At 39.0% G+C, this 144,179-nt stretch overlaps 1 pseudogene; it reads right to left on the reverse strand.

The window, feature by feature from the left end:
• Positions 1-21,447: 21,447 nt before the first annotated feature.
• LOC133756587 (transmembrane emp24 domain-containing protein 5-like) lies at positions 21,448-113,053 on the reverse strand (annotated as a pseudogene).
• Positions 113,054-144,179: the final 31,126 nt, after the last annotated feature.

The following is a 144,179-nucleotide window of genomic DNA, read 5'->3' on the forward strand; positions in this document are numbered from 1 at the left end:
CTGTTGAGGCTTGAGGCTGTGGGTTCTATGCACGGCTACTTGTAGTCGCCACAAATCAGGAATGACCCAGGTCTAGTGAAGAGCACCACTGAACCATTGATTCTTCTTGGAAACTCTTGAGGATAATAGACTTCCTGCTCTTACAGAGATGTATGTGTATATTTGGAATCTTTTTTTTTTGTTTTTAAATATTATTTTATTTTATTCAAAAGGCAGAGGGAGGGAGAGACAGAGAGATCTTTTATCTGCTGGTTCATTCCCCAATTGGCTGCAGTGGCTGGAGTTAGGCTGATCTGAAGCCAGGAGCTAAGAGCTTCTTCCGGGTCTCCTCATGTGAGTGCAGGGGCCCAAGCACTTGGGCTGCCTTCCCCTGCTTTTCCAGGCACATTATCATGGAGTTGGATTTGAAGTGGAGCAGTTGGGACTCAAACCACACCCATATGGGATGCTGGTGCAGTAGGTGGAGGCTTAACCTAGTATGCCCTCAGAATTCTTTCTTTACTTTCCTGTGGAAGTTTACAATCTTACTGGGAGATGGGTTAATCACATTATGCACTTCATAGAGAATGCACCTGTAACATAAACCCTGTTGCTAATTTCAGAGTACAGGTCTTTAGTGGCCAAGACCCTTCAAAGCACCAGAGTAATAGGGAGGCAGGAAACTTTGGTTCTTAGTTCTTAGATTAGATATGATTTACTCCATAGACATTCACATAGTGACACTCAGCGAATGCCTCAGTTCAAGCCCAATTCAGATAGGGACATCTTCACGAAGACTTCATCAACCAACATAATGTCTTTTAAGTTGTTTTTGAATGAAGCTCCTTCCATTTTCTGGGTATTTGCAGATGTTTCATCTCATCTCTTAATACTCAAAAAAAGACATTCCTTCTTGCCTTAGTCCATACTTTAAAACAGAATCCTAAGGGTAAGTAGGCATTTGGCCTAATGTTGTTAAGACGCCAGTTAAGATGCCAGCATCCCATACCAAAGTATCTAGGTTAGATCCTTGGCTGTGGTTGCTGACTCCAGTCCCTGCTAGTGCAGACTGTGGAAGGTAGCAGTGATGATTCAAGTAATTGGGTTACTTCTGCACACGTGCGACAACTGGATTGTGTTACTGGTTCCCAGCTTTGGCCCTGGCCAGTTGTAGATATTTGAGGAATGAATCAGAGGATGGGAGCTTTTTGTCTATCTCTCTGTCTCTCAAATAAATCAAACAATGAAAGAAATCTTAGGTTACCTAGATTTTAAATAGCAGAGACAGGACACAGTTCACCTTTTCCAATCTATGTTATCATTCACAAGGAAGGGTCTGTAACCTGCTCTAGCAACTAAACATACAGACCCTGGTAGATGGATTCCAAACCAATTAGTTGAGAATGGAAAAATCAATAGGAAATACACTTGCAAATATGGATCATTCAGCGCTGTGGTGCAGTGAGTTAACGCCCTGGCCTGAAGCGCTGGCATCCCATATGGGTGCAGGTTCTAATCCCAGCTGCTTGTCTTCCAATCCAGCTCTCTGCTATAGCCTGGGAAAGCAGTGGAAGATGGCTCAAGTCCTTGGGCCTCTGCACTCACGTGGGAGACCCGGAAGAAGCTCCTGGCTCCCGGTTTTGGATTGGCGCAGCTCCAGCCGTTGCAGCCAGTTGGGGAGTGAACCAGCAGATGGAAGACCTCTTTCTCTCTGCCTCTCCTTCTCTGTCTGTGTAACTCTGACTTTCAAATAAATAAATAAATCTTTAAAAAAATATGGGTCATTCAAAGTTACCCTGCCTAGAAGACATAAGCCAGATATTTGGTAGAGATGGAGGAAGGATGAGAAGATCTTAGACAATCACTTAAATTATGTTTTAATATTAGTCTTCCTAAGGCAAGAAAAGAATCTCACAATGTCCTTTTTTGAATAATAAAAGTAATATAAATGATTTTGAATCATTAACACCAGCCCTCTGTAATTATAAACTGTTAATATTCCCGAGATATTACATATAAGTTTTCAACTAATGATAACATTCTGATTTATATGTGGACACAGTACAAACAACATATGAAGCAGAATTTGATTGCAAACTAAATGGAATTAATGTTTTGTGGTAAATAATATAGTCTATTGAAATTTCTTGCATGTTTACAAGATTATTTCTACATTTTTCTTTGGGGGGGGTCACTTGAAAATAAAATCTGTGATGAACTTACTTGATCAGTTTTGAACACTTTCATTTTGTAACATTAAAGTAAGACTAGTATTTGTGGTGGTTTTGTAATGTGTTGGTAGGCTGAGCTGTATTTCTAAGAATTTCTTTTCCTGTCTATTTCTGGTTAGGACTGACCACAAGACAGATTTCTGTGTAAGACTGGTTTGGTGGGGTGACGCTACATTTTGAAGCTTGCACACCTTGCCACTAATTTGCTGGCTCACATTGCTGATGTGAAGGAGCAACCAGCCTGCAATTGCTTTTTATTCTCCTAGGTCCTCTTTCAGTTTCGGTGACTCCTGGGCCAGGTGCCTGTTTACCTCTGTGCGTCTCTAGGACACTAGGCCTCCAATGCCAGAGGCAACATGAAGAAATGAGAGTGTGAGTTCCAATTTGTTCTTTTTTTTTTTTTTATATAGAACTATACAGCTTTACAGTTACAAACTTCATACACTTCATAATTACAACTTTAGGAACATGGTGATTCCCACCATGCCTGCCCTCCCACCCATACTCCCACCCCTCTTCCTTCTCCCTCTCTTATTCCTACTCTTATTTTTTATTAAGATATATTTTCAAATGACTTTATACACATATGATTAACTCCATGTTAAGTAAAGAGTTCAACAAATAGTATTAAAAAAAAAAAAAACCCTGTTCCTCAACAGTCAAGATAAGGTCTGTTCAAGTCATTGCTTCCCGAAGTGCCAATTTTACTTCTAGAGATTGCCTTTTAGGTGATCTATTAATTATCACAGTTCATGGAGAACAAATGGTATTTGTCCTTTTTGGACCAATTTATTTCACTAAGTATGACGTTTTCCATTTTGTTGCAAATGACCAGATTTCATTTTTTTTTTTTTACCACTATGTAGTAGAGAGAGAGAGAGAGAGAGAGAGAGAGAGGTATAGAATGTACTGGTTCACACCCTAGATGACTGCATTGGTTGGAGCTGTACCTATCCATAGCCAGGATCCAGGAGCCAGGAGCTTCTTCCGGGTCTCCCATATGGGTGCAGGGGCCCAAAGCCTTGGGCCATCCTCTACTGCTTTTCCAAGCCATAGCAGAGAGCTGGATTTGAAGTGGAGCAACCGGGACTCAGCGTCCATATGGGATGCGGGCACTGCAGGCAGTGGCTTTACACAGTATGCCATAGTACCGGCCTCCCAAAATTTCTTTATCTAGTTTTCAGTTGACAGACATTTGGATTGATTCCATGTCTTAGCTATCGTGAATTGAGCTGCAGTAAACATGGGGGTGCAGATAACTCTTTTATTTGCTGATTTCATTTCCCTTGGGTAAATTCCCAAGAGTGGGATGGCTGGGTCATACAGTAGGTCTATATTCAGATTTTTGAGATATCTCCATATTGTCTTCCATAGTGGCTTTACGAGTTCATATTCCCACCAACAGATAAGGGTAAATTTTTCTCCACATCCTCACCAGCATTTGTTGTTTGTTCATTTCTGTATGAAAGTCATTCTAACTGGGGTGAGGTAAAACCTCATTGTGGTTTTGATTTGCATTTCCTGACAGCTATAGATCCTGAGCATTTTTTCATGTTTCTGTTGGCCATTTGGGTTTCCTCTTTTGAAAAATGTCTGTCTAAGTCTGTTGCCCATTTCTTCACTGGGTTGTTTGTTTTGTTGATATGGAATATTTTGAACTCTTTATATAATCTGGTTATTAATTCTTTATCAGTTGTATAGTTTGCAAATAATTTCTCCCATTCTGTAGGTTGCCTCTTCACTTTCCTGAGTGTTTCATTTGTAGTACAGAAGCTTCTCAATATGATGTAATTGCATTTGTTAATTTTGGTTTAGATTTGATTTTGGATTTAAATTTGGCTTTGAGGTCTTTTCCAAGAACTCTTTGCCTGTGCCAATGTCTTGCAGGGCTCTCCCAATCTTCTCTAATGATTTGATGATACCAGTTCGTGGATTTAGGTCTCTAGTCTATTTTTGAATGGATTTTTTGTGTAAGGTGTAAAGTAGATGTCTTGCTTCATACTTCTGCATATGAAAATCCAGTTTTCTCAGCACAATTTTTGAAGAAACTGTCCCTTCTCCAGGAATTGGTTTTAGCTCCTTTGTCATTATAAGTTGGTTATAGATGCTTGGATTGATTTCTGGCATTTCTATTCTGTTCCATTGGTCTACCCATCTGTTTTTGGACCAACACCAGGCTGTTTGGATTATAACTGCCCTGTAGTATGTATTGAAATCAGGTATTGTGATGCCTATGGCTTTGTTTTTATTGTATGTGATTGCTTTATCTATTCAACGTCTCTTGTAATATGAATTTTAGCATCGGTTTTTCTAAATCTGTGAAGAATGTCATTAGTATTTTAGTTGAGATCCCATTGAATCTGTGATTTGCTTTGTGCAGTATGGACATTTTGATGATGTTCATTCTCCCAACCCATGAAATGGAAGATTTTTCCTTTTTTTAATGTTTTATTATATTTCTTTCTTTAGTGTTTTGTAATTTCATTGTATAAATCTTTTACATCTTCGGATTAAATTATTCCAATGTATTTAATTCTTTTTGGAGCTATTGTGAATGGGAATAATCTTAGTTCTGTCTCAGACATGGCATTGTCTGTGTATACAAAATGTATTGATTATTTTGTGTTTTTTTTTAAAGATTTATTTATTTTTTGAAAAGTAGAGTTACAGAGATGCAGAGGCATATATATATATATATAGAGATCTTCCATATGCTAGTTCACTCCCCAGATGTCTGCAATGACCAGAGCTGGGCTGAGCTGATCTGAAGCCTATACTTATGACATCATTGCACCTTAATTGCCTTCTTAAAGGCCCTATTTCCAAATATGGTCACATTGTGTATTAAGGTTTCAATGCATGAATTTGGGTGAGTAGGACATGATTCAGTCCTTGTGTTGTATAGTTTTGTCCATTTTGACAGAGGGATAATGTCATGTACTTATCATTATAGTATCATACAGAATCGTTTCACTGCTCTAAAAAAATCTTTTGTGCTACAGGTTTCATTTAACCCTCCTCCCAAACTCTTGGCAATCACTAATCTCATTATTGTCTCTGTAGTTTTGCCTTTTCCAGAATGTCACTAATTGAAGATCAAACTCTATGTAGCTCTTTCAGACTTATTTCTTTCACTGAGCAAAAGGTAGTGAAGGCTCATTTATATCTTTTTATGGTTTAATAGTTTGTTTCTTTTTGTTGCTTAATAATGTCAATCAAATGCATGAACATCAATTTGCCTATCTTAGAGAGGGACTTTGTGGATGTTTCTAATTTTTGAATTTTTGGTATAAAACTGTTATAAAAATTCATGCACAGTTTCTGTGTGGACATGCATCTTCAACTCAGTTGCTGAAACCTAGGAGTGTGACTGAGGGACTGTATGTTAAGCCTATGTTTAGTCTTTTAATAAAATGTTAAACTATTTTCCAAAGAATCTGTACCAGTTTTCATGCTCGCAATGAATGAAAATTCCTGTTGCTCCACATTCTTGCCAACATTTGGCATTATGTGTGATTTGTATTTAAGCCATTGTAATGATATATAGTGATATTTCATTATTTTAATTTGCAATTCTGTAATGACGTAATTTTTGAGGCTCTTTTCCTATCTTTATTTGCCATCTGAATATTTTCTTTGGTAAGGTGCTGTTAATACCTTTGCCCAATTTTGAGTTGGGTTGTTTCCTTTTTCGTTTTTAAAAAATATTTATTTCAAAGACAGAATGAAAGAGAGAGAAAGAGAGAGAGAAAGAGATATCATCCATCTGTTGGTTTTCTCTCCAAATGCGTGCAACAGCTAGAGCTGGGCCAGGCTGAAGATAGCAGCCACAAACTCCATCTGGATGGAACTCCTATGTGAGTGGCAGGAACTCAAGGACTTGGGCCATCATCTGCTGCCTTCTCAGGTGTATTAGCAGGAAGCTCATTTGAAAGTGGCTTAGCTGGGACTTGAATAGGCACTCTAATATGTGATGCAGGTATTTCAAGTGGTGGCTACAACACCCACCCAGGGATATTTGTTTTCTTTTCTTTCCTAAGATTTATTTATTTTGAAAGGCAGACTTACAGAGAGGCATAGGCATAGGCATGGGGGGAGGGAGGGAGGGAGAGAGGGAGAGAGAGAGAGAGAGAGAGATCTTCCATCCTCTGGTTCATTCCCCAAATGGCTGCAACAGTCGGAGCTGGGCTGATAAGAAACCAGGAGCTTCTTCCAGGTCTCCCATGCGAGTACAGGGGCCTAAGCACTTGGACCATCTTCTACTGCTCTCCCAGGTCATAGCAGAGTGCTGGATCAGAAGTGGAGCATCCAGGTCTTGAATCAGCACCCATATGGGTTGCCAGCACTGCAGGTGGCTGCTATGCCACAGCACAGGCCCTGTTTGTTTTCTTATTTTTGAATTTCAAGAGTTTTTTATGTGTTTCATTACATGCTCTTCTCCAGACATGTGTTTTGAAAATATTTCTCCCAGGTCATGGCTTGTATTTCATAATTATGCTTTTTTATTACCTTAAAAATTTATTTAAGTTTTAAAAGTTTAATATATTTCTTTTTTAAATAAACGTATTTTATTTCCATTTTCTACTAACTTTTTTAAAAGAACTTCTAGAGAGTCTTACTTTGCTGTTTTTGATGACATTGACTCCTAGTAGGAAAATACTAGCTAAACTTTTTTTTTTTTAACTTATTTTCCTTTATTGTAGGAAATGCAAATAACTTTTTTTTGAGTGAAAATGTCATTTCAAACCAATTTATTTTCTTGCTTGATGAGAAAGAGCATTCTAAAACAGTGTGGCCAGCATACAATCACAATGCTAAAGAACAATGAATTAGCAGAAGCACAGGGATGGTGAACTGCGGAAACTAGGAAATAGAGTCCAACAAGGGAGGAATAGAGTGGAGTTCCCGTAGTGGGGATGTCAGCTGAGGCAGTCCATTCATGATGTTAATTACAACAATGGAATGGAATGTTTTAGTTGAGACTGAGTATTTTCAGGTTCTCGCTGCACCAAGCTTCACAAGTCCCAGTAGTCCCATAAACCAACATTGGTGTTTAACCATTAGATTGATTTAAACTTGGAAGCAAAATGATTTCCATGACCGCAGATATAGCATCATGGATTGTTTTGAAGGTCATTTGTTATGTTTTTGAAAAATATTTGCAAAAGTATCCTTTAGGATGTTAATTCTTTAAGCTTACTACATCATAGGTAGGGATTCAAATTCAATGAAGTATAGACTGGAAGAATGGATGACGGATAAAAGGTCCTAAGACATTATCCATTAAATCTGGTGAGGAAATAATTTCTAGTGGGAACTAAGGCCTAAAGTCTAAAATACAGTATCACAAGGGTGTATTCCTGATAGCCTAAAACTAGGAAATATCTTATTGGAGCAGCCGAAGCAATAAACAATCATTTATTTTATATACTTATATGTATAAGAAACCTTAGGCTCAAAAAAAAATACATGTTTTTTTTTTTTAACTTTTATTTAATGAATATAAATTTCCAAAGTACAGCTTATGGGTTACGATGGCTTCCCCCCTCCCGTAACTTCCCTCCCGCCCGCAACCCTCCCCTCTCCCGCTCCCTCTCCCCTTCCATTCATGTAAGGATTCATTTTCAATTCTCTTTGTACACAGAAGATCAGCTTAGTATATATTAGGTAAAGTTTTCAACATTTTGCCCATATAGCAATACAAAGTGAAAAAAAATACCATTGGATTACTAATTATAGCATCAAATAGCAATGTACAGCACATTAAAGACAGAGAACCCACATGATTTTTTTTTTCAAATTAATTAACTTTCTATGCCATTTCCCCTTCAATACCAGGTTGTTATTTTTTTTTTTCATTTCCAATTCTCTTTATATGCAGAAGATCACTTCAGTATATCATTAGTAAAGAGCTCATCAGTTTGTGCCCACACAGAAACGCAAAGTATAAGGATAAAGTATTACATTCTATATCTAGAGTCAGGACCTAAGCTGATCAGGTCATTGTTTCTTATAGTGTCCATTTCATTTCAGCAGGTTTCCCCTTTGGTGCTCAGTTAGTTGTCGCCGATCAGGGAAAACAAATGATATTTGTCTCTTTGGGACTGGCTTAATTCACTCAGCATGATGTTTTCCAGATCCCTCCATCTTGTTTCAAATGACTGGGTTTCATTGTTCCTTACTGCTGTATAGTATTCTATGGAGTACATGTCCCATAATTTCTTTACCCAGTCTACTGTTGATGGGCATTTGGGTTGGTTCCAGGTCTTAGCTATTGTGAATTGAGCTGCAATAAACATTAATGTGCAGATGGCTTTTTTATTAGCCAAATTAATTTCCTTTGGGTAAATTCCAAGGAGTGGGATGGCTGGGTTGTATGGTAGGGTTATGTTCAGGTTTCTGAGGAATCTCCAGACTGACTTCCATAATGGCTTAACCAGTTTGCATTCCCACCAACAGTGGGTTAGTGTCCCTTTTTCCCCACATCCTCTCCAGCATCTATTGTTGGTAGATTTCTGGATGTGAGCCATTCTCACCGGGGTGAGGTGAAACCTCATTGTGGTTTTGATTTGCATTTCTCTGATTGCTAGTGATCTTGAACATTTTTTCATGTGTCTGTTGGCCATTTGGATTTCTTCTTTTGAAAAGTGTCTATTGAGGTCCTTGGCCCATCTCTTCAGTGGGTTGTTTCTTCTGTTGTTGTGGATTTTCTTGATTTCTTTGTAGATTCTGGTTATCAACCCTTTATCTGTAGTATAGTTTGCAAATATTTTTTCCCATTCCGTCGGTTGCCTCTTCACTTTCCTGAATGTTTCTTTCGAAGTACAGAAACTTCTCAATTTGATGCAATCCCAAATGTTAATTTTGGTTTTGACTGCCTGTGCTCCTGGGGTCTTTTCCAAAAAGTCTTTGCCTGTACCTATATCTTGCAGGGTTTCTCCAATGCTCTCTAATAATTTGATGGTTTCGGGCCGTAGATTTAAGTCTTTAATCCACGTTGAGTGAATTTTTGTGTAAGGTGAAAGGTATGGGTCTTGCTTCAAGCTTCTGCATATGGAAATCCAGTTTTCCCAGCACCATTTATTGAATAGACTGTCCTTATTCCAGGGATTAGTTTTGGATCTTTGATCAAATATAAGTTGGCTGTAGATGTTTGGATTGATTTCTGGTGTTTCTATTCTGTTCCATTGGTCTATCCATCTGTTTCTGTACCAGTACCATGCTGTTTTGATAATAACTGCCCTGTAGTATGCCCTGAAATCTGGGATTGTGATGCCTCCGGCTTTGTTTTTAAAATACATGTTTTAAAACGGAAATCTAAGGCACACAAAATACTAAAACAAATCAATGAATTATCCTATTTTACATATTCAAGAAGCAGATATCTACTTGTACAAGATGATGGTCTATCAATGGACAAGTTGTTATTTACAATCCCTTCATATTCCTTTACTTGAATTAGTAAAGCTTGAAACTGATACTTTGCACCATATATTATTTTAATAAGTTAGAATCAGTTTTTTTTTAGAGAGCTTACTGGAACTGTTTGCATTTGCACCAAAATTAGCATTTGTTGACTTCCTATGGCATTTCCAAGGGAGAAGCACCATTAGGTTTTCTATACTCCCAAGGAATCTGACACTTTAAATGTCATAGCACCTCTGCAGATTAAAGGACTCAAGTATTTCATTGAAGGTTCTTCATGTTGAAACAAGTATTGGGGTAATCCTATTGTGTTTTGCTGTAAAAACAAGTCAATCAAGAAACTGGGAAAATATATTGGGAAGACTAAAATAAACAGAAAGCCTATTTTCCTGTCACCTATAGCTCAGGCAGTTATTAGGGAAGATGAGTTTTCATTTCCCCAAATTAATATGCTAAGGTGAATGGATGAATTAGGTTTTTTTTTATTTAGTAAATATAAATTTCCAAAGTACAGTTTATGGAATACAATGGCTTTCCTCCCCCATAATTTCCCTCCCACTCGCACCCCTCCCATCTCCCGCTCCCTCTCCCATTACATTCACATCAAGATTCATTTTCAATTATCTTTATATACAGAAGATTGATTTAGTATATATTAAGTAAAGATTTCATCAGTTTGCACCCACACAGAAACACAAAGTATAAAATACTGTTTGAGTACTAGTTATAGCATTACTTCACATTGGACAACACATTAAGGACAGATCCCACATGAGATGTAAGTACACAGTGACTCTTGTTGTTGACTTAACAATTTGACACTCTTGTTTATGGCGTCAGTAATCCCCCTAGGCTCTAGTCATGAGTTGCCAAGGCTATGCAAGCCTTTTGAGTTCACCAACTTCGATCTGATTCCGACAGGGTCATAGTCAAAGTGGAAGTTCTTTCCTCCCTTCAGAGAAAGGTACCTCCTTCTTTGATGGCACCCTTCTTTCCACTGGGATCTCATTCACAGAGATCTTTCATTTAGGTCTTCTTCTTTATTTTTTTTTTTGGCAGAGTGTCTTGGCTTTCCATGCCTAAAATACTCATGGGATTTTTGAGCCAGATCCGAATGTCTTAAGGGCTGATTCTGAGGCCAGAGTGCTATTTAGGACATCTGCCATTCTTTTTTTTTTTTTTACTTTTTTTTTCATTTATTAAACTTTTATTTAATGAATATAAATTTCCAAAGTACAGCTTATGGGTTACAATGGCTTCCCCCTCCCAAAACTTCCCTCCCACCCACAACCCTCCCCTTTCCCGCTCCCTCTCCCCTTCCAATCACATCACGATTCATTTTCAATTCTCTTTATATACAGAAGATCAGTTTAGTATATATTAGGTAAAGGTTTCAACAGTTTGCCCCCATATAGCAACACAAAGTGAAAAAAATACTGGTGGAGTACTAGTTATAGCATTAAATACCAGTGTACAGCACATTAAAGACAAAGATCCTACATAATATTTTTTAAAAAAATTAATTAATTTTCTATGCCATTTCCAATTTAACACCAGGTTTTTTTTTCATTTCCAATTATCTTTATATACAGAAGATCGATTCAGTATATAATTAGTAAAGATCTCATCAGTTTGTACCCACGCAGAAACACAAAGTGTAAAAATACTGTTTCAGTACTAGTTATAGCATCACTGCACATTAGGCAACACATTAAGGACAGATCCCACATGGGATGTAAGTACACAGTGGCTCCTGTTGCTGACTTAACAATTTGACACTCCTGTTCATGGCGTCAGTAATCTCCCTAGGCTCTTGTCATGAGTTGCCAGGGCTATGGAAGCCTTTGGAGTTCGCTGACTTTGATCTTATTCCACTAGGGTCATAGTCAAAGTGGAAGTTCTCTCCTCCCTTCAGAGAAAGGTACATCCTTCTTTGATGGCCCCGTTCTTTCCACTGGGATCTCACTCACAGAGATCTTTCATTTAGGTCTTCTTCTTCTTCTTTTTTTTTTTCCATGGTGTCTTGGCTTTCCATGCCTACAATACTCTCATGGGCTCTTGAGCCAGATCTGAATGCCTTAAGGGCTGATTCTGAGGCCAGAGTGTTGTTTAGGACACCTGCCATTCTATGAGTCTGCTGTGTATCCCACTTCCCATGTTGAATCTTTCTCTCCCTTTTTGATTCTATCAGTTAGTATTCGCAGACACTAATCTTGTTTGTGTGATCCCTTTGACTCTTAGAACTATCATTGTATAAATTGTGAACTGAAATTGATCACTTGGACTGGTGAGATGGCATTGGTACATGCCACCTTGATTAAGCCAGGTTTTCAATGTTCAGTTGAACTTCAGTGTTGTGATTCAGCTGGTTTCAGTTGTTCAGCTCTTTTCTACATCTGAGGATTGGAGTTACAGCTTCCAAGCCATTTATGAGTCATTTGCCATTCTATGATTCTGCTTGTATCCCACTTCCCATGTTGGATCATTCTTTCCTTTTTAATTCTATCAATTATTATTAGCAGACATTGGTCTTATTTATGTGACCCCTTTGACACTTAATCCTATCTTTATGATCAATTATGAACTTAAACGGATCCCTTTAACTAGTAAGATGGCATTGGTACCTGCCAACTTTTTTTTTCCATGTGATGTATAGATTTATTTTCCATTTAAATTCTAGGGTGGGGCTTTATTTTGATTCTTGGTTAAAATTTTATCCAAAAAATCAGGTACCTGCCAACTTTATGGGATTTCGAGTCCCATGGCATGTTTCTAGCTCTACCCTTAGGGGTAAGTCTGAGTGAGAGAGTGTGCTGAACTGTACATCTCCTCCCTCTCTTATTCCCACTCTTATTTTTAACAGGCATCAATTTTTGGTTAAATTTAAACACCTAAGAGTAATTGTGTGCTAATTAAAGAGTTCAACCAATGGTATTAACTAGAAAAAGAAAATAGTAAAAAGAATAAAATAGTAAGTAAGCTGTTCTTTGACAGTCAGGACAAGGGCTGATCAAGTCATTGTTTCTCGTAGTGTCAGTTTCACTTCTTCTGTAGTATTTTAAAGATTAGATAAATGTACTATGCATTTCTGGAAATAGCACATTATCTGATTGATTGCCTGATTCTGAGTGTATGTAGTGTATGTTTGCTTGTGTGTGTGTGTGTGTGAGAGAGAGAGAGAGAGAGAGAGAGAGAGAGAGACAGAGAGAGGAAAATATTGCAAAAGGTACAATGCATACATTGAAATTCTACTGGATTTTTCCTTTTCTCTCATTTACAAAATCTGTGTATCACTTGATAATCTGAATGTGAACAAGGAAAGGAAATTGTTTTCTCAATGAATAAAAGTTATGTTAAGACTAGAGAGATTGCATTTGAAGGGGCCGAATGATAGAAAGGCTGAGAGTCATGTGTATTTCTCCAGAACCCTGAAACTTGAGGCTTGGTTTGGTATTCCAAATACACAGAAAAGCTACTCAGTATGTATTTATTAGATAAATGTTTAGTCCCAGAGGTTTTGTATTCTCACGCTCATATGTGTGTGTGTGTGTGTGTATGTATGACAAAGAGAAGCCACCTGTAGTTAAAGGGAACTGAGTATAGGGGGCATTCTCCTTACCTTTGACACACAAAATAAGGTAGTTAGTTATATTTCCTGTTTCTCTTTTGAATTTCTATAACTTTTGCTTTGAGAATTTAAATACTACATTATGTGGTACAATCATCTTAACAAATGTGAACACCACCCAAGGAACACCAGGAGCTACCAGAAGCTGGAAGAGAAAAGAAAGGATTCTCCCTTACTGCCCTGAGAGGGGTCATAGAGCTGCCAGCACCTTTATTTAGAATGTCTATACTCAGAACTGTGAGAGACTAATTTTCCATTTTCTTAAGCTACCAAGTTTTAGTCATTTGTTGCAGCAGCCCCGGGAAAATAATGTAGCATCTTTTCTAAAAAGCTAAAATTATTTCAAAATAAAAGGTTATTTAAATGTCAAACTGGTAAGGTCAGCAACAAAGAACCAGCCTTGCAGAGAAAACTATCAGGAGCAGAAGGACTCTAAGGGGGATAGGGATGAGGATAAAAGAAGAGAGAGGCAAGACCTGACCAGGCCACACACATGCATCCTGCAAAAAATGGTCTGGAGTGTTCCTTGGCTGCATGAGCTTTTCTTTTTTAGTATTTCACATTTATCGATATTTCCCACTTTTTAGCCTTCCTTCCTTTCCTCCCTTACTTTGACACTCCCTCCTCCTTTCTTTCTTATCTTTTAATTTTTGCAATTATAAACTTTGAATTTACTTTATAATCACAGGCTTAATCCTCCACTAAATAAAGTATTCAACAAGAAGTAAGTAGGAAGATCATCATTCCTCAGGAGTATAGACAGGGCTATAAACAATAATCAAATCTCAAAATGTCAACTTCACTCCTATACGTTACATTTTTTGGTACTTTTTTAACTACCACAAATCAGAGAAAACATGCATTCGTCTTTTTGGTACTGGCTAACTTCACTAAGCTTAATAATCTCTGATTGTATCCATTTTGTGTGAAAGACAGGATTTCATGTTTTTTTATACTGCCTTTGACTTTACACAGCCCTTGTCTTAATCTGTTTGGGCTCAAAATACCTTACAGAGGGTAATTTACAAACAACAGAAATTTGTTTCTCATAGTTCTGGAAGTTAGAAGGTATAAAATATCAAGGTGCCAGCAGATTGGTGTCTGGTGAAGCTCTTTTTCTTTTAGATAGCATCTTCCTACTAGGTTCTCACACAGGGCGGAAGAGGTGAACAAGCACTAATCTCATTTGTTATTTGTGTTTCAACATTTATTTATTTATTTGAAAGGCAGGGGTGAGAGATAGAGAGAGGGAGAGAGAGATTGAGAGAGAGAATCTTCCATCTGCTGGTTCACTCCCCAAATGGGCGCAATAGCTAGGGCTGGGCCAGGCAGAACCCAGGAGCCAGAAGCTTCTTCTGGGTCTCCCCTGTTGGTGCAGGGCCCAAGTACTCGGATTATCTTTTGCTGCTTTCCCAACCACATTATCAGGGAGGTGGATGGGAAATGGGGCAGCTAGGACTTGAACCAGTGCCTATATGGGATGTTGGGGCCACAGGAGGCTTAATCACTATACCACAGCACCAGGCCCACTAAGCCCATTAATGAAGGCTCTGTCTTCATGTCCTGATCATCTCTGAAACACATCCTTCTTAGCCTGTGGCAGAGTGGGTAAAGCCACTGCCTGCAGTGACTGCATCCCATATGAGTGCCGGTTTGAGTCTCGGCTGCTCCACATCTGATCCAGCTCTCTGCTATGCCCTGGGAAAGCAGTGGAGGATGGCCAAAATCCTTGGGCCCCTGCATCCACGTGGGAGACCCAGAAGAAGCTCATGGCATCGGATCAGCCCAGCCATGGCAGTTGCGGCCATTTGGGGATTAAACCAATGGAAGGAAGGTATCTGTTTCCCCCCTCTCTCTCTGTAACTCTGCTTTTCAAATAAATAAATAAATAAATCTTAAAAAAAAAGAATACAAGTGGATTTTGGGCACACCTTAAACACAGAATGATTCAGTCTCAGGATCTTTGGTTTAATTACATCCATGAAGACCCTATTTCTTTTTTTTAACTTTTATTTAATATAATATTTCCAAAGTACATCTTATGGATTACAGTGTCTTTTTCCCCCTCATAACTTCCCTCCCACCCGCAACCCTCCCATCTCCTGCTCCCTCTCCTATCCCTTTCACATCAAGGTTCATTTACAATTGTCTTTATGTACAGAAGATCAATTTGGTATATATTCAGTAAAGATTTCAACAGTTTGCACCCACACAGAAACATAAAGTGTAAAGTACTGTTTGATCACTAGTTATAGCATTAATTTACATTGTACAACACATTAAGGACAGAGATCCTACATGAGGAGTTAGTGCACAGTGACTGCTGTTGTTGACTTAACAAATTGAAACTCTTGTTTATGGCATCAGTAATCACCCTAGGCTCTTGTCATGAGTTGCCAGGGCTATGGAAGCCTTTTGAGTTCGCTGACTCTGATCTTATTTAGACAAGGTCATAGTCAAAGTGGAGGTTCTCTCCTCCCTTCAGAGAAAGGTACCTCCTTCTTTGATGGCCCCATTCTTTCCACTGGGATCTCACTCACAGAGATCTTTCATTTAGGTCTTCTTCTTTTTTTTTCTTTTCCATGGTGTCTTGGCTTTCCATGCCTACAATACTCTCATGGGGTCTTCAGCCAGATCCGAATGCCTTAAGGGCTGATTCTGAGGCCAGAGTGCTGTTTAGGACATCTGCCATTCTATGAGTCTGCTGTGTATCCCACTTCCCATGTTGGATTGTTCTCTCCTTTTTAATTCTATTAGTTAGTATTAGCAGACACTAGTCTTGTTTATGTGGTCCCTTTGACTCTTTATTTATTTATTTTTTTGACAGGCAGAGTGGACAGTGAGAGAGAGGGACAGAGAGAAAGGTCTTCCTTTGCCATTGGTTCACCCCACAATGGCCACTGCGGCCAGCGCACCACGCTGATACAAAGCCAGGAGCCAGGTGCTTCTCCTGGTCTCCCATGCAGGTGCAGGGCCCAAGGACTTGGGCCATCATCCACTGCACTCCCGGGTCATAGCAGAGAGCTGGACAGGAAGAGGAGAGACTGGGACAGAATCCGGTGCACCAAATGGGACTAGAACCTGGTGTGACAGTGCTGCAGGTGGAGGATTAGCCTATTGAGCCGCGGCGCCAGCCCCCTTTGACTCTTAATCATTTCATTATGATCAATTGTGAACTGAAACTGATCACTTTGACTATTGAAATGGCATTGGTACATGCCACCTTGATGGGATTGAATTGGAATCCCCTGGCACGTTTCTTTTTTTTTAAATCTTTTATTTAATGAATATAAATTTCCAAAGTACAGTTTATGGATTACAATGGCTTCCCACCCCACAACTTTCCTCCCACCCGCAACCCTCCCCTTTCCCGCTCCCTCTCCCCTTCCATTCACATCAAGATTCATTTTCAATTCTCTTTATATACAGAAGATCAGTTTAGTATATATTAAGTACAGATTTCAACAGTTTGCCCTCACATAGCAAGAGAAAGTGAAAAATACTGTTGGAGTACTAGTTATAGCATTAAATCACAATGTATAGCACATTAAGGACAGAGATCCTACATGATTTTTTAAAAAAATTGATTAATTTTCTATGCAATTTCTAATTTAACACCAAGTTTTTTTTCATTTTCAATTATCTTTATATACAGAAGATCGATTCAGTATATACTAAGTAAAAATTGCATCAGTTTGCACCCACACAGAAACACAAGGTGTAAAAATACTGTTTTAGTACAAGTTATAGCATTACTTCACATTGGACAACACATTAAGGACAGATCCCACGTGAGAAGTAAGTACACAGTGACTCCTGTTGTTGATTTAACAATTTGACACTCTTGTTTATGGCGTCAGTAATCTCCCTAAGCTCTAGTCATGAGTTGCCAAGGCTATGGAAGCCTTTAGGGTTCGCCAACTTTGATCTTATTCCGATAGGGTCATAGTCAAAGTGGAGGTTCTCTCCTCCCTTCAGAGAAAGGTACCTCCTTCTTTGATGGCCCCATTCTTTCCACTGGGATCTCACTCACAGAGATCTTTCATTTAGGTTTTTTTTTTTTTTTTTTTTTGGCAGAGTCTCTTGGCTTTCCATGCCTACAATACTCTCATGGGCTCTTGAGCCAGATCTGAATGCCTTAAGGGCTGATTCTGAGGCCAGAGTGCTATTTAGGACATCTGCTATTCTGTGAGTCTGCTGTGTATCCCACTTCCCATGTTGGATTGTTTTTTCCCTTTTTGATTCTATCAGTTAGTATTCGCAGACAATAGTCTTGTTTGTGTGATCCCTTTGACTCTTAGACCTATCAGTGTGATCAATTGTGAACTGAAATTGATCACTTGGACTAGTGAGATGGCATTGGTACATGCCACCTTGATGGGATTGTATTGGAATCCCCTGGCACGTTTCTAACTCCATCATTTGGGGCAAGTCTGATTGAGCATGTCCCAAATTGTACGTCTCCTCCCTCTCTTTTTCCCACTCTTACATTTAACAGGGATCACTTTTCAGTTAAAATTTAAATACCTAAGGATAATTGTGTGTTAATTACGGAGTTCAACCAATAGTACTAGAACAAAAAAAAAAGATACTAAAAAGGATAAAGTATTACATTGTACATCTAAAGTCAGGACAAGAGCTGATCAGGTCATTGTTTCTTATAGTGTCCATTTCACTTCAACAAGTTTCCCCTTTGGTGCTCAGTTAGTTTTCACTGAACAGGGAAAACAAATGATACTTGTCTCTTTGAGACTGGCTTAATTCACTCAGCATGATGTTTTCCAGATTCCTCCATCTTGTTGCAAATGACCGGGTTTCATTGTTTTTTACTGCTGTATAATATTCTATAGAGTACATGTCCCATAATTTCTTTATCCATTCTACTGTTGATGGGCATTTGGGTTTGTTCCAGGTCTTAGCTATTGTGAATTGAGCTGCAATAAACATTAATGTGCAGATGGCTTTTTTGTTTGCCAATTTAATTTCCTTTGGGTAAATTCCAAGGAGTGGGATGGCTGGGTTGAATGGTAGGGTTATATTCAGATTTCTGAGGAATCTCCAGACTGACTTCCATAGTGGCTTAACCAGTTTGCATTCCCACCAACAGTGGGTTAGTGTCCCTTTTTCCCCACATCCTCTCCAGCATCTATTGTTGGTAGATTTCTGAATGTGAGCCATTCTCACCAGGATGAGGTGAAACCTCATTGTGGTTTTGATTTGCATTTCCCTGATTGCTAGTGATCTTGAACATTCTTTCATGTGTCTGCTGGCCATTTGTATTTCCTCTTTCGAAAAATGTCTATTGAGGTCCTTGGCCCATCTCTTAAGTGGGTTGTTTGTTTTGTTGTTGTGGATTTTCTTGATTTCTTTGTAGATTCTGGTTATGAACCCTTTATCTGTAGCATAGTTTGCAAATATATTTTCCCATTCTGTCAGTTGCCTCTTCACTTTCCTGACTGTTTCTTTTGCAGTACGGAAACTTCTCAATTTGATGCAATCCCAAATGTTAATTTTGGCTTTGACTTCCTGTGCTTCTGGTGTCTTTTCCAAGAAGTCTTTGCTGGTACCTATATCTTGCAGGGTTTCTCCAATGCTCTCTAATAATTTGATGGTGTCGGGTCATAGATCTAATTCTTTAATTCATGTTGAGTGAATTTTTGTGTAAGGTGAAAGGTAGGGGTCTTGCTTCATGCCTCTGCACGTGGAAATCCAATTTTTCCAGCACCATTTATGGAGTAGACTATCCTTATTCCAGGGATTGGTTTTGGATCTTTGATCAAATATAAGTTGGCTGTAGATGTTTGGATTGATTTCTGGTGTTTCTATTCTGTTCCATTGGTCTATCCATCCAAACAGACATTTTTCAAAAGAGGAAATCCAAATTGCCAACAGATACGAGAAAAAATTTTTGGATCCCTGGATGTCAGGGAAATGCAAATCAAAACCACAATGCGGTTTCACATCATCCCAGTTAGAATGGCTCTCATACAGAAATCAAGAAACAACAAATGCTGGTGAGGATGTGGGGAAAAAGGTACCCTAATTCACTGTTGATGGGCGTGTAAACTGGTAAAATCACTATGGAAGATATCTTAGAGATACCTCAAAAATCTGAATATAAACCTACCATATGACCCAGCCATCCCACCCCTGGAAATTTACAGAAGGGAAATAAAATCAGCAAATAAAAGTGTTATCTGCATTCCCATGTTTATTGGAGCTCAATTTATAATAGCTAAGACATGGAATCAACATAGATGACCATCAACTGAAGACTGGATAAAGAAACTGTGGGATATGCACTCTATTGTATACTACACAGTGTTAAAAAACAATATCCATTCATTTGCAACCACATGAATGAATCTAGAAAACGTCATACTTAGTGAAACAAGCCAGTCCCAAAGGGCAAATACCATATTTTCTCTCTGATCTGTGGTAACTAATACAGCACCTGAAAGTCAATTTGTAGATGTCAAATTGACACTTTGGAAAACAATGACTTGAACAGCCCTTGTCTTGACTCTCTGGGAATATTTTTTTTTCTTTTCTCTTCTTCATACTTATTGTTGAATTCTTTACTTAACATAGAGTTAATCATATGTGTATAAAGTCAATTGAAAATATATCGTAGTAAAAAATAAGAGTGGAAGTAAGAGGGAGGAGGAAGTTTGTAACTATAAAGCTGTATAGTTCTGCATACATTGCTATAGACTCACATCTTAGGTTACAGTTTAAAAACTTGCCATGGGACCCCAAATCCCATTAAGCTGGGTGAAAAACATTCCATCTTAATTGTTAAAGTGACCACATTATGTGTTAAAGTGGTCAGATAGGTAGGATTAAGTGTTAAATGGATCATGTAAATAAGATCAAGGGTCTGGTAATAATAATAGAATTAAAAAGGAGAGAATGTTCTAACATGGGGAACACACCACACAGCAGACTCATAGAATGACAGTCATTCTAAACAGTGCTCTGACCTCAGAATCATCCCTTAAGGCATTCTGGTCTGGCTGAAAAGCCCATGAGAGCATTTTAGGCACAGAAAGCCAAGACACTGTGGCAAAATTGTCCTGCATGACGGGTCTCTGTGAGTGAGACCCCAGGGGAATGAAGTGGCCATCAAAGAAGGATGTACCTTTCTTTGAAGGGAGGAGAGGACTTCTACTTTGCTTATCGCCTTTTCTAAATATCGAAGGAATTTGTGGATTCAAAAGGATTTCATAGCCTTGGCAGCTCATTTTAAGATACTCGGGTGATCACTGATGTCATACATAAGGGTGTTAATTGTTAAATTAAATAAAGGAGTCACTGTACACTTACTGTCCATGCAGAACCTCTGCCCTCAATGAGTTGTATTATGAGTATTAACTGTAAAACTTGTTCTTAGCTTTTTTTTTTTTTTGGTGTATGTGCAAATTGTTGAAAACTTTACTTAATATAGAGTCAGTATTCTGTGTGTAAAAAAACTTCTCTTGGAGAAAAATAAGGTTAATTATGTTTCTAAAAAAAGTGAAATTTACTTCAAGATACAATGACTTTGAACAGCCCTTGTCTCCACTATTGGAGAATAGCTTTTTTGTTTTGTTTTTTGGTTTATGGTTTTTTTTTCCCGTGCAAATTTTTGAACTCTTAGTATAGAGTTAATCTTCTGTGTATAAAGTTAATTGAAAATTGATCATAGTAGAGAAATAGACTTGGGATGGGAGAGGGAGGAGAATGAAGAGTGAGAGAGTGGGTGGGAGGGCAGGTATGGTGGGAGGAATCATTATATTCCTTAACTTATACTTATGAAATGCATGAAGTCTGTATTAAATAAAAGGTTTCTTTGGGCAGAAAAATAAATTAAAAATAAATAAAAAAGCAGATTATTTGGGATTGCATTTAGGTCCCATGCTGTTATTTAAGTCACCTATGTCATTAGCAATTTTATTAAACTTAGGAAAATGCAGTTATTACTATGGCTTCATTCAGTTAATTCTATATTTGATAAAATACTCTCATTATATACTTACATACAGGCATATTGATAAGATTACTTATAGAGAAAGTGAGTATTTCCCTTTAACATTGAAATTATACTTGTTTTGCACTGAATGGCAATGTTTGAAAGCATTTTGGAAGACAATGTTCTTAACTGTAACGGTTTATTGCATTTTTCCATCCTCTTTTTTTTTAGTGTTAAGTACTCTTGCTTGGAGTTTTAAGTTCTACCTTCCCTCTTATCATCAATAGGACTTTCAGCATATAAACTTGAATGGCTAACATCAACAGCATCACCACCAAATTAACTATAGTACAGAAATTGACTCTATCAAAATTGGTTTCTTGTATGAGAGCTTCAAATGCTCTCAGCAGAGTTTGTATATGGTCACTTTTGCTTAGTCTGGACTTGATGCTATTAATGGATTCCTGGGTATCTTCCAGTTTCATGTCTAGCATTTCTGTGCTGATATTTCTTCCAATCTTCTTGTTCTTGTGTCTGTTCTCCCATATTATCAAGGATTAATTAAAAGAAAATCACCTTCTCAGAAGTAGTGCTAAATGTATTGTCAAAGTAGAACCACGTAGTCACCATCTTCCATCTCTATAGTGTGAACTGCATCTGATTTTCTTTGCTCAAAAACTAAGGTTTTGCCTTCTGGAGAGGCAAGATGAAAATCAGTATCTTATAGCACTTCATCTAAAACTTGGTACTTGATCTCTGGCGAGGCCCTCAGCAGTATAGGCTGGTAGAAACACTCCTTCTGGCCAGCTGGAAGGGTAAAGGTGAAGTCACAGTCTAAGGAGGGAGTGAAGCCTGCCGCCCCTGGCAGGGCAGCCAAATCTTGTTGCCCATGCCCACTGGGCAATCCTGGGCTGGACAAGGATACTGGTGCCTCTGCTCAGCTTTTCCTCCCTGGATTCCTCCTCTTGGTTGGCAGAGAAACCTGGAGTCCCTTAGAAATTTGGGTGGCCATTGTTGGTGACAAATGCTCTCTCTTAATATATTTCTAACATTTAATAGATTTCCTTCAGATGAAGATCAACTTATTGATTAGTATTGCATGCTTTTGGATGTATCACACTACCTTCGTCATGTTTCCTGTTTTCTTACATTGACATCTGCATATCTGGTGTAATAGTCCTTTCTTTGTGGTATAGGTTTTTATTGGAAAGGAGTTTATAGTTTAGATGAAATGCAAGGTATCACTTGACTTGTTGCTTCAGCTTTGGTTCTAGGTGATACCAGAAGTGTAACCTTTGAGTAATTTTGTTTTAGTCAATATCAGCTGTATCTACAGCAGTTTGTAGGGTGAGAAGTTTAATTCTGAGGTGAATGTGGGCTTCCCAGGATATTTATCTTCATTCCCCAGAGAATTCCTTGTCAGTTACATTGGAGATTGTGATAGCCAGGGTCTTGTTCTTGGCACTGAGGGACACAAAGTAGACTGCTACCTCTTTCCACTGGAAAACCTGAGTGATTCTCTGGCTTGTGGGCCAATAATTGTAGCTCTAGGAAGGTCTGATGTGGATGGGCCCTTCCTTAGGCCCTGCTAGGACAGTGCAACCAGTGCTGAAGCATATAACACTAACAGCCCTAGTCCCAGGACTGGAAAATGTGAACAGAACTCTGCTTGGGCCCTACAGGGTAACTGTAAGATATATAGTAGCTTTTGCACTTCAGGTATGGTTCTAGGGAGGTGGGCTATAGGTATGTAGCTCTGCAGGTCCCACTATCCACTGGGTTTTTAGGAAATTAGTACTTATTATTATAGTCCTGGCATTGTAGGGTAGGGTACAGTGAGGTTATTACCTAGATCTTACAGAGTGGTAGTGGAGTGTTGACGATAAACCACTTATCTGAGCACAGCAATGCAAATAGAGCACTTCTGTTACCACTAGTGAGTTTGAATTACTCTAAAGATTATAATACCAACATCAGTAGTCCCAGTTCCACCAGGAACAAATAAAAATTCTCCCAGTTCTCACAAGGCATACAAGGGTGTTGCTGAGTTTTGTGCCTGGGTCTCCCAGGAGCATGAACAGAAGCAATGTCTTCAGTTTGGGTTGGGAATTTTTTTGTAGGCTGCTGCTGGCATTAGCTCCCAAAAGTTGAATGGAAATCCCCTGGATCAATAGAGGGACAGTGTCCAAAACTCATAGTTTCAGGATGCAGGGGGTCTGCTCTCTGCCCCACAATTTTCCCTGACTGGCTCTAATAGCTTCTAGTATCTGTGGAACAAAAATCAGCTGCATGGCTTTACACAGTCAATTTATTCTGGTACCTTACAGGGCTGGTCAAGGAAAGGGAGGCAAAGCAGCTTTTCTTTTTGGAATGAAGTAGTTGCTCAGATCCCAGTCAGCTCCACAGGCTGGAGTTAAAGTTAGTGAAGGACTGTGGAATTCCCCCTCAGCTAAAGCTGCTGGTGGGTAGGGCATGAGGCAACTTCTTCCTACTTTGACATTGAATTTGGTGACTCCCAAATGGAAGGTGGCTGCACCAGTCAATCATAGCAGTGTGTCTGCCCTCCTTCTTCACTGTCCCACAGAGACTCTGTTCTGTCACTTCTCCACTGATACATAATATTTATTTCGAGTGCAGTGTGATAATAGGATACATGTATATAATGTGCAATGATCAAATCAGTGTAATTAGCATTTCTGTCTCCTTAAATATTTACCATTTTTTTTGGTGTTGGCATCTTTTGAATTTCTCTCTTCTAGTTCTTTATAAAACATATAATAAAATTTTGTAAGCTATTGCCTCACTCTGCTGCATTGTAGAACAGTAGAACTTATTCCTCCTCTCTGACTGTATTTTGATAGCTGTCATCCAGTCTCCTTCTATCCCAAACCCCTTTTACTCTTTCTGGACTCCTGTGGTAAGTATTCTACTCTCTTCTTCTATGAGATCAACTTTTTCAACTTCCACATTTGAATGAGGATATGAAGTTTTTGTTTTTCATTCAAAATGGTTTGTTAATCAACCTGACACCTTTGAAATAATTTCTCTTCCAATCTCAAGCAAGCAGATGAAGTTACCTATTGTTTGGATTTTAGGTTGCTGAGAAATTCAGGGGTTGACTGTGGTAATTTATAGCATGAGTTACATTACAAGATGATACAGAAGCAAAGAGTTAATATAACAAAAAAAATTTTTTTGAGGATTTATGGGAAGAATATGTTGGCAATCAAGAATTTAAGCAACTTTCCAAAGATGAACCAGTTACTTAAGGAAGGGGATTTTAACTCAGGTGCTCTTACTCCAAAGTTATTGCTCTTGTAGCTACAAACGATTTAAGGGAAGCACATTAGGGGAGGTATGATAGAGAATGATACATCCATTAGGCTCAACTTGCTGAATCATTTTAGCTGTACATAATCCCTCTCTAACAACAACTCTAACTCAATGTCATTTCCAATACCCCTGTGAAATTTATCATAAAAGTCTTCATAATATAGCTACTTGTGTTCACAGCTCATAAATCCATTGAAATTTATTTACTCAATACATTCTAAATTTTTCATGAATAATTTGAAATTTTACAAGTCAAATTTTAAATTAATTGCAGGACTTACTATATAAAGCACCTCTGACAATATCTATGAAAATTACAAATGTTTATAACATTTGGTCCAGCCATCCTATTTTTGAGAATTTGTTTTTACAGATATACTTGAAAAGCAATAGATGTACAAGGTTATTCTTTGCAGAATTGTTTGTAATAGCAAACAACTAATGTGATACTTCCCTAGGCATCATAAATGTCACAACTCAGATATTTTCATTTCTTCCCCCTGGATTGGATTGCTTTTCTTATTTCTCTTGTTATTGAGTAAAGCTATGTGATGAGTTGTAACAAGAACTGACATGTATCATTTCAAGGTTAAGTCATGTAATAACCAGTGTAGGGGCCTCTAAAATTTTCTTCCTTCTGCCACAGTGACTGGAAATATTTGAGAGGAAGACTTCATTAATCTGTATCAATATAAAATAGGGAACAGAGCACCTAGCCAAACTACAACTGACAACATGTGTGAAAAACTACCCTTTGTTTTAAAAACCCATAAAGATGTTGTCACTACAGTAAAGTCCCCAAATCATTGGTGAGCTCCAAGTAACAGCTTACAAATAAGGATTTTTCAAGAGTTATGGCAAAAATTTGGAGATAAATCTTTGGTTACATGGGCTTTCTTTCTTTCTTTCCTTTTAAAGATTTATTTATTTATTTATTTTAAAGTCTGAGTTATACAAAGAAGGAGAGGCAGAGAGAGAGAGAGAGAGAGAGAGGGAGAGAGAGAGGTCTTCTCTCTACTGATTTACTTCCCAGATGACCGCAATGGCCAGAGCTGAGCTGATGCAAAGCCAAGAGCTAGGAGCTTCTTCCGAAGTCTTGGGCCATCTTGTACTGCTTTCCCAGGCCATGGCAGAGAGCTGGATTGGAAATGGAGCAGCTGGGACTCTAACTAGCACTCATATAGGATACCGGCACTGGAGACAGAGGCTTTACCCACTACACCACAGCACAGGCCCCAAGCAATTGATTTTTAAAAAAATTTATTTAAGTTATATAAGTTTTATGTATTTCATTTATACAGATTCAGGAATATAGTTACACTTCCCTCCCTACCATGCCTCCTGCCCATGTTCCAAACCTCCTCCTCCTAAATCTCATATTCCCACTCTTAATTTTTACAAAGATCTATTTTCAGTTTATTTAATGATCATATAACCCTACAGTAAATAAAAGAGTTCAACAAAGAGTATGTAGAAAAATAAACACTGTTCCTCAATGGAAGAGACAAGGACCATAAGCAATCATAAAATCTCAAAATGTCTATTTTACTCAAATACATAACATTTCAGTTACTCTATGAGTTACCTTGGATCAGGGAAAACATATCATAACTGTTTTTTTGGTACTGGCTTATTTCACTAAGTATAATGGTTTCCAGTTACATTCATCTTGTTGAAAAAGACAGGATTTCATGTTTTTATTACAGCTTAATAGTACTCCATAGTTTATACATAGTATAATTTCCTTATCTAGTCAACAGTTGATGGACAAGTACTTTGATTCCATATCTTAGCTATTGTGAATTGTGCTGTGATGAACATGAGGGTACATGTAATTGTTTAATATGCTGATTTCTTTTGGTTTGGATATATTTCCAGGAGTGTGATGACTGGATCATGTGGTAAGTCTGCTGTATGTATCTGTGTGCATGCTGGAAGTTGGCTGACCACTGCAAGTTTATTTTCTTTGAATAAATTCGGTCTGTCTGTGAAAAATACATTATTAGTGCTTATGTTGTATGAAATATGTTATTAGTTAATTATTTCATTCTCACACGAGATAAGGGGGAAATACATAAACAGTAAGGGCTTTATTACTCCTTTTGCATTTCATTTGGACTTTGCTTTACTATTTAACAATTTAATTTTTCTCCTGGCCTCCTCTAGGGGGCAACTTAAGCTAACGTATCTTTTGGCTGAATGATTAAACAGATCACTGTACTGGAAAGATTATGTCAAATGCCATGCCACTAAAATGAATGTTGTCTAAGCAGATTTGGTGGCATTTGCTTCTGTTCATGAAATCAACATAAATGCAGATATTTCAGTGATTTCAGTTCTTACAATCTATGGGGCATTAAACTGTGATGCTTATGTGGAGGCAGAAAAAACAAAGGAGACACAGATCAATGTTTTTTAAATTTCATTTAGTTTTTTTTTTTTTTTTTAGTTTTTGACAGGCAGAGTGGACAGTGTGAGAGAGAGAGAGAGAGAGAGAGAGAGACAGAGAGAAAGGTCTTCCTTTAAAGCCATGACACGGTGGCAAAAAATAATCTAAATGAAAGATCCTGGTGAACAAACCCCAGCAGAAGGAACAGGCCATCAAGGAGGGAGGCGCCTTTCTCTGAAGGGAGGAAGGAACCTCCACTGTGATACGGCCTTGACTAAACAAGTTCAGAGTCAGTGAACTCAAGGAGCTTCCATAGCCTAGACAGCTCATAGCAAGATTGTTGACATCATAAATAAGAGTGCCAATTATTAGATCAACAACAGGAGTCACTGGGTACATGCTCCCCACGTAGGATATCTGTCCTTAATGTGTTTTACTATGAAACTTAAAAACACTACTAGTCGAACAATACCCTATACCTTGTGCGGTTGTGTGAGTGCAGCCTGTTGAAATCCTTGCTTAGTATATACTAAGTTGATCTTCAGTATATGAAGGTAATTGAAAATGAAACTCGATAAAGGGCGGGATGGGAGAGGGAGAGGGAGAGGGGAGGGCCACGGGAGGGAGGGAGGTTGAGGGGGGGAAGCTACAACAATACAAAAGTTGCACTTTGTAAATTCACATTTATGAAATAATAATAATAAAAAAAGGCCTTCCTTTGCTGTTGGTTCACCCTCCAATGGCCGCTGCGGTCGGCGTGCTGCTGCCAGCGCACCGCGCTGATCCGAAGCCAGGAGCCATGTGCTTCTCCTGGTCTCCCATGGGGTGCAGGACCCAAGCACTTGGGCCATCCTCCTCTGCACTCCCGGGCCATAGCAGAGAGCTGGCCTGGAAGAGGGGCAACCGGGACAGAATCCGGCAGCCCAACCGGGATTAGAACCTGGTGTACTGTACTGGTGCCGCTAGGCGGAGGATTAGCCTGTTGAGCCATGGCACCGGCCTATTTAGTTATTTTTAACTCTGGAATTTTAATTTTTAATTTTAATAGACATACAGTTGTACATATTTATAAAGTACTATGTGATTTTTTTTATTATATGTATTCATTGTGTAATGCTCAACCATTCTTAAATATTTTACCCTTTCAAGCATTTTACATTTCTGTTCAGAGAAAGCATCCAAAATATCATCTTTTTTTAAAATAAATTTTTATTTGCATTAGGTGGACATATTTCATGTATTTCATATACATAGATTTAGGAGCGTAGTGATGCTTCTCACTCTACCCTCTCTCCCACCCACATTTCCACCTTCTCTCCTCCTTTCTTGTTATTCTTTAATTTTTACAATGATATACTTTCTTTTTTTTAAAGATTTATTTATTTATTTGAAAGTCAGAGTTACACAGAGAGGAGAGGCAGAGAGAGAGAGAGAGAGAGAGAGAGAGAGAGAGAGAGAGTTCTTCTATCCGCTGTTTCACTCCCCAATTGGGCGCAACAGCCAGAGCTATGCCGATCCAAAGCCAGGAGCCAGGAGCTTCTTCCAAGTCTCCCACGTGGGTACAGGGGCCCAAGGACTTGGGCCATCTTCTATTGCTTTCCCAGGCCACAGCAGAGAGCTAGATTGGAAGAGGAGCAGCCGGGACTAGAACTAGCACCCATATGGGATGCCAGTGCCTCAGGCTAGGGCGTTAACCCGCTGAGCCACAGAACTGGCCCCACAATGATATACTTTCAGTTTATTTTATAATCATAAGCTAAACCCTGAAATTAGTAAAGAACTCAATAAATAGTAAGAAGAACAAAATATTGTTTCCCAACAATGGAAACAAGGACTGTAAACAATAATCAAATCTCAAAATGTCAATTTTTCTCATCAATGTTATAATTTTTTGTGCTTCATTAGTTACCACAGATCATGGAAAACATATGATATTTGCCTTTTTTGGACTGGCTTATTTTACTAAGTATAGTGGTTTATGATGGAATGCTATATTCTGAAGTTTTCCATCTGCTTAAAGGCCAAACTAAGCATTTGGGAAGACCATAGAATCAGAAGTCAGAGTGTACTACCTTGCATACCTATATGTACTTTTCTCTGTGTGCAAGGATACCAATTTTTTTTGTTGGCCATGGATTTGTCATTGATTTCCTTGAATGTTCCTCCTATACCTAATTTGCTTAAGGTTTTCATCATGAAACAATGTTGTATTTTATCAGATGCTTTCTCTGCATCTATTGAGATAACCATAGTTTTTTGTTCTTCAGTTTGTAAATGCAGAACTTCCTACTCCTACTTAACTATAACTTACTTGCCATTAATTAACAATCTCATGTGCCTCTTACAATGGTACACTCCCTAGCATCTGCTAATCACTATTACATTCCTAAATTCTATAAGATCAACATTTTTAAGATTTCATAGAGTAAAATAATGTGGCTAATTTTTGTAGTTGACTTATTTCACCTAACATAACACCCTCCAATTCCATTCATGTTGTTGCAAATGACAAGATTTCATCTTCTTCCCATTTTTTTAATACCTGAGAAGTATTTTATTGTGTACATGTACCACATTTTCCTTATGCATCATCAGTGGCTAGACACTTTGGTATTTCCATTCTTGGCCTCAGTAATAGTGCTGCAATTCATATGGGAGTTCAAATGTCTATTTGAGAGTGTGATTTTGTTTTTTTGAACATATACACATTAGTGGGATTTCTGGATTATATGGCAGTTCTATTTTTAGTGTTTTGAGGAAACTCCATTTTGTTTTACACACTGGTGTACATCCCCACTAACTGTACATGTTCCCCTTTCCCCATATTCTCACCAGCATTAGTTATCTTTTGCCTTTTTGATCATGGCTAGGCTAACTAGAATGACATCTAGAATGGCAATCTCACTGTATTTTTGATTTTCATTTTCCTAATGACTAGTAATGTTGAGCATTTTTTCATATCCCAGTTGATCATTGGTATGTTTTCCTTTGAGAAATGTCTATTTAGATCTACTACTAATTTTTTTAACTTTTATTTAATAAATATAAATTTCCAAAGTACAGCATTTGGATTACAGTGGCTTTTTCCTCCCCTATAACTTCCCACCCACCCATAACCCTCCCATCTCCCACTCCCTCTCCCATTCCATTCACATCAAGATTCATTTTCAATTCTCTTTATGTACAGAAGATCAATTTAGTATTTATTAAGTAAAGATTTCAACAGTTTGCACCCATACAGAAACACAAAGAATAAAGTACTGTTTGAGTGCTAGATATAGCATTAATTCACATTGTATAACACATTAAGGACAGAGATCCTACATGAGGAGTAAGAGCACAGTGACTCCTGTTGTTGATTTAAACAATTGACACTCTTATTTATGGCACCAGTAATCACCTGAGGCTCTTGTCATGAGTTGCCAAGGCTATGGAAGCCTTTTGAATTTTCAACTCCGATCTTATTTAGACAAGGTGATAGTCAAAGTGGCAATTCTCTCCTCCCTTCAGAGAAAGGTACCTCCTTCTTTGATGACCCATTCTTTCCACTGGGATCTCACTCACAGAGTAGATCTACTGCTAATTTTATATTAGATTATTCGATTTTTATCTATTGAGTTGTTTGAGTTCCTTTATATTCTGCTTACCAGCGCCATGTCAGATGTATAAATTGTGAATATTTTCTCCCATTCTGTTGGTTTTATCTTTACTCTGATGATTATTTCCTTTGAAGAAGCTCTTTAGTTTTACAAAATCCCATTTATCTATTTTCTACTTTTGTTTCCTGTGCTTCTAAGATGTAATCCAAAAATATTTTCCAATTCCAGTGTCCCAAAGTGTTTCCATGTTTTTTTCTACTAGCTGTTTGGAAGTTTCATGTCTTACATTTTGGCTTCAGTCTGCTTCAAATTGGTTTTTATACATGGTGGAAAAGTGGGGGAGTGGCTAGGCTCATTCCACTGCATGTGGATATCCAATTTTCCAGGACCATTTATTGAAAAGGTTACACTTTTACCAATGCATATTTTTTGCTCTTTTTTCAAAAATCAATTGGCTGTGAATACATGGATTTCCTTTGGAGGTCTCTATTCTATTCTATTCTATGGATCCATTTAAAATTTTTTTCATTTTCATTTTAATTAATTAACAGATTTTCTATGATTTGTAGATACAAGTCTAAGAATATAATGATATTCCCTCTGCCTCCCTTTTTTCCTCCATCCCTTTCACCCTCCTTCCCTCTATTTCCCTCTATCTTTGTTTTTCTTTACCTTTTGAGATAACATATCAGTTAACTTTTTAGTCATAAGATTAACCCTACTCTAATTAAAGAGTTCAACAAATACTATGAAAAAAACATGTAAACAAACAAAAAAACTGTTCCTCAACAGTTGAGAAAAGAGTTGTTAAAAATCACTGGATCAGGCCAGCGCTGTAGGTCACTAGGCTAATCCTCCGCCTGTGGCGCCAGCACCCCGGGTTCTAGTCCCGGTTGGGGTGCCGGATTCTGTCATGGTTGCTCCTCTTCCAGTCCAGCTCTCTGCTATGGCCTGGGAGTGCAGTGGAGGATGGCCCAAGCCCTTAGGAAGTGCCTGGCTCCTGGCTTCGGATCAGTGCAGTGTGCCGGCCGCAGCGTGCCAGCCTCAGCGGCCACTGGGGGGTGAACCAATGGAAAAGGAAGACCTTTCTCTCTGTCTCTCTCTCTCACTGTCCACTCTGCCTGTCAAAAAAATAAAAAATAAAAAAAAGAAAGAAAGAAAGAAAAAATCATTGGATCAAAAGATAGAGGATGGCTCCAAGATGGCGGAATAGGGAGGGAGCATACTGATAGTCTGGGAAAAGACAGTTTAATAAAAGTGGAGATACTGTAGTCTCAGGGAAGAGTTAGGGAAAAAACTGCAGAGGAAACTCTTCTGGAACTAGTGGGACACAGTGGACCTATGTGGAGGGCACAGATGCCCATGGCTCGGGACCCCAGCTGCCGAGTCTATGCACCAGTGCTGGAAAGGGAGGTGAGGTGAAACCGCAGTAGCCCAAGACACTGGCAGGAAATTGCATGAGCTTGAGACACTGGTGGAAAAGTGGCAGGAAGAGCCTAGCGGGAACGAGGCTTGAAGCCCTGTGGGGGAAAGTACACCAGCCTAACTAGAGGAGAGAGAAAAAATAAAAGGGACTGGTATGGACACGATTCTCTCTTTCCATTCACCTTACAATGGCGTGTGAGATAATAGAGCAGGTGCCATTTTGGACATATGTTACAGCTGTGCCAGCTCGGGGCTGCACCCGCTCTCAACAAAACACAAAAACATGACTCTGGTTGGGAGTAATAACAGGAGACTAAGACCTAGTGAGTGTGTGGAACTTATGAACTGGGACTGTGAAAAAAAAAAAAAAAAGCAACCGAGGTTGTGTAGGAGAACTCACGGTGTGGCTGAGACTTGAGTAGTCTTGGTGTGAGATGCCACAAACTCGGGCAGCTTTGGCTACCTGTTGAGAGACATTGCAGGGGAATCTGAGCTTACACTGAGGACTGCACAGATCATTTGTGTGGTCCTTGGGACAGAGCAGACGAATATTATACCCACTGGGGCTAGCACTCAGGCATTGATTGCCATAAAGGAGAAGAGCTCAGTTGAGCAGAATTACTTCCCTTCCGAATAAAAAAAAAAAAGAGAAAGAGAAGATTTACCACACCAAACCTGGGTGTGTCACCTTTAGCACACCCTTAACCCTGAAGAACTGAACAGAGCTCTCTGGCCACACTTACCACAAGCTTCTAGAGATTCACCAAAGCAGAAAGGGCACTTAATCTAGAGTCATAGTATAACAAGGGAAGACACCACAGCAAGAAAAAAAAAGAAGAAACAAAAGAATGTCTTCACAATGCCAAACAACAAATGCAGAAACTGAGGAAACAAGAACAAGGAAGACATTAAGATACCCCCAAATGAAAATGACACTCCAATAGAAGATTATGAAGATGATGGGATAGAAGAAATGCAAGATGCGGATTTCAAAAAAATTTATGATAAGAATATTTAGAAGTACCTTTCTCTGAAGGGAGGAGAGAACTGCCACTTTGACTATCACCTTGTCCAAATATGATTAGAGTCGGTGAACTCAAAAGGCTTCCATAGCCTTGGCAACTCATGACAAGAGCCTAGGGAGATTACTGAAGCCATAAACAAGAGTGTCAATTTGTTAAGTCAACAACAGGAGTCACTGTGCACTTACTCCTCATGTAGGATCTCTGTCCTTAATGTGCTGTACATTGTGATTTAATGCTATAACTAGTACTCAAACAGTATTTTATACTTTGTGTTTCTGTGTGGGTGCAAACTGTTGAAATCTTTACTTAATATATGCTAAATTGATCTTCTGTATATAAAAATAATTGAAAATGAATCTTGATGTGAATGGAATGGGAGAGGGAGTGGGAGTTGGGAGGGTTGTGGGTGGGAGGGAAGGTATGGAGGGGGAAAAAGCCATTGTAATGCATAAGCTGTACTTTGGAAATTTATATTCATTAAATAAAAGTTAAAAAAATACCAAAAAAAAAAGAACACTTAGAAGTTATCAAAAATGATTGCATTAACTACAGAAAAGCATACAGGACAGGAAAGAAAATCTCTCTCTTGAAAATGAAATCTTAGGGAGGAATCAAAATGAAATGAGGAATTTAGTAAAACATGAAATTGAGATACTGAAGAGAAATCAAAGTGAAGAATTCAATAGAGCAAATGAATAACACCTTTGAGAGCCTTAAAGAAAGAATCAGTGAAATAGAAGAGAGAATATCTGACTTAGAAGACAGAGCACAGGAAAGTATACAGTCAAACCAAAGAAAAGAAGAGGAAATCAGAAATCTAAAATATATTGCTGGGGATATACAGGATCCTACTAAAAAATTCAACATTCAGGTTCTAGGAGTTCCTGAAGGCATTGATTGCCATAAAGGAGAGAGAGAAAGGATTAGAAGGCCTTTTTAGCGAGATACTAGCAGAGAACTTCCCGGGTTTGGAGAAGGACAGAAACATGCTAGTACAGGAACCATGTACCAATGCCATCTCACTAGTCCAAGTGATCAATTTCAGTTCACAATTGATCAAACTGATAGGTCTAAGAGTGAAAGGGATCACACAAACAAGAATAGTGTCTGCTAATACTAACTGATAGAATAAAAAAGGGAGAGAACGATCCAATATGGGAAGCAGGATACATAGCAGACTCATAGAATGGCAGATGTCCTAAACAGCACTCGGGTCTCAGAATTAGTCCTTAAGGCATTCGGATCTGGCTGAAGAGCCCATGAGAATATTTCAGGCATGGAAAGCCAAGACACTCTGGCAAAAAAAAAAATCTAAATGAAAGATTTCTGCGAGTGAGATCCCAGTGGAAAGAAGGGGGCCATCAAAGAAGGAGGTACCTTTCTCTGAAGGGAGGAGAGAACTTCCACTTTGACTATGACCTTGTCCTAATATGATCAGAGTTGGCGAACTCAAAAGGCTTCCATAGCCTTGGCAACTCATAACAAGAGCCTAGGGTGATTACTGATGCCATAAACAAGAGTGTCAAATTGTTTAAATCAACAATAGGAGTCACTGCGTACTTCTCATGTGGGATCTCTGTCCTTAATGTGTTGTCCAATGTGAATTAATGCTATAACTAGTACTCAAACAGTATTTTACACTTTATGTTCTGTGTGGGTGCAAACTGTTGAAATCTTTGCTTAATGTATACTAAATTGATCTTCTGTATATAAAGAGAATTGAAAATGAATCTTGATGTGAATAGAATGGGAGAGGGAGCAGGAGATGGGAGGGGTGTGAGTGGGAGGAGAGTTATTGGGGGGGAAGACATTGTAATCTATAAACTGTACTTTGGAAATTTATATTTACTAAATAAAATTTAAAAAAAATAAAGAAATAAAAAGAAGACCTTTTTAGCGAGATATTAGCAGAGAACTTCCCTGGCTTGGAATAGGAAAGAGACATCCAGGTACAGGAAGCACATAGGACCCCCAAGGAACATGACCAAAAGAGATCCTCACCATGAAATGTTGTAATCAAACTCACTGCAGTGAAGCACAAAGAAAAGATTCTAAAATGTGCAAGAGAGAAATGTCAGATTCCTCTCAGAGGATCTCTCATTTGACTCACAGCAGACTTCTCATCAGAAACCCTATAGGCTAGGAGGGAATGGCAAGATATAGCCCAGGTACTAAGAGAGAAAAACTGTCAGCCCAGAATATTATATCCTACAAAGCTTTCATTTGTGAATGAAGGTGAAATAAAGACCTTTCATAGCAAACAGAAATTGAAAGAATTCGTCGCCACTCGTCCAGCTCTGCAAAAGATGCTTAAAGATGTGTTACACATAGAAATACAGAAACACGGCCATCAATATGAAAGAAGGTAAAGGAAGAAAACCTCCCAGTAGAAGATCACAGGAAGTTCAAAGCATATATTAGTAATATCTTTGGGAAAATGACAGGGCAAAGTTACTACTTATCAATAGTCACATTGAACATTAATGGCCTCAACTCTCCAGGTAGAAGACAAAGACTGGCTGAATGGATTAAGGAACAAAACCCATTTATTTCTGCTTACAAGAAACTCATCTTTCCAACAAACATGCATGCAGACTGAAAGTGAAAGGTTGGAAAAAGATATTCCAAGCCAACAGAAATGAAAAAAGAGCGAGTGTAGCCATCTTAATATCAGACAAAATAAACTTTAACACAAAAACTGTTAAGAGAGTCAAAGAGGGGTACTATATAATGATTAAGGGATCAATTCACCAGGAAGATGTAACTATTATAAAGGTATATGCAGCTAATTACAGGGCACCTGTTTATTTAAAAGATATGATAAGGGACTTAAAAGGACACTAAGACTTCAATACAATAGTATTGGGGTACTTCAGTACCCCACTCTCAGAAATAGACAGATCAACCAGACAGAAGATCAACAAGAAACAGCAGATTTAATCGACACTATAGCCTAAATGGATCTAACAGATATCTACAGAACTTTTCATCCTACACTTCAAGAATACATATTCTTCTCAGCTGTACATGGAACCTACTCTAGGACTGACCACATACTAGGCCATAAAGCAAGTCTCAGCAAATTAAAAAGAATTAGAATCATTCCATGCAGCTTCTCAGACCACAGTGGAATGAAGTTGGAAATTAGCAACTCAGGAATCCCTAGAGAATATGCAAACACATGGTGACTGAACAACATACTGCTGAATGAACAGTGGGTCATAGAAGAAATCAAAAGAGAAAAAAAAAACTTTCTGGAAGTAAATGAGGATAACAACAAAACATATGAAAACTTATGGGATACGGCAAAAGCAGTGTTGAGAGGAAAGTTTATAGCAATAGGTGCCTACATCAAAAAATTGGAAAGGCACCAAATAAATGAGCTTTCAATGTATCCGAAGGATCTACCAAAACTGCAGCAAACCAGACCCAAATCTAATAGGAGAAGAGAAATAATTAAAATCAGAGAAGAAATCAACAGGATTGAATAAAAAAAAATTACAAAAGATCAGCCAAAAGAAGTGATGGTTTTTTGAAAAAATAAACAAAATCGACACACCATTGGCCCAACTAACTAAAAAAAGAAGAGAAAAGACCCAAATCAATAAAATCAGAGATGAAAAAGGAAATGTAACAACAGACACCACAGAAATAAAAAGAATCATCAGAAATTACTACAAGGACTTGTATGCCAGCAAACAGGGAAATCCATCAGAAATGGAGAGATTCCTGGACTCATGCAACCTACTTAGATTGAACCATGAAGACATAGCAAACCTAAATAGACCCATAACTGAGACAGAAATTGAAACAGTCATAAATGCCCTCCCAACAAAGAAAGCCCAGGAACAGATGGATTCACCACTGAATTCTACCAGACATTTAAAGAAGAACTAACTCCAATTCTTCTCAAACTATTCAGAGCAATCAAAAAAGAGGGAATCCTCCCAAATTCTTTCTATGAAGCCTGCATCACCTTAATCCCTAAGCAGAAAAAGATGCAGCATTGAAAGAATAACACAGACCAATATCCTTGATGAACACAGGCACAAAAATCCTCTATAAAATTCTGGCCAAAAGAATGCAACAACATATCAGAAAGATCATCCACCCAGACCAAGTGGGATTTATCCCTGGTATGCAGGGATGGTTCAATGTTCGCAAATCAATCAATCTGATACACCACATTAACAGACTGCAGAAGAAAAATCATATGATTAACTCAATAGATGCAGAGAAAGCATTTGATAAAATACAACACCCTTTCATGATGAAAATTCTAATTAAACTGGATATGGAAGGAACATTCCTCAATATAATCAAAGCAATTTATGAAAAACCTATGGCCAACATCCTATTGAATGGGGAAATTTGGAAGCATTCCCACTGCCATCTGGTACCAGACAGGGATGCCCACTCTCACCACTGCTATTCAATATAGTTCTGGAAGTTTTAGCCAGAGCTATTAGGCAAGAAAAAGAAATTAAGGGGTTACAAATTGGGAAGGAAGAACTCAAACTATCCCTCTTTGCAGATGATATGATTCTTTATTTAGGGGATCCAAGGAACTCTACTAAGAGACTATTGGAGCTCATAGAAGAGTTTGGCAAAGTAGCAGGACATAAAATCAACGCGCAAAAATCAACAGCCTTTATATAAACACAGGCAATGCCACAGCTGAGAAAGAATTTCTAAGATCACCCCATTCAGAATAGCTACAAAAACAATCAAATACCTTGGAATAAACTTAACTAAGGATGTTAAACTTATCTACGATTTTACAAAATCTTAAAGAAAGAAATAGAAGAGGATACAAAAAAAATGGAAAAATCTTCCATGCTCATGGATTGGAAGAATCAATATCATCAAAATGTCCATTCTCCCAAAAGCAATTTATACATTCAATGCAATACCAATCAAGATACCGAAGACATTCTTCTCAGATCTAGAAAAAATGATGCTGGAATTCATATGGAGATGCAGGAGACCTCGAATAGCCAAAGCAATCTTGTACAACAAAAACAAAGCGGAGGCAACACAATACCAGATTTCAGGACATACTACATGGCAGTTGTTATCAAAACAGCATGGTACTGGTACAGAAACAGGTGCATAGACCAATGGAACAGAATAGAAACAGCAGAAATCAATCCAAGCATCTATAGCCAACTGATATTTGATCAAGGATCTAAAACCAATTCCTGGAGCAAGGACAGTCTATTCACTAAATGGTGCTGAGAAAAGTGGATTTCCACGTGCAGAGGCATGAAGCAAGACCCCTACCTTACACCTTACACAAAAATCCACTCAACATGGATTAAAGATCTAAATCTACGACCCGACACCAACAAATTATTTTGTATGGCAAAAGAATCAGGAAAGTGAATTGGCAACTGACAGTATGGGAACAAATATTTGTTAACTATGCAACAGATAAATATTAATAACCAGAATCTACAAAGAGATCAAGAAACTACACAAAAACAACCCACTTAAGAGTTGGGCCAAGGACCTCAATAGACATTTTTCAAAAGAGGAAATCCAAATGGCCAACAGGCACATGAAAAAATGTTCAGGATCACTAGAAATCAGGGAAATGCAAATGAAAACCACAATGAGGTTTCACCTCACCCTGGTGAGAATGGCTCACATACAAATCTACCAAGAACAGATGCTGGCGAGGATGTGGGGAAAAAGGGACACTACTGTTCGCCCTGATCGATGACAACTAACTGAGCATCAAAAAAGAAACCAGTTGAATTGAAATGGACACTATGAGAAACTCTTTAATTAACACACAATTATTCTTAGGTGTTTAAAGTTAACTGAAAAGTGATCTCTGTTACATATCAGAGTGGGATGTACTAATGCCACCTCATTAATCCAAGTGATCCAAGTGATCAGTTTCAGTTCACAATTGATCATGATGAAAGTATTAAGAGTCAAAGGGATCACATAAACAAGACTAGTGTCTGCTAATACTAACTGATAGAATTAAAAAGGAGAGAACGATCCAACATGGGAAGCAGGATACACAGCAGACTCATAGAATGGCAGATGTCCTAAACAGCACTCTTGCCTCAGAATCAGCCCTTCAGGCATTCGGAGCTGGCTGTAGAGCCCATGAGAGTTTTGCAGGCATGGAAAGCCAAGACACTCTGGCAAAAAAAAAAAAAAAATCCAAGTGAAAGATCTCTGCGAGTGAAATCCCAGTGGAAAGAATGGGCCATCAAAGAAGGAGGCACCTCTCTCTGAAGGGAGGAGTGAACTTCCATTTTGACTATGACCTTGTCTAAATAAGATCACAGTTGGTGAACTCAAAAGGCTTCCATAGCTTTGGCAACTCATGTCAAGAGACTAGGGTGATTACTGATGCCATAAATAAGAGTGTCAATTTGTTAAGTCAACAACAGCAGTCACTGTGCACTAACTCCTCACGTAGAATCTCTGTCTTTAATGTGTTGTACAATGTGAATTAATGCTACAACTAGTACTCAAACAGTACTTTACACTTTGTGTTTCTGTGTGGGTGCAAACTATTGAAATCTTTACTTAATATATACTAAATTGATCTTTTTTTTTTTTGACAGGCGCAGTTAGACAGTGAAAGAGAGAGAGAGAGAGAGAGAGAGAGAGAAAGGTCTTCCTTCCGTTGGATCACCCCCCAAATGGCCGCTGTGGCTGGTGTGCTGCACTGATCTAAAGCCTGGAGGCAGGTGCTTCCTTCTGGTCTCCCTTGCTGGTGCAGGGGTTCAAGCACTTGGGCCATCTTCCTCTGCCTTCCTCGGGCCACAGCAGAGAGCTGGACTGGAAGTGGGGCAACTGGGACAGAACCAGCACCCCACATGGGTTAGAACTGGGATGCCAGCGCCGCAGGTGTAGGAGTAGCCTAGTGAGCCATGGCACCAACCTAAATTGAACTTCTGTATATAAAGATAATTAAAATTGAAATTGATGTGAATGGAATGGGAGAGGGAGCGGGAGATGGGAGTGTTGCAGTTTGGGGGGAATTTATGGGAGGGAAAAACCAGTGTAATCCAAAAGCTGTACTTTGTAAATTTATTTTTATTAAATAAAAGTTCAAAAAAAGTGATTTGGATTGATTTTTGGTGTTTCTATTTTGTTCCATTTGTCTATCCATTTATTTTTGTACCAATAGCAGCCTTTTTTGATTACAACTGTCTTGTAGTATGTCTTGGTTTCTTCTTTGTTTTTTTCCTTGTGATGGCTTTTACCTTTGGACTATCCCTGTGTGGATTAGTGGATTGCTGCCTTTTCAGTGAATATGTAGAGGTGTGTGCTGGAGAGTGGCCAGGTAGCTCTTTTCAGTGCTCCATGGTGAAGAGCGTGTCCTTGATGACACCCAGGTTTGGCATGGTATATCTCTTTTGTTCTGCTCTGTTGGTGTAATCTCAGCTCACCTCCTCTCCTCAAAGGAAAGCAGTGCCTAGATGCTAGCCCCAATGGGTCTAATATTCATCTGCAGTGCCACAAGAACCACACAAAGAATCTGTGCAGCGATGATCCTCAACAGGAAATCAGGGAGCACTGAACATGTGGAGCCTAACACAGTACTCCAAAGTCCCATCCACACCCTTAACCCTCCCATATAGGCACAGTGTTTTCAGTCCTGGCACACAAGCCTCCTACAGCCATGAGCACCCAGCCCCCTGTCAGTTTTCCCTGCCAGACTCAGGCATCTCTGTTTGGCCTGATGCTTGACTTGCACACATGAGCTGGTTCAGCTGTTGCATATGTTCAAAATTACACCTGCCCTCCATTGGCTTGTTATAAGATGTCATTGCATGTGGTGGAATGAGGAGGTGAAAAGGTCATGCCAAGATGTTCACTGAGGTGAAAAGGTCATGCCAAGATGGCTGCTGACAACAGAAACTGCCTGGCAACAGGCTGTGATTGGTTAGGGCATAGACCGCCCCTTGACTGGATTGGCTGCCTTGGCTATATAAGCAGCTGTAGCAACTGAAATAAACAAGTCAGCAGGCCTGTTTTCACCCGACTCCTGGGGTCTGTGTGGTGACTCTGTGCCTCTTGCCCCCACCACACTCCTCCTCTCAGAGTGAATCCTCTCAGAAAGAAATCAACAGCAACAGTTGCAGGGTAGTTGGGGAGAGAGAAATGAGCCCCCACCTTTTTTCTCCTCTATTTTCGCAGGTACACTGTCCCCCATAGGAATCCAAGCCAGATTCTGTTCAGGGTCTTTCCACAGCTTTATTGCCAGTGGCTCAGGCTGTTGCAAACTGGTCTCACTTCACTACAGAGCTGGTGCTGATGTTCTTGGCTGCTGGGGTCCTGAGTTGTGTATGTCCTCCCCCTCCACTTGATCCATAGTTTCCCTGTATTTTTTGTGGAGTTTGCTCTGCCATTTTTACTCTAGCTCATCTCTGAGACTGCACTTTCTTAACTTTTTAAAAGCTATCTTCTCCTAGACTAGAGCAGCAAGCTCCCTCCCTATTCTGCCATTTTTTTTTTTTTGATAGGTAGAGTTAGACAGTACGAGAGAGAGACAGAGAGAAAGGTCTTCCTTCTGTTGGTTCACCCCCTAAATGGCTGCTACGGCCGGCACTCTGCGGCCAGTGCGCTGTGCTGATCCGAAGCCAGGAGCCAGGCACTTCCTCCTTGTCTTCCATGCGGGTGCAGGGCCCAAGGACTTGGGCCATCCTCCACTGCCTTCCCGGGCCACAGCAGAGAGCTGGACTGGAAGAGGAGCCACCGGGACAGAATCCGGTGCCCCAACCGGGACTAGAACCTGGGGTGCCGGCGCTGCAGGCAGAGGATTAGCCAAGTGAGCCGTGGCGCCGGCTATTCTGCCATCTTAATCCAATCTCATTTTCTCTTTTAATAGCTGTTGACTTAAAGTCCATTTTTTTTTGATGTTAGAATGATTACTCCTGTTCATTTTTACTTTCTGATAGCATGGAATATCTTTTCCACCCTTTTACTTTCTGTCTATGTGTATCTTTCTTGATGAGGTATTTTTCTTGTTGGCAGCTTACAGATATATTGTGTTTTTTAATTCCATTAGCCTGTCTGTATCACTTAATTGGAGAGCTTAGTCCACTTACATTCAAGGTTATTATTGATAGGTAATGACATGGTACTGCGATTTTTTAAAATATTCCTATTGGCTTTTTTGAACTTCTTTTGTAGTTTTATTAGGAGATTTATTGCCTTCACATTATTTCATGATGCTGGTTTGAAGTGTTTTATCTGGTATGAATAAAACTCATGTATATTTTAAATTTCCATTTCCATGGTACTTTTTCACAATCCTTCACTTTCAGTCTATGTGTATTTTTAACTGTGATATGAGTTTCTTGCAGATAGCACATAGTTAAGTTTGTTTTTAAAAAACTGTTTGCTTAACCTGTATTTTTTTGACTGATAGATTTAACCCATTTACATTCAAATTTAATATTGATAGATAAAAACTTACCCCTTTTTTGGTGATTGCTTGCTGATTTTTAATATGTTGCTTATTTCTGCTTCACTTCTCTAATATTCTTGGTTTGAAACTTTTTTTCATTCAAGACCTTTAATTTATCATTCCATTTTCTTCTGGTCCTTAGAGTTACTGGTAATAAGTCTGCTAATGTAATGGGTTTTCCTTTAGATGTAACTTGAAGCTTTTCTTTCACTGTCTTTAGGATTATCTCATTTTATCTTTTGACAATTTGACTATAATATGACTTGGAGAAAGCATTTTTTGTTTGACTCCAGTTTGGGTCCTTGGAGCTTCCTATATTTGGATGTTCATATCACTTTTAAAACTTCAGAAATATTCATATTTTATTTCTGTGATCTTTCCTATTGTCCTCCTTCAGGTAGTCCTATTATGTAAGTATTTGTTTGCTGAATGGTATCCCATATATCTCATAAGCTTTCTTCATTCTTTTAAATTACTGACTATATTATTTCAAAAGTCTTGTCCTGAAGATCAGAAATTGTTTCACTTGTTCCATTTTATTATTAAATTTCTCAGTTGTATTTTTTATTTTGTTGTTTGAAGTTTATAGCTCCAAAATTTCTCATTGATTTTTTAATAGCTTATATCTCTTTGTTCAATTACTCATCTCATGGAGTATGTTTCTAATTTGTTTGAATTGAATACCTGTATTTTCTTTCATCTCACTGAGTTTCCTTAGCATCACTATTTTGATTCATTTTCAGGCATTTCATAGATTTCCTTCAAATCGGGGTCTCTTTGTGGAGATCTATTGTGTTCTTTTGGAGCTGTCACACTTCCTTGATTTTTTATGTCTTCTTTGTCATTATATTGGTAAACGTACATGTAGAACAGTTTGTTCTTTATGTAGTATCTTTTGTTTGAAAGGACTTTTTTTTTGTTCAGATGGAATGCAGGCATCACTGGATATTTGCTTTGCTTTTGGTTTTAAGTGAGCCCAGAAATATAACCTCTTATTAACTTCTTCAGTTATGTTCATCATCAACAATGTCTTCAAGCACCATAATTATCTAGCTGGCAGCAGTTAGTGGAAGTGGTAGTATGGCTTTGAATTGGACATGAATTTCCAAAGGTGTGTATCTTAGAGCTCCAGAGGGCTGGGTGTCAATTATACCAGGGTTTGCAATGACAGTAGCCACATTTCTAGTACTGTGGAACACAGAGGATATTGTCCTTATGTCCTTCCAGGAAGCCTGCATAGTTCGGGGCTGGGGAGCTATGGCACCAATATTTATTTTACTGAAACTGTGTGATGTAGATTGGACCCTCTCCAGGTCCTTCTGGGTAGGCTAGGTGGGGCTGGAACATATAGCACCAAAAGTCCCACTCCTTACTCTGGTTCCATGGAGGTAATTGCTAGTTATGGTGGAGATTGTTCACTGGCACATTTGGACCTGCAACACATAATTTGTTAAGGTCTTTTCTAGATCTTGCAGGATGGATTCTGAAGGCTCAGAGGAATATAGTACTAATGGTCACAGTCCTGTAGCTTCAGGAGAGGAAATGTATCTTGTTCAGGTCCCACAGAAAAAAAATATAGGTTATGGGGGTGATTGTGTCCTGGAAATAATGGATCTGCAGCAGTGGAAAGGAAATAGAGGCTTCCCTAGGTCCCACAGGGAAGGTCAAGGTGCTCCTGAGACTTATATTGCCAGTTCAAGAGCTGCAGGATATGGTGGAGGACTTATTCAGGTCTCACAGGCAGATCATTTTGGGGGTTTTTCACTGGAAGATATATATCTGGAGTAGTGGAATTTAGATAGGGTCCCACAGGGAGAACTCACATGACTCCTCTTTTCCTGGTGAGATGGTGTCATCCTGGCCAGGGAGTCAGAGTTGGAGCTGCAGTGTACTTTTTGTCTTCTATCTCTGCAGGCTTTTGCTGTCTCCATGATGTTTTGAATTCCCTTAACTTCTTTACTGAAGTTTTCCTTCAGTCATTGTCCTGGAAGCACAGTCTTTCCTTTGCTGTGCTGGTTCTTTTCTATGGCAGAGGCAGGTGCAGGGCCTCTCTATTCCATCATTTTTGATTCTCAAATCCATGAACTTTGTGAGGTATCTGATGTGTTTCAATATCTTCCTCTTTATTCTCCCAGTCTACAAGACCTTTATTCCAATTCTTTGGTCATGTTGAAAATGGAGACTTATTTGATTACTCTGTTATTTCAACTAGGTACATTTTCTCACCTGCAAAAGTGACCAAGAGAGTAACTCACACTACCTTATTCTAAATCAGTGAGCAACTTTAAAGTTATCTGAAACACTTAACAGACATTGTAGACATAGATGACATTAATTGTCTTGATTTCTTTACACGATTGTCTTCTCAAAGACTGAGAAATTCTTGAATGGAAAGCTATAATTTCATTCATGCAAATTCCAAGTTCATGCTGGTACCTCAGTGTCAGTTGAATAGCATTTAGAAAAAAATGATGGCCGGCACTGAGGCTCACTAGGCTAATCCTCTGCCTGTGGCGCCGGCACCCCAGGTTCTAGTCCTAGTTCGGGAGCCAGTTCTATCCTGGTTGCTCCTCTTCCAGTCCAGCTCTCTGCTGTGGCCCGGAAAGGCAGTGGAGGATGGCCCAAGTCCTTGGGCCCTGCACCTGCATGGGAGACCAGGAGGAAGCACCTGGCTCCTGGCTTCGGACCGGCACAGCGCACTGACCATAGCAGCCATTTAGGGGGTGAACCAACAGAAAGAAGACCTTTAACAACAACAAAAAAGAATACATAAAGTGTATTTATCAGGGAAATAAGTTCTATCTCACCACATATTTGCATATACAATAATAGCTTTGTATACCTGTTCTTAGTCTTTGATCACCTGTTTCAAACTCATATGAAAATGTTTCAAATATTTTTTTCTCCTGTGTATCCATAATTAGAACGTTATTACATGTAGAAATGGAATATGAGAGGTACAGCTATCATTACCCAATCACTGCTTTGTTCTAGTAATCTTACCATGTATTAGTAAAAGTGCGTGGTTGAAAGTTAAAATAAAAATTTAACCATTTCTGTCCGGCGCCACGGCTCAATAGGCTAATCCTCTGCCGACGGCGCCGGCACTCCGAGTTCTAGTCCCAGTCGGGGCACTGGATTCTGTCCCGGTTGCCCCTCTTCCAGGCCAGCTCTCTGCTATGGCCCGGGAGTGCAGTGGAGGATGGCCCAAGTGCTTGGACCCTGCACCCCATGGGAGACCAGGAGAAGCACCTGGCTTCTGCCTTTGGATCAGCGCGATGGGCCGCAGCGCGCTGGCCGCGGCAACCATTGGAGTGTGAACCAATGGCAAAGGAAGACCTTTCTCTCTGTCTCTGTCTCTCTCTCTCACTGTCCATTATGCCTGTCAAAAAAAAAATTAACCATTTCTAAAAGTAAGAAAATGTATGATCTCACAAAACAAGAAGTCTGAAGAGAGTGCTTTTCAGAGTTGGTTTTTCAGTGGTTCATTAATGTCAACTAGGACTCTAGGACTACAGCTTGTCCAGAATTCTGTATCACCATCCTCAGTGGGTGCTCCTCCTGGGAACATTTACAGTAGTTCAAGGGCTGATGTGCAAAGCAACAATGTCTAGATACAGAAAAGGGGCCATCTATTTCTAGTACCTCTTTTGATTTTTTTTTTAAGATTTACTTATTTAATTTGAAGGCAGAGATACAGAGAAGGACCATGCAGAGACTCTTCCACCCACTGGTTCACTCCCCAAATTGCCACAATGGCCAGGGATGGGCCAGGATGAAGCCAGATGCCAGGAGCTTCGTCAGGACATACCAAATGGGTGCAGGGTTGGAGGACTTCGGCCATCTTCTGCTGCTTTCCTAGGTGTGTTATCAGGGAGCAGGATTGCAAGTGGGGCAGGTGGGAAGCTGGCTTAAGCCAGCTTAGGCCAGACATTGATTTAAGCCCCTAAATCACAAACTGGCCACAAGTCTCTCTTCTTAAAATTATTAGAATTATATTTCCATAGTATAAATAACCAAGTAATTTTACAGTTGTTATAGGTAACAGCAAGCTCATTCCCTCTCCATTGTTCACTTTTTTTTTAACTTTTATTTAATGAATATAAATTTCCAGTGTACAGCTTATGGATTACAATGGCTTCCCCCTCCCATAACTTCCCTCCCACCCGCAACCCTCCCCTCTCCCGCTCCCTCTCCCCTTCCATTTGCATCAAGATTCATTTTCAATTCTCTTTATATACAGAAGATCAATTTAGTATAAAGATTTCAACAGTTTGCACCCACATAGAAACACAAAGTGAAACATACTGTTGGAGTACTAGTTATAGCATTAAATCACAATGTACAGCACATTAAGGACAGAGATCCCACATGAGGAACAAATGCACAGTGACTCCTGTTCTTGACCCAACAAATTGACACTCTAGTTTATGGCACCAGTAACCTTCCTAGGCTGTCGTCATGAGTTGCAAAGGCTATGGAAGCCTTCCAAGTTTGCCGACTCTGATCATATTTAGACAAGGTCATAAAAGACAGAGTGAGGATAGTAACCAATGATCCTAAGAGTGGCATTAACCAGATCTGAACAATTATACAGCATTAAGTGGGGAAGAGGACCATCAGTACACACAGGTTGGGAGTAGAGCCATTGGAGGTAGAGTAGAGGTTATGATTACAAAGGAATGAGGCCCAAGTGCACTAGACAGGGCCTAGAACAAAGGACAGAGTCATTATTAGAGGAGCTAAGAAAGGTGCTGTCTAAGCTACAAGTAGTTTTTCTGATTGAGAGGCAAATAGAACCTGATAGAAGGGGCTTGATAATAATCTGGTGGGCTTTAGGCCTTGTGAATTCAGAGGCCCAGACCTATCTATCTCTTCACATGGGGTTTATCCTAAGGGAGGTGTGAACCTCCTAGGGGAAGGCACTCTGTTGACTCTCATTACTTGGCTGGCCTGGGAGGAGAGCTGGCCAGGTCAAGGCAGGGGGCATCTCTAACAAGAAATTTACAGTTCTGCCTGCAATGTTGCTGACCCTACTTGACCTTACCCTCAGCTGCAGTGGTCACTTTGGAAGTTGGGCTGAGTGAAGGGCTTTTCAGCTTAGAGCCAATAAGATCTGTGGCTTTGACCTGGGCATCCTTCGACTCCAGGGCAGGTCCATTTCCAGTGATCCAACTCTTGGCAGAGCTGCCAGGGCTCTTCACAAGCTGACTTCTGCTGAAGCCCAGGCTTACCACATTGAAAGCCACTGCAGTGGACTGGCCTGTTGGGTCTCCTTGAGGGCAGATCACTGTACAGATCAGCCATTCATAGGCCTGCCACCCATTGCTTCTGATGCCAAGCTTTCTTTTCCTCCTGGTTTGTGTTAAAGCAGACCAGAGGATACAAGTCAAGGGAGTGCACGTATCCCATCTCTAATCTTCGGTGGCCTGAACTACAAGTCTATAGTCACAGGCATGTTCTGTAGTAGTTTTTCTAAGGTAGACAATGCCCATGAGGAAAATTATATTCTCACTTTAAAACTTTCTTTCCCTTTGGTCTGAAAGGGAGGTTTTTTCTACTTACTGTATACTTTGCTGATGGCGAAGTGAATCTAGCTATGAGATTATTATTTAAGTTCTTATTTTGGCTATGCTATTACAGAAAAATGTTAGCCATCTCTTTTATAAGGTCTAAAGATTAAATTGTGCATCCTACAGATTCCTTCATAATAGAATTAGTTTCCTATCTTGAAGAGAATAGAGAAATGAAAGAACAAGTTGGGCTTAGAATAGAGAAATGAGGGAGCAAGACCTAGATCGGTTGCTGACAATAGCAATATTACATGAATACTTAGCAAACCGTTTCAACCATTAGATAACAACTTAAGAAAACATTTACCATAAGGTCCAATGCCTTCTATAAATTTTAAGAATCATGTATTTGAAAACACCTCTTAAATATCTAACATGGTGTAGTTTGTTTAACCAGTAAACTTAAGCACAACCATCTAAAATGTTTTTAGTTTCTTTCTACCAACAAGTTTAAAACATATGATACACAGATTCAGGTGACACAAATTAAAATGTATCTTTGATTGATTTTAGCAGCTTAAATTTATGGACAATCTTATCTATAAGCCATTTAAAATAAAACTCTTAATAAAATTTCCTATGTGGACATACAATATGTACACACATATAACATAGCATAATAGACCAATATAGCAATTTTAATAATAGCTTTTAAAATCTTTAACTCTTTTTGTAGATTGCCAATTGATTTGAATTGCTTTTTGTTTTTAGATTACTTTAACACATTGCTTTAACAGAGCATCAGAATTTAATTCTATGTCAAAGAGAAATTGAGCTTCCTGTGATCTTTTGCTGTCAGGTTTCCTTCCTTTACCTTCTTTCATATTGGTGACCATGTTTCTGTGTTTCTGTGTGTAAGACATCTTTAAGCATCTTTTGCAGGGCAGGATGAGTGGCAACAAATTCTTTCAGTTTCTGTTTGCTATGAAAAGTCTTAATTTCACCTTCATTCACAAATGAGAGCTTTGCAGGATATAGTATTCTGGGCTGGCACTTTTTCTCTCTTAGTACCTGGGCTATGTCTCGCCATTCCCTTCTAGCTTGTAGGGTTTCTGATGAGAAGTCTGCTGTGAGTCTAATTGGAGATCCTCTAAGAGTGATCTGACGTTTCTCTCTTGCACCTTTTAGGATCTTTTCTTTATGTTTCACTGTGGTGAGTTTGATTACAACATGTCGTGGTGAGGATCTCTTTTCGTCATGTTTATTAGGGGTTCTATTAGCTTCCTGTACTAAGATGCCTCTGTCCTTATCCAAACCTGGGAAATTTTCTGCTAGTATCTCACTGAAAATGCCTTCTAATCCTTTCTTCCTCTCCATGCCTTCAGGAACTCCTAGAACCCGAATGTTGGGTTTTTTAATAATATCCTGTAGATTCCCGACAATATTTTTTAGATTTCTAATTTCTTCTTCTTTTCTTTGGTTTGCCTGTTTCCTTTCCTGTTCTCTGTCTTCTAAGTCTGATATTCTCTCTTCTGCTTTGCCCATTCTGTTTTTAAGGCTCTCTAATGTGTTTGTCATTTGATCTATTGAGTTCTTCATTTCATTGTGGTTTTTTGTCACTATCACAGTTTCATGTTCTACTAGTTGTTTCATTTCATTTTGATTCCTCCTTAATATTTCATTTTCACGAGAGAGATTTTCTATCTTGTCCACTAAGGATTTCTGTAGTTCAAGAATTTGTTTTTGAGAACTTCTTAATGTTCTTATCAATTTTTTGAGATCCACTTCTTGCATTTCTTCTATCTCATCATCTTCATAATCTTGAATTGGGGTGTCTTTTTCATTTGGGGGCGTCATAGTGTCTTCCTTGTTCTTGTTACCTCGGTTTTTGCGTTTGTTGTATGGCATGTTGGAGATATTTGGTTTCTTCACTGTGGTGTTTTTTCTTGTTATGCTATGGCTCTATATTAAGTGGACTGTCTGCTTTCGGTGGAGCCTTAGAGGCTTGAGATAAGTGTGGACTGAGAGCTGGGTTTGGTTCCTCAGGGTTGAGGGTGTGTCAAAGATGACACTCCCAGGTTAGGCGTGGTAAATCTCTCTTTCTTTTTTTGATTCAAAAGGGAAGTAATTCCGCACAGCTGAACGTAATTGGAGGTAGTTAGCAGGCAAATGATATACCCACAGGAGCCAGAGATTGGAAGCTCTTTCCCAAGGACCATACAGGGAATCTCTGCTGCCCTCAGTGTGGGCTCCAATTCTCCTGCAGTCTCCCACTGGGTTGCCAAGTTAGATGCTAATCTCCTGTTATTTCACCCCTCCCCCCAGAGTCAGGTTTTTCTGCTAGGCTCAGGGCCTGTGCAGACCTGAGGTCGCCCTGCTTATGACGTATGTCCAAAATGGCACCTGCTCTTTGTCTTGCTCGCCTTTGAGGGGTGAGTGGAGGGAGAGAAACTCGTGTCCGTATCGGTCACTTTTTTTCTTTTTTCCTCTCTCTCTTCTAGTTAGCCTGGTGAACTTTTCCCCACGGAGTTTCAAGCCTCGTTCTCTCTAGTCTCCTCTTTCTGCTTGCCCGCTGGTGTCTCAGGCTATGGAGGTTCGGCTCACCTCGCGTTCCAGCGCTGGTGCGTTGAGTCTGCCGCTGGTGTCCCGAACTTGGGCTCCCACGCTCTCCACGCAGGTCCACTGTGAATCACTAGTTCTGGAAGAGTTTCTGCTACTGTTTCTTCCCCTACTCTTCCTTGACCCTGCAGTATCTCCACTTTTATTAACCTGTGTGTCTTGCTGAACTATCAATGTGCTCCCTTCCTATTCCGCCATCTTGCCGCTCCCTCTCTTTGATTATTTATCATCCCATTCTTTCTCTCTTTTTCAGGAAATGTTATTTTTTATTTTTTAATTTATTTTTTGACAGGCAGAGTTAGACAGTGAGAGAGAGAGAGACAGAGAGAAAGGTCTTCCTTCTTCCGTTGGTTCACCTCCCAAGTGGCTGCTACGGCTGGCATGCTGCGCCGATCCGAAGCCAGGAGCCAGGTGCTTCCTCCTGGTCTCCCATGTGGGTGCAAGGCCCAAGTACTTGGGCCATCCTCCACTGACTCCTGGGCCACAGCAGAGAGCTGGACTAGAAGAGGTGCAACCAGGACAGAATCCGGCGCCCCAACTGGGACTAGAACCTGGAGTGCCAGTGCTGCAGGCGGAGGATTAGCCTAATGAACCACGGCGCTGGCCAGGAAATGTTATTATTCCAATATTAATTCTCTGCCAAATCCAGCCTCAAAAATGGCCCCTTTTATGGTAAGAGCAAGATTGAAATTCTCTAATTCTCTGCCTTTCAGCCTGACCCTGAGATTTCCTTCCCAGGTACACACATTCTTACCATGATGCCATCTACCATGTTATGACATGGCCCAGGGAGCCCTTACCAGAGGCTGAACAGATAGGGCTTTCAGGCTCCCTAAATGTGAACTAAGTTAAGACTGCCTTTTCTTTACAAAGTACCTAGTCTTGGATACTTTGTTATAGCAAAATAAAATAGACTAAGAAGCTTACAGTGATTCTTGGGTCTTGGTATTCATGGTTTTGTACAGCGTGCTCTCATACTAGATAGACAAAGCAGTGTAAGTGCTATGATTTGAAAAGAATAGAGCACTTGAACTCAAGGAAATGTTAAAACTCCAAAGTCATGAGTTAATGGTACTGAAGGCAGAAGCCAGTTATGGTGTTTAGAAGATAGAGTTACTGAGGGATCCTTAGATCACTGGGACATGTGGTGGATAGTAGTTCTCATGAGTGGGTTGGTTATAAAAGTCTGAGTTGTTCCTAATTGCTCTGTTCCTGGCTTGCCATGTGATTACTCCTTTATGTACATTCAATCATTGCCATCCTTGGCCTCATCAGATATTTGAACCAATCAGTCCCTGACCCTTGGGCTTGAACCATCAGAACTATGAACCAAAATAAACCTGTTTTTCTTCAGGAGTAGCTTGTTTCAGGTATTTTATTATAGTAATGAAAAGCCAACTAAAATTGTAACCTATAGATAGGATACAGTAAAAATGACAAATTATGGCTTCAAGGGCAAGGCCATAAGATATGCTGCAGCTTACAGCTTGCTACTGCTCAAGAATTTGTCCAGCGGATGCCAGCTGCCATGTCATAAGGTTATTCAAGTAGCCCTATGGAGAAATATTAATGTCAAGAAACTGAAACTCCCTATCAACATTCAACACTAATTTGCTAGGCACTTGAATGAGCTACACTGGATGCAGAGCCTTAAGCCCTAGTTAAGACTAAAGATGGTAGACTGTGAACTGATAACTTTCTTGTAATCTCATGAGGACCGTGAACTAGAACTACTCATCTAAGGTAGCCTGCATTTGTGGCCCTTCAAAATTGCATGAAATAACAAGCATTTATAGCTTAAGCTGACAAGTTTTAAGATAATTTGCTATGCAACAGTAGATAACTAAAACAACCTCATTTAATTTCTAATTTTCTAATTTAATGCTAGCTTTAGGCTCACATGGTCTTTCAGTGTGGGCTAGTTTGCTCTTTTTCACATTATATTAAGACTCTAAAGTCATGCTGTAGGATTTTTATCATGTTCTATTCAATAACAAATTCCTGCCCAGATCCAAGGAGAGTGCAGTGTTCTGGGGGAGTATCTTGGACTAGAAATATTGCTGGGGACATTCTTTTTTTTTTTTTTTTTTTTTTTACTTTTTTTTTATTTTTGACAGGCAGAGTGGACAGTGAGAGAGAGAGAGAGACAGAGAGAAAGGTCTTCCTTTGCCGTTGGTTCACCCTCTAATGGCCGCCGCGGTAGCGCGCTGCGGCCGGCGCACCGCGCTGTTCCAATGGCAGGAGCCAGGTGCTTATCCTGGTCTCCCATGGGGTGCAGAGCCCAAACACTTGGGCCATCCTCCACTGCACTCCCTGGCCACAGCAGAGAGCTGGCCTGGAAGAGGGGCAACCGGGACAGGATCGGTGGCCCGACCGGGACTAGAACCCGGTGTGCCGGCGCCGCAAGGCGGAGGATTAGCCTGTTGAGCCACGGCGCCGGCCGCTGGGGACATTCTTGAAAGCAATCTTCAACACATCATCTATATTGAAATACTTGATTAGGATTCATAATTTAACTTAATATGTTACTTGGATAATCTCAAATTTTGTAATTAAAAATTGAAAAAAACATTATATTTGTAATAACAATAGTTAAGGAGCAAACTTCCATTTCCTTTCTCCATCTCCCTTTTTCCCCTTACACTCAATTACTGCTAATTTTTAAAAATATAATATTGGTAAATTAAACTATAGTTACTTTGTTTTAGCCTTTACTGTTTTGCTGGTTTTGTTTTTAATTTGGGGATATTGTTTGATATATCCAGCAATGTCTTTGATCACAATGGTATCTTCAGCATTGGATTCCTAGTTTCTCCTATAATATTATTTTTCTCTGACCTGTGGGGAAATGCAATACTTAATTGGTTTCTCCTCAATCGCTTTGTGTTTTTATGTTGAGCTGTCTAAACTCACTCAGCTTTCACAATAGGATCTCTGTTTGTCCTAGCAACTGAGCCGAGTTTCCTCAGGCTGCAGGTCATGATGACAATGTCACCACTTGCCTTTATGAAAAACTGGCCCAGATTATTTCTGTAGTAGTGCTGTTTCCAACTCTTCAACAGACAGGGTTGTCTTTAGAATTAGAATTGACAATCAAATGGCTAAATTGAGGTTTTAAGGTTCTTTTTAAAGAATAAAACATTGTAAAGGATTAGACATAATTTTTAAAGATGAAGGCAAAACCTAAGCATATCTGAGTACTTCAAAAAGTTTATAGAAAATATAAATAAAAAATAAGTCTGTTTTGGCATGAATTATTTTGTTGCATAAAATTTTAAATCCCTTTTGCTTCAACATAAATTTATCTTTTAAATTCTATTCTCCATGAACTTTAAAAAGCATCCTTACATACTTATAAATTTCAGTTGATATTTAACAATTAATTTGTTCTCAGCATGCATTAGAAAAGATTCTTAAGGACTGAGAAAAAGTTACGTTAAATGTAGCATTGTGTGGGTAGCATCCTATGGCTAGTCAGTTCTCGGTGTTTCAGTGCATCTGTGCCTCTGGACTGTGAACTTCACAGGTGCTTTTCATTCTCTACCACTATCCTTACATGGGACAGAGTAGCAAAAGCTGTCTGTAGTTGGGTGATTCCCTTTCCTCAGGTTAGTTAGCCTCTGGAAAAACCCCAGCAAGTTAGGCTGTGATAAAATAGTTTCACTTGACAACAGTCCTTGTCAAAAGCAGCAGAATACTCCGACACATTTCAAAATAGTTACTTCTACCCCCCCACCCCGGTGGAATTACAGAGCGTTTTCTCTGATATTTACTGTGAGAACCTGATTGAAACCCTGGAGATAAAGCTCACTAAGTGTGGAAGCTCCCCTATGACATGGATATTTTTAACTCTAAGAATTGTTTATACTGAGCCTCAGCAATGTGTAGGTTATAGGTCAGGTTTTCCTCTTCTGGTACTGTTTTCTCTTATGAGTCTGCTCCGGCAAGCTGTAACTCCTTATAGTTGTCCATCTGTGTTTTCAGTCTTGGGGACATCAATGTGCTCTGTGCCTTTACTTGTCTTACAGATCCAAGAAGAGCAGTTGGTATTTTAGTCTGTACACCTTTTGACTTATTAGGAAGGAGTAGCAGCATTGAACCTTCCATGTGAAACTGGAAACTGCATGATATGATGTTTTATTCCCTAGAACTTTTATTCCATGCTATTGCAAGGATTACTTTTAGATATATTTAGCCTGGATTGTTCTCATTTATCTACTCTATAGCCATTAAAATAAATAAAATGAAAATAAATTTTGGTATTCTTAAAATTTTTTCACATTAAAAGTTAGACTTAAAGCCAAAGGGATCACATAAACAAGACTAGTGGCTGCAAATACTAACGGATAGAATAAAAAAGGGAGAGAACGATCCAACATGGGAAGCGAGATACACAGCAGACTCATAGAATGGCAGATGTCCTAAACAGCACTCTGGCCTCAGAATCAGCCCTTCAGGCATTTGGATCTGGCTGAAAAGCCCAAGAGAGTATTTCAGGCATGGAAAGCCAAGACACTCTGGCAAAAAAAGAAAGATCTCCGCGAGAGAGATCCCAGTGGAAAGAACAGGTTATCAAAGAAGGAGGTACCTTTCTCTGAAGGGAGGAGAGAACTTCCACTTTGACTATGACCTTGTCTAAATGTGATCAGAGTTAGTGAACTCAAAAGGCTTCCATAGCCTTGGCAACTTGTGATAAGAGCCTAGGGAGATTACTGACGCCATAAACAAGAGTGTAAATTTGTTAAGTCAGCAACAGGAGTCACTGTGCACTTACTCCTCATGTAGGATCTCTGTCCTTTATGTGCTGCACATTGTGATTTAATGCTATAACTAGTACTCCAACAGTATTTTTCACTTTGTGTTTCTATGTGGGTGCAAACTGTTGAAATCTTTACTTAATATATGCTAAACTGATCTTCTTTATATAAAAATGAAAAAAAAATTAAAAAAAAAAGAAAAAAAGATTACTGTTGCCATAAACAAGAGTGTCAATTTGTTAAGTCAACAACAGGAGTCACTGTGCACTTACTCCTCATGTAGGATCTCTGTCCTTAATATGTTGTTCAATGTGAACTAATGCTATAACTAGTACTCAAACAGTGTTTTACACTTTGTGTTCTGTGTGGGTGCAAACTGTTGAAATCTTTACTTAATATATACTAAACTGATCTTCTCTATATATATTGAGAATTGAAAATAAATCTTGATGTGAGGAAGGGGAGAGGGTGTGGGAGGGGGAGGGTTGCGGGTGGGAGGGAAGTTATGGAGGGGGAAGCCATTGTAATCCATAAGCTGTACTTTGGAAATTCATATTTGCTAAATAAAAGTTAAAAAAAAGTTAGACTTAAAAAAAAATCATGCTTTGACTTAATCATCAACACTGTGATTATACACATTATTGTCCTTATGCCATTACCAGTACTGGTGACCCAATATTTCTTAAAAGAGTGATTCATTTTTGTCACCAAAATTCTTTTCCAAGGCCATAATAACCTTTCTGCAAATACTGATGTGCAAGATTTGTTGCTGGCTAATAGCAATTCCAAAACATACCCACATTTCAAATTTGTTAAACTGTGAAAAAAAAAAGTGACTCTCAAACTAGTGCAATGTGCACACAGTCTTCTCATCTCTCTATTAAGAAAAGACAGTTAAGAAATCACAATAGGGCCAATAGGTTTTCAGCCTTGATTTTAGACCTGAGTAGTTCACTGTAATCAACTCTTTAATTTCAGGCGCAGGAACAGTTGTTAGAGTATGGTTTTAGTTGCAAACGGAAGTAGCTTCAACTCAAACTGAATGGTAATTTGGGCAGGGGGTGTAACTGGGGACATGTGGTTCTTCTGATGAAGATTATTCCATGTGTCAGTAGTCTACTGTTGTTGGTGTCTCTGGGTACACTGGGTATGATACCTGTGTTTGGCCAGTGAAATTATGTAGAATGTGATTTTCATTGCTTGAATGTGCCTTAAAAATAACATTATATATATATATATATATGTATATAATGTTTACATATGAGGTGAATATGGCCAAATGTTAAAAGCTGTTACATTTTATGATGACCTAAATGAAAGATCTCTGCGAGTGGGATCCCAGTGGAAAGAACAGGGCATCAAAGAAGGAGGTACCTTTCTCTGAAGGGAGGAGAGAACTTCCACTTTGACTATGACTTTGTCTAAATGTGATCAGAGTCGGTGAACTCAAAAGGCTTCCATAGCCTTGGCAACTCATGACAAGAGCCTAGGATAATTACTGACGCCATAAACAAGAGTGTCAATTTGTTAAGTCAACAACAGGAGTCACTGTGCACTTACTCCTCATGTAGGATCTCTGTCCTTAATGTGTTTTCCAATGTGATTTAATGCTATAACTAGTACTCCAACAGTATTTTTCACTTGTGTTTCTATGTGGGTGCAAACTGTTGAAATCTTTACTTAATATATACTAAACTGATCTTCTCTCTATATATTGAGAATTGAAAATAAATCTTGATGTGAGGAAGGGGAGAGGGGGCAGGAAAGGGGAGGGTTGCGGGTGGGAGGGAAGTTATGGGGGGGAAGCCATTGTAATCCATAAGCTGTACTTTGGAAATTTATATTCATTAAATAAAAGTTAAAAAAAAGTTCATAGAAAATGTGTATTATGAAGAAACTGTGCATAAATTCAAAATTTTTGTACCAAAATAAATTTATTTTTAACTCCATTTTCCATAAACTTTTCAAAGTACACAGGTGTATGGGCCAGGATTCCACTTATTTTATTCCTATAATCTGCCGTTTTAAAGGGCTGAGCCCATGGATGACATTTAAAAAAAAAGCTGTTACATTTTAAAACTAAAAAAATCCCCAAAAAGCCATATTCTCCATTTTAAATATGAAAAAATGGGGGTGGGTATTTGGCCTAGTAGTTCAGATGCTATGCAGGATGTCAGCATCCCACATCAGAGTGCCTAAGTTTGAGTCCCAGCTCTGAATCTGATTGCAGTTTTCTGTTAATGCCCACTTTAGGAGGCAGCAGTGAGGGCTCAAGTGTTTGGGTTCCTGTCATTAATGTGGGAGACCTGGATTGAATTCCAGGCTCCCAGGTTTGGCTTGGCCCAGTCCTGGCCATTGCATACATTTGAGGATTGGACTCATAGATGGGAGCTCTGCCTGTCTGTCTCTCCTTTCTCTCTTTGCTTCTCAAATAATTAAAATAAATAAAATAGTTAAAAATGAGGCCAGCACTTTAAAATTTAATTATAGATAATTTAAGTTCTGCATAAAATAACTTTACCAATAAGTGGAAGAATAGGGGCTCCAGTAGCCTTTGAGAATTGGCTTGGCTTTATCTTTGCTTGTGCCATAAATGGGGTAGTAGCATTTTATCTTCATGATGTGTATTTGATTTGAATATTAATAGCAGAAGATATTGAAAAGAAACACTTGTTTTTGGGTGAATATTTCTCTGAAAATCACAAAATAAAGGATTTTCCAAGAGGTGGTATAGTGCAGACTGAACATATGACCTGAGAATAATATGTGAGGTGCATTTTTGGAATCTTGATGAGGAGGAAGCTAGGAGGAAAGAAATTGGGATAATAATAATCTCATCTGTTTTATAATAACTTCATCTAAACTGCTTGTGTCATTTCTAATTTGCCTCCTCTCAGACAAACTACTCATCACAATTCAGGGCAAACTAAAGACCTCTTGGTGTCTGCAAACCAGTGTCCTAAAAAAAAAAACCTCCAGAAATCCTTTCTGTTTTTTGGGATACTATCTGATTCATCAAGGAAAATGCCAGAGGGTATCGTTTTCTTAGCCAGAGATATCTTTCTTTCCTAGAACTCCCTGTGTTAGGTGAATACTCTTCAGGTCGAAGTAATAAAACATCGTTTCTACCATCTTCAGTAAGAAAAAACACAAACATGTCTAATGTTTCACAGGAGCAGGGCTACACCAAGCCATCAGATAGACCTGGACCCAGAAATTGAATACCTGAAGAGTATTTCTTCTCTTCTCTCTGCCTGATTGCTTCATTCTTCTGTCTGGTTGCTGACTGAGTTCCTTAGCTCCCTTTTCTAAAGAAACAAAATATGGGTGCTAACAGTCCTCAGGTATATGTTGCAGCTCAAGCCTCTTGCATTCACAAAGAACAACTAATGTTTTCTTTCTTTTTATTTATTTAGTTATTTGACAGAGACAGTGAGAAAGAGAGAAAGGTCTTCCTTCCATTGGTTTACCCCCCAAATGGCCGCCACGGCCGGTGTACTGTGCTGATCCGAAGTCAGGAGCCAGGTGCTTCCTCCTGGGCTCCCATGCAGTTGCAGGAACCCAGGCACTTGGGCCATCCTACATTGCCTTCCCAGGCCACAGCAGAGAGCTGGATTGGAAGAGGAGAAACCGGGACTAGAACTGGTGCCCATATGGGATGTCAGCACCGCAGGCGGAGGATTAACCAAATGAGCCAAAGTGCCAGCCCCAATTAATGTTTTCTTTGCACAATTTTAGGTTGTTGGTTATATGACCCCTCTTATCAAACATGGGGTGGAATGCCCACTGGTTGTATAATCAATATGTCTAAAGAGAGAATGTCTTATTCCAAAATGGATTCTGACTCCCACAACTGCTGACTTTGAGAAAGGCATTTACAAGAGGTATGGAAATCATTGCTAACTGGGCAAATTAGCCAATCAAATGTTCTGTGACTATTTGCACTTCTGCCTCCTCATTTATAATCACGGTACTGCATTGCCCAGAAAATCTTGAAATGATTCACTATCCAACTGTGTTGTCAGAGACATCCAACATTAAAAGAATACCACAGGATGGAATTGAAGGAAGAAAAATTTTGAATTTTTGAGGTCCCTTCTGGTCTCAAAGACTCATGAATTAATTCTTGGCAATACTGGACTCTCAATAATACTTCTTTCTTGAAACATTCTCTTTCCTCAGTTTTCATGATGCCACATTCTGTTTTGATCTTCAAAGTTAATAATAATAACTAACATTTATTCATCTCTTTCTCTTTGTTAGACATTGTGCTAAATATTTATATGAATGTTTAAGTTAAATATTTATCATGTAACTTAATCCTTAGAATAGTTTGTAAACTGGAGACTATTATTTCTCCATTTTGTAGATGGGAAAACCAAGGCTTAGAGAGATGAGCATGTTTACTCTGTCACAAACAATTATTTCTCTATGGGCTCTATGTTGTCTCATATTATGCACTTCTCTGAAGGTGTCACTGCTTCTTATGACTTTAGTACCTATATGCTGTCACCTTGACAACCTGCATCTTTGGCCTGGTTTACTTATGTGATCTCCAGACTTTTATATCTAACTTCCTACTGGACACTTTGATTTGGAAGTTTGAGAACCACCTCAAACTCAACAGCATCATTCCTGAATTCACAGTCTTATCCTGTTAACTTGCTAATCCTTCATTTTAAGCTAATTGTTTTTAACTTGGAAACTTGATTCTTCTTCTGTACTTACTCCAACTTGTTACCAATTTCCATAAATTGTGCCTCTCTTAAATATCTTTTTGCCAATGGTCCATTCTACTGCATGACACAACGATTTCTTTCCTGGACTACTTCAATACTTTCTTAGTTGACTCTAGTTCATTTTCCATGTAACATCCAGGATGACTTTTTTTTTTAAAAAAAACCTTCAAAAGACCATTTAAAGGATTTCCATTTTCATTAAAAATCTAAACTCATGATTTATGGTTTGGATATTGTAGCACTGGAGTTACCCTAACCAATAAAGATGACTTACGAGGCTCTTATATGATCTTGTCCTTGACATTTCATCCTTTTCCATTCTGCTGCACACTTTTCATTCTAATCATACTGACTTCTTTCATGATTTCTGCTTCCAATCTTTTTGCATGATTGCTCCCACCTAACATTCTTAGGCCTTTCTGTCAGAAGAGGTAACCGGGGGTACATTTATAGGAGGTCTTGAATGTTTGATTACTAAGGAATTGCCATTATGTTATTATTCTTATGTCATTAGACATCATATAGCAATATACAGAATGTACAGGCTAGCTTTAATGAAATGTTTGCTTTAATTCACTATTGAAATAAAGGTGAGAAGAAATAAGAAAAATTTGGAAATAACGTGAAAAATGGAAAGCATGACATTGAACGGCAGAGTTGGAAATGATGGCTAAGTGTAATGAACTCTAGTCTCTGGTTGAGGAGGTGGGATTGAAAAATAATAGAGTATTACAGAGTAGACTGTTGCTATAGGAACAGTTACCCAATGATCTAATCAGTGTCTTGTTGAGTGAAAGGATTTTTTCTTTAGTGTGAAACATTTCAGCTAGTGCTAAAAATAGTTTTAAAAAAGCTTCACAATCTATCTGTTCCCAAATCTCCTGCTGGTTCCTACAATTTTAAAACAAAGTATTAAAAATCATCAGAACCATATAATGAGCACGTTACTTAATTTTGATAAATGTGGGTGGAATAAACCTATATGTTTGCATATCCTATGCTATTTATTTAGTTAAATTTTCAAGTGCTTTATATTTTGGGTTCCTTCAAAGCAGAACCTGAGATAAGCATCTGGGGGTGGGAGAGGTAGTTTATTTTTTCAGTGATTCAGCAAGCAGTAGTGAGGGCATAGACAGAATGAAGAAGGGAAAGGAAACAATCAGCTATGGTGCCTTACTTATCTCTGTTGTTGGCCATGAAGCTTGATTCTACTGGGATCTCTGAGATGTTCAGAAGCCTTCCAGAACTGACCCCCTGAAAGATAGCAAACAGAACATTCACCCAGCATTTCTGTACTCCAGGGATTGAGAATTATACCTTGAGAATGTTAATTTTTCTGCTTCTATAGGGAGAGGACTGCATGATCTCAGATAGCCTGGGAGAAGCCCTAGGACAGCATGTGGATAGATGAGAAACCCAGGCTTAAAGTAGGATGCTGGCAATGGAGCTGAGACTACCCTCACAGAACATCCTGAACATAGAGGTGGCAGACAGAAAGTGACACAGTTACCCGTGGTGTCTGTTACAGTCTACTTCTAAGACAGTAGTTCTCTGAATTCTCTCTGCCACCAAGTACATTTCAAAATAGCACATTACTTTATTTTTTAGCACTGTGACCTTTACTCTGCAGGTTATTTAACCTCTCTCTGTATTCATTCCTTTGCTTATAAAATTGGGATAATAATATTGCCCACCCAAGAATTGTTGCATGAATTAAGTGTGATAATACTTGTGATATATTTAGCACATTGCCCAACCTACTGTAAGTGCTCACTCAGTATGTTAACTTTCATAATAATAATAATAATAATAATAATCAGTAGTAGTAACGTATCACTATTACCACCACTGATGGTGAAACCTATTGTTGAATTAATATCTACACAATATAATTGACTTCATTTTAGAGTGTTTTATTATTTTTAAAAGATTTATCTGTTTATTTGAAAGACAGACTGAGAGAGAGAGAGAGAGAGAGAGAGAATGTCCATTTGGTAGTGCACTCCCAAAATGTCCATAAACATCCAGGGTGAGGTCATCTCAAAGTCAGGAGCCTGGAACTCCATCTGGGTCTCCATATGGGTGTCAGGGCCAAAGGTCTTGAATCTTCCACTGCTTTCCCAGGCATATTAGCATGGAGCTGAATCAGAAGTGGAGCAGCTAGGACATAAACTGGCACTAATATGAGATGCCAGCCTTGCAGGTGGTGGCTTAACCCACTGTTCTGTAACACCATATGATTTCCTTTATTTCACACACATTAACTTATTTGTTCCTCACTATAGTTCTCAAGAGTGACCTGTTGTTTTGAATTCTAATAATATTTCTCAGACAAAATTCATCACACAATGCACAGAGAATGCTGTTGAATAATGTACTCTCTACAAAATCTATCTAGTATTTCTATTTAAAATTTTATTTAAAATACAAATTTCAAGCATTTCATATATGCAAATTTATGAACATAGTGATTTTTTGCACTTTACCTTCCTCCTGCCGTGTTCCCATCCTTCTCTCTCCTACCTTTCCCATAATTTTTAAAGATATATTTATGTATTTGAAAGTCAGAGTTACACACAGAGAGAAAGAGAGACATAGAGAGAGAGAGGTCTTCCATCTGCTGGTTCACTCCCTAATTGGCTGCAATGGCTTTAGCTGTGCCAATCTGAAGTCAGGAGCCAGGAGCTTCTTCAGGGTCTCCCATGTGGGTGCAGGGGCCCAAGGTCTTAGGCCATCTTCTACGGCTTTCCTGGGCCATAACAGAGAGCTAGATCAGAAGTGAAGCAACCGGGACTCGAACTGGTGCCCATATGGGATACTGGCACTGCAGGCGGTGGCTTTACCTGCTACAACACAGTGCCAGCCCTTTTTTTTTAATAGTATTCTGTAGATTCTCAACAATATTTTTTAGATTTCTAATTTCCTCTTTTTTTTTTCTTTGGTTTGACTGTATACTTTCCTGTTTTCTGTCTTCTAAGTCCGATATTCTCTCTTTTGCTTCACTCATTCTGTTTTTAAGGCTCTCTAATGTGTTTGTCATTTGAATTATTGAATTCTTCATTTCATTTTGATCTCTTCACTATCACTCTTTCCTGTTCTACTAGTTTCTTCATTTCATTTTGATTCATCCTTAAGATTTCATTTTTGCACGAGAGATTTTCTATCCTATCCAGTAAGGATTTCTGTAGTTCAAGAATTTGTTTTTGAGAACTTAGTTCTAAATGTTCTTATCATAAATTTTTTGAAATCCATATCTTGCATTTCTTCTATCTCATCATCTTAATAAATTTGAATTGGGGTGTCTTGTTCATTTGGGGGCATCATAATATCTTCCTTGTTCTTGTTTCCTTGGTTTCTTCATTTTTTGCTTGGTAATGTGGAGATATTCTTTGAATTCTTCTTCCCTCGCTATGGTGTTTTTTTTTTTTTGTTATAGTATGACTGTATTAAATGGACTGTCTGCTTTTGATGGAGCCTTACAGCCTGAGATGCATGTGGCTGAAGAGCTGTGTTTGGTTCTTCAGGGTTAAGGGTGTGCCAAATGTGACACACCCAGGTTAGGCATGGTAAATCTCTCTCTCTCTCTTTTTTTTTGAATTAGAAGGGAAGTAATTCTGCACAGCTGAGTGGAATTGAAGGTAGTCAGCTTCCGATCTCTGCCTTCTGTGGGTATATCATTCGTCTGCTCTTTCCCAAGGACCACACAAAGAATCTGTGCTACTCTCAGTGTGGGCTCAAATTCCCCTGCAGTCTCCCACCAGGTTGCCAAGGTTACCGAACTATAGCATCTCTGGAGAGTACTCACGTGAATTCTGTGAGTTGTCTCATTCACCGTCTCTTTTTTCACAGTCTCAGTTCATTAGCTCCACACATTCACTAGGTCCTAACCTCCTGTTATTTCACACACACACCCCCCCCCCCAGAGTCAGGTTTTTCTGCTTGGTTGAGGCCTGGCACAGCCCTGAGGTCACACAGCTTTTACGTATGTCCAAAATGGTGCTTGCTCTTTGTCTTGCTCACCTTTGAGAGCTGAGCGGAGAGATAGAGAGAGAGACTTGTGTCCATAGCGGTCCTCTTTTTTTCCCCTCTCTCTTTAGTTAGCCTGGTGAACTTTCCCCCATGGGGCTTCAAGCCTCGTTCCCTCTAGGCTCCCCCTTCCACTTTCTCCGAGGTGTCTTGGGCTACTGATGTTTTGGCTCACCTCATGTTCCAGCACTGGTGCGTAGATTCCGTGACTGGGGTCCCAATTTTGGGCGCCCGCTCCCTCCACACAGGTCCACCGTGAATCACTAGTTCCGGAAGTGTTTCCTCTGCTGTTTCTTCCCCAACTCTTCCTTGAACCTTCAGTATCTCCACTTTTATTAAACTGTCTGTTCCTGGACTATCAGTGTGCTCCCTTCCTATTCTGCCATCTTGCTGGACTCCTGGATGTTAACTCTTTATCAGTTAAATAGTTTGCAAAAATTTTCTTCCATTTTGTCAGTTGTCTCTTCACTTTGCTAAGTGTTTCTTTTGACGTGCATACGCTTTTCAGCTTGATGTAATACTATTTGTCAATTCTGGCTTTGATTGCCTGTGCTTCTGGGGTCTTTTCTGAGAACTCTTTGCCTACACTAATGTCTTGAAGGGTTTCTCCAAAGGTCTCAAGTAATTTGATGGTATCTGGTCATAGATTTAGGTGTTTAATCCATTTTGAGTAGATTTTTGTATAAGATGTTGTTTCTTCTTCCTGCATGTGGAGATCCAGTTTTCTCAACATCATTTATTGAAGAGATTGTCCTTGCTTCAGGGATTGATTTTAGCTCCTTTGTCAAAGATAAGTTGTTGGCCGGCGCCGCGGCTCACTAGGCTAATCCTCCGCCTTGCGGCGCCGGCACACCGGGTTCTAGTCCCGGTCAGGGCACCGATCCTGTCCCGGTTGCCCCTCTTCCAGGCCAGCTCTCTGCTGTGGCCAGGGAGTGCAGTGGAGGATGGCCCAGGTCCTTGGGCCCTGCACCCCATGGGAGACCAGGAGAAGCACCTGGCTCCTGCCATCGGATCAGCGCGGTGCGCCGGCCGCAGCGCGCCTACCGCGGCGGCCATTGGAGGGTGAACCAACGGCAAAAAGGAAGACCTTTCTCTCTGTCTCTCTCTCTCTCACTGTCCACTCTGCCTGTCAAAAAAAAAAAAAAAGATAAGTTGTAGATGTTTGGGTTGATTTCTGGAGTTTCTATTCTGTTCCACTTGTCTATCAATCTGTTTTTATACCAGTAACAGGCTCTTTGATTATAACAGTCCTGTAGTATGTCTTGAAATCAGGTATTGTGATGCCTCCAGCTTTGGTTTTGTTGTATAAGATTGCTTTAGCTGTTCAGGGTCTCTTGAGTTTTCATATGAATTTTAGCATTTTTTTCTGTATCAGAATATCTTTGGTATGTTAATGGGTATCACATTGAATCTGTAAATTGATTTTGATAATATGGACATTTTGATGGTATTGATTCTTCCAATCCATGAATGTAGAAGATTTCCCTAATTTTTATGTCATCTTCTGATTCTTTGTTTAATGTTTTGTAATTCTCATCATAGAGAACTTTGATGTCCTTAGTTAGATTTATTTCCAGGTATTTAATTTTTTGTAGCTATTGTGAATGGGATTGATCTTAGATGTTCTTTCTCAGCCATGGAATTGTCTGTGTTTACAAATGTATTGATTTTTGTGTTTTGTGTTTTCCTTATACCTGCTTCTTGAACTTTTGCATTTATTTTTAGACACTTGTGGAGATACTTGTTGATGTTTTTTCCTCTGTGATGGCTTTTTTTAGTGGACTATGCCTCTATGGCTCAGTTAATTTTATATCCTACTACTTACTCAACATTTTTATGACTTTCAATGGTCTCTTTGTAAAGTATTTTGGGTCCCCTACATAGAATCACATCATCTCTAAATAAGGATAGTTTGACTTTCTCCTTCTTAATTTGTATCCTTTTGATTTCTTTTTCTTGCCTAATGGCTCTGGCTAATGCTTCCAGGATTATATTGAATAACAATGATGAGGGTGGGTATACTTGTCTGGTTTCAGATCTTACCACTCAATATGATGCTGGATGTGGGTTTGTGATATACTGCCTTGATTGTGTTGAGAAATGTTCCTTCTACATCCTATTTGCTTAAGATTTTCATATGAAAGGATGTTATATTTTATCAAATGGTTTCTCTGCATCTATTGAGATACTCATGTTTTCTGTTCAGTTTGTTAATGTGATGTATCATATTCATAGGGTTGCAGATGTTGAACAATCCCTGCATGTCAGGGATAAATCATACTTGGTTCAGGTGGATTATCTTTCTGATGTGTTGTTGGATTCTATTGGCTAGTATTTTGTTGAGGATTTTTTCATCTATATTTATCAGGGAAAGTAGTCTATAGTTCCTTTTCTCTGTTGTTTCTTTTTCTGGTTTAGGAATTAAGCTAATACTGGCTTCATAGAAATAGTTTGAGAGAATACCCTCCCTTTCAATTGTTTTGAATAGGTTGAGAAGAATTGGAATTAGTTCTGGTAGAATACAATAGTGAAGCCATCAGAACCTGGGTTTCCTGTTGGGAAGGTCTTTTTTACTGATTCAACATACATCTTGGTTATTGCTTTATTTATGTGGTCTCCCTTTAGATCTATAACATTTCCTTTAAATAGCCAGGTGCAGTGTAATTGGGTGCATATACATTTATGTCAGTCACATCTTCCTTTTGAATTGATCCTCAAATCATTACATAGCACCCTTCTTTATCTATTTTAACTCTTTTTATGTAAAAGTCTATTTTGTCTGATATTAGGATGGCAACTCCTGACCTTTTTTGCTTTCTGTTATAATGGAGTATCTTTTTCCATCCTTTCTTTTTCAGTCTGCTGTGTCTTTGTTGGTGAGATGTGTTTCTTTTAGGCAGCAAATGGGAGTTTCTTGTTTATTAAACTATTCAGCCAGTCTATATGTTTTAACTGGAGAGTTGAAGCCATTTACATGCAAGTTGACTATTGACAAGTAACGACTTGGCTCTGACACTTTTCCATAAATATTCCTATTATTTACAGTGGGCCTTTTTTTACTTTTAGGGTGGATTTTCTGCCATTACATTCTTTTATAATGATTGCTATCTTTCCATATTTTACTGTGTAAGTACATCCTTAAGCATCTTTTGTAAGGCTGGATGAGTGGTGAAAAGTTCTCTTAATATCTGTTTATTATGGAAGGTCTTTATTTCACTTTCATTCATAAATGAGAGCTTTGCAGGATACAGTATTCTGGGTTGATAGTTTTTTCTCTTAAGACTTGGACTGTCAAAACCAAAATTAACATTTGGGATTGCATCAAATTGAGAAATTTCTGTACTTCAAAAGAAACAGTCAGGAAAGTGAAGAGGCAACTGACAGAATGGGAAAATATATTTGCAAACTATACTACAGATAAAGGGTTGATAACCAGAATCTACAAAGAAATCAAGAAAATCCACAACAACAGAACAAACAAACCACTGAAGAGATGGGCCAAGGACCTCAATAGACACTTTTCAAAAGAGGAAATCCAAATGGCCAACAGACACATGAAAAAATGTTCAAGATCACTAGCAATCAGAGAAATGCAAATCAAAACCACAATGAGGTTTCACCTCACCCTGGTGAGAATGGCTCACATTCAGAAATCTACCAACAATAGATGCTGGCGAGGATGTGGGGAAAAAGGGACACTAACCCACTGTTGGTGGGAATGCAAACTGGTTAAGCCACTATGGAAGTCAGTCTGGAGATTCCTCAGAAACCTGAACATAACCCTACCATACAACCCAGCCATCCCACTCCTTGGAATTTACCCAAAGGAAATTAATTTGGCTAATAAAAAAGCCATCTGCACATTAATGTTGATTGCAGCTCAATTCACAAAAGCTAAGACCTGGAACCAACCCAAATGCCCATCAACAGTAGACTGGATAAAGAAATTATGGGACATGTACTCCATAGAATACTATACAGCAGTAAGAAACAATGAAACCCGGTCATTTGCAACACGTTGGAGGAATCTGGAAAACATCATGCTGAGTGAATTAAGCCAGTCCCAAAGAGACAAATATCATTTGTTTTCCCTGATCGGAGAAAAATGAGCGCCAAAGGGGAAACCTGTTGAAGTGAAATGGACACTATAAGAAACAATGACGTGATCAGTTCTTGTCCTGACTCTTGATGTACAATGTAATTCTTTATCCTTTTTAGTATTTGTTGTTGTTGTTGTTGTTGTTCTAGTACTAGTGGTTGAACTCTGTAATTAACACACAATTATTTTTGGGTGTTTAAAATTTAACTGAAAAGTGATCCCTGTTAAATTTCAGAGTGGAAAAAGAGAGGGAGGAGATGTACAATTTGGGACATGCTCAATCAGACTTGCCCCAAATGATGGAGTTAGAAATGTGCCAGGGGATTCCAATACAATCCCATCAAGGCGGCCTGTACCAATGCCATCTCACTAGTCCATGTGATCAATTTCAGTTCACAATTTATCACACTGATAGGTCTAAGAATCAAAGGGATCACAAAACAAGACTAGTGTCTGCTAATACTAACTGATAGAATCAAAAAGGGAGAGAACGATCCAACATGGGAAGTGGGATACACAGCAGACTCATAGAATGGCAGACGTCCTAAACAACACTCTGGCCTCATAATCAGCCCTTAAGGCATTCGGATCTGGCTGAAGAGCCCATGAGAGTATTGTAGGCATGGAAAGCCAAGATACCATGGAAAAGAAAAAAAAATAGAAGAAGAAGACCTAAATGAAAGATCTCTGTGAGTGAGATCCCAGTGGAAAGAACGGGGCCATCAAAGATGGAGGTACCTTTCTGTGAAGGGAGGAGAGAACTTCCACTTTGACTATGACCCTAGCGGAATAAGATCAAAGTCAGCGAACTCTAAAGGCTTCCATAGCCCTGGCAACTCATGACTAGAGCCTAGGGAGATAACTGACGCCATGAACAGGAGTGTCAAATTGTTAATTCAGCAACAGGAGCCACTGTGTAATTACAACCCATGTGGGATCTGTCCTTAATGTGTTGCCTAAGGTGCAGTGATGCTATAACTAGTACTGAAACAGTATTTTTACACTTTGTGTTTCTGCGTGGGTACAAACTGATGAGATCTTTACTAATTATATACTGAATCGATCTTCTGTATATAAAGATAATTGGAAATAAAAAAAACCTGGTGTTAATTGGAAATGGCTTAGAAAATTAATTAATTTTTAAAAAAAATATTATGTAGGATCTCTGTCATTAATGTGCTGTGCACTGTTATTTAATGCTATAACTAGTACTCCAACAGTAGTTTTTTTTTTTCACTTTGTGTTGCTATATGGGGGCAAACTGTTGAAATCTTTATTTAATATCTACTGAACTGATCTTCTGTATATAAAGAGAATTGAAAATGAATCATGATGTGATTGGAAGAGGAGAGGGAGCGGGAAAGGGGAGGGTTGTGGATGGGAGGGAAGTTTTGGGAGGGGGAAGCCATTGTAACCCATAAGCTGTACTTTGGAAATTTATATTCATTAAATAAAAGTTTAATAAAAAAAAAGTCTTGGACTGTGTCTCACTATTCCCTCCTGGATTGTAGGGTTTCCAATGAGAAATGTGCTGTGAGTCTAATTCGAGATCCTCTGAAAGTAATCCGGTGTTTCTCTCATGTATTTTTGGAATCTTTTCTTTTTGTTTTACTGTTTAAGTTTGACTACAATGTTTTGTGGTGAAGATCTTTTCTGGTCATTTCTGTTTAGAGTTATTTGTGCTTCCTGTTCTTGGATTGTCTCTTTCTTCTCTTTGGTGAAGTTTTCTGTAATTATTTCACTAAATAGACATTCTAATCCATTCTCTATTTCCACACCTTGCAGAGCTCCTAATATTCATACGTTGGGTTTTTTGATGATATCCACAAATTTCCCACACTGTTTTTAATTTTTTTTCTCGGACTAACTGAAATATTTCCATAGGTTTGCCTTCTAGCTTGTATATTCTTTCTTCTGCCTCACTGAGTTGGTCATTAGGGCTTCCCACCACATTTTTAATTTGATCTATTGAGTTCTTCATTTCTAATATTTCTAATATTTATTTTTGAATTCTTTAAAATCTCAGTTTCATAGTGAAAAATCAAGCTTAGAAGCATTCTCCTGCACAAATTTCTGCTGAAGAGGTACACAGCAGGAGACCATCAGGTTCTGGAGATTCTACTTTCATTGTCTTCTCTCCTGGCACATTAAAGACTGTGTCAGATAGCGTGTATTTTGGAAACTATGACCTTGTGTACTGTGTGCTTGCCTAAGCTACATCAAGACCAAGTGATGTGAAGCAGAAGGAAATTAGAAAATAAATTCTGAGGTGGATGAGTGGGTTCATTTCTGTGTCTTCCTAGGGATTGACTGTGGTCTCTGTTGTTGTTGCTTTCATTTTCAAAATGGTAACACAGCCAGCTGATGAAACTCTTGGAGGACATTTACAGACCCTATGATGGAAATCAATGTCTGTATTTCCGGGATGCTTATGTAGAAAGCTCATCAATTCCTGCTTATGGTAATGGGAAACATTATAAGGTCAGTTGCTTTGTTACATAATAATCTCTATTATCATCTACAAATTTTCAGTTGAACACTCATAGTGCTTTACCATTGCAGGCATGCGAGCCATTTTACAATTATGTTATACTGAGGACTATTCTATGTGGTATTCAGCTCTAAACGAAATGATCAAAGGAAAGGCAAAATAGAGATTGGTGGTCCAACTGAATTAAAATGTCTATGTTTGGTGACAGAATCAGTACTTCTTTTGCACTTTTTACACTCTATAGAAAAACAAGTTCTGGGCCGGCGCCGTGGCTCAACAGGCTAATCCTCCGCCTTGCGGCGCCGGCACACCGGGTTCTAGTCCCGGTCGGGGCACCGATCCTGTCCCGGTTGCCCCTCTTCCAGGCCAGCTCTCTGCTGTGGCCAGGGAGTGCAGTGGAGGATAGCCCAAGTGTTTGGGCTCTGCACCCCATGGGAGACCAGGATAAGCACCTGGCTCCTGCCATCGGAACAGCGCGGTGCGCCGGCTGCAGCGCGCTACCACGGCGGCCATTGGAGTGTGAACCAACGGCAAAAGGAAGACCTTTCTCTCTGTCTCTCTCTCTCACTGTCCACTCTGCCTGTCAAAAAAAAAAAAAAAAAAAACAAAAAAAAAAAACAAGTTCTGAGCTGGATCTATTTTTCAATTACTTTCTTAGGTATTTTTGAGTTTTTATGTGGGCTGAGTGTTGTTCTAGTAGCATGGAATAAAATACTCAAAAGTCTCTACTCACATGAGTTCACATTCTAGTAGAGGATGCAGATGTTTAAAAAAGGCAAAAAGTGAAAAAATAACAAAAATAATTAAATAAAAACACTTGCTTTGAAGGCAGTAAAATAATATAATCTGCTATGGTTGCATCATTTACAATGGTTTTTGTTAATTTTGTTCTGTCTAATCAAAATGACTTCAATAACATGGGGATTTAGCTGGAAACATGGTTTATTTATCTGGAAAATACAGAAGTGTGCATTGTTTTTGGGTTGGCTGTCCAGGAGGCTGACAGTGTTCACACTGACCCAATTTTTCTCATTTCTCTGTTCTGCAATTTACAGTGGTAGTTTCATTTTAAGGCTGGTTGTCCTTGCAGTTAAGAATGCCTGGCAGCAGTCAAAAGTCCTATACTTCTTTGCTTGTATTCAGCAGGGTTTCCATCATAGCTTCTAGTAAAAAGAGATGGAGGTTAACAATTTAAGCATGCAAACCCAAGACACGGTTGCAAAAAAATGTCCTACATGAAGGATCTGTGTGACTGAAACCCCAGTGGAAGCAAGTGGCCATTAAAGAAGGATGTAGTTTTCTCTGAAGGAAGGAGAGAACTTCCACCTTGCTTATGGCCTTGTCTAAATACTGACAGAGATTGTGGATTCAAACGGATTCCATAGACTTGGCAGCTCATTTCAAGAACCTCAGGTGATCACTGATGTCATACATAAGAGTTAATTGTTAAATTAACAACAGGAGTCACTGTGCACTAACTTCCCATGCAGGACCTCTGTTCTCAATGGGTTTTATTATGAGAATTAACCATAAAATTTGTTCCCAAACAATTTCTTTTTTGTGTATGTGAGCAAATTGTTGAAATCTTTACTTAGTCTTCTGTGTATAGAGTTAATTGAAACTGAATCTTTTTTTTCAACTTGTATTTAATAAATATAAATTTCCAAAGTACAACTTTTGGATTATAGCAGCTTTTCCCTAAATAAACTCCCTACCACCTGCAATCATCCCATCTCCTACTCCCTCTCCCATCCCATTCTTCATCAAGATTCATTTTCAATTATCTTTATATACAGAAGATCAACTTAGTATATACTAAGTAAAGAGAAAATGAATCTTAACAGAGAATAGGAATGGGAGAGGGAGGAGGTGGTGTTGGGACAGTGGGTATGGTGGGAAGAGTCACTATATTCCTAAAGTTGTACTTATGAAATTTGTACTCATTAAATACAAGATTTCTTTGGAAAAAAAGATCTTGTGTTCATTCTGTGTCAAATGTCAAGCTGAGAATATAAACTTCTGATTAATTTAGATCAGTGAAGGTCCATCCCCAAAACTGAGAGAGAAGGACTGTAAGGGAGCAGTTACTTGGAACAATATCCATTTACTATTAGTAAGGAGAGAGATAGGGAATTGATGGTGGGCAAGCAACTACACATGTTCACTACAGAGAGCAACTAGGAACAAGAGATACATTATGACATGAATCTGGAGAAATAAATTTTGGAATATATAAAGATGGGGAAAAGGAACTTTAGGCAGAAGGAGCTAAAAGTTCAAAAGGCCCTGAGTTGGAAGCAAATTATTATATATTACGTGTTGGTGTAATTGGAGTAGGGTATGACAGTGTGGTGACTTAGTATCAGGGCAATTTAATTAATCTGGAATTACATTTTCTGGAATTCCTTTCATTTTATTGTTTCAGATTAGGGTTGACCACAAGCAATACTACTGTGAGATGGAGCAGAAGTTAAACAGAAGCCATGAGTACATCAATAGTGTCAGTGTAGGAGTAGGCCCTATTGCATCTCCCACATACTGCTCTTTTTGTTGCTCTGTTACCTCTCCTGTTCTGTGGAGCATGGCCATACTTGCAACTCCTTCAACTACTGCCATGATATTCCCTAATTCAGCTTTTCTGAATCCCGCTTCACATTTCTGTCCATGTGTGCATATGTGTGTGTGTGTGAGTGAGTGTGCATGCACATGCATGTATGTGTGGTGAAAGGGCAACATTGTCTTCTGCAGGTCATCTGTATAATTCAAGTTGTCATTCTAGTGTTGGTGGGAGACAAAATCAGGCTCTAGTTCATTATTTGGTGTCAAGCTTCTTCTGGGTTTTCATTCGTGTTTGCTCTTTTTCACTTTCACTTTAATTTTCTTCCAGATTACCTGCCTTGCTAACTCCAGCTTGGTACCAGATATAGAAGCATTAGCCTTATTGTGACTATTTAATCATCTGCCATTGCCTAAAATCAAATTCCTATAATAATTTTGAGCAAATCCTACCAGAAAGAATTTGGTGGAGGAAACAGTTACAGATGGATTCAAGCTATTCTTTGATTCTCTGGTATTGGTTCTTTGATCTGATTAGATTTAGAGGCCTAATAATCCTGTTCCTGGTGGTAGTGGGGATGCTGGTAGTCCATAGCATGCAGAGATAAAATGGTTACTTATATTATCACCTGTAGATGCCTGTAATGAAAATCCATGCAAGATAAGTCCTTAGGGGGACTTATATTTGATGTCATAGGCCATTTTAGCCAAAATGAGGAGTGTAATGGAATGAGGTAGTTGTTTCTACATACACCGGAGTAGACATAGAAAGAAAATTATGTGTACAGGGCTTAATATTCCCAGAAAGTTTCTATAACTGTTCTAAAAGATACTTATGTTTTCTAACAGCAGGACTGACATTTCTGAAAATGAAATCCAAAATCTAATCTCACAGGGAACTGAATGATAGAATAAATTAAGTTTTCAACCTTTCAATTCTTTTGCATGTTAATATTAAGACATTGATTGGGAAGAAGTGGAACTCTAAAAATTGGGATAAGGAAATATACAGACAAATACAGATGAAACTGTGAATCCTCAACTTCTAAATTATGCTTCATTTTCTTTGCCAATAAATAGCACTTCTTATCCTACCTAAGAAGATTGGTCTCTACTCACCTCCTGATATATATATGCAAGGGACTGATTACCCTGATAAATACTTGCCCCCAATATCTCCCAATGCATTTAGACTCATTATTGACCTGAAGTTTGCAAGGTCCAGAGGGCAAGGTAAAAAGTTTTACCTAGGGACCTGTGTTGCAGTGGGCAAATCCACTGCCTGCAATACCAGTATTTATGGGCATTGGTTTGAGTCTTGACTGTACCACTTTCTTTTTTTTTTTCTATTGACAGTGAGAATTTTTTAAATGTTTTCTTTTTTTTTTTTTTAGTTCTTCTTTTTTTTTTGTTTAACTTTTATTTAATGAATATAAATTTCCAGTGTACAGCTTATGGATTACAATGGCTTCCCCCCCCCCATAACTTCCCTCCCACCCGCAACCCTCCCCTCTCCCGCTCCCTCTCCCCCTCCATTTGCATCAAGATTCATTTTCAATTCTCTTTATATACAGAAGATCAATTCAGTATAAAGATTTCAACAGTTTGCACCCACATAGAAACACAAAGTGAAACATACTGTTTGAGTACTAGTTATAGCATTAAATCACAATGTACAGCACATTAAGGACAGAGGTCCCACATGAGGAGCAAGTGCACAGTGGCTCCTGTTGTTGACCCAACAAATTGACACTCTAGTTTATGGCACCAGTAACCATCCTAGGCTGTCGTCATGAGTTGCCAAGGCTATGGAAGCCTTCCAAGGTTGCCGACTCTGATCATATTTAGACAAGGTCATAAAAGACAGAGTGAGGATAGTAACCAATGATCCTAAGAGTGGCATTTACCAGGTTTGAACAATTATACAGCATTAAGTGGGGAAGAGGACCATCAGTACACACAGGTTGGGAGTAGAGCCATTGGTGGTAGAGTAGAGGTTATGATTACAAAGGAATGAGGCCCAAGTGCACTAGACAGGGCCTAGAACAAAGGACAGAGTCATTATTAGAGGAGCTAAGAAAGGTGCTGTCTAAGTTACAATTAAGTTTTCTGATTGAGAGGCAAATAGAACCTGATAGAAGGGGCTTGATAATAATCTGGTGGGCTTTAGGCCTTGTAAATTCAGAGGCCCAGACCTATCTATCTCTTCGCATGGGGTATATCCTAAGGGAGGTGTGAACCTCCTAGGGGAAGGCACTCTGTTGACTCTCATTACTTGGCTGGCCTGGGAGGAGAGCTGGCCAGGTCAAGGCAGGGGGCATCTCTAACAAGAAATTTACAGTTTTGCCTGCAATGTTGCTGACCCTACTTGACCATCCCCTCAGCTGCAGTGGTCACTTTGGAAGTTGGGCTGAGTGAAGGGCTTTTCAGCTTAGAGCCAATAAGATCTGTGGCTCTGACCTGGGCATCCTTCGACTCCAGGGCAGGTCCATTTCCAGTGATCCAACTCTTGGCAGAGCTGCCAGGGCTCTTCACAAGCTGACTTCTGCTGAAGCCCAGGCTTACCACATTGAAAGCCACTGCAGTGGACTGGCCTGTTGGGTCTCCTTGAGGGCAGATCACTGTACAGATCAGCCATTAATAGGCCTGCCACCCATTGCTTCTGATGCCGAGCTTTCTTTTCCTCCTGGTTTGTGTTAAAGCAGACCAGAGGATGCAAGTCAAGGGAGTGCCCGTTTCCCATCTCTAATCCTCGGTGGCCTGAACTACAAGTCTATAGTCACAGGCATGTTCTGTAGTAGTTTTTCTAAGGTAGACAATGCCCATGAGGAAAATTATGTTCTCACTTTAAAACTTTCTTTCCCTTTGGTCTGAAAGGGAGGTTTTTTCTACTTACTGCTTACTTCGCTGATGGCGAAGTGAATCTAGCTATGAGATTATTATTTGAGTTCTTATTTTGGCTATGCTATTGCAGAAAAATGTTAGCCATCTCTTTTATAAGGTCTAAAGATTAAATTGTGCATCCTACAGGTTCCTTCATAATAGAATTAGTTTCCTACCTTGAAGAGAATAGAGAAATGAAAGAACAAGTTGGGCTTAGAATAGAGAAATGAGGGAGCAAGTCCTAGATCGCTTGCTGACAATAGCAATATCACATGAATACTTAGCAAACCGTTTCAACCATTAGATAACAACTTAAGAAAACATTTACCAGAAGGTCCAATGCCTTCTATAAATTTTAAGAATCATGTATTTGAAAACACCTCTTAAATATCTAACATGGTGTAGTTTGTTTAGCCAGTAAACTTAAGCACAACCATCTAAAATGTTTTTAGTTTCTTTCTACCAACAAGTCTAAAACATATGATACACAGATTCAGGTCCCACAAATTAAAATGTATCTTTGATTGATTTTAGCAGCTTAAATTTATGGACAATCTTATCTATAAGCCATTTAAAATAAAACTCTTAATAAAATTTCCCCATGTGGACATACAATATGTACACACATATATTATAGCATAATAGACCAATATAGCAATTTTAATAATAGCTTTTAAAATCTTTAACTCTTTTTGTAGATTGCCAATTGATTTGAATTGCTTTTTCTTTTTAGTAACCTCAGTTAACCATACTTTCTCTCAGTTGGTACTGTTAACACATTATTGGCTTCATCTGTTTACAGAGCCATCCCAAAGTACTGAATACAATAAAGGTGGCTGGAAAAGTCCATAGGAACCTATAGGAGGACAGCTAAACACAGAACCAACAACGCTTTAGTTTTATGAGCAGCAGATCATATATAACTGTGGATGACAAAAGACTTTAAGTCGCCATGTTTAAAATTATAAACTCATCAACCAACAAGAGGCACTTGCTTACTTCACAGTATTTTTGAAAGCACCTGTAGGATTTTACAAGTATTTAACCCTTTAAGTCTCTGGGGCTTTCTCATTAAGATAACTATCATGTCTAGTGACACAAGATCATTAGACTTTTTAATTCTCAAACATTTGTATTAATAACATTTTCCATTATAGAAACTTAAAGTCTGGTACCACATCACATCTTGACAGTCCTTCTAATATACTCCAAATAGACTGATTAGTTGGTGTCTCTATAAGATGAGAGACATAGGTCCTTCGATTTTTTTCAGTTGGGCCCAAACTGGAAAAACCAAAGTCCAGGATTTACTGGAAATTTTAGAGACCAGATTGTTTGAAACTTTGATTTTTTGAATGCCTGTCAAGAATGCCAAGAAGGCTCAAAATCCAAAATATCTGGTTGAAATAAGATTTCTTAAAATCATGACATAACATGGACCAAATTTGATCATTGTTACAAGGTGATTATTCAAATTTTTGAAAATAAGCACATATTTAAATAACCCATAGCTCTTAATAAAAATTCAGCTGTTTTTGAACAATTAGAATTTAACAGACATCAAGAGAACATAATAGATTACTTTAACACATTGCTTTATCAGAGCATCAGAGTTTAATTCTATGTCAAAGAGAAATTGAGCTTCCTGTGATCTTTTGCTGTGAGGTTTCCTTCCTTTACCTTCTTTCATATTGGTGACCATGTTTCTGTGTTTCTGTGTGTAAGACATCTTTAAGCATCTTTTGCAGGGCAGGATGAGTGGCAACAAATTCTTTCAGTTTCTGTTTGCTATGAAAAGTCTTAATTTCACCTTCATTCACAAATGAGAGCTTTGCAGGATATAGTATTCTGGGCTGGCAGTTTTTCTCTCTTAGTACCTGGGCTATGTCTCGCCATTCCCTTCTAGCTTGTAGGGTTTCTGATGAGAAGTCTGCTGTGAGTTTAATTGGAGATCCTCTAAGAGTGATCTGACGTTTCTCTCTTGCACCTTTTAGGATCTTTTCTTTATGTTTCACTGTGGTGAGTTTGATTACAACACGTCGTGGTGAGGATCTCTTTTGGTCATGTTTATTAGGGGTTCTATAAGCTTCCTGTACTAAGATGCCTCTGTCCTTCTCCAAACCTGGGAAGTTTTCTGCTAGTATCTCGCTGAAAATGCCTTCTAATCCTTTCTCCTTCTCCATGCCTTCAGGAACTCCTAGAACCCGAATGTTGGGTTTTTTAATAGTATCCTGTAGATTCCCGACAATATTTTTTAGATTTCTAATTTCTTCTTCTTTTCTTTGGTTTGCCTGTTTCCTTTCCTGTTCTCTGTCTTCTAAGTCTGATATTCTCTCTTCTGCTTCGCCCATTCTGTTTTTAAGGCTCTCTAATGTGTTTGTCATTTGATCTATTGAACTCTTCATTTCATTATGATTTCTAGTCACTATCAGAGTTTCTTGTTCCACTAGTTGTTTCATTTCATTTTGATTCCTCCTTAATATTTCACTTTCACGAGAGAGATTTTCTATCTTGTCCTTGAAGGATTTCTGTAGTTCAAGAATTTGTTTTTGAGAACTTCTTAATGTTCTTATCAATTTTTTGAGATCCGCTTCTTGCATTTCTTTGATCTCATCATCTTCATAATCTTGAATTGGGGTGTCTTTTTCATTTGGGGGCGTCATAGTTTCTTCCTTGTTCTTGTTAGCTTGGTTTTTGCGTTTGTTGTTTGGCATGTTGGAGGTATTTGGTTTCTTCACTGTGGTGTTTTTTCTTGTTACACTATGGCTCTATATTAAGTGGACTGTCTGCTTTCAGTGGAGCCTTAGAGGCTTGAGATGAGTGTGGCCTGAGAGCTGTGTTTGGTTCCTCAGGGTTGAGGGTGTGTCCAGGATGACACTCCCAGGTTAGGTGTGGTAAATCTCTCTTTCTTTTTTTGATTTAAAAGGGAAGTAATTCCGCACAGCTGAACGTAATTGGAGGTAGTTAGCAGGCAAATGATATACCCACAGGAGCCAGAGATCAGAAGCTCTTTCCCAAGGACCACACAGGGAATCTCTGCTGCCCTCAGTGTGGGCTCCAATTCTCCTGCAGTCTCCCACTGGGTTGCCAAGTTAGATACTAATCTCCTGTTATTTCACCCCTCCCCACAGAGTCAGGTTTTTCTGCTAGGCTCAGGGCTGGTGCAGACCTGAGGTCGCCCTGCTTATGACGTATGTCCAAAATGGCGCCTGCTCTGTCTTGCTCGCCTTTGAGAGGTGAGCGGAGAGAGAGAAACTTGTGTCCGTATCAGTCACTTTTTTTATTTTTTTTCTCTCTCTTCTAGTTAGCCTGGTGAACTTTTCCCCACAGAGTTTCAAGCCTCGTTCCCTCTAGCCTCCTCTTTCCGCTTGCCTGCTGGTATCTCAGGCTATGTAGGTTTGGCTCACCTCGCGTTCCAGCGCTGGTGCGTTGAGTCTGCCGCTGGTGTCCCGAACTTGGGCTCCCACGCTCTCCACGCAGGTCCACTGTGAATCACTAGTTCCGGAAGAGTTTCCTCTGCTGTTTATTCCCCTACTCTTCCTTGACCCTGCAGTATCTCCACTTATATTGAACTTTCTCTGCCCCCGGACTAAGTGTGCTCCCTGCCTATTCCGCCATCTTGCCTCTTTTTTTTTAAATTAAACTTTTATTTAATGAATATAAATTTTCCAAAGTACATCTTATGGGTTACAATGGCTTCCCCCTCCCAAAACTTCCCTCCCATCCACAACCCTCCCCTTTCCCGCTCCCTCTCCCCTTCCAATCACATCATGATTCATTTTCAATTCTCTTTATATACAGAAGATCAGTTTAGTATATATTAGGTAACGATTTCAACAGTTTGCCCCCATATAGCAACGCAAAGTGAAAAAAAAATACTGTTGGAGTACTAGTTATAGCATTAAATAAGAGTGTACAGCACATTAAAGACAGAGATCCTACATAATATTTTTTTTAAAAAATTAATTAATTTTCTATGCCATTTCCAATTTAACACCAGTTTTTTTTTCATTTCCAATTATCTTTATATACAGAAGATCGATTCAGTATATAATTAGTAAAGATCTCATCAGTTTGTACCCACGCAGAAACACAAAGTGTAAAAATACTGTTTCAGTATTAGTTATAGCATCACTTCACATTAGACAACACGTTAAGGACAGATCCCACATGGGTTGTAAGTACACAGTGACTTCTGTTGCTGACTTAACAATTTGACACTCCTGTTCATGGTGTCAGTAATGTCCTTAGTCTCTAGTCATGAGTTGCCAGGGCTATGGAAGCCTTTAGAGTTCGCTGACTTTGATCTTATTCCGCTAGGGTCATAGTCAAAGTGGAAGTTCTCTCCTCCCTTCACAGAAAGGTACCTCCATCTTTGATGGCCCCGTTCTTTCCACTGAGATCTCACTCACAGAGATCTTTCATTTAGGTCTTCTTCTTTTTTTCTTTTCCATGGTATCTTGGCTTTCCATGCCTACAATACTCTTATGGGCTCTTCAGCCAGATCCAAATGCCTTAAGGGCTGATTCTGAGGCCAGAGTGTTGTTTAGGACGTCTGCCATTCTATGAGTCTGCTGTGTATCCCACTTCCCATGTTGGATCGTTCTCTCCCTTTTTGATTCTATCAGTTAGTATTAGCAGACACTTGTCTAGTTTGTGTGATCCCTTTGATTCTTAGACCTATCAGTGTGATAAATTGTGAACTGAAATTGATCCCTTGGACTAGTGAGATGGCATTGGTACATGCCACCTTGATGGGATTGTATTGGAATCCCCTGGCACATTTGTAACTCCATCATTTGGGGCAAGTCTGATTGTGCATGTCCCAAATTGGACTGTACCACTTTCAATCCAACTCTTTGGTAATGTACCCGGGAAAGCAATGGAACAAGGCCCAAGTAATTAGGCCCCTGCACCCACGTTGGAGACCTGGAAAAAGTTCTAGTTCCTGGCTTCGGTCTGTCTCAGTCCCAGTGTGTCCACTTTGAGAATGAGCCAGTGGATGAAAGATCTCTCTTTCTGTCATTGTGGCTTTCAAATAAATAAAAATAAATCTTTAAAAAAGTATAACCTAAATGGAAATATAGCACACACTAAAATAGTTATAATTTGTTGCCAATTTGTATTAATAGAAACTTGGGAAATATATGTGGTAGTGGATCTTAAAGGTATTGGATCAGAGTGGAAGGAACATAATGATGGATTTGCTTAAATTCTTCGATATGGGGTCGGAGCCAAGATGGCGGATAGTGAGGACAAGCACCGATAGTCTGGGAAAAGATAGTTTAATAAAAGTGGAGTTACTGTAGCCACAGGAAAAGACTCAAGAAAAAAACTGCAGAGGAAACGCTTCCGGATCTAGTGGATGTGACACAGAGGACCTACGGGGAACCCACTGCGTGGAAGCCCAGCTGCAGGAGCCGAGCCGCAGAATCTTGCCGGTGCACGGGAATGGGAGGTAAGACAAAAATCTCAGAAACCCGAGACATTGGCGGGGAAAGGCAGAGGCCTGAGGCCCCACTGGGCAAAGTTCGCCAGACTGACTGGAGGAGAGAAAACAAACAAACAAACAAACAAAAAAAACAAATAAATCAGGGGAACCAGCAAGGATACTAGCCTCTCTCTCCACTCACCTTACAAAGCCGAGCAAAACAAAGAGCAGGCGCCATTTTACACATGTAAAGTGGCAACCATGAGGAGCCAAGCAGAAAAATTTGGCTTTGGTCAGGAAAATAACAGGAGGTTAGAATCTAGTGAAAGCAGGTGGAGCTAATGATCTGAGACTGTGAAAATCCGAGAGGGGGTGATCGAACTCACAGAGTACACAAACTCGGTAACCTTGGGACTGTGGAGAAACTTGAGAACACATTGAGGGCTGCATAAACTCTTTGTGTGGTCCTAGGGGTAGATCAAATGAATACTCACAGAGGCCAGATTTCAACTACCCTCAATTGCATTCAGCTGTGTGGAATTACTTCCCAACTGAGTCAAAAAAAAAAAAAAAAAGATCAAGCACGGAGCAAGGGAGAAAACAATCTGGGTGAGTCACTTTTTGTATACCCTTAAACCTGAAGAATCAAACAAAGCTCTCTGGCCACACCCATCAGAGCCTCTAAGGATCCATCAAAGCAGACAGCCCACTTAGAGGCATAGTATAACGAGAAAAAACACCACAGCAAAAAAAAAAAAAAAAAAAAAAAAAAAAAAAAAAAAAAAAAACCATAAATTATATCCAACATGCCAAACAACAAATGTAGAAACCAAGATAACAAGAGCAAGGAAGACACTATGATGCCCCCAAATGAACAAGACACCCCAATCCAAGATTATGAAGATGAAGAGATAGAGGAAATGCAAGAAGCGGATCTCAAAAAATTGATAAAAACGTTAAGAAGTTCCCAAAAACAAATTCTTGAACTGGCCAGCGCCGTGGCTCAACAGGCTAATCCTCCGCCTTGCGGTGCTGGCACACCGGGTTCTAGTCCCGGTCGGGGCACCGATCTTGTCCCGGTTGCCCCTCTTCCAGGCCAGCTCACTGCTGTGGCCAGGGAGTGCAGTGGAGGATGGCCCAAGTGCTTGGGCCCTGCACCCCATGGGAGACCAGGATAAGCACCTGGCTCCTGCCATTGGAACAGCGCGGTGCGCCGGCCGCAGCGCACTACCGTGGCGGCCATTGGAGGGTGAACCAACGGCAAAAGGAAGACCTTTCTCTCTGTCTCTCTCTCACTGTCCACTCTGCCTGTCAAAAAAAAAAAAAGATTAAAAAAAAAATTCTTGAACTACAGAAATCCTTAATGGACAAGATAGAAAATCTGTCATGCGAAAATGAAACATTAAGGAGGACTGTCTGCTTTCGGTGGAGCCTTAGAGGCTTGAGATGAGTGTGGCCTGAGAGCTGTGTCTGGTTCCTCAGGGTTGAGGGTGTGTCAAAGATGACACTCCCAGGTTAGGCGTGGTAAATCTCTCTTTCTTCCTTTCCTTTCCTTTCCTTTCCTTCCCTTTCCCTTTCCCTTTCCCTTTCCCTTTCCCTTTCCCTTTCCCTTTCTTTCTTTCTTTCTTTCTTTCTTTCTTTCTTTCTTTCTTTCTTTCTTTCTCTCTCTCTCTCTCTCTCTCTCTCTCTCTCTCTCTTCTTTCTTTCTTTCTTATTCAAAAGGGAAGTAATTCCACACAGCTGAGCAGAACTGCAGGTAGTTAGCAGGTGAATGATATACCCACAGGAGCCAGAGATTGGAAGCTCTTTCTCAAGGACCATACAGGGAATCTGCTGCCCTCAGTGTGGGCTCCAATTCTCCTGCAGTCTCCCACTGGGTTGCCAAGTTAGATCCTACTCTCCTGTTATTTCACCCCTCCCCCCAGAGTCAGGTTTTCCTGCTAGGCTCAGGGCCGGTGCAGACCTGAGGTCGCCCTGCTTATGACGTATGTCCAAAATGGCGCCTGCTCTTTGTCTTGCTCGCCTTTGAGGGGTGAGCGGAGAGAGTGAAACTCGTGTCCATATCGGTCACTTTTTTTTTTCCTCTCTCTCTTCTAGTTAGCCTGATGAACTTTTCCCCACGGAGTTTCAAGCCTTGTTCCCTCTAGTCTCCTCTTTCTGCTTTCCCGCTGGTGTCTCGGGCTATGGAGGTTCGGCTCACCTCGCGTTCCAGCGCTGGTGTGTTGAGTCTGCCGCTGGTGTCCCGAACTTGGGCTCCCACGCTCTCCACGCAGGTCCACTGTGAATCACTAGTTCCAGAAGAGTTTCCTCTGCTGTTTATTCCCCTACTCTTCCTTGACCCTGCAGTATCTCCACTGTTATTAACCTGTGTCTTCCCAAACTATCAATGTGCTCCCTTCCTATTCCGCCATCTTGCCAATCTCCCTCATTTTCAATTCTCTTTAAATACAGAAGATCAGTTTAGCATATATTAATAAAGATTTCAACAGTTTGCACCCACATAGAAACACAAAGTGAAAAATACTGTTTGAATACTAGTTATCGCATTAAATCACAATGTACAGCACATTAAGGACAGAGATCCTACATGAGGAGCAAGTGCACAGTGACTCCTGTTGTTGCCTTAACAATTTGACACTCTTGTTTATGGCATCAGTAATCATCCTAGGCTCTTGTCATGAAGTGCCAAGGCGATGGAAGCCTTTTGAGTTCACTGACTCTGATCATATTTAGACAAGTTTGTAGTCAATGTGGAAGTTCTCTCCTCCCTTCAGAGAAAGGTACCTCCTTCTTTGATGACCTGTTATTTCCACAGGGATCTCACTCACAGAGATCTTTCATTTAGGTCATTTTTTTTTGCCAGAGTGTCTTGGTTTTCCATGCCTTTCCAGGAAGTCTTTGCCTATGCCAATGTCTTACATAGTTTCCCCAGTGCTCTCCTCTAGTAATTTAATGGTCATAGATTTAGATTCTTGTCCCATATTGAGTTGATAGATGTATAATTTTAAGTTAGTGGCTTTGTTTCATAATTTTGCATTCAGACATGCAATTTTTCCATGACCACTTGTTGAAGTGATTGTCCTATCTCCAGGGATTGATGTTAGCTCTTTTGTCAAAGAAAATTGGCTGTAAATGTGTGGATTGATTTCTGGAGTTTTTATTATGTTCTATTATTCTACATGTCTATTTTGTGCCACTACTAGGCTGTTTTGATTGTTACTGCCCTGGAGTATGTCTTGAAATCTGGTAATGTGATGCCTCCAGCTATATTTTATTGTTCAAAATTGTTTTAGCTTTTCAAGGTCTCTTGTGTTTCCACAAGAATTTTAGCATCATGTTTTCCCAGGTATGAGAAGAATGTTATTGGTATTTGAATGGGATTGCATTGAATCTATAAATTGCTTTTGGTAGTATGGACATTTTGCTGATATTAATGCTTCACACCCGTGAAAATGGAATATTTTTCTGTTTCTTTGTGTCTTCTTCCATTTCTTTCTTTAATGTTTTCTAATTTTTATTTTAGAGATATTTCACCTTCTTGGGTAAATTTATTCCAATGTTTCTTTTTGTAGCTATTATGAATGGAATTGATCTTAGATGTTCTTTTTTAGCCATGGCATTGTCTTTGTCTACAAAGGCTGTAGCTTTATTTGTGTTAATTTTACATCCTGCCACTTTAACAAACTCTTTTATGAGTTTCAAAAGTCTCTTAGTAGTATCTTCAGTTCCTCTATATTTAAAATGATGTCATCTCAAATAGTGATAATGTGATTCCTCCTTTCCAATTTGTATCTGTTTGATTTCTTTTTCTTGCTTAATGGCTCTGGCTAAAACTTTGAGTACTATATTGAATAACAATGGTGAATGTGGGAATCCTTGTCTGGTTCTGGGTATTGGTGGAAATGCTTCCAATTTTTTCCTATTCAAAAAGATTATGGCTGTGGGTTTGTCATAAATTACCTTGATTGTGTTCTGCAATGTTCCTTCTGTACCTAATTTGCTTAAGGTATTCATCATACAAAGATGCTGTCTTTTATCAAATGCTTTCTCTGCATCTATTGAGAGAACATATGGTTTTTGTTATTCATCAGTTTGTTAATGTGCTGTATCACATTTATAGATTCACATATGTTGCACCATCCATGCAAACCAGGGGTAAATCCCAAATCATTCCAGGTGGATGATATTTTTGATGTTTTGTTAGATTTGATTAGCTAGTATATTTTTGAGCATTTTTGCTTCTATGTTCATCAGGGATATTGGTCTATAGTTCTCTTTCTCTGTTGTATCTTTTTTCTGATTTTAGAATTAAGGTGATGCTAGACCCATGGAAGGAGTGTGAGAGAATTAGATACCTTTAAATTATTTTGAATAGCATGAGAATAATTGGAAAGCTTTGGAATTTGTTTAGAATTAGAATTAGAATTAGAATTTAAATACCTGGTAGAATTCGGCAGTGAAGCCATCCTATACTGGGCTTTTCTTTGTTTGGAGAGTCTATTTACTGATTCAATCTCTGTCTTGGGTCAATGGTATATCAATTTTTTTTTGAAAAAAAAAAAACAGCTCTTCATTTCACTGATCTTTTTGTCATTTTTAAAATTTGCTTATTTCTTCTCTAATTTTAATTATTTCTTTCCTCCTACTTCTTTTGGGTTTGTTTGTTCTTCTTTTTCTAGGTCCTTGAGATGTACTGTTAGATAATTTATTTGATACCATTCTAATTTCTTGCTGTAGCCACTACATTGTATAAACATCCCTTTTAACACTGATTTTGCTATATCCCATAGGTTTTGATATGCTGTGCTGTCATCTTCTTTCATTTACTGGATTTTTTCATTTCCTTTTTGATTTCGTCTATAACCCACTCTTCATACAGGAGCATGTTTTTCAGTCTGTATGTGTTTGCATAATTTCTGGATTTTCTTAATTGTTAATTTCCAGCTGTATTCCATTGTGGTCAGAAAATTCCATTGTATGATTTCAATTTTTTTTTAATTTGTTGAAAGTTCATTTATGGCCTAGCTACAATTTCATTTCATGTATTATATAATATATTTTGTTTTAACTGGTGTGAATTTCAGATTAAGAAAAATAGAATACCTTGTGTCTGTAGAACTGAGCCTTCTGCAGTGGGGAATATAAAAGAAAATGTAGACTCTGAGCTTAAAAGTATTCAAAAACTTTTCTGGGTGAGCAAAAGCAAACAAAACCAAAAATCATGAAGCAAAGCAAGAAAATATATAATTAATTATGGATTTAGTAGAAAATAGAAAATTACTTATGGTATGGTTCTCTCCATTGGCAGTTTACCTCTTTGTTTTAAAGTTAGAAGATAAAGCAAGATATTGAATTGCTTGACATTTAAAAGTAAATAAAATATCTTTCTTTCTACTTTGTGGGATTATCTTAGACTTGTGTTTATTTATTTTTTATTTTTAAAAATTTTTTGATAAGATTTATTATTTATTTATTGAAAGATTTATTTATTTATTTGAAAAGCAGAGTTACATATAGGGAGAGGCAGAGAGAGAGAGAGGGTAGACATTTTCCATTCCCTGGTCCACTCCCCAGATGGCCAAAACAGCCGGAGTTGCAACAATCCAAAGCCAGGAGCCAGGAACTTCTTCCAAGACCCGTGTTTAAATTGGACTAAGAGAAGTTTATTTTTCCAAAATGAATTAAAACATTTTTTTTTCTTAGAAAAATTTTATTTACTAAATATAAATTTCCAAAGTACATCTTTTGGATTATAGCAGCTTTTTCCCCCCATAACCACACTCCCACCCACAAACCAACCCATCTCCTACTCCCTCTCCCATCCCATTCTTCATTAAGATTTGTTTTTTATTTATCTGTATATACAAAAGACCAACTTAGTATATACTAAATAAAGATTTCAACAGTTTGCACCCACACAGACACACAAAATATAAAGAGCTTTGAAGACTAGTTTTACAATTAATTCTCATAATACAGCACATTAAAGACAGAGATCCTACATGGGGAGCAAGTGCACAGTGACCCTGTTGTTGATTTAACAGTTGACACTCTTATTTATGATGTCAGTAATCACCCATGGCTCTTGTCATGAGCTGGCAAGGCTACAGAAGCTTCTTGAGTTCAAAATTCTGACCTTATTTAGACAAGGCCATAGTCAAAGTGGAAGTTCTCTCCTCCATTCAGAGAAAAGTATCTCCTTCATCGATGGCCCATTCTTCCCATTGGGATCTCACTCACAGAGATCTTTCATGTATGTCATTTTTTTTTGCCAGAGTGTCTTGGCTTTCCATTCCTAAAATACTCTCATGGGCTCTTCAGCCAGATCTGAATGCCTTAAGGGCTGATTCTGAGGCCAGATTTCTGTTTAGGGCATTTGCTATTATATGAGTCTGCTGTATCCAACTTCCCATGTTGGATCATTCTCTCCTTTTAATTCTATCAATTACTATTAGCAGGCACTGGTCTTATGTATTTGATACCTTTGACACTTAATTCTATCTTTATGATCAATTATGAACTTAAACTGATCGCTTTAACTTGTAAGATGGCATTGGTACATGCCAACTTAATGGGATTTGGAGTCCCATGGCACATTTCTAGCTCTACCATTTAGGGGTAAGTCCGAGTGAGCATGTGCTGAACTGTACGTCTCCTCTCTCTCTTATTCTCACTCTTATTTTTAACAGTGATCAATTTTCAGTTAGATTTAAACTGCTAATAATTGTGTGCTATTTAAAGGGTTCAACCACAGGTATTAAGTAGAAAAAGAAAATACTAAAAAGAATATAATATTAAGCTGTTCCTTGACAGTCAGGACAAGGGCTGAACAAGCCATTGTTTCTCATAGTGTTAGATTCACTTCAACAGGTTTCCTTTTAGGTGCACAATTAGTTGTCACCAATCAGGGAGAACATATGATATTTGTCCCTTTTAACAGTTTTAGTGTTAAAGTTTATTTTGTCTGATATTAAGATGGCCATGCCAGTTCTGTTTTGGTTTCTGTTGGCATGGAATATCTTTTCACAACCTTTAAGTTTCAGTCTTCATTCATCTTTGTTGGAAAGATGTATTTATTGTAAGCAGCAAATAGATGGGTTTTCATTTTTAAATAAAATTTTAAAAAAATGAAAGGAAGATCTAAAAAAAATTTCACTTACCACATAACTGTAAATTTAATTTGCGTGCATTTGTCTAGTTGTAATATTGGCAATCTAAGAGGATCCTGTTGTGAAGGGTGTGTGCACAGCACACGTATTTTTAGTGTCCATTGGATACTGTGCTTCTTCACATCAAATTCTGTTCTTCATTTGCTTCAGTTTTTGTTCTTGCCATCTTATTTTATTTTCACAAGGTTTTGGTGACTTTTTTTGCTTTCTTTTTTTAAAATTTTGTTTAATAAAAATAAATCTCCAAAGTACAACTTTTGGATTATAGCAGCTTTTCCCCAAATAACCTCCCTCCAACCTGCAACCATCCCATCTCCTGCTCCCTCTCCCATCCCACTGACATCAAGATTCATTTTCAATTATCTTTATATACAGAAGATCAATTTAGTATATACTAAGTAAAGATTTCAACAGTTTGCACCCGTACAGAAACACAAAGTTTAAAGTACTGTTTGAGCACTAGTTATACCGTTAATTCACCTAGTACAACACATTAAGGACAGAGATCCTACATGGGAGTAAGTACACAGTGACTCCTATGTTGATTTAACAATTGACATTCTTATTTATGGCACCAGTAATCACCTGAGGCTCTTGTCATGAGATGCCAAGGCTATGGAAGCCTCTTGAGTTCACCAACTCTGATCTTATTTAGACAAGGCCATAGTCAAAGTGGAAGTTCTAACTTCAGTGAAAGATACCTCCTTCTATGTCTTGATGACTTTTAAGCATGATCTTGCTTTCACTGCCATCACACATTCTGTTTCTACTGATGTAGACTAATCCTAATACATCACATTTTTTTTAACAAACATATTCCCCTCTGACCAGAGCTGGTCACTCAGCATCATTCATTTAGATTCTGTTTAGTAGTAGCAGAATCCAAAAGTATTTTTTCTCAGAACATAGTGCTGAATAATTTCTCATGGAATTCTTTCACTCCTCTTAACAATCTGTTTAACAAATTGCTCCCAAAACTAAGTGGCTTAAAACAATTGTTTCATTTTTTTAATAGGCAGAGTTAGACAATGAGAGAGAGAGAGACAGAGAGAAAAGATTTTCTTTCTCCATTGATTCACCCCACAAATGGCTGCTATGGCCGGTGCGCTGCTGCGCCTATCCGAAGCCAGGAGCCCGGCGCTTCCTCCTGGTCTCCCATCCAGGTGCAGGGCCCAAGCGCTTGGGCCATCCTCCACTGCTTTCCTGGGCCACAGCAGAGAGCAGGACTGGAAGAGGAGCAACCGGGACAGAATCCGGTGCCCTAATCGGGACTAGAACCCAGGATGCCAGCGCCGCAGGTGGAGGATTAGCCAAGTTAGCCATGGTGCCGGCCACAATTGTTTCATATTATCTTATTATTTTCTTGATTAGGAATTTAGGACTTTGAGTGATTCATCTGTTCCATGTGGTATGAATATAGGTCAATTATTGGTGTTCAGCTGATAGATTGACTGGTTTTGAGGATCCAAAATGGCTCCCTTTATATGTCCTGCCACCTTGATGGAGATGACTGGAAGCCTACTTAGTGTGGTTGGATGCCTTATATGGAGCTCAGGACATCTAGGCAAATATTCCAAATGCCCTACAGAGAAGATTAAAGGCTTCTATGACCTAATTTTAGAATTTCAGGATGTCATTTCTGTCACATTCTTTTTAAAAAACATTATTTATTGACTTATTTGAAAGAGTTTCAGAAAGAGAAAGAGAGGGAGAGATAGAGAGAAAGAAATCTTCCCTCTGCTGGTTAACTCCCAAATGGCCACAACAGCCAGAACTGGACCAATCTGAAGCCAGGACTCACATGGCTCTCATCTGGATATAGGAGCCCAAATATTTGGGCCATATTTCTCTGTCTTCCTAGGCAAATTAACAAGGACCTGGATTGGAACTGGAGAAGTTGGGACCTGAACCAGTGCCCATATGGGCTTCCAGTGTCAACAGGTGGCAGTTTATCCCTCTATGTTTCAATCCCAACCCCAATTGTATCACATTCTGTTGGTCAAGCGACTTACCAAGGCCAGCCCAGATTCAGGGAGATGGAGATTAGAACTTGCCCTTCTGTAAGAGGAGTAACATTGAATTTAGGGTTATATTTAATCTGCTGCTTTGTCCATACACTTAGTCTAAAATTTGATATTAAGGTTGTGACATGCTAAGCAATTTAGAAGTGATTACTCTGGGGCTGGTTCCGAGACTTACTTGGTTAATCCTCTGCCTGTTGTGCTGGCATCCCATAAGGGTGCCGAGTTCTATTCCCAGTTGCTCCTCTTCCAGGTCAGCTCTCTGCTGTGGCCCGGGAAGGCAGTCGAGGATGGCCCAAGTGCTTGGGCCCCTACACCCGCATGGGAGACCAGGAGGAAGCACCTGGTTCCTGGCTTCAGATTGGCGCAGCACTGGCTGTAGTGGCCATTTGGGGAGTGAACCAATGGAAGGAAGACCTTTCTCTCTGCCTCTCTCTCTCACTGTCTATAACTCTACCTGTCCAATTAAAAAAAATTAAAAAAAAAGAAGTGATTACTCTGCATCCTGTTTTTTTTTAAGATTTATTCATTTATTTATTTGAAAGAAAGAGAGAGAGCGAGAGAGAGAGAGAGCAAGAGCACTGCTTTCCAAATGGCCACAATAGCCAGGCCTGAACAAGGCTGAAGCCAGAAGCCAGAAGACTGGAATTCCATCTAAATTTCCCACATCAGTAGCAGTGGCCCAAGCATTTAGGCCATCTTCCACTGCCGTCCCAGATACAGGAGTAGGGAGGTGAATGGAAAGTAGACCAGCTAGAACTCAAATGCTCTGATATGGAATCCAGCATTGCAAGTGGGTGGCTTAACTTAGTAATTTACAGTGCTGGATTGATTACTCTCCATTCTTGAATTCACGTTTGTTACTGTGTGTTGTATTATTTATGAACCAAGTCATAGAAATAGATACATGTCTTACTGAATTTTATTACATAAATAGCTGTTGTAAGGTGAGTTGGTTGTGGAGGGAGCCTACTTCAGCCATGACATTGACAGAAGCCATAGCTACAACCACTATTGTTATTGTTCCCATCTTCACCATCACATTTTACTCAAGGTTCCTAAGCTGTGTTCCAGGCACTGTTCTATAAACTTTATATAAATTAGCTCCAATCCTAAAACAATCATGCATAGGAGGGACTAATGTCTTCCTTTTGTAGATTAGCAATGTGAAGCTTGAGCAGAGAAATAGACTGCAATACAGAGGTGCCTGGAACCAGACTGAGCTCATATTCCAATTTTGCTGCAAATTACTAGTGTGGCCTAAGCAAGTTTTTGAAACTATTTGTGCTGCAGTTTTCTTATCAGTTAAAATGGTGCTAATAATGGCACTCACCTAATGAAAATGAATTGGTAACTAGAGGCACTAAGAACAGTAACAGATATTTGGTAAAATAAGTGTTAGCTATTTTTACTATCAACCAAGATCATGCAGCTTGTAAAAATGCTTGCAAAATTCTGAATGTTGCAACATGGATGAAAGTTAATGGCTCCAAAATACCAGGAAACCTTACTGACTGGAGCACTAGGAGTAGAGTTATAGTAAATCTGTGCTTTGTTGAATTTGCAGAGATAACCATTAACATTTTATAATGTAGTATAAAAACAGATTAGCATACAAGCACAGGAATCCTCTGCTTTGCTCTGTCATCTCAAAGCAGATACCTTCAATAGTGTTTATCTCTTTAACTCTCTAGTTCATTCAGGTATTATTTCAATAAATATTTTGTAGTAACAACTATGTGCCAGGCATAAACCTGGGACTAAAATGCTGAACAGACAAGTAGCATCCAAAACCTCATAACGTAATCCAATTTTACAGTAATAACTTTTGACATGTCATGGTTTAGAGCTGACTGTGTTTATTTCCTGCTTTCTAGATAACTCATCTGGTAGTACTGAAGTTAGTAAAAAATGTAGGACATCATGATGGGCATGAAAAAGACCATATTTGATGCAAGTATCTGTTTAATGTCACAGTAAGTGAAATATATTCTTAAGAAATTTAGCTGGTAAGGGCAGAAGAAAAAATTGGAGGAATTTGGAAGTTTGTCTTTGCTGTCCTTTTCAGTTCCAATTTTATGCTATTGATAGCTAATTTTATGTGTCAATATGGCTAGGGGATGGAACCCAGTTGTTTTTATAGTCTAGAAATTGTTGTGAAGGTATGTTTTAGATGTAACATGTACAATTTTGGGCCGGCACCATGGCTCACTTGGCTAATCTTCTGCCTGTGGCACCGGCATCCCATATGGGTGCCGGGTTCTAGTCCTGGCTGTTCCTCTTCCAATCCAGCTCTCTTTTGTGGCCAGGGAAGGCAGTGGAGGATGGCCCAAGTCCTTGGGCCCCTGCACCCACGTGGAAGACCCTGAAGAAGCTCCTGGCTCCTGGCTTTGGATCAGCATAGCTCCAGCCATGGCAGCCATTTTGGGGGTGTACCAATGGAAGGAAGACCTTTCTCTCTGTCTCTTTCTCTCACTGTCTAACTCTACCTGTCAAATAAATTTAAAAAAATGTACAATGAGACAATTTGAGAATAACAAATTATCTTTCCATAATGTGTGGGTGTCTCATCTAACTGGTTGAAGGATTTAAGAGCTAAGCCTGGACTGGTGCAGTGGCGTAGCTGGTAAAGCTGCCACTGCAGTTCTGGCATCCCATACGGGTGCTAGTTCGAGTCCTGGCTGCCCCTTTTCCAATCAAGCTCTCTGTTATGGCCTGGGAAAGCAGTATAATATGTCCCAAGTCCTTGGGCCCATGCACCCATGTAGGAGACTGGAAAGAAGCTCCTGGCTCCTGGCTTGGGATTGGCACAGCTCTGGCCATTGTGGTCATCTGGGGAATAAACTAGCAGATGGAAGACCTGTCTCTCTCTTTTTGCCTCTGCCTCTCTGTAACTCTGCCTTTCACATAAATAAATAAAAATCTCAAAAAAAAAAAGAACAAAACTAAGGATTTCAGAAGAAGAAGGAATTCTGCCTTAGGACTTGGGGTTCTGCATCAGAAAAACCCTTTCTGAGTTTCCAACCTGCTGCCCTGCCAATTTTGGACTCAAGGCTAAAATCAACTCTTACTTGAATTTCTAGCAACCCTCTACAGATTTTGGACTTTCTAGGCCACCGTCACATGAACCAGTTCCTTAAAATAACTCTCTCTCTGTCCCTAACTCCCAACAAGGGCAAACCTGTGCTGTCTGAGTCTGACAACTCCTATGGTATCTCATCTTTAAATTCAGAGAGAAATATGCCCTGATTTTATGTGGTATACACCCTTGTGTCACTGCTGTCTTTTCCCATCTGACTGCAGTTTTGTCCTAAATAAAATTTCTTCTCCCATTATTTTACTGGGTGATGTTCTGCTAGGGCTACTATAACAAAACACCTTAGATTGAGTGTTTTAAGCAACAGATATTTATTTTCTTGTAGTTCTTCCTGACTTTTAAAAGGAGACTTCTCATTGTGTCCTCAAACAGTAGAGATAGAGAGTCAGCTCCCTGGTTTCTTTTTTTATTATGACACTCATGAGGGGATCACCTTCATGAATTGATTTAAACCTAATCATTTTCCAAAGGCTTCACCTCCCAACACTATCACAGTGGGATTTAACATAAGAATTTTGAGTAGAATGACATTTAGTTTATAACATTGGAAATGGACAAAAGATGAGCTTCAGACAAATTTTTTCATGAAGATAAATATACACAAACTTGGTTATAAAAAAATAAATGAAGTATGACTTGGTTGAAATTTATATGCTTTCTTTGGAGATAAACTTAACTCTAAAAAAGTGTCTTATTTCAGAAAAATTGAATGTTACCATGGGGAGCTCTCCTGTCACGTACTATTGTATGTGATGAAGGTAGAGAAAGAAAAAGCTTCACACTTTCTTTTTTTTATTAAACTTTTATTTAATGAATATAAATTTCCAAAGCACAGCCCATGGGTTACAATGGCTTCCCCCTCCCAAAACTTCCCTCCCATCCACACCCCTCCCCTTTCCCGCTCCCTCTCCCCTTCCAATCATATCATGATTCATTTTCAATTCTCTTTATATACAGAAGATCAGTTTAGTATATATTAGGTAAAGATTTCAACAGTTTGCCCCCATATAGCAACACAAAGTGAAAAAAATACTGTTGGAGTACTAGTTATAGCATTAAATAAGAGTGTACAGCACATTAAAGACAGAGATCCTACATAATATATTTTTTTTAAAAATTAATTAATTTTCTATGCCATTTCCAATTTAACACCAGGGTTTTTTTCATTTCCAATTATCTTTATATACAGAAGATCTATTCAGTATATAATTAGTAAAGATCTCATCAGTTTGCACCCACGCAGAAACACAAAGTGCAAAAATACTGTTTCAACACCAGTCATAGTATCACTGCACATTAGACAACACATTAAGGACAGATCCCACATGGGATGTAAGTACACAGTGACTCCTGTTGCTGAATTAACAATTTGACACTCCTGTTCATGGTGTCAGTAATGTCCTTAGGCTCTAGTCATGAGTTGCCAGGGCTATGGAAGCCTTTAGAGTTCGGTGACTTTGATCTTATTCCGCTAGGGTCATAGTCAAAGTGGAAGTTCTCTCCTCCCTTCAGAGAAAGGTACCTCCTTCTTTGATGGCCCCGTTCTTTCCACTGGGATCTCACTCACAGAGATCTTTCATTTAGGTCTTCTTCTTTTTTTCTTTTCCATGGTATCTTGGCTTTCCATGCCTACAATACTCTTATGGGCTCTTCAGCCAGATCCGAATGCCTTAAGGGCTGATTCTGAGGCCAGAGTGTTGTTTAGGACGTCTGCCATTCTATGAGTCTGCTGTGTATCCCACTTCCCATGTTGGATCTTTCTCTCCCTTTTTGATTCTATCAGTTAGTATTAGCAGACACTAGTCTTGTTTGTGTGATCCCTTTGATTCTTAGACCTATCAGTGTGATAAATTGTGAACTGAAATTGATCAGTTGGACTAGTGAGATGGCATTGGTACATGCCACCTTGATGGGATTGTATTGGAATCCCCTGGCACATTTCTAACTCCATCATTTGGGGCAAGTCTGATTGAGCATGTCCCAAATTGTACATCTCCTCCCTCTCTTTTTCCACTCTTAAATTTAATAGGGATCACTTTTCAGTTAAAATTTAATCACCCAAGAATAATTGTGTGTTAATTATAGAGTTCAACCACTAGTACTAGAACAACAACAACAATAACAAATACTAAAAAGGATAAAGAATTACATTGTACATCTAGAGTCAGGACAAGAGCTGAGCAAGTCACTGTTTCTTATAGTGTGCATTTCACTTCAACAGGTTTGCTCTTTGGCGCTCAGTTAGTTGTCACCGATCAGGGAATACAAATGATATTTGTCTCTTTGGGACTGGCTTAATTCACTCAGCATGATGTTTTCCAGATTCCTCCATCTTGTTGCAAATGACTGGGTTTCATTGTTTCTTACTGCTGTATAGTATTCTATGGAGTACATGTCCCATAATTTCTTTATCCAGTCTACTGTTGATGGGCATTTGTGTTGGTTCCAGGTCTTAGCTATTGTGAATTGAGCTGCAATCAACATTAATGTGCAGATGGCTTTTTTATTAGCCAAATTAATTTCCTTTGGGTAAATTCCAAGGAGTGGGATGGCTGGGTTGTATGGTAGGGTTATGTTCAGGTTTCTGAGGAATCTCCAGACTGACTTCCATAGTGGCTTAACCAGTTTGCATTCCCACCAATAGTGGGTTAGTGTCCCTTTTTCCCCATATTCTTGCCAGCATCTGTTGTTGGTAGATTTCTGAATGTGAGCCATTCTCACCAGGGTGAGATAGAACCTCATTGTGGTTTTGATTTGCATTTCTCTGATTGCTAGTGATCTTGAACATTTTTTCATGTGTCTGTTGGCCATTTGGATTTCCTCTTTCGAAAAATGTCTATTGAGGTCCTTGGCCCATCTCTTCAGTGGGTTGTTTGTTCTGTTGTTGTGGATTTTCTTGATTTCTTTGTAGATTCTGGTTATCAACCCTTTATGTGTAGTATAGTTTCAAATATTTTTTCCCATTCTGTTGGTTGCCTCTTCACTTTCCTGACTGTTTCTTCTGAAGTACAGAAACTTCTCAATTTGATGCAATCCCAAATGTTAATTTTGGCTTTGACTTCCTGTGCTTCTGGTGTCTTTTCCAAGAAGTCTTTGCTGGTACCTATATCTTGCAGGGTTTCTCCAATGCTCTCTAATAATTTGATGGTTTTGGGTCGTAGATTTAAGTCTTTAATCCATGTTGAGTGAATTTTTGTGTAAGGTGAAAGGTAGGGGTCTTGCTTCAAGCTTCTGCACGTGGAAATCCAATTTTCCCAGCACCATTTATTGAATAGACTGTCCTTATTCCAGGGATTAGTTTTGGATCTTTGATCAAATATAAGTTGGCTGTAGATGTTTGGATTGATTTCTGGTGTTTCTATTCTGTTCCATTGGTCTATCCATCTGTTTCTGTACCAGACCATGCTGTTTTGTTATCAACTGCCCTGTAGTATGTCCTGAAATCTGGTATTGTGATGCCTCTGGCTTTGTTTTTGTTGTACAAGATTGCTTTGGCTATTCGAGGTCTTCTGTGTCTCCATATGAATTTCAGCATCATTTTTTCCAGGTCTGAGAAGAAGGTCTTTGGTATCTTGATTGGTGTTGCATTGAATGTATAAATTGCTTTTGGGAGAATGGACATTTTGATGATATTGATTCTTCCAATCCATGAGCATGGAAGATTTCTCCATTTTTTGGTATCCTTTTCTGTTTCTTTCTGTAAGGTTTTGTAGTTTTCATCGTAGAGATCTTTAACGTCCTTGGTTAAGTTTATTCCAAGGTATTTGATTGTTTTTTGTAGCTATTGTGAATGGGATTGATCTTAGAAGTTCTTCCTCAGCCGTGGCATTTCCTGTGTATACAAAGGCTGTTGATTTTTTTGTATTGATTTTATATCCTGCTACTTTTCCAAACTCTTCGATGAGTTCCAGTAGTCTCTTAGTAGAGTTCTTTGGGTCCCCTAAATAAAGAATCATATCATCTGCAAAGAGGGATAGTTTGAGTTCTTCCTTCCCAATTTGTATCCCTTTAATTTCTTTTTCTTGCCTAATAGCTCTGGCTAAAACTTCCAGAACTATATTGAATAGCAGCGGTGAGAGTGGGCATCCCTGTCTGGTACCAGATCTCAGTGGAAATGCTTCCAACTTTTCCCCATTCAATAGGATGTTGGCCGTGGGTTGTTCATATATTGCTTTGATTGTATTGAGGAATGTTCCTTCCATACCCAGTTTGCTTAGAGTTTTCATCATGAAAGGGTGTTGTATTTTATCAAATACAATGTTCTCATCTCTCAGCATTCAACTTCTTACAGCATATATGGCTTGAATGATTTTTCACCATACACTGGATAAATGAATTATGAGTAGAGGCGTGATGACTTCAATTACTTCTTTATCATCATACTCTGAAACAAATGAATTTCAATTTACCAGCAAAGGAAAAATGTACAATTTCTTTAGCTCTGAAGGAACCATGGTTTAAAAATATCTAGTGCCCTCTGCAAAATCCTTGCCTGAGCTGTGAGAGCAGCCATTTGCCTGTCAGATATCTAATTATTTTCCCTCCTCCTCAGCCATGCCAGTAGCAGGGAACCACTGAGACCATATTGTTGCCCATATGTTGGAAAGCTACTAAATTAAACTCCTAAGTAACATTTTGACAAGTCTAGTGCAGCTGTTAAAGGTTTGGTGTGTAAATTTCTCTAACATTTCATTCCAATTGTACTGTTGTTTTTTTTTTCTTATTTTTTTATCTGAAAGGTTACACATATACATTACACACAGACACACACACATGAGTGTGGAAAGAGAGAGAGACAGACAGACAGAAATACAGAGAGAGAGAAAAAACTCTTCTGTTTATTAGTTCACACCCTTAGCACCTGGAACAACCAGAGCTAGGCCTAGCCAAAGCCACGAGCTGGGAACTCAGACTGTGTCTCTTATGTGGGTATCAGGGACCCAAGCACTTGACCTATCCCCTGCTGCTTCCAGGATGCACATTAGCAGGAAACTGGAATCATAATTTTAGCCAAAACATAACGCAGGCATTCTGAGATGGGATGCCAGTGTCCTAAATTGTGTCTTAATTTCTGTGCCAAGTGCTCACTCCTGAGTTCTTTTCTCCTCAAGAGTAGAACTTAAAGGGTGTTGATTCAGGGCCCAGATGAAGTCAACTAAAGATTATTTTATGGGACTCCTTTTTCTTTAAAAAAAAGGCAGGCTGTTTGGAAACTCAATATGCCACCAAATGGGATTCTCCTCTACCTTCCTCCTTCACAATAGCTTATCTAGAAAACAGTTCATTTTACCACTTCAACTACAACAACAACAAAAAAGAAACTATCATATGTAATTTTTTGTTTTTATTGCTTTTTCTTTTTTAAAAGAGATTTATTTATTTATTTGAAAGTCAGAGTTACACACAGAGAGAAGGAAAGGTAGAGAGAGAGAGAGATAGAGAGAGAGAGGTCTTCCATCTGTTGGTTCACTCCCCATTTGGCTGCAATGGCCAGAGCTGTGCTGATCTGAAGCCAGGAGCCAGGAGCTTCTTCTGGGTCTCCCACATGGGTGCAGGACCCAGGTCCTTGGGCCATTTTCTACTGCTTTCCTAAGCCATAGAAGAGAGCTGGATCAGAGGTGGAGCAGCTGGAACTCAAACTGGTTCCCATATGGGATGCCAGCATTGCAGGTGGCAGCTTTATGCACTATACCACAGCCCCGACCCCTCTTTTTCTTTAAGATTTATTTCTTTGAAAGGTAGAACTGTGTATATGTGTAAGTGTGTGTACGTGTGTGTGTGTGTGTGTTTGGGGAGAGAGAGAGAGACAGAGAGAGACAGAGAGAGAGAGAGAGAGAGAGAATCTTTCATTCACTGGTTCCCTACCCTACTCTCCCAATGCCTGTAACAGCTGGGGCTGGGCCAGGCCAGATTCAAGAGATTGGAAATCTATCTGGACCTCTCCAAATGGGGGGCAGAAACTCAGTTCTCAAGCCATTCCATGATGCCTTCCAGGGTGCACATTACCAGGAACTGAATGGGAAGCAGAGGTGGGGACTTGTATCCATAACTCCTATATAGGATACAGGCATCCAAAGTGGTGGCCTAATCAGTATGCCAAAATGCCTGCCACAAAAGATCGAATTTTGTAAGCAAATTTTGTGAGGGAGACCTGATTTCATATTGAAAAATAAAATATCAAAACTCATGTTATTTGTTGGTCGTGATATTGAGATAAATCTAAACCTGAGATGAGTAGAAAGTGAGATCCCAGCGGAAAGAACGGGGCCATCAAAGAAGGAGGTACCCTTCTCCGAAGGGAGGAGAGAACCTCCACTTTGACTATGACCCTATCGGAATAAGATCAAAGTCACCGAACTCTAAAGGCTTCCATAGCCCTGGCAACTCATGACTAGAGCCTAGGGAGATTACTGACGCCATGAACAGGAGTGTCAAATTGTTAAGTCAGCAACAGGAGTCACTGTGTACTTACACCCCATGCGGGATCTGTCCCTAATGTGTCGTCTAAAGCCAAGTGATGCTATGACTGGTACTGAAACAGTATTTTTATACTTTGCGTTTCTGTGTGGGCGCAGACTGATGAGGTCTTTGCTAATTATATACTGAAGTGATCTTCTGTATATAAAGAGAATTGGAAATGAAAAAAAAAAAAACAACCTGGTGTTAAAATGGAAATGGCATAGAAAATTAATTATTTTGAAAAAAAAATTATGTAGGATCTCTGTCTTTAATGTGCTGTACATTGCTATTTAATGCTATAATTAGTAATCCAATGGTAGTTTTTTCACTTGATGTTGCTATATGGGCAAAATGTTGAAATCTTTACCTAATATATACTAAACTGATCTTCTGTATACAAAGAGAATTGAAAATGAATCTTTACATGAATGGAAGGGGAAAGGGAGCGGGAGGGGGGAGGGTTGCGGGCGGGAGGGAAGTTATGGGAGGGGGGAAGCCATTGTAACCCATAAGCTATACTTTGTAAATTTATATTCATTAAATAAAAGTTAAAAAAAAAAGAAAATGAGATGTTTTATGGTGAAAGCAACTTATTATTTTTTCTTTTTTCCTAAAGGAACCTTTTATTCAATGCGTAAAAATTTTATAAGTACAACTTTAGGAATACAGTGATTCTTACCTTCAAACTCACCCTCCTGCACCTACACTCACCCCACCTCCTCCTCTCTCTTCCATTCCCTGTCCCATTCTCCATTAAGATTAATTTTCAATTAATTTTTTTACACAGAAGACCAACTCTATACTAAGTAAAGATTTCAATAATTTGCGCAGATACACACACAGAAAACTGTTCGAGAGTCAGTTTTACAGTTAGTTCTCATAATACAACATAATGAGGACATAGGTGGTGCATGTGAAGTAAGTGCATGGTGAACCCTGTTGTTAATTTAACAACTAACACTCTTATGTATGATGTTAGTTATCAACTGAGGCTCTTGACATGACTTATCAAGGCTATGAAAGTCTATTGAATTCACAGTCTCCTTCAGTATTTAGAGAAGGCATTCAGCAAAGTAGAAGTTCTCTCCTCCTTTCAGAGAAAAGTACATCTATCTTTGATTGCCACTTCTTCCCACTGGGTCTCACTCAAAGGGAACCTTCATGTAGGATTTTTTTTTACCATAGTGCCTTGGCTTTCCATGCCTGAAATGTTCTCATGGGCTTTTTATCCAGATAAGAATGTCTTAAGGGCTGATTCTGAGGTCAGAGTGCTGTTTAGGGCATTTGTTATTCTATGAGTCTGCTGTGAGGCCTGCTTCCCATGTTAGATCACTCTCTCCTTCTTAATTCTATCTATTATTAACAGACACTTTGTCTTATTTATGTGATCCCTTTAACACTGAATCCTATCTATGTATCACTTTAACACTTAATAAGATCAGTTCAACAATTAAGATGGCATTTTTACCACCAAGTGTAATGCGATTTGGAGTCCCATGGCAAGTTTTTGAACTGTATCCTTATAAGTAAGTCTGTAGGCATGTATGCAGAACTATACAGCTTTATAGTTACAAACTTACTCTTCCCTCTCTTATTCCCACTCTGACTTTTTACTGAGATCTATTTTAATTGATTTTATACACATATGATGAACTCTTTATTAAATAAAGATTTCAGGATGGCGCCGCAGCTCATTAGGGTAATCCTCTGCCTGCGGTGCTGCAGACCCTTGTCTTGTTTGTGTGATCCCTTTGACTCTTAGACCTATCAGAGTCATCAATTGTGAACTGAGATCAATCACTTGGACTAGTGAGATGGCACTGGTACATGCCACCTTGATGGAATTGTATTGGAATCCCCTGGCACGTTTCTAACTCCATCATTTGGGGCAAGTTCGATTGAGCATGTCCCAAATTGTACATCTCCTCCCTCTCTTATTCCCACTCATATATTTAACAGGGATCACTTTTCAGTTAAAATTTAAACACCTAAGAATAATTGTGTGTTAATTACAGAGTTCAACCATTAGTACTAGAACAACAACAACAACAACAAATACTAAAAAGGATAAAGTATTACATTGTACATCTAGAGTCAGCACAAGAGCTGATCAAGTCACTGTTTCTCATAGTGTTCATTTCACTTCAACATGTTTCCTCTTTGGTGCTCAGTTAGTTGTCGCCAATCAGGGAAAACAAATGATATTTGTCTCTTTGGGACTGGCTTAATTCACTCAGCATGATGTTTTCCAGATTCCTCCATCTTGTTGCAAATGACCGGGTTTCATTCTTTTTAACTGCTGTATAGTATTCTATAGAGTACATGTCCCATAATTTGTTATCCAGTCTACTGTTGATGGGCATTTGTGTTGGTTCCAGGTCTTAGCTATTGTGAATTGAGCTGCAATAAACATTAATGTGCAGACGGCTTTTTTGTTTGCCAATTTAATTTCCTTTGGGTGAATTCCAAGGAGTGGGATGGCTGGGTTGTTTTGTAGGGTTATTATTCAGGTTTCTGAGGAATCTCCAGACTGACTTCCATAGTGGCTTAACCAGTTTGCATTCCCACCAGCTTTTCCCCCACATCCTCTCCAGCATCTATTGTTGGTAGATTTCTGAATGTGAGCCATTCTCACCAGGATGAGGTGAAACCTCATTGTGGTTTTGATTTGCATTTCTCTGATTGCTAGTGATCTTGAACATTTTTTCATGATTTCATTTCCCTTGGAAAATTCCCAGGAGTGAGAAGGCTGGGTAATATGGTAAAATTATATTCAGATTTTTGAAGTGTCTTCAGAATGTCTTCCATAGTGGTTTTAACATTTTAAATTCCCATCAACAGTGGATTAGGGTACCTTTTCCCACACATCATTGCCAGCATTTGTTGTTTGTTGACTTGTGTATCAAAGCCATTTTAACTGGAGTGAGGTGAAACCTCATTGTGGTTTTGATTTGCATTTCCCTTATGGCTAGTGATCCTGAACATTTTTTCATGTGTCTTTTGGCCATTTAGATTTCCTCTTTTGAAAAATGACTGCTTAAGTCCTTTGCCCATTTCTTCACCAGGTTGTTTGGTTTTATTTGTTGATCTCTTTATATATTATGTTATTAATCTTTTATAAGTTGCACTGTTTGTTAATAATTTCTCCCATTCTGTCAGTTGCCTCTTCCCTTTCCTGAGTGCTTCTTTTGCAGTACAGAAGCTTCTCAATTTTATGTAACCCCACTTGTGAATTTTGGCTTTTATAGCTTCTGCCTCTGAGGTCTTTTTCATGAACTCTTTGCCTGGCCAATATCTAACAAGGTTCCTCCAATCTCTAACAATTTGACGGAATCAGATCATAGATTTAGATCTTTAATTCATTTTGAATGGCTTTTTGTGTAAGTTGTAAAGTAGGGGCCTTGTTTATTTCTTCTGGATATGGAAATCCAATTTTCACAGCATCATTTGTTGAAGAGATTGTCCTTGCTCAAGGGGTTGATTTTAGCTCTTTGGTCAAATATATGTTGGTTGTACACACTTGGATTGATTTCTGGTGTTTATATTCTGTTCCATTGGTCTATCCATCTGCTTTTTTTTTTGACAGGCAGAGTGGATAGTGAGAGAGAGAGACAGAGAGAAAAGTCTTCCTTTTTGCCGTTGGTTCACCCTCCAATGGCCACTGCGGCCGGCACATCTCGCTGATCTGAATCTAGGAGCCAGGTGCTTCTCCCGGTCTCCCATGCGGGTGCAGGGCCCAAAGACTTGGGCCATCCTCCACTGCCTTCCTGGGCCATAGCAGAGAGCTGGCCTGGAAGAGGGGAAACCGGGACAGAATCTGGCGCCCCAACCGGGACTAGAACCTGGTGTGCTGGTGCCGCAAGGTGGAGGATTAGCCTGTTAAGCCACGGCGCCAGCCTTAACATGCTTTTTTGATTATAACTGCCTTGTAGTATGTCTTGAAATCTGGTACTGTGATTCCACTGACTTTGTTTTTCTTATATAAGATTGCTTTAACTATTGAAGGTCTCCTTTATTTCCACATGAATTTCAGCATCATTTTTTTAGATCTGAGAAGAATGCCTTTAGTATGTTTATTGGTATCACATTGAATCTGTATATTGATTTTGGAAGAATGAACACTGATGATGTTGATTCTTCCAATCCACGAATCTTGGAAGATTTTTTTCATTTTTTTTCTATCTCTTCTATTTCTTTCTTTAATGTTTTGTAATTCTCATTGTAGTGATCATTGACATCTTTGGTTATATTATTCCAAGGTGTTTTTTTTTGTAGTTATTCTGAATGGGATTGATATTAGAATTTTTTTTTCTCAGGCATGGCATTGTCTGCGTTTACAAAGTTTGTTGTTTTTTGTGTTGATTTTGTATATTATTACTTTATCAGGCCCTCCTATGAGTTCCTATAGTCCCATGGTGGAGTCTTTTGGATACCCTATATATAGAATTATGTCTTCTGCAAGTAGGGATAATTTGAATTCCTCTTTCCCAATTTAAGTTCCTTTGATTTCTTTTTCTTAGCTAATGACTCTGGCTAAAACTCCCAGGACTACATTAAAAAGCAGTTGTTAGAGTGGACATTTATGTTTGGTTCCAGATATCAGTAGAAATGCTTCCAACTTTTCCAGATTCAATAGGAATCTGGCCGGGGGTTTGTCATAGATTTCCTTGATTGTGTTGAGGAATGTTCCTTCTATACCCAATTTGCTTAGATTTTTCACCTTCAAAAGGTGTTATATTTTGTTAATTGCTTTCTCTGCATATGTTGCAATAATCATATGGTCATTTTTCTTCAACTTGTTAATGTGGTGTATCATATTAATTGACTTGTGAATGTTGAACTATCCCTGCATACCAGGGATTTATCCCACTTGGTTTAGGTGGATTATCTTTCTGATGTTGGATTAGATTGGCCAAAATTTTGTTGAGGATTTTTGTGCTATGTTCCTCAGGGAAATTGGTTGGTAGTTCTTTTTGTCTGTTGAGTCCCTTCTGGGTTTAGGGATTAAGGAGATTCTGGCTTCATAGGAAAAATTTGGTAGTATTCCATCCCTTTCAATTGTTTTTGAATAACTTGAGAAGAAGTGAAGTTAGTTAATCTTTAAATGTCTGGTAAAATTCAGCTTTGAAGCCCTCTGGTCCTGGGCTTCTTTGTTGGGAGGATGGTTATTACTGATTCAATTTCTGTCTTGTTAATTGATCTGTTTAGGTTTTATATTTCTTCAGGGCTCAATTGATGTAGGTTGCATCTACCCAGAGATCTATTCATTTCTTCTAGATTTCCAAATTTGTTGGCATACAGCTCTGAGTAGTATTTTCTGATGATTCTTTTTATTTCTGTGGTGACTGTTGTTATTTTGTGTTTCATGTCTAATTTTATTGATTTGGATCTTCTTTTTCTTTTTTTGCTAGTTGTACCAATGTTTATTTTTCCAAAAAACATCTGTTTGTTTTGCTGATATTTTTAATTGGCTTTTTGGTACTCAATTTTGTTGATTTCTTCTCTAATTTTAATTATTTCTTTTTTCCTACTAGTTTGGGGTTTCTTTTGCTGTTGTTTTTTCTAGATCCTTTAGATGCATGAATAGTTAATTTATTTGGTATCTTTCCAATTACTTGATGCAGGCACCAATTGCTATAAACTTTCTTCTTAACACGGCTTTTGCTGTATCCCATAAGTTTTGCTATGTTGTATTGTCTTCATTTGTTTCCAGAAATTTGTTGATTTCTCTTTTGATTTGTTCTATGACCCACTGTTCATTCTCCATGTGTTTGAATATATTTTAGAGATTCCTGAGTTGTTGATTTCTAGCTTCATTACATTGTGGTCCAAGAATATGCATGATATTATTTTGATGTTTTTGAATTTGCTGAGACTTGCCTTATTGCTTAGCATGTGGTTAATCCTAGAGAAAGTTCCATGTTCTGGTGAGAAAAATTTTTTTTGTGGCTGTACGGTGGAAGGCTCTATAGATATCTATCAGATCCTTTTGGTATTCTGTTGATTAACTCTTTTTTTCTGTGTTGAATTTCTGTCTGATTGATCTTTCTATTGCTGAAAGTGGAGTATTGAATTCCCCCATTACTATTGTATTTGAGTCTCTATCTCCCTTTAAATCCATCAACATTTCTGTTTAATAGCTAGGTACCCTGTAATTAGTTGAATATACATTTATAGTAGTCACATCTTCCTGTTGAATTGATCCTGTAATCATTATATAGTGTCCTTTGTCTCTTTCAATAGTTTTTGTGTTAAGGTCTATTTTCTCTGTAATTAGGATGGCTATACCATCTCATTTTTGGTTTCCTTTAGCATGGATTATCTTTTTCCATCATTTCACTTTCAGTCTGTGTACATTTTTATTGGTGGATGTGTTTTTTGTAGGCAGCAAATATATGGATTTTGTTTTTTAATCCATTCAGCCAGTCTGTGTTTTTCAACTGGAGATGTGAGACCATTTACACTCAGGGTGACTGTTATTAAGTACTGACTTTGCCCTACCATATTACCGTTAATAGTCCTAATTTTTTCTTTTGGTTACCTTTGTGCTTTTATGGGTACATTTTCTGCATAAATATTCTTTCATAGTGATGTTCCTGTTTCTGTGTTTCTGTTAGCACATCTTTGTAGTGCTGGGCAAGATAGTTACAAATTCTTTTAAATTCAGTTTGCTGTGGAAGATCTTTATTTCTACTTAATTCATAAGTGAGAGCTTTGCAGGGTTCAGTTTTCTCTTAGGATTTGATTTATATTGCCATCTCTCTTTGCCTGTAGAGTTTCTGATGAGAAGTCTGCAGTGAGTCTAAATGGGTTTTCTCTGAATGTGATTTGGTGTTTCTCTAATGCACATTTTAGAATCTTCATAAAAATGTTTTACTGTGGGGAGTTTTACAACAATGAATCATGGCAAAGATCTTTTCTGGTTATGTGTATTGGGAGATCTGTGTACTTCCTGTAATTGGATGTCTCTTTCTTTCTCTGGTTTGGGGAAGTTTTCTTTTACTATTGCTTTTTTTGTTTAAAGATTCATTTATTCTGCTTGAAATTCAGAATTACATAGAGAGAGAAGAGGAGGCAGAGAAAGGGAGGTCTTCCATCTGCTGGTTCACTCCCTAGTTGGCCAGAATGGCTGGAGCTGCGCCGATCTGAAGCCAAGAGATAGGCGCTTCTGGATTTCCCACATCGGTGCAGGGGCCCAAGGACTTGGGGCCATTTTCTGCTGCTTTCCCAGGCCATAGTAGAGAGCTGATTAGGAAGTGGAGCAGCAAGGACTTGAACCAGTGCCCATATGGGATGTCAGCAAGGCAGGCAGAGGCTTTACACATTATGCCAGAGCGCTGACCCCTTCTTTTACTATTTCATTAAGAAGGTCTTCTAATCCTTTCTCTCATTCCATGCCTTCTGCATTTCCTAGGATCTGTACATTTCTTCGTTTCATATTATTTGCATATCTCCAACTATTTTAACTTTTATTTAATAAATATAAATTTCCAAAGTACAGCTTATGGATTACAATGGCTTTTTCCCCCCATAACTTCCCTCCCACCTGCAACCCTCCCTTCTCCCACTTCCTCTCCCATTCCATTCACATGAAGATTAATTTTCAATTATCTTTCTATACAGAAGATCAATTTAGCATATATTGATTAAAGATTTCAACAGTTTGCACCCACAAAGAACATAAAGTGTAAAATACTGCAAAATACTAGTTACAGCATTAATTCACATTGAACAACACATTAAGGACAGAGATCCTACATGAGGAGTAAGTGCACAGTGACTCCTGTTGTTGACTTAACCAATTGACACTCTTGTTTATGGCATCAGTAATTTCCATAGGCTCTAGTCATCAGTTGCCAAGGCTATGGAAGCCTTTTGAGTTCATTGACTCTGAAATTTTTTAGACAAGGTCATAGTCAAAGTGGAAGTTGTCTTCTCCCTTCAGAGAAAGGTACCTGCTTCTTTGATGGCCCGTTCTTTCTACTGGGATCTCACTAGCAGAGATCTTTCATTTAGGTCCTCTGTTTTTTTTTCAGAGTGTCTTGGCTTTCCATGCCTAAAATACTCTCATGGGCTCTTCAGCCAGTCTGAATGCCTGAAGAGCCGATTCTGAGGCCAGAGTGCTGTTTAGGACATCTGCCATTCTATGAGTCTGCTGTGTATCCCGCTTCCTATGTTGGATCATTCTCTCCCTTTTTAGTTCTATCAGTTAGTATTAGCAGACACTAGTCTTGTTTGTGTGATCCCTTTGACTCTTAGAAATACAGAGCCATCAACTGAGAACTGAAATTGATCACTTGGACTAGTGAGATGGCATTGGTATATGCCACCTTGATGGGATTGTATTGGAATCCCCTGACACATTTCAAACTCTACCATTTGGGGCAAGTCAGCTTGAGCATGTCCCAAATTGTACATCTCCTCCCTCTCTTATTCCCAATCTTATATTTAACAGAGATCACTTTTCACTTAAATTTAAACAGCTAAGAATAATTGTGTGTTAATTAAAGAGTTCAATAAATAATTTTAAGTAGAACAAAAAAATACAAAAAGGGATAAAGTATTAATTTGTGCATGAACAGTCAGGATAAGGGCTGATAAAGTCACTGTTTCTCATAGTATCCATTTCATATCAACATTTTCCTTTCTGGTGCTCAGTTAGTTGTCACCAATCAGGGAGAACATATGATATTTGTCCCTTTGGGACTGGCTTGAATTACTCAGCATGATGTTTTACAGATTCCTCCATTTTGTTGTAAAGGATCAGATTTCATTTTATTTTTTACTGCTGTATAGTATTCTATAGAGTACATGTCCCATAATTTTTTTTTATTAATAAACATTTATTTAATGAATATAAATTTCCAAAGTACAGCTTCTGGGTTACAATGGCTTCCCCCTCCCAAAAAATCCCTCGTACCCACAACCCTCCCCTTTCCCACTCCCTCTTCCCTTCCAATCACATCATGATTCATTTTCAATTCTCTTTATATACAGAAGATCAGTTTAGTATATATTAGGTAATGATTTCAACAGTTTGCCCCCATATAGCAACACAAAGTGAAAAAAAATACTGTTGGAGTACTAGTTATAGCATTAAATAACAGTGCACAGCACATTAAAGACAGAAATCTACATAATATTTTTTTAAAAAATTAATTAATTTTCTATGCCATTTCCAACTAAACACCAGGTTTTTTTATTCATTTCCAATTCTCTTTATATACAGGAGATCGATTCAGTATATAATTAGTAAAGATCTCATCAGTTTGTACCCATGCAAAAACACAAAGTGTAAAAATACTGTTTCATCACTAGTTATAGCATCACTGCACATTAGACAACACATTAAGGACAGATTCCACATGAGACGTAATTACACAGTGGCTCCTGTTGCTGACTTAACAATTTGACACTCCTGTTCATGGCGTTAGTAATCTTCCTAGGTTCTAGTCATGAGTTGCCAGGGCTATGGAAGCCTTTAGAGTTCGCTGACTTTGATCTTATTCCGCTAGGGTCATAGTCAAAGTGGAAGTTCTCTCCTCCCTTCAGAGAAAGGTACCTTCTTCTTTGATGGCCCCGTTCTTTCCACTGGGATCTCACTCACAGAGATCTTTCATTTAGGTCTTCTTCTTTTTTTTCTTTTCAATGGTTTCTTGGCTTTCCATGCCTAAAATACTCTCATGGGCTCTTCAGCCAGATCCGAATGCCTTAAGGGCTGATTCTGAGGCCAGAGTGTTGTTTAGGACGTCTGCCATTCTATGAGTCTGCTGTGTATCCCACTTTCCATGTTGGATCTTTCTCTCCCTTTTTGATTCTATCAGTTAGTATTAGCAGACACTTGTCTAGTTTTTGTGATCCCTTTGATTCTTAGACCTATCAGTGTGATAAATTGTGAACTGAAATTGATCAGTTGGACTAGTGAGATGGCATTGGTACATGCCACCTTGATGGGATTGTATTGGAATCCCCTGGCACATTTCTAACTCCATCATTTGGGGCAAGTCTGATTGAGCATGTCCCAAATTGTACATCTCCTCCCTCTCTTTTTCCACTCTTAAATTTAATAGGGATCACTTTTCAGTTTAAATTTAAACACCCAAGAATAATTGTGTGTTAATTACAGAGTTCAACCACTAGTACTAGAACAACAACAACAACAACAAATACTAAAAAGGATAAAGAATTACATTGTACATCTAGAGTCAGGACAAGAGCTGATCACGTCATTGTTTCTTATAGTGTCCATTTCACCTCAGCAGGTTTGCTCTTTGGCGCTCAGTTAGTTGTCACCGATCAGGGAATACAAATGATATTTGTCTCTTTGGGACTGGCTTAATTCACTCAGCATGATGTTTTCCAGATTCCTCCATCTTGTTGCAAATGACCGGGTTTCGTTGTTTCTTACTGCTGTATAGTATTCTATGGAGTACATGTCCCATAATTTCTTTATCCAGTCTACTGTTGATGGGCATTTGTGTTGGTTCCAGGTCTTAGCTATTGTGAATTGAGCTGCAATCAACATTAATGTGCAGATGGCTTTTTTATTAGCCAAATTAATTTCCTTTGGGTAAATTCCAAGGAGTGGGATGGCTGGGTTGTATGGTAGGGTTATGTTCAGGTTTCTGAGGAATCTCCAGACAGACTTCCATAGTGGCTTAACCAGTTTGCATTCCCACCAACAGTGGGTTAGTGTCCCTTTTTCCCCACATCCTCGCCAGCATCTGTTGTTGGTAGATTTCTGAATGTGAGCCATTCTCACCGGGGTGAGGTGAAACCTCATTGTGGTTTTGATTTGCATTTCTCTGATTGCTAGTGATCTTGAACATTTTTTCATGTGTCTGTTGGCCATTTGGATTTCCTCTTTCGAAAAGGTCCTTGGCCCATCTCTTAAGTGGGTTGTTTTGTTGTTGTGGATTTTCTTGATTTCTTTGTAGAATCTGGTTATCAACCCCTTATTTGTAGTATAGTTTGCAAATATTTTTTCCTATTCTGTCGGTTGCCTATTTACTTTCCTGACTGTTCCTTTGCAGTACAGAAACTTCGCAATTTGATGCAATCCCAAATGTTAATTTGGCTTTGACTGCCTGTGCTTCTGGGGTCTTTTCCAAAAAGATTTTGCCTGTACCTATGTCTTGCAGGGTTTCTCCAATGCTCTCTAATAATTTGATGGTTTTGGGTCGTAGATTTAAGTCTTTAATCCATGTTGAGTGAATTTTTGTGTAAGGTGAAAGGTAGGGGTCTTGCTTCAAGCTTCTGCACGTGGAAATCCAATTTTCCCAGCACCATTTATTGAATAGACTGTCCTTATTCCAGGGATTAGTTTTGGATCTTTGATCAAATATAAGTTGGCTGTAGATGTTTGGGTTGATTTCTGGTGTTTCTATTCTGTTCCATTGGTCTATCCATCTGTTTCTGTACCAGACCATGCTGTTTTGTTATCAACTGCCCTGTAGTATGTCCTGAAATCTGGTATTGTGATGCCTCTGGCTTTGTTTTTGTTGTACAAGATTGCTTTGGCTATTCGAGGTCTTCTGTGTCTCCATATGAATTTCAGCATCATTTTTTCCAGGTCTGAGAAGAAGGTCTTTGGTATCTTGATTGGTGTTGCATTGAATGTATAAATTGTTTTTGGGAGAATAGACATTTTGATGATATTGATTCTTCCAATCCATGAGCATGGAAGATTTCTCCATTTTTTGGTATCCTTTTCTGTTTCTTTCTGTAAGGTTTTGTAGTTTTCATCGTAGAGATCTTTAACATCCTTGGTTAAGTTTATTCCAAGGTATTTGATTGTTTTTGTAGCTATTGTGAATGGGATTGATCTTAGAAGTTCTTCCTCAGCCGTGGCATTTCCTGTGTATACAAAGGCTGTTGATTTTTTTTGTATTGATTTTATATCCTGCTACTTTTCCAAACTCTTCGATGAGTTCCAGTAGTCTCTTAGTAGAGTTCTTTGGGTCCCCTAAATAAAGAATCATATCATCTGCAAAGAGGGATAGTTTGAGTTCTTCCTTCCCAATTTGTATCCCTTTAATTTCTTTTTCTTGCCTAATAGCTCTGGCTAAAACTTCCAGAACTATATTGAATAGCAGTGGTGAGAGTGGGCATCCTTGTCTGGTACCAGATCTCAGTGGAAATGCTTCCAACTTTTCCCCATTTTTTTTTTTTTTTTGTGCATCCATACATTTATTCTTTCACTCTCTAGTTTTGGGTCATGTGCACACACAGTGGAGGCTGGGCTATGGTCCAGCAGACCGTATGTAAGCTGTACCAGCCCTACCCCCTGCTCTTCTGGGGCCCTCTTGCCTTCTGGTTAGGGGGTTCACGAAGGCCAGAACTCGGAGGAGCTCAAACACGGAGGCTCTGGCTGTGCTCTGCCCATGCAGGGGCTGGGCAGGTGGACCAGCAAGTCTGTGCAGAGGGGCAGCTAGAAACTCCTCAGCTGCTGCTTGACAAGTTCTTTGCAGGGCACATACTGCTCCATACTGACCTGTGCTTTCTTCAGCAGATCAGATATAGGAGCACAGCAGTCGGGCCTGAGCCTCTCCAACTCTAAGGTGATGATGACCAAGGCCAGTGTGGAGCCCTTGAACTGCAGCAGCTGGTGGCCGGCCATACAGTGCTGCAGCTGCCTGGTCAGGGACGCGACGTGGAGGGAAGGATTCCTCTGAGGCAGCAGCTCCATCACTTGGGGCCAGCTCAGGACCACCAGGGCGTGGAACAGAGTCAAGAAATCCAGCGGCGTCGCCTCTCTCTCCATCAATGTCTCAGGTTTCTGACGTTTTTGTCTTACCTCCCATTCGTTCCCGCGCTGGCGAGATTCTTCGGCTCGGCTCCCATGGCTGGGCTTCCACGTGGTAGGCTCCCTGTAGGTCCTCTGTGTCACATCCACTAGATCCGGAAGTGTTTCCTCCCCTTTTTTTTCTTGAGTCTTTTCCTGAGGCTTCAGTAATTCCACTTTTATGAAACTTTATTTTGCCAGACTATCCGTGTACGTCCTCACTATCTGCCATCTAGGCTTCGCTCCCTGGTTGTTCTCTGTCTTCTAAATCTGATAATCTCTCTTCTGTTTCACTGACTCTGTTTTTAAGTCTCTCTAATGTGTTTGTCATTTGATCTATTGAGTTCTTCATTACATTTTGATTTCTCTTCACTATAACCCTTTCCTGTTCTACTAGTTTCTGTGTTTCATTTTGATTCCTCCTTAAGATTTCATTTTCTCAAAGTAGATTTTCTATTCTGTCCAGTAAGGAATTCTGTAGCTCAAGCATTTGTTTTTGAACACTTCTAATTGTTCTTATCATAAATTTTTGAAATCCGTATCTTGCATTTCTTCCATTTCATCATCTTCATAATCTTGGCTTGGGGTGTCTTGTTCATTTGGGGGTGGCATAGTGTGTTTCTTGGTCTTGTTTTCTTGGTTTCTGAGTTTGTTTTTTGGCATTGTGGAGATATTCTTTGTTTTCTTCTTCCCTCACTGTGGTGTTTTTTCTCGTTATACCATGACTTTATTAAGTGGACTGTCTGCTTTTGATGGATCCTTAGAGGCTTGTGATGGGTGTGGCCAGAGAGTTGTTTGGTTCTTCAGGGTTAAAGGTGTGCCAAAGGTGATACACCCAAGTTAGTCATGGTAAATCTCTCTCTCTCTCTTTTAGTTTAATTCAGAAGGGAAGTAATTTCACACAGCTGAACAGAATTGAAGGTAGTTAGTGTCTGAGCTCTGGCCCCTGTAGGTATAATATTCATCTGCTCTGTCCCAAGGACTACCCAAATGATCTGTTTTGCCCTCATTGTGGGCTCAAATTCCCCTGCAGTCTCCCACCAGGTTGCCAAGGTTGCCAAGTTTGTAGCATCTCTGGAGAGTACTCATGTGAACTCTGTGAGATCTCTCATCCACCATTTGTTTCTCACAGTCTCAGTGCATTAGCTCCACACATACACTAGGCCCTAACCTCCTGTTATTTCACCCCCCCAGAGTCAGATTTTTCTGCTAGGCTGATGGCAGGTATAGCTTTTACATATGTCCAAATGGCTCCTGCTCTTTGTCTTGCTCGTCTTTGAAAGGTGAGTGGAGAGACTCTTGTTTGTACCATCCCTTTGTTTTTTCTTCTCCACTCTAGTTAGCCTGGTGAACTTTTTCCCATGGGTCTTCAAGCCTCATTCCCTCTAGGCTCCTCCTTCTGCTTTCCCACTGGTGCCTCTGGCTACTGAGGTTTCACCTCACCTCCCTTTTCAGCGCTGGTGCATAGATTCCGCAGCTGGGGTCCCTAGCCATGGGCGACCATGCCCTCCACGTAGGTCTGCCGTGAATCACTAGTTCTGGAAGAGTTTCCTCTGCTGTTTTTTCCGTAACTCTTCCTTGAACCTGCAGTATCTCCACTTTTATTAAACTGTCTTTTATTAAACTATCAGTGTGCTCCCTTCCGATTCCACCATCTTGCCTGAACTTCCAGATCTCCAATTTTTTTTTAGTTTTCTAAATTTTCCTTTTTTGGCGGTGTCTGTAATATTTCCAGAAATTTGTCTTCTTCTTCAACTTCTTATATTCTTTCTTCTGTCTCATCTGTTGTTAAGGCTTTCCCCTGCATTTTTTATTTGATCTACTGAATTCTTCAATTCTAATATTTCATTTTGACTTGTTAATATCTCTATCTTGGGAGAACTTTTCATTTAGATCTTGAATTTGCTTATTATTGCTTTTAAGAAATCTGATGATTAATTTTCTAAATTCTGTTTCTGGCATATATTCAATCTCTTCATCTTCACCTTTGATAATTGAAAATTTGTAGTGTTCCTTTTGGGTGCTCATAGTGTCTTCCTTATTCTTATTTAGGGTTTTTCCTTTGCTTTTTGGCATTTGTTTTTGTTTGTTTGGTTGCTTTTCTCTTTAATTTGTTCCTTTGTGATATAGTGGGGCACCTAAACTTTTATTGAGGTCCAATAGATATGTGCTGCATGTCGCCTGGGTATTCTGTGTAATATTCTGTTGTAGATGGGTTATCCATTATAAGGCCCTGATGCATCTTTGTAGATTTCCTCTTTTTTTTTTTGGTTAGAGGATGTTGTTCACTTTGGTGTTGTGATCTCCCCTTTTTCTTACAGTTGTGGAACACCCCGGTGTTCATTTTTTATATGCTCAGTGTTATATTGCCCTGCTTAATGATCTGTACCTCTAATCTATGGAGATTTTCTTGTGGTGAGGTTTCTCTCTGTTATGAGCTGTTGTGTGTCTGGGCCTTGCAAGTGGAAGCATAGAGCCCCACCTATTGGAGCCTAGCTCACCTCTCAATGGTGGATGGAGTGGGCTCAAGTTTTTGATATTCAGGATTTCTTCTTGTACAACCTGCTTGGTGGGGAAGAAACTTTTCTGAAATGTTGTGGTCTTTGTTCCTGTGTAGAGGTTGTGGTGAGGTGGCCTTTTCAATTGATGGGCATGTGCACAGGAGGTAAAGGTGACAGTCCCTTGCTTATGCTCAAAAATGTAAACAAATAAAATGGCTTCTTCCAGCTGGCAACAGGTTTGGGTGGGAGGTGGGAAGGGAGGTGAGCAGAGGAATGCCTGACCTCTCTGTTTTTTCTTCTATACCTTCTGTTTTTTTCCCACAGGGAACTTCAAAAGTGGTTTGCCAAGTTCTCCTTCCCACTGCTGTTTTGAAGTTTCATGGACCCAAGATTTTCCATCTCACCTTGTCTTTTGGGGGCTGACACCAGTCTCCTTGGTTCGAGTCTCCACAGCTTCCCTTCTTATTTTTCTTTCGTTATGGACCTTCCCGTTCTCTGTTGCTCTCCTGGGCTTCTTGTTAGGGATTTCCCATGGCTCTATCTCTGGAGTGTATTGTGTCTCCTTTTTAACTATCCGGTTTTCCCTGTGTGACTTGGATCGTCCTGTTGCTATACAATGTTTTTCAATAAGAGTGAAGAATCAGTATTTCAACTAGGCTGGAAAATATAGTTATTTAAGAGGGAGGTATTCACCAAGCAAATATTTTACCGAAAACACAAATAATTTTTTAAAATGTGACTTTGCAGTTAAAATGTTATATATAATACATTTTATGTTTTTCTTAACAGTGTATAAAGATTGAGATAGAAACCTTTGTATTTGCTATTACCCAAGGGAGATATTGTCATAGATAAAGTTTATCATTAAATTTACAATCACCTAGATCAGTGGTTATGTCATAAGCCTATGATTTTCTGCTGTTCTGGCATGTCTCTAAAAATCAAAATTCTGAACACAAAAGTCTTTTATTTAAAAGAAGAAGTCTATGACATTGAAAGAGAAACATTTGACTGCTGGAATTTTCTCCTCTTTTTAGAATTTTAAGAAGGAGTGCTGGCCTACTTTAAATTAAATAAAATTTGTTTAGGACTAGGACATTTCAATTACATGGTATTGACTTATTAACATATTTTATTAGGTTACAAATAAAGAAGAAAATTCAGGTCTTCTCATATAGAGTGGAAATTATTTCCTTCATGGCTCCTTTAGGACTTCATCATTTAAATTTCAATATCTTTTATTGACATTGAAGAAGGCTTCCTTGTGTGTTTCTCTTATCTTTTGTGGATGTAGCCAGCTAAGGAAGCAGTTAAAGTCAACTCTTCAGTAATTCCCAGAGGACCTCAGGCATAGTCACTCAGCAACATTTATTTAATACCCTTGGTGAGCACAGCATCTTAGATATTGTCAAGGCTGAAAACTAATAAATGTGGCTCTTGCCTTCAAGGATTTTTCGGTTTGATAGCTATGAAACACACACACACACACAAATAGATTCCTAAAATAATATAAACAATTTTAAGGAAACCTAATAGATGTTTTTGAAGGCCTTGCTCTCAGGATGTTAAGTATAAATTAATTTTCAAATAATGAACTTTAAGTTTTTTAAGTTAAATAAGGAAATTCACCCTTTCCTCAAGTATACTTATAATTTTAGGGGGAATAAGTATATTGAGGGCACACTTTAATAGATTAAAATTTTTGTCTTATAGGACATTAGAATCTAAATTGCTGTTTTCATTCCTCTTTATGTATTAGGAGCTACTTGAGCATAAGTTAACCTTGTTGATGTGTCACATGATTGCACAGTGGTCCTTTTCCTAGGACTAAGAGCCATTGAAGGGCCTTGTCCTTGACCCTTAAGTGAGAATAAGATCTCTTCCCTTTCACAGCTTGTAGTCCCGCTCTTTACCCTTTTTTTCTTGGACTGTGTTCCTTTTCTGCCACAGAGAAGAAAAAGCACATTTTTTTCTGATCCCTTTTAAGAATTTTCTGAGATGTTCAAAGGGAGCTTGTTGATCTTAAGAAGTTATCAAATGATGGTATAGTTGTTGGCGTTGCTTATATGTGTATGCTTACATCTCTGAAAACCCAGTAATGTTCTCATGATTTCCTCAAATCAGAGGCTAAGCAAAGGGAAAATTTACATGAGAAAAACACTTCTGAGATGCTGGTGGACTCCCAACATGCTGAGCTCTAATTTGAGCAACTCTCCAGCCTGTCAAAGCTAGGTTGGGCAGGAGAGGAATGGAGGGGAACGTTCTTTCTAGGATCACTGAATATCAGCACTGAAAATAGCCCAGAGAGGAATCAGGCAAGCAGGACACTTGTTCAAGTATCTTCATACTTAATGAAAAGGAACATGTTAAAATAAAAAATAAACTAATTCTAGAGGACTCTTTTATCCCATAGGGAAAGATGAAATACTCAGAAAGTAATTAAATGTTAGTGATTCTCCAATTAATGGCAGAGCCAGGGACAGATTGGAATTTTTTTTGTCTTTCAAGTCCATGTTTGGTCTACCTCTTAGCTTTCAATGAATTTCCCTGTTTTTAGTTGCCTAACCTTTTCTGATTTATGCAGTACCTAGCTTCTTTTTTTTTTCTTCAGAAGCTCCTTAGTCATTTCTCACATTGACACATGGTAGGACAGGAATTTACACACTCAGGTTTATGGTTCAAAATTTGACAGCCATGTGGTTTTGGATAGCCCAGGAAAGAAAAGTGGTTTTTACATTTCATTTATTTTTTATTTTTTTTTAGTGGGAGGTAAAATAGCAAGGTTTATTAGGGAAGGGACATCTGTAAGGATGGATGGGCACCTCTCCAGACAGAGCCTGAGAGACTGGGGAGGAGGAAGGAGGGAGGTTACATGTTGAGTGGAGAGATTATACCTGACCAGGCCAGTCGGGCGGCTCAGCAAAGATGCAGAGAGCTGAGCGCACAGTCCAGTTGAGGCTGGGGGTTTTTAAGGAGATGGGTCTTGCTTCCCCACCTCTGCTCCTCTTGGAACAAACGGCTTTTTGGATGTAAATAGAAAAAACTTCTCTTGAAGGTCTGAAACAAAGAACTTTATGAATACAAATGTTATCAGACAGGAGGAAGGTAGCAGGGTGTTTGAGATGCAGATACTAGGATGCACCTGGAAGATTGTGGAAGATTGTCAGGCAGAAGGGGTGGGGACCTCCACCTGGCAGGTTATCAGGTAGAAGGGGGCAGGGAAGATGCATATGCTGGACATAGATGGCTTCTCTTTAGGCCTGTTACACACACATAAGCTCATAACTGACTTCCTACCTAACATTCCCCCCTCAAGAGGTAATACCCAAAATTCTTCTTTGGGATTATGGATGGAGTTCCATTTTCTGTAACTTCTTTGAAGCTGGCATGTGGACGTCGAGGAGGATTTGGGTATTTCCTCTTACTGTCTGTCTTATGGTGTGCAACAGTGGCCTTGGAAAGACTGTCCTGCTCGGTCCAGAGAGCTGCTCAGGTTATCCAATGGAATGGGCTGGAAGCCTTGTCTGACGACCATTTGGAGTTTGACAACTTTTAGTCTGTTAGAGATAAAACAAACAAGGGCATTAAAAACACACAGTCCAAAGAGAAGCAGCAAGATTACAGACGTTATTGGGCCAAGGAGAGGAAATAGGATTTTCATGACCAGATGTCAGGCCAGAAATCCCAGCCCTGCTTGGCCTGGTCCTGGAGCTGTTTGGAATTGTCCAGGAAAAATACAAATTTGGGTTTGTACCTGTCCAGTCTGATTGACCCAGAGACAACATTCTTCCTGGAGCATGGCACAGATACCTCTCGGAGCAGCAGTTAGCATGTCCAATATTTCTTTCTTTTATAACCTTTTGTGACTTCCACACACCCTCTTTAACTTACTTTAAACATTTTACCATTTTCATTCTAGACTAGAGTAAACTACCCATCAGGATAAAGTCATTCTTACAAACCATGTCCTTTCCTTATTTAAAAAGCTCTTTGCTTTTTAACCCTTCTTAGTGGTTTTTACATTTTAAATTACATTATAATACTTTTAGTTCTAAGTTAAATTTTGAAAAATATAGAAAGGATAATATTTTATTGCACATGGAAATTACATGAAATTAACATTGTAATGCTCACAAATAAAGTTTTATTGGCGAATAACCACATTCATTCATGTATGTGTCGTCCATGACTACTTTAGTGCTAAAGTGACAGAATTGAGTGGTGGCAATAGAGACTTGCATATTCTCTATTTTGCCTCTTAGCCCACAAAACCTAAAACATCTACTGCTTAGCCTTTGCAGAAGAAGTTTTCCAACCTTGGTGCAATGCTCTTTAGGTAGTGTTACTTTATCTACCGCATATTTTTAAAAAGTTTGTTGAAATGACTTTATTGATGACTTCTTTTTATTGTCTTTATAATTGTGAGTTTATTCTATTTTTATTATTTTGCTAATACTTTGACAAGCTAAAACGTATACAGACTACAGTATGTCCTAATGTACACACATTCTCTCTCATACAACCCTTATTTCATATATACAGAGAAACTGTTCTCACTACAACACAAAGGACTGTGATTCTGTTTACTTTGTAGATAAAGATATTATCAGCAGAGAACTTAAATAATTTCCCCAGGGTCATCACACAGCTAGGAAGTGTGGAGGCAGGATTCAAACCCAGGAAGTCTAGTTCCTGATTCTTACTGACAACACTGCATTGCTTGTGAACCATATGAGAAAGAGGAAGCAAACTCTATAGTTGCTTCATTAACATGATCCATCAATGACCAATGTTATTCAGAATAAATGAAGAATCAAACATTTTATTAGGAGGAAGAGAGGACAAAGAAATATACTTAAAATTGGAGAAAAACGAATTTTATATACAGTAAATAATTTCTTCTGCTTCAAAATTTTGCTCAGGGATAGCCCTGTACTGGCCTGTTTGGTATTATTGTAAGTTTCTAACTGATGCATCCTATCATAGGGAAAGCAGTAGACTAGGATTCATGATCCTAATGCTGTAATGATTTGGAAGTACCTCTATTATTAATGTGAGAAATGCTTGCAAGAGTGTTTTTGAGAGATGGTCTGTGATAAAGTCCTGGAGCCAAATATGCTTGGGAAGTGAAGCTTTCCAGTTACTCTCTTGGAGATTCAACATTTTTAAAGATTTATTTATTTATTTGACAGAATTACAGACCATGAGAGGGAGAGACATGGAGAAAGGCCTTCCATCCACTGATTCACTCCCCAGATGGCTACAATGGGCAGAGCTCAGCCTATCCGAAGCCAGGAGCCAGGTGCTTCCTCCGTGTCTCCCATGTGAGAGCAGGGGCCCAAGCACTTGGTCCATCCACTAATGCTTTCCCAGGACACAAGATCAGAAGAGGAGCAGCCGGAACTAGAACCAGCACCCATATGGAATTCTAGCACCGTAGGAAGAGGCTTAGCTCACTACGCCTTAGTGCTGGTCCTTTCAGAATTTTAATACGCAAAGTAAATCCTCTTAGAAGAGTTGTCATTGAAAATGTTTTCTTAATTTTTAAGTCAATTTCCCCAAGTTAAATATAGTCTTTTTTTTTTTTTTGCCTGTATAATATCTGTCAACATTCTAAGGAATTAGTGTTCAGTGTAACACAGTTTGGGAAATATTATCCTCTATTTTTTACTTGTATAGCAGGACTGCAAATTGTGCCTGGCATTCTAGTGTGATACCAAAAAAAGGGTTTATCTACAATGAATTGCCTCTTTTTCCTGAGCTTTCATTTGTGGAGTAGAAAAAAACAAATTTACCCAATGTGTCACCTGCAATAAGCAAAGACCACTGTTACCGGACTTTTTTTTCATTTCTTTTCTCTTGTTTGTTTTGCTTCTTTTCCTAAGATGTGTCAGGGAAGGGGCCAGATTGTTCATGCTAGCCGTGTAATGTGCCCTCACTGATACCTGTTATTCTCACGGGCATGAGCTTTTGCTTGACTGCATGCTGCTGGCTCTATTATAGGTAATCTACAGCTGATGCTACTCAATTTGCTTTCTCAGGGGTGCCTTTAGCTGACCTGGCTGCACCTCGCTCTTGAATGACTTTCTTGGTATTTGTCCAGCCTGCTGCCCCAGTGTCTACCAAGCCTCCTTGTCTGCCCAGCAGGTTCTTTGGCAGGTCCACTGCCTCTTAGCTGCACACACCGGACTGGGAATGCTCAAGCTCACAACCTTCCTTTATTTTCCCACCCACCACACTGACAAGTGACTGTGGCTGTATCCTAGGTTGTTGCATTGGGTACAAGGGGGGCACTTGAAAGATATTGTTTTTCCAGAATCTTCTATGAGGAGTTGGTGGCATAGCCCTTGTATTTATTATTTCTTTTTATCATTACCTATATGACATACGTCTCCATAAATGCAGAAAAGGAAAAATGGGGAGACAAGAGTTTGACAGCTTCCAATCTCTTTGCTTCCATTATTTCCTTTACCAGAAACAGCCAGCTGTATTTCTTATTCATTACCTCTTCCCTTCTATGGAGTTATTTTGGCTGTTGACAGGGCTATGATATGCTCCTCCACATCAGTGAACTCTATATTCTAAGTCTTACAGTTTCAGTTATTGATGAGCCAAAAACAAATAAAACACCCTTTTTCAAGATAACATTCCAATGATCAAGATGTATTATTTTGCTGCATATCAAATTTATATGTAGGGTATAATCAACCGAATTTGTCTTTGTATTATTCTTTTTTTAAAAGATTATTCATTTATTTCAAAGTCAGAGTTACATAGAGAGAGGAGAGGCAGAGAGAGAGAGAGAGAGAGAGAGAGAGAGAGAGAGAGAGAAAGGTCTTCCATCTGCCAATTCACTCCACAATTGGCTGCAACGGCCAGAGTTGTGCTGATGCAAAGCCAGGAGCCAGGAGCTTCCTGCAGGTTTTCCATGTGAGGGCAGGGGCCAAAGGACTTGGGCCATCTTCTACTGCTTTCCCAAACCATAACAGAGAGCTGGATTGGAAGTGGAGCAGCCAGGACTAGAACCGATGCCCATATGGGATGCCGGTACTGGAGGCGGCAGCTTTACCCACTACGCCACAGTGGTGGCCCTTGTATTGCTCTTTACATTACTTATATAAACTTTACTTTTCCTACAGGTAGATGGATATATAATGTGAAATATGGTATTCTCAGGGAAGCAAAAGAACAAAGCACATTGGTAAAATTTGACATTGTTACCCCCATCACTCATCTCCTGCCAGTTCTCACAAGGCTTTTCCTTGATGGACAACAACAGTTTTAAATGCTGTCTCTTGGTTTTTCTTCTCTTGGTTACCCTTTCTCTATTTTCAGGTTTGCCACCCTTTGTGGTTCTATGAAAAATCACTCCTTTCACATGTCTCTTCCTTTTCATACCATTTCCCCTCTTACTCACTATACTGATTAACCATATTAATTATTTTAATTGCTAAACAGCACTAATTTCCCAATTTATCTTGTAACCAAAAGTTAGATCTGATTAGTCCACAGGCTCCTCAAAAATCAACATAATAAACCCATCTACCAGCCTACATTTTTTTCTCCTGTGGAGACATCTCATTTAATGGCAAGAGGACTCAGACAGTTTCTCTTTGACATCCCAGACCCTGTATTTTCCCAGCAACCCTCCGTTGGTTTTCCACTTTCCTATTTCCAAGCTTCCCAGTTCACATGACTATCAGTTCCTGTTCAAATGCCTTGGCTCAGGTTCTCATCATTTCTCACCAGCATTATTCTCTAACTTTATAAAAAATCTCTCTGCTGTTTTTCCTCCCCTACTTTACAGCAATTCAACTCCATGTTGCCATGAGAATATTCCTCTAAGATCCTTTGGGGTCTTTCTCCACTCCCATTTTTGTCCTGCCTCACATCTAGTCACTCTTCAGACACTTGTTTTACTCCCGTAATTCTCTAGTTCATGGGATACTTCCTGCCCTCTCAGGCTTTGCTGCCTTTGCACATGTGATTTCTTCTTCTGGACCACCCCCATTTCCCCACCCCACCCTCCCATCTCTACCTCATCCAGTGAGCTAATTCTTAATTATGCCTCAGAGATGAGCTCCTACTGTCTGTTCTGGGAAGCTATCCCTTTAGATCATAGCCTGAAGAAGGTGTCCATCCTCTGTGTTCCTTCACCTGCCCCTTTACTCACATGCTCTTGTGGAGTTGTCCTACTGTATTTAAAATTTTTTTTATTATTTTTTATTTAGTAAATATAAATTTCCAAAGTACAGTTTGTGGATTACATTGGCTTTCCTCCCCCATAATTTCCCTCCCACTCACACCCCTCCCATCTCCCGCTCCCTCTTCCATTCCATTCACATCAAGATTCATTTTCAATTATCTTTATATACAGAAGATCGATTTAGTATATATTAAGTAAAGATTGCATCAGTTTGCACCAACACAGAAACACAAGATGTAAAAATACTGTTTCAGTACTAGTTATAACATTGCTTCACATTGGACAACACATTAAGGACATATCCCACATGAGATGTAAGTACACAGTGACTCCTATTGTTGATTTAACAATTTGACACTCTTGTTTATAGCATCAATAATCTCCCTAGGTTCTAGTCATGAGTTGCCAAGGCTATGGAAACATTTAGGGTTCGCTGACTTCGATCTTATCATGAAAGGGTCATAGTCAAAGTGGAAGTTCTCTCCTCCCTTCAGAGAAAGGTACCTCCTTCTTTGATGGCCCCGTTCTTTCCACTGGGATCTCACTCACAGAGATCTTTCATTTAGGTCTTCTTTTTTTTTTGCCAGAGTGTCTTGACTTTCCATGCCTAAAATACTCTCATGGGCTCTTCAGCCAGATCCGAATGCCTTGAGGGCTGATTCTGAGGCCAGAGTGCTATTTAGGACATCTGCCATTCTATGAGTCTACTATGTATCCCGCTTCCCATGTTGGATCGTTCCCTCCCTTTTTGGTTCTATCAGTTAGTATTAGCAGACACTAGTCTTGTTTGTTTGATCCCTTTGACTCTTAGACCTATCAGTGTGATCAATTGTGAACTGAAGATGACCACTTGGACTAGTGAGATGGCATTGGTACATGCCACCTTGATGGGATTGTATTGGAATCCCCTGGCACGTTTCTGACTCCACCATTTGGGGCAAGTTCGATTGAGCTTGTCCGAAATTGTACATCTCCTCCCTCTCTTATTCCCACTCTTATATTTAACAGGAATCACTTTTCAATTAAAATTTAAACACCTAAGAATAATTGTGTGTTAATTACACAGTTCAACCACTAGTACTAGAACAAAAAAATACAAAAATGGATAAAGTATTACATTGCATATCAGCAGTCAGCACAAGAGCTGATCAAGTCACTGTTTCTCATAGTGTCCATTTCACTTCAACATGTTTCCCCTTTGGAGCTCAGTTAGTTGTCCCTGATCAGGGAAAACAAATGATATTTGTCTCTTTGGGACTGGCTTAATTCACTCAGCATGATGTTTTCCAGATTCCTCCATCTTGTTGCAAATGACCGGGTTTCATTCTTTTTGACTGCTGTATAGTATTCTATAGAGTACATGTCCCATAATTTGTTATCCAGTCTACTGTTGATGGGCATTTGGGTTGGTTCCAGGTCTTAGCTATTGTGAATTGAGCTGCAATAAACTTTAAGGTGAAGATGGCTTTTTTGTTTGCCAATTTAATTTCCTATGGGTAAATTCCAAGGAGTGGGATGGCTGGGTTGTATGGTAGGGTTATGTTCAGGTTTCTGAGGAATCTCCAGACTGACTTCCATAGTGGCTTAACCAGTTTGCATTCCCACCAACAGTGGGTTAGTGTCCCTTTTTCCCACATCCTCTCCAGCATCTATTGTTGGTAGATTTCTGAATGTGAGCCATTCTCACCGGGGTGAGGTGAAACCTCATTGTGGTTTTGATTTGCATTTCCCTGATTGCTAGTGATCTTGAACATTCTTTCATGTGTCTGCTGGCCATTGGGATTTCCTCTTTCGAAAAATGTCTATTGAGGTCCTTGGCCCATCTCTTAAGTGGGTTGTTTGTTTTGTTGTTGTGGATTTTCTTGATTTCTTTGTAGATTCTGGTTATCAATCCTTTATCTGTTGCATGGTTTGCAAATATTTTTTCCCATTCTGTTGGTTGCCTCTTCACTTTCCTGACTGTTTCTTTTGAAGTACAGAAACTTCTCAATTTGATGCAATCCCAAATGTTAATTTTGGTTTTGACTGCCTGTGCCTCCGGCGTCTTTTCCAAGAAGTCTTTGCCGGTACGAACATCTTGCAGGCTTTCTCCAATATTCTCTAATAAATTCGGTGTGTTGGGTCATATATTTAGGTCTTCATTCCATGTTGTGTGGATTTTTGTGTAAGGTGAAATGTAGGGAACTTGTTTCATTATTCTGCACATGGAAATCCAGTTTTCCCAGCACCATTTATTGAATAGACTGTCCTTACTACAGGGAGTGGTTTTAGATCCTTGATCAAATATCAGTTTGCTGTACATGTTTGGGTTGATTTCTGGTGTTTCTATTCTGTTCCATTGGTCTATCCATCTGTTTCTGTACCAGTACCATGCTGTTTTGTTATCAACTGCCCTGTAGTATGTCCTGAAATCTGGTATTGTGATGCCTCTGGCTTTGTTTTTGTTGTACAAGATTGCTATAGCTATTCGAGGTCTCCTGTATCTCCATATGAATTTCAGCATCATTTTTTCCAGATTTGAGAAGAAGGTCTTCGGTATCTTTATTGGTATTGCATTGAATCTGTCAATTGCTTTTGGGATAATGGGTATTTTGATGATGTTTTTTCTTCCAATCCATGAGCATGGAGGATGTTTCCATTTTTTTTTTTGGTATCCTCTTCTATTTCTTTCTTTAAGGTTTTGTAATTCTTATTGTAGATCTTTGACATCCTTGGTTATGTTTATTCCAAGGTATTTGATTGTTTTTGTAGCTATTGTGAATAGGATTGATCTTAGAAGTTCTTCCTCAGCTGTGGCATTGCCTGTGTATACAAAGGCTGTTGATTTTTGTGCATTGATTTTATATCCTGCTGCTTTTCCAAACTCTTCGATGAGTTCCAGTAGTCTCTTAGTAGAGTTCTTTGGGTCCCCTAAATAAAGAATCATATCATCTGCAAAGAGGGATAGTTAGAGTTCTTCCTTCCCGATTTGTATCCCTTTAATTTCTTTTTCTTGCCTAATAGCTCTGGCTAAAGCTTCCAGATCTATATTGAATAGCAGTGCTGAGAGTGGGCATCCCTGTCTGGTACCAGATCTCAGTTGAAATGCTTCCAACTTTTCCCCATGTTGGCTATGGGTTTTTCCTAAATTGCTTTGATTGTATTGAGGAATATTCCTTCCATACCCAGTTTGCTTAGAGTTTTCATCATGAAAGGGTGTTGTATTTTATCAAATGCTTTCTCTGCATCTATTGAGAGAATCATATGATTTTTCTTCTGCAGTCTGTTAATGTGGTGTATCACATTGATTGTTTTGCGAACATTGAACCATCCCTGCATACCAGGGATAAATCCCACTTGGTCTGGGTGGATGATCTTTCATTGCTAATTTCCAACTTCATTCCGCTGTGGTCTGAGAAGCTGCATTGTATGATTCTAATTCTTTTGAATTTGCTGAGACTTGCTTTATGGCCTAGTATGTGGTCAATCCTAGAGTAAGTTCCATGTACTGCTGAGAAGAATGTAAATGCTTTATGTGTAGGTTGAAAAGTTCTGTAGATATCTGTTAGATCTATTTGGGCTATAGTGTTGTTTAAATCTACTCTGTCCTTGTTGTTCTTCTGTCATGTTGATCTGTCTGTTTCTGAGAGTGGAGTATTGAAGTCCCCCAGTACTATTGTATTGGGGTCTAAGTTTCCCTTTAAGTCCCTTAAGGAATCTTTTAAATAAACATGTTCCATGTAATTAGGTGCATATACATTGATAATCATTATATCCTCCTGTTGAATGGATCCCTTAATCATTATATAGTGCCTCTCTTTGTCTGTCCTAACAGTTTTTGTGGTAAAGTTTATGTTGTCCGATATTAAGATGGCTACGCCCGCTCTCTTTTCATTTCTGTTGGCGTGGTATATCTTTTTCCAGCCTTTCACTTTCAGTCTGTATGCATCATTGTTGGAAAGATGTGTTTCTTGTAAGCAGCAAAAAGATGGGTTTTGTTCCTTAACCCAATAAGCCAATCAGTGTCTTTTAACTGGACAGTTCAGGCCATTAACATTCAATGTGACTATTGAGAAGGAGTAACTTTGCCCTGTCATTTGCCAATGATTTTTTCTAATATATGTTTTGATCTTCTTGTGATCTTTTGCTGTGACGTTTCCTTCCTTTACCTTCTTTCATATTGATGACCGTATTTCTGTGTTTCTGTGTGCAACACATCTTTAAGCATCTTTTGCAGGGCTGGATGAGTGGCGACAAATTGTTTCAATTTCTGTTTGCTGTGAAAGGTCTTTATTTCACCTTCATTCACAAATGAGAGCTTTGCAGGATATAATATTCTGGGCTGGCAGTTTTTCTCTCTTAGTACCTGTGCAATATCTCGCCATTCCCTCCTAGCTTGTAGGGTTCCTGATAAGAAGTCAGCTATGAGTCTGATCGGAGATCCTCTGAGAGTGGTCTGACATTTCTCTCTTGCACATTTTAGGATCTTTTCTTTATGTTTCACTGTGGTGAGTTTTATCACAACGTGTCGTGGTGAGGATCCATTTTGGTCATGTTTACTAGGGGTTCTATGAGCTTCCTGTACTAAGATGTCTCTGTCCTTCTCCAAACCTGGGAAATTTTCTGCTAGTATGTCACTGTAAAGGCCTTCTAATCCTTTCTCCCTCTCCATGCCTTCAGGAACTCCTAGAACCTGAATGTTGGGGTTTTAATAGTATCCTGTAGATTCCCAACAATATTTTTTAGATTTCTAATTTCCTCTTCTTTTCTTTGGTTTGCCTGTTTCCTTTCCTGTTCTCTGTCTTCTAAGTCCGATATTCTCACTTCTGCTTCACTCATTCTGTTTTTAAGGCTCTCAAATGAGTGTCATTTGATCTATTGAATTCTTCATTTCATTTTGATTTCTTGTCACTATCACAGTTTCATGTTCTACTAGGTGCTTCATTTCTTTTTGATTTCTCCTTAATATTTCATTTTCGCAAGAGAGATTTTCTATCTTGTCCATTAAGGATTTCTGTAGTTCAATAATTTGTTTTTGAGAGCCTCTAAATGTTCCTATCAATTTTTTGAGATCTGCTTCTTGCATTTCTTCTATCTCATCATCTTCATAATCTTGGATTGGGGTGTCTTGTTCATTTGGGGGCATCATAGTGTCTTCCTTGTTCTTGTTACCTCGGTTTCTGCTTTTGTTGTTTGGCATTGTGGAGGTATTCTTTGGTTTCTTGGTATAGTGGTTTTTCTCTTAATACTATGACTCTAGATTAAGTGGACTTTCTGCCTTTGATGGATCCTTAGAAGCTATGATGGGTGTTGCCAGAGAGCTCTGTTTGGTTCTTCAGGGTTAAGGGTGTGCCAAAGGTGATTCACCCAGATTGTTCTCTCGCACGCTTTCTTTCTCTTTCTCTCTTTTTTTGACTCAAAAGGGAAGTAATTCTGCACAGCTGAGTGGAATTGAGGGTAGTTGATGTATGAAATCAGACCCCTGTGGGTATTCGTCTGCTCTACCCCTGCAACTACACAAAGAGTTTATGCAGCCCTCAGTGTGGTCTCAAATTTCTCCACAGTCTCTCACTGGGTTGCCAAGTTACCGAGTTTGTGTACTCGGTGAGTTCTCTCACCCCCCTCAGATTTTCACAGTCTCATTTCATTGGCTCCACACTTTCACTAGGTCCTAACCTCCTGTTATTTCTCCCTACCAGAGTCAGGTTTTTCTGCTTTGGTATTGGCAGGCATTGCTTTACATATATAAAATGACGCCTGCTCTTTGTCTTGCTTGGTTTTGTAAGGTGAGTGGAGAGAGAGGCTAGTATGCGTGCAGCTTCCCCTTATTTATTCATTTTTTTCTCTCCTCCAGTAAGCCTGGTGAACTTTCCCCAGTGGGGCTTCAGGCCTCATTTCCTCTATGCTCTTTCTGCCTTTCCCCGCCAATGTCTCAGGTACCGAGGTTTTTGTCTCACCTCCCCTTCCATCGCTGGCGCGCAGATTCTGCGGCTGGGCTTCCACGTGGTGGGTGACCTTGCTCTCCGCATAGGTCCTCCGTGTCACATCCACTAGATCTGGAAGAGTGTCCTCTGTAGTTTTTTCCTGAGCCTTTTCCTGAGGCTACAGTAACTCCACTTTTATTAAACTATCTTTTCTCGGACTATCGGTGCGCACCTCACTATTCCTCCTTTTTTATTTTAAATAGTTATTTATCTCTTCCTTTAGTCCTTAATACTTTGAGAGTATAAACCATGTCTTGTCTCTACTACCAAGATAGAGCCAGATTCCCCGTAAACCCTCAGTAAATGGCTTCTCAAATGAATAGAAGAGGTTAAATAGTTCAAGAACAGACAAAGGTCATAGGATTTGGTTTGATAATATTTTCTGCTGACCTTGGAGAGAGGATACTCAGTAAACATTTAGCTTTCATTGTCTTCTCATTGAGACCTTGTGAAGGAGGTTGCATGCTTGAATTTGAATATCAACCTCAACTCACTCTTTAGTACTTCAAAATAGAAAGGAAAGCTGTTAAGTGCTTATCAGAGTGAATTGTGGAACAATTAGAGTGACTGATAGATATGAGTGATTTGGGTGAGCATGGCTTTTAGCTACAAAATGCAGCCAAATGCATCTGCTTCAATAAAAGCCAGAGTAAAACCTTTGTAATCAATCTGAAAACATCGGAGGCTTGTTTTTCTTTCTAGGGAAAAGTGAAAAATAATTTAGTGCTGGGTGCTTCATCATGAGAATAGTGGTTAACCTTTCAATTTTTGAGTTCTGATAAAATACATGTACAAAGCCACAGTTCCTTCTGTCATGACAGATTTACCCCTAAAACCTTGGGGGCACACAGTGGTATAGTAGGCAAAGCTCATGGCAATGACCCTCATTCTGCTTGGTTTCTGTGTAAGGCCCCAGGACCTTTCTTTCAACACCCTAACATACACACCTCTCAGGCCTTGGCTGCTTGGTGTAGATCAGGGAAGAGGTTGTCAACACTGAGCAAATAATTCCAGCCAGAATGTGAAAGCCCTAGGCAGATTATACTGTGCTGATTAGGAGCCAGGAGATATTAACAAATGGCTTTCTGTCCCCAGTTACTCAAGAAGACAGGAGCCTGGGTTAGGGTTGCTGGAGTCTTTGAAAGTGTTTGGGAGTATATTAGATCACGTTGAGGATGTACTTGACTCAGCAAGAGGCATTTCAAAAACTGTGCTCAAAATTGGAATTGGAAGTGAAAAACAGGAATCAGAGATCACTTGAATTAATATGGGGATCATGGGGAATTGATGGGCTTGTGAGCACAATATTAGTTAAGTTTCTCTAGAGAAACAAAACCAATTGGAGAGATATCCATCCTTTTCCCCTCCACCACACACACACACACACACATTTTGAAGCATGAGTTCATGTCATGGCAGGACTGTCATGTGCTCATGTCATGGGAGGACTGTCATGTGCCAAATTTTTAGTGTAGACCAGTAGTCTGGAGACTCAGGCAGGGTTTCTAGGTTGCAGTCTTGAGGCAGAATTCCTTCTTTGAACAACTTCAACTTTTTTTCTCTTAAGGCCTTTAACCGATTGGATGAGGCCTTCCCACATTATGGGAGGATAATCTGCTTTACTTGAAAACTTCGTTAACCACATCTAAAGGACACATTTACTGCAATACCTAGACTAATGCTTAACCACATGTGTCAGCAACATATCCATCATTTCACATAGTAATAATTTATTTGTATGGTGAGAACATTTGAGATCTAGTCTCTTAGCTAGTTTTAAGTATAATGCAGTATTTGTACTATAGTTGTCATGATGTACATTAGCTATTTTAGCTGAAGATTTTTACTCTGATCAATATTTTCCTTTTCCTTCCACTCCCAGCCTCAGGTAGCCATCTTGTGTGTTCCACATTTTTAGATCCTATATATAAAGTAACATAGTTGATGTTTTTCTGCATCTAGTTTAATTTACTTAACATAATGTTCTTGAGGTTCATTTACATTGTTGCAAGTGTCAAGATTTCCTTCTTTTTAAAGGCTGCATTATATTACATTGTACACAAAACATTTTATTTATACATTAATTTGTCAATACATTCTTAGGTTTATTCCATATGGTTATTATGAACAGTGTTATAATAAACATGAGAGTGTACAGATATCTCTTTCATGCACTGACTTAATTTCCAATTTCTATTCAGTCATGCCATGTCTTTTTGTTGTTAAATCTAACCCTCATATAGGATTTCATAAACACATATGTGCCCACAACTGGGTGTTCTAGCGATGTACATGCCTTATTGCCATCTCTTGCTACCTCCAAACTGTGCACACACAGGCAGCTAGCCCTGACACCTATTGTCAACACCTATCACTACGTTTGTGTCCTTACATGTATTCACCACCAATCCTGACAATTGCACACAGGCATGCAGTTGGCTCCACTCCAGAGCCTCATGTTGCTAACATGATTGCATACATGGTTGACATGTAGCCAGATGCAGCAAAGCACCAATTCATGTGCACACAAAAAAGGTAACCATATTTCTAACCCAATACTCACTGCTGTGCACATGTCCACAGCTTGTCCTTGCAACAATGCATAGGTAAACTGCCAGACACAATTACTGTAGCCATGCAAATACATGCTATTCCCTCCCTACTGCCACATATGTGCCTGTATTTGAACCCAGATCCTTACCTTGGCCATGGCCATGGCCATGACCATTGTATATGTATCCTAGCTGACCTCTGTCATTCTATATGTGCTTCCAACTGGCACCTGAATTAAAGCATGTGCAAACTATCAGTCTCATCCTCCACTGCTGCCTATTTTAATCTCTTTTCAATGGACCCAGCTTTTACATTGAGGAACTCAATGGTCCTCACAGCTTCCACAGGCGTTTTTTTTTTTGTTTGTTTGTTTTTTTGTTTTTTGTTTTTTTTTTTTTTTTAGTTCTTGCCACCAAGGAACATGCTGTTGCCAATAACATAAACCCCAGATGCCAGAATAGAGACATCCTACAATCTCCAGATATGGAGCTGCCACATACCTCCAACCTTGGTACCCCACACCACTAGACCTAATAAAAAACAAGCTATAGTGGCCCCTCCCTCACCATAGCGCTACATACAGCTGAAGCTCTTTCCTTAATGAAGCAAGGCATAGAGTCTGGAAGAGGTGACTGCATCATCAGATGTGTAGACATCTGTGCAGGGCAGCAGGGATCATGAAGAGTCAAGGAAGCAAAGAATTGGAGAATCCATGATGTTCCTGAAAAAGAATTCAAAATAATTGTTCTACAAGAACTTCAGCAAGCCATAACAGTGTACAGATAAAAAAATTTAATGACATCAAGGAAAAATACAAGAAAAAAGTGAAGTTCAGTGAAGAGAAAACAAAAGAAGTCAAAATGGAAATTTTGGAGCTGAACAGTTCAATGTCTGTATTAAAATATGCAACAGAGAGCTTCAACAGCAGACTCAATCAAGCAGGAGAAAGAGTAAACAAACATGAAGACAAGCATTTGAAATTGTCCAGCCAGAGGGAGGAAAACATAAATAATGAAAAGAAATGAAGAAAGCTTCTATGGTCTTGATATAGGTTGAGTATGTGTCCTGAGAACTTACATATCAGGGGCTTATGTCCACAATATGAATTCACCTTATTAGGAGGTGATGTGAGACATTAAAAGATGGTTTTCCTAGTGGGAAGTAATTAAGTCAATGAAATAATTTCCTTCAGAGGGAATTGATGGGCTGGCACCGTGGCTCACTAGGCTAATCCTCCACCTGCGGCACCCGCACCCAGGGTTCTAGTCCCGGTTGGGGAGCCAGATTCTGTCCCAGTTGCTCCTCTTCCAGTCCACCTCTCTGCTGTGGCCTGAAAAGGCAGTGGAGGATGGCCCAAGTGCTTGGGGCCTGAACCTGCATGGGAGACCAGGAGGAAGCACCTGGCTCCTGGCTTCGGATCAGCGCGGTGTGCCGACCACAGAGCGCTGGCTGTAGCGGCCATTTTGGGGATGAACCAACGGAGAAGGAAGACCTTTCTCTCTGTCTCTCTCTCTCACTGTTTAACTCTGCCTGTCAAAAATTTTTTTTTAAAAAGAGAAGGAATTGATGTATTTCTTATAGGATCCTTGTTAATTATTGTAGGAGAGCTTTTATAAAAGAGTAGTCTCCCCAGTCTCTTTCTGGCTTTCTGTATTACTACATGGTCCCTCCCTCTTGCATGTGCTCCCACCAGTACCATCTGCCATGTGACACAGCCAAAGATGTCTTCACCAGAGCCATGCAGAGTACCATACCTTTGAACTTCCAAAACTATGAGCTAAATGAACTTATTCACATTGTAAAGAATTCATCCAGTTTCATGTATTTTGTTTTAGTAATAGCAAATGGACTAATACATAGGCTCACAGGATTTATGGGGCACCATCAGTAGACCTAATATTTAAATTATAACAGTTATTAAAGAAAAGAGACATAATGATTATTTAAAGAAATAATAGGAAAAAAAACCAATTCTGAAGAAAAATATAAATATTTAGATACATAAAACTCAAAGGTCTCCAGCAAATTTCAAATGAAAGAATGCTTCACCAAGACATGGTGACCAATATTAATGGAAATGAATCAATATTAATCATTAATCAATATTAATGGAAATGAATTTTGAAAGCTTGAGAATAGCATATTATAAACATGGAAACTTCAATAAAGTCATCAGAAAATTTCTAAACAGAAACCTTGCAGGCCAGGAAAGGGTGGGATGATATATTCAAAGTGCTAAAACAAAAACATGCAAAAACATGTAACTAAGATTATTTTATCAAGCAGAACTATCTTTGAGAAATGAGAAAGAAAAGCTGATGGACTTCATCACCACTTGACCTGTCTCACAAGAAATACTAAAAGGAATTCATTAAACTTAAATGAAAGGCATTTAATAAACTGAAATTTATTAACAGAAATATAATCACCAGGCTAACTAGAGGAGAGAAAAAAATAAATAATTAAAAGGGACTGGCACAGACACCTTACAAAAGTGAATAAAATAAAAAGGAGGTGCCATTTTGGACATACGTAAAATTGGTGCCCACCATCAGCCAAGCAGAAAAACCTGACTCTGGTGGGTAGAAATAACAGGAGGTTAGGAACTAGTGAAAGTGTGGAGCTAAAGCACTGAGACTGTGAAAAACTAAGGTGTGGAAGAGACACACGGAGATGTGAGTACTCTCCGAGAATACACAAACTTGGTAACCTTGGCAACCCGGTGAGAGATAGCAGAGAAATTTGAACTTATGAGGACTGCATAGATCCTTTGTGTGGTCCTTGGGGCAGAGCAGAAGAATATTATACCCATAGGAGCCAGAATTCAGACATTGACTACCTTCAATTCTGCTCAGCTGTACGGAATTACTTCCCTTCTGAATTAGAGAGAGAGAGAGAGAGAGAGAGAGAAAGAGAAGATTTACCACTCCTAACCTGGGAGCGTCACCTTTGGCACACCCATAACCATGAAGAACCAAACAGAGCTCTCTGGCCAAACCCATCACAAGCCTCTAAGTATCCATTAAAAGCAGACAGTCCACTTAATACAGTCATAGTATAACGAGAAAAAACACCACAGTGAGGGAAGAAGAAAACAAAGAATATCTCCACAATGCCAAGTAACAAACGCAGAAATTGAGAAAACAAGAACAAGGAAGACACTATGACACCCCCAAATGAAAAAGACACCCCAATTCAAGATTATGAAGATGATGAGATAAAAGAAATGCAAGATACAGATCTCAAAAAATTGATAAGAACATTAAGAAGTTCTCAAAAGCAAATTCTTGAAATTCATATGGAGTCACAAGAGTCCTTGAATATCTAAAGCAATCTTGTAAAACAGGTACAAAGCTGGAGGCATCACAATACCAGATTTCAGGACATACTACAGGGCAATTATAATCAAAACAGCATGGTACTGGTACAGAAACAGATGGATAGACCAATGGAACAGAATAGAAAGACCAGAAATCAATCCAAACACCTACAGCCAACTGATATTTGATCAAGGATCTAAAACCAATCCCTGGAGTAAGAACAGTCTATTCAACAAATTGTGCTGGGAAAATTGGATTTTCACGTGCAGAAGCATGAAGCAAGACTTCTCCCTTTCACCTTACAAAAAATCCACTCAACAAGGATTAAAGACCTAAATTTATGACCCAACACCATCACATTTTTAGACAACATTGGAGAAAGCCTGCAAGATGTTGGTACTGGCAAAGACTTCTTGGAAAAGACTCCAGAAGCACAGGCGGTCAAAGCCAAAACTAACAATTGGGATTGCATCAAATTCAGATGTTTCTGTCTGGCAAAATAAAACAGTCAGGAATGTGAAGAGGCAACTGACAGAATAGGAAAAAATATTTGCAAATGAAGCAACAGATAAAGGGTTAATAACCAGAATCTACAAAGAGATCAAGAAACTCCACAACAACAAAACAAACAACCCACTTAAGAGATGGGCCAAGGACCTAAATAGGCATTTTTCAAAAGAGGAAATGCAAATGGCCAAGAGGCACATGAAAGAATGTTCAAGATCACTAGCAATCAGGGAAATGCAAATCAAAACCACAATGAGGTTTCACCTCACCCCGGTGAGAATGGCTCACATTCAGAAATCTACCAACAACAGATGCTGGCAAGAATATGGGGAAAAAGGGACACTAACCCACTGTTGGTGGGAATGTAAACTGGTTAAGCCACTATGGAAGTCAGTCTGGAGATTCTTCAGAAATCTGAATAAAACCCTATTATTCAACCCAGCCATTCCACTCATTGGAATTTACCCAAAGGAAATTAAATTGGCAAACACAAAAGCTGTCTGCACATCAATGTTTATTGCAGCTCAATTCACCATAGCTAAGACCTGGAATCAACTCAAATGCCCATCAACAGTAGACTGGATAAAGAAATTATGGGACATGTACTCTATAGAATACTATACAGCAGTCAAAAACAATGAAACCCGGTCATTTGCAACAAGATGGAGGAATCTGGAAAACATCATGCTGAGTGAAATAGCCAGTAAAAATGGACAAATACCATATGTTCTCCCTGATCGGTGACAACTAACTGAGCACCAGAAAGGAAAGCTATTGAAGCACAATGGACACTATGAGAAACAGTGACTTGATCAGCGCTGTCTGGACTGTTGATGTACAATTTAATACTTTATCCCTTTTTGTATTTTTTTTTGTTCTACTTAAAACTATTGGTTGAACTCTTTAATTAACACACAATGATTCTTAGGTGTTTAAATTTAAGTGAAAAGTGATCTCTGTTAAAATAATTGTGGGAATAAGAGAGGAGAAGAGGTACAATTTGGGGCAAGACAGCTTGAGCTTGTACAATTTGGGACAAGCTCAAGCTGTCTTGCCCCAAATGGTAGAGTTAGAAATGTGCCAGGGGATTCCAATACTATCCCATCAAGGTGGCATGTACCAATGCCATCTCACTAGTCCAAGTGATCAATTTCAGTTCACATTCGATGGCTCTGGTAGGTCTAAGAGTCAAAGGGATCACACAAACAAGTGTCTGCTAATACTAACTGATAGAATCAAAAAGGGAGAGAAAGATCCAACATGGGAAGTGGGATACACAGCAGACTCATAGGATGGCGGATGTCCTAAACAACACTCTGGCCTCAGAATCAGCCCTTAAGGCATTTGGATCTGGCTGAAGAGCCCATGAGAGTATTTCAGGCATGGAAAGCCAAGACACTCTGGAAAAAAAAGAGGACCTAAATGAAAGATCTCTGTGAGTGAGATCCCAGTAGAAAGAATGGGCCATCAAAGAAGGGGGTACCTTTCTCTGAAGGGAGGAGAGAACGTCCACTTTGACTATGACCTTGTGTAAAAAAGATCAGATTCCATAGCCTTGGCAACTCATGACAAGAGCCTAAGGAGATTACTGATGCCATAAACAAGAGTGTCAATTGGTTAAGTCAACAATAGGAGTCACTGTGCACTTACTCCTCATGTAGGATCTCTGTCCTTAATGTGGTGTTCAATGTATATAAATGCTATAACTAATACTCAAACAGTACTTTACACTTTATTTTTCTGTGTGTTCACAAACTGTTGAAATCTTTACCTAATTTATATTAAATTGATCTTCTGTATATAGAGATAATTGAAAATGAATCTTGATGTGAATGGAATGGGAGAGGTAGTGGGAGATGGGAGGGTTGCGGGTGGGAGGGAAGTTATGGGGGGAAAAAGCCTTTGTGATCCATAAGCTGTACTTTGAAAATTTATATTTATTAAATAAAAGTGAAAAAAATAATAATAAATAAATAAAACTACAAAAAATCAAATAAAATTACAAAACTTAATGGCCTAATAAACATGTATTCAAAATTAGATTACCCTGACACTTCAGTGGTGGTGTGTGAATCATGTTTACAAAGGTTAAAAGACAAAAATATTAAAACAACCATTGTTATAGGAACTTGTCAATGTGTATTATAAAAGAATGTCAACTTTGATATGAAAAACATAAAATGGGGTCGGAGGAGCAAAACTGTTGACCTTTTGTAGTTGATTAAGTGTAAGTTATTATCGGTTTAAACTGGCCTAGTAGGAGATGTTCTACAGAAGCCTCATAGGAGTCACAAAGCCAAAATTATAGTTGATACACAAAAGACAAAGGCGAAGGAGTCAAAGCATGCCACTACTGGATCTCATAAAATCACAAAAAGAAAATGTCAAATAAGAAGAAAGGAACAAGGAATCTACAGAACAACCAGGAAACACTAACAAAATGGAAATAACAAATCCTTATCTATCCATAATTATTATATCAATATACAAATCAAAAAGCATAGAGTGGCTGAATAAATCAGAGGGAAACAAAGTCCTATTTGTTGCCTACAAAAGACTCACTTTTTTTAAAAGAAAGATTTATCTATTTATTTGAATGAAAGACTTATGGGGAGAGAGAGAGAGAAAGAGAGAGAGAGAGAGAGAGAGAGAGAAAGAGAAAGATAGATATCTTTCATCCACTGGTTCGTTCCCCAAATGGCCAAAGCCAGGATGCAAGAACTCTATCCAGGTCTCCTGGGTATGTGGCAGGGATTCAAGCACTTAGACTGTCTTTCACTGCTTTCCCAGGCACTTTATGAGGGAGCTGGACCAGAAGTTGAGAAGTTGGGACTTGAATCAGAAATCGTATGGCTTGCAGACACCTCAGGCGACTGATTAACCTGCTGTACCACAATGCCAGGCCCCTCTCACTTCACTTTTAACAACACACATAGGGGCCAGCGCTGTGGCGCAGTGGGTTAAAGCGCTGGCCTGAGGCATTGGCACCCTATATGGGCACAGTTTCTAGTCCTGGCTGCTCCTCTTCCCATCCAGCTCTCTCCTATGGCCTGGGAAAGTAGTAGAAGATGGCCCAATTCCTTGGCTCCCTGCACCCACGTGGGAGACTCACACAAAGCTCCTGATTCTTGGCTTCAGATCGGTGCAGTTCTGGCCATTGTGGCATTCTGGGGAGTGAACCAGTGGATGGAAGACCTCCCTTTCTGTCTCTACCTCTCTCTGTAACTCTTTCAAATAAATAAAATAAATTTAAAAATAGCAACACATATAGCCCAAAAATGAAGAGATACTGAAAGCTATTCCATGCAATAGAAACTGAAAGAGAGCTGTGGTAGCTGTACTTATGTATTACAAAATAGACTTCAAGTAAAAAACTGTAATAAGAACAAAGAAGGTCATTAAATAATGAGAAATGGATCAATTCATCAAGAGAATATGAGAACTGTGTGTATGCATCCAATATAGTGATACATATATTAAGCTAATATTAACAGATCTGAAATGAGAAACAGATAACAGTAGAGGATTTCATTGTTTCCCGTTAAAAATTGAGCAGGTCTTGCACATAGAAAATCAACGAAGAAACATTGGTCTGTAACTACATCTTAGATAAATGGATCTAACAGAATATAGATCATCAAACAGCATCAAACATGCTTCTCAACTGCAGATGGGACATTTTCCAGGGTGGGAAATGTGTTAGGACAGAAAGTAAGTCTTAACAAATTCAGGAATGTTGAAATGATATCAAGTATCTTTTCTTACCACAATGGTATGAAGCACAAAATTTGAAAAACTTACAAACTTGTGAAAATTGAACCAATATAGTCCTAAGCTATCAGCAAGTTGATAAAGAAATTTAACAGGAAGTTAGAAAATGTCTTGAAACAAATGAAGATGAATGCTCAGCATACCAAACTTATGGGATACAGCACAAGCAGCTCTTATCAATTGTGAGAGGGAAATTTATAGCAAAAAATGCCTACATCAAAAGAAAAAAATAGAAATGTACCAAATTAACAACCTAATGTTACACTTCAAAGACCTGCAAAGAGAAGAACAAAGTAAGCCCAAACTTAGAAGGAAGAAAATAACAAAGATCAGAGCAGAAATTAATTAATGAAGTAGAGTTGAGAAAAACAGAAAAATTCAGCAAAACAGTTGAGCTTTTGTTTTTTGAAAAGATAAATAAAAATTGATGAACCTTTAATTAAGCTAGGGAATAAAAGAAAATTCATATAAATAAAATCAGAAATTAAAGGAATCATCACAACAGATACCACAAAAATATAAAGATCATAAAACAGTACTATGAAAAATTATATGTCTCCAAATTGGATAAACTAGAATAAAAGGATGCATTAATAGATATATGCATTCTACCAGGATTGAATGATGAGGAGATCAAAAACTGAGTAGAACAATAATGAATAAGGAGAAACAACCAGGATCTGATACCTGAAGGCTGAATCAACTAAATGTTTAAAGAAGAAATTCTATTAATTTTTCTCTTACTCTCTCTCTCTTTTTAAAAAATATTTATTTATTTGAAAGGCAGAGTTAGAGAGTGAAGGACACACACACACACACAGAGAGAGAGAGAGAGAGAGAGGGAGGGAGAGAGATAGAGAGAGAAAGGGAGAGAGATAGAGAGATGAGAGAGATATCTCCTGTCTGCTGGTTCACTCCCAAAATGGGCTGAAAGACTAGGGCTGCCCAGGCCCAAGCCAGGAGCCAGGAGCTTCTTCCAGGTCTCCCATGTGGCTACTGGGGTCCAAGAACTTGGGCCAGTTTCTATCTCTTTCCCAGGAAATTAGCAGTGAGCTGGATGGGAAGTGGAGCAGACAGGACTTAAACAGAATATATATAGCCCGTAAATAAATTTATGAATCTGAGAGCAAATAATTCTGATAAAAGTGCCAAGAATACACAATAGGTGTGAGAGGATAGACTCTTCAATAAACAATGTTAAAAAACCAAATATCTGTGTGAAAGTGAATATGGATACTTATCTTATACCATACACAAAAATCAGTTCAAAATGGTTTGAAGACTGAGACGAGATCTTATAACTATTACAGGGATAGGAGAGAGTTACTGTGTGCAAATCAAAGCCAAAAGAGACCAAGGGCAGCTATATTTATAACATGCAAAATAGACTCGAAAAAAGTGTGCAGATGTGGGAACTGGACTTTCATTATGTACATGAGTGGCTGCAGAGACCAGCTGCACAAGAGACAGAGGTAGTGAGGCCAGTGGTGGCAGGAGCTAGGACAGTCAGTTTCTATCAGTCAGCTATAGAGCCAGCAATGTGCAGAAGGCTAGTGGGAAAACTGTGTTGATCTGATGCAACTGTCTTGGTGGCTGCTTTTCTTATCAGGAAAAGCCATTGGGTTATTCTGTGGGACACTGGCAATTCGGGTCTGCAATGGCAAATACTGGGGTGTTTGGTGGTGAAATCTGTGAGGGGTTGCATAGCAGCTACAAGGGCTGTTGAGCACTCAATGGGAAAGATTTCTCCACTGAGATTTCTGTACAGAGAAGACCATGGGGAACTGTGGTAACTCCCAGAGCATGGCTCTTACTGATAGTCCCCACTCTTTATTCCCAGCTGTATGCAGATGTCTAAGCTATTCTCATCTTCCCAGTGACCAGAAGCAGATAACTTTGGCAGTGCCCCAAAGGCTAATGGAACTGGTTGTTCATTCCACTCTGTTTTCCCTGCAATAGGAAATCATCAGCCAGGAATTTACCTTTCACTGCCGAGCAGGGATAGCGGAGAGAGGGTGATGCAGACAAGGTAAAGTTATTCTTCTTATCATTTTTGTTTGGCAATTTTTGGGTTTCTTCCACTATAACTATTGCTTCTTAAGTGGGCTCCTGAACTCTTACAGAGTTATTTTTAGTTCACGGATAGCTGTCCAACTATTGTTTCTTGTGGAGGCAATCAAGAGTGAGATCTCCCCATTCATGATCTTGCTGATATTGCTATATCATGAAGCCAAATTCTAAAGAAAATAAATCTCAAAGGAAATCGATTGCTGTGTTGTGTAGATCATAAGCTCCCTAATTAATAACAATAGATTTTGTGCAATCTAGAAATCATTGGCCAATATTTTGCTCTATATCAGGTGTTGTGTTAGACCACTTGAAGAGACAGACCTTTTGCCTTGGAATTGAAAACAGCTTGGCAAATTCTGGATGATTTGGGAAGGTATTTGTTAATGCAGTGATTGAGAACAAACTGTACTAACTGTGAGCCAGTGTTAATAATTTATCTTTAATTTAAAAGGAAGAATTCAAGTATCTATGTATAAACACTATAGGAATTTTAATTTTAAAATGAATTAGAAATGGAAATAGTTGGAAGATATTTATTATAGCACCTATCATTAAGTTCTGATGTTTCAGTATTTAAAAAAAATTTAAATATTTTTATTTGTTTATTTGAAAGGCAGAGTTTCAGAAGTACACACTGGTTAAAATGTAGTTAGAAATTAATAATATTCTTTTCCTATAAATTATGATTTCTGATAGAAAACTAATTAATCAATTAAAGGGTTGTTATTATTCTTATTTATATGAGACTCCTGCATTCTAAGTTATCTGCTCTCGATGCCATAAGTTTTCTGTAGGGTAAGAGCATGATGGGCTTAGTTGGCTTTCTGTCCACCTGTTGAGAGGGTGAAAGCCTAGCTGTGTATTGCAGTGTCTTGGAACATTGTATGGATGTATTTGAAAGTCTGACAATTTCAAATGTAAGACAGAGTAATGGGCTTTCATGCTTTCTTATTTGCTCTTGACCTTGGCTGAAGTTATTCAAAATGTAGGATGTCACAGTTCTGTAATAATAGAAAATGAGTACCTTTCCATTTCTTCATACAAAGAAGTAAGACTTTTATAAGTGTCTGTGCATAACTATAGTCCTTTTGCTTCTCTGCCTAGCAAATTCTTTAGTGAAACTTTTCAAAATTAATTGGTTATAAAAATTTGTCATTGTTGCACAAACATCCAAAGTGTCTAATGTCTGGTTTGAACAGGAAGTGCAGAGATCAAATGCAACAGATATATCTGAAAGTGATGGGGTGTTGGATTGGAAGGCAAGATATTGGTTTGAAAGTATGTAAACGAGAGCTAGGAGCCTGGTTCCCTATCCTACTCACTACACTTAAATAATGGCTCTTCCTCACTTGCTAGAATACTGGCAGAGTAAGTTCTAGGGATGCTCAGGCACAGGTGAAGGTGGAGTGATAAGCCTTGGTGAAATATTTTCGTAAAAATAATAGAGAATGTATACAAGGATTGTACTGAGATTATTTAATTGCTTTTGCATGGCTTAGAAAAGAAAGTCAATTTGTTAGTGCTTACTTGTTTTGAATAATTAACCTAAATGTACATTGGATAAATTGCAGATATAATGATCCTTTTTGGCTAGTCTGGAGTTTCATCCTCAATGGAGAAATCTAAAATAGTATGAATTTATTTTTTTAACTTTTATTTAATGAATATAAATTTCCTAAGTACAGCTTATGGATTACAATGACTTTTTCCCCCTATAACTTCCCTCCCACCCGCAATCCTCCCTTCTCCTGCTCCCTCTCCCATTCCATTCACATCAAGATTCATTTTCAATTATCTTTATATACAGAAGATCAATTTAGTATATATTAAGTAAAGATTTCAACAGTTTTCACCCACAGAGAAACACAAAGTGTAAAGTACTGTTTAAGTATTAGTTATAGCATTTATTCACATTGTACAACACATTAAGGACAGAGATCCTACATGAGGAGTAAGTGCACAGTGACTCCTGTTGTTGACTCAACAATTTGACACTCTTGTTTATGGCATCAGTAATCTCCTTAGGCTCTTGTCATGAGTTGCCAAGGCTGTGGAAGCCTTTTGAGTTCGACGACTCTGATCTTTTTTACACAAGGTCATAGTCAAAGTGGAAGTTGTCTCCTCCCTTCAGAGAAAGGTACCTCCTTCTTTTATGCCTCGTTCTTTCCACTGGGATCTCGCTTGCAGAGATCTTTCATTTAGGTCTTTTTTTTT

The sequence above is a fragment of the Lepus europaeus genome, chromosome 3, assembly GCF_033115175.1.
Source record: "Lepus europaeus isolate LE1 chromosome 3, mLepTim1.pri, whole genome shotgun sequence".
Taxonomy (NCBI): Eukaryota; Metazoa; Chordata; class Mammalia; order Lagomorpha; family Leporidae; genus Lepus; species Lepus europaeus.